This window comes from Nipponia nippon, unplaced genomic scaffold (genome assembly GCF_047370975.1).
Source record: "Nipponia nippon isolate SJK-2023a ecotype South Korea unplaced genomic scaffold, ASM4737097v1 scaffold_1, whole genome shotgun sequence".
NCBI classification, from domain to species: Eukaryota; Metazoa; Chordata; class Aves; order Pelecaniformes; family Threskiornithidae; genus Nipponia; species Nipponia nippon.
In genome coordinates, this window is record NW_028262290.1 from 28,240,699 (window position 1) to 28,384,877 (window position 144,179).

Here is a 144,179-nt window from a genome sequence, read left to right on the forward strand (position 1 = left end):
GTTTTGTGTGCCTGGGTGAAGCTGTGGGTTTCCATCCCTGCTTCCTGGACAATCACTGGATTAAAACTAGAAACAAATTTTAGGCCTGCTTTGTTTCTGTACAGTCTCCCTCTCCTAACTGATAGCCAGATGCTCTTCTGCAATCAATCATTAAACTTGCATTTCAGTGTCTCTGACCACTATGTAGCAGGAGGAAACACTCAAAATATATTTGATTATTTAAGCTTTTGGTCTTCTGCATGAGCAGAATTTTGGGCATTTTTGGGCTTTGGAAGGATTTTGCTAAATTTAAGTCATGTAACTTTGATCAGAGCGTTAACCTCTGTGGAGCTCCCATCACTAGCTCTACTGAGGTCCACTGTGAACAATATAAAAGGGGGTTGTTCCAGGATGGGCTAAGAACCCCAAGCATTTATTTATTCCTTATTTATTTTGAAATAAAGATAATTATAAAAGTTGAATGAAAGGAAAAAGAAATGGTAAATATCATTTCAACCTCACAGCAAAAGTACCAGAACAGATGTTCTTGTGGAAACTTGAATGAGTTTTGCTCCTTCATTTCTTATCTTGTATGTTGAAAGGATTTCTATGGCTGATAAATAGTGTATAACATAACTGCTAATGTTATGGTTATGGTATTAAGGATTACATAAACACGTGCAGTAGGTGGCTTTTAGGGCTTGTTTCCTCTCTTGTTTACTTACTTTAATAGGTCGCGGTCTATGTGGCTGAGTATATCTCAAATATATCAGTCCTGCAATAGACAGACCCACAAAGAGCCAGTAGTTGAAGCAGTAGTAATTAATGAGAAGGAAAACATCTTCCACAAGGAGATAAAGCAAAGTCATTAAGCCCTAGAGGTAATAAAAACAAAGCGTTTTTAATGTGAAAATAAAGACATGTCTTATAAAATAAAGAGCTACTAAAGTTATAAAACGCTCGTTTCCAACATATTTGTCTGTAGTTAGGAGATCAGGTCCTTGCAAGAAGAATGTGCTTAAAACTCTGAGAAATCTGCAAATATGCTGTGTGAAACATGCTGGTATCTCTTCCTTAAACATAGCAGTGAGACAACCACATTTGGCTGAAGAGGTGATGTGAAGTTTTGTTTCAGCAGCAGCAGGAACCCCTCCTAAGAAGGCCAGATGAGGAGCCCCAGACTCTGCTGCGCTATGGAGAAGGCTGCTAAGAAACTTTCTGTAGGCAGCGGCTTACTTTACTGTTCTCGTTGGCTTCAGTTGGAAAGCATACTTCTCATTTAGTTTCACTGTTGGAGGGTCTCACAGTCCACTCATACATTGAGACCATTAGAGTGAATTCTGTGGTATGCAGGTATGCTATACTGCCTGCATAGAAAGACCTAAAATACCAGGAGTTTAATGTCTGTTTTAGCAGATGAGCAAAAAAAAATTCCACTGTGAAAAACGTGAATGGTGGTGTGTTAAGGGAGTATAGCTCATCTCACTGGTGCAAACAGAATCCCTCTGAGAAGAGTATTCATAATGAGATTATAAATTTTAGTAAATTATTTGATGTCAGACAGGACCGGTATGATAATCTGTTCATAAACCTTGTGTAACACAGGGCAATGGAAGACACCAAATAAAATACATGTTCAAATGAACAGCAGTGAAATGCTTTTGAATAATTCCACCTTCTCTGTTTGTGCATATCCTCCCCCTTATTTTAATCTGTTAGATTTATGGATTATTTATTAAAATAATTTGTGCTGATTCTATAGCTTATGGTTCCTCAATTTTGTGTCACAAGATTTATTTGTATAGTGACAGCAGGAAAAAGTCAATATGGCTATAGGCATAAACTGGTAGGAATTCAGTTTTAGGTGCTTTGTCATTCCTGTTACAACTGGAGTCCTAGAAAATCAGCCTACGGCAGGGTCTGAGAGATGTTCCTGCCATATTCTTCTCCAGTGACACTCTGAAAACTCACCTGAAGACTTAACTCCTATCTATACTGTTACATATTTAGCCATTCTCTGTTTTCTAAGTAATGCTATTGTACCTACTCTTCACTAATCTTGTTCGGAGAGCATATGAATGTGAATCAAACCATTCTCTTTCCACTGAAAAAAAAAAAACCCAGCACCCATAAATAACACCACCACCAGCACCCTCAATGGGTTTTAGAAATTGTGGGCATTTGAGGAAGATGTCTCCAGTGCAGGAGAAGCTTGGGAGAAACACCAGAGGTGAGGTGTTATACTCCCCAGGTCCAAAACACTGGCTGCCCAGGGCAGGCACGGGGACGGGCTGTCACTTACATTGAAGAGGAGAGCAGGGACTGGTGTGTAGCACTTTATATGAATCAAGCTCAGACTGTCAGGGAGGTGTCCTTCCCTGGCTCCAACATAAAAAAGCCTGAAAAAAACAAAAAAGAAAACTCAATGAGACAGTGAGCCAAGGAACAGCTTGTTGCTTTCTGACAAAGGCAGCATTAATTCCTTTATTACTCTATTGTAAATGCTGCTCTCTTCTCAAGTGGCTTTAGTTTATCAGTTGGTGTTGATCATGAGAAGACACGTCAGATAGTAACAATCCTTCCATCATAAATGAACAACTTGGCAAAAATTAACTATGTCACTTTTATAATACAGTAGTAAAGAATGCATATTTATAACAAATGATTCCTTTTCAATTATTTAGAATAAATCTTATATTTTATACCTAGACGCTGCAATTATTGATGAGTTTAAGCCACTATAGCAAGACATGGCCACTGCTATAGGAATTATCCACTTAGCATAACTAAGGGTTTCACCGCCAAACGTCTGTAACAGAAAAAGAAAATAATAGTGAGGCCCATTACATTAAGCATATGGACAATCCTGAGAACCTCTCATGAAAACACACCAGCCCAAATATAGTGTCATAGCCCATGCTTTCTTATGACATCCGATAATGGCTTGGGAAATTAGAATTTGGAAAAACTGATCCGTATCAAAACAAAAATCACAGATACATTAAAAAAAGCTTTAAAAACAAATTTCTAAGCCTAGATCAAGTCAATGAGATAATAGAAGAGGATGTATTGGCTTTAATGTATTCTGACAAATCCTGACTGTAGTAATCCATGAGTTATAATTGTACTTTCATATAAAATATTGATAAGGTTTTAAAAAGCATCTCACTGCACATTTTTGTGTTGAAAATATTGCTGTGATCCTGCAGCATTAAACATCACACACTGTACATTAGAATGACAGCAAAATCCCCTGGTTCTTAAACCACCCAGACTTTCCATAGCTCTTTCTCTGCCTGGCCCTGGCAAAAGCACCTTCTACAATGAAGTAGTGTTAGGAGCAGGATTTACAGAGTATATAAGAGAATTTTACAAGCACAGATTTATTGGATATATTCTTTATATGCACCTTCTAATATACTGGTACTCTTACATGAAAACAAAGTGTAAAACAAACCAACAATCTTCAGCATGGAAATATTTCAATTGTTTTGCCAAGAAGTATGCTACCTGAGATTCTTCTGCAGTGTCATCCATACAGTAACTTTTGGTTTAATTATTTTATACAACTTACCACAGCAACTGCATCACTTGTGAGGAGAGCTGACATGTCCAACACTACATAGTACGCTATATTAGTCAGCAAGTAAATACTAGTCACAATAGGCATTGAAATTGCAATAGAAAGAGGTAGATTCCTGCAAAAGGAAAATGGCAAAATTATTTCATGTTCTTTGAATAATGAATATTTAAATAGAAGATTGTTCCCAAATTCAAATATTTGTGAACGGATATCTCCATCACTTTTTGTAATCCATCATTTTGTAACCATGGGGTTACAAAATAACATGCAGCCATGTGTAGAACAATTCCATAAGCAGGTGGCTGCTTGTGGGTCTGTTACAAGTTTTAGAGAAAAAACGTACATTTATACCTGTCAATTTTATATACTGTCTTTTCTATGAAGCAATTTTAGAGAGCACTTAAGCAATGACATTTAAATGCACACTTAGGTGTTTTCGTGATCGTAGCATTTTTTTCCTGACTCATAACCTGTGTATGTCCCAAAACAAGGTAGACTCAGACTGAGTAGGTGAGGCACACCACTCCCACAGGGTGGATGTCCCTACAGAGGGGAGGAGATGATATTTCCACTGCTACTGTGCGCTTCTTTATTTTTTACTTAACCTTTCATGTTTAGTAAAGTTAAACATTTTTCCCATAAACAGTAGTGCTGAAGATCACATGATAAAAAAGTCATAAACCTGAAATAGTCTTACTCTACTGGTGGAAAATAAAATAACTGTTCTATCATCTGACTGAAAAGGAACAGGGAATTTTAGAGAGCTAGATGGACCTACGCTTTTCCCTGCATTCAGCAAGGATTTGTTCTCCTCCTTTATAAATTCTGGCCTAAAGCAGAAGGTTTAAAATACATATATGCAGACAAGTGATTTATTAGTGTGATACAATTGGTGAGAGAGGACAATAATCCGGAAGAGTTTGTATACTTACTACTTCTCTGGAAAAGAAGGTTTTTGCAGAAAAAATAGTTTCACTAATTTCCAATCAAAAACAAATACAGAGCAGCTTGTCCTGCCATCACCTGTCTTACAAGGACACTTCAGCGATTCAAAGGAAAAACACTCGTTTACCTCTCGGGGTTCTGCATTTCCTCGGTGACATAGTTGAGCGTGTCCCATCCCGAGTAGGAGAAGAGGGCAGAGTAGAGAGCCAGCGCGATCATCCCTGGGTTTGTCGCTGAGCCCTCGAACGGAGATCTCAGGTTTTCTGTTTCTCCTGTACAAATGGCAGGTACCAATTGCCTGTTACATTTCAAGGATTACAATGTAGAAGGACATTACACTAAAAGTCTCAGCTAACCAAAAGGAAAGAAAACCCCACTGCATCCAGGTTTCATTACTATTTCTAAAAGTGCACGGCTTATATTTTCACTTGACAAATAGAAAAGTTTCAGTTAGACATTCAGACAGCTACACTTGTACAGGGAGACAGCAGAAGATGTTTTCCCATGTTTGTTATTTGGATGTGACTTGTGTAATTCTACCAGAATTCAAGGCATCCTCGTCTCCTGGCATTGCCGTCTAGCCTGCCAAAGGAGTGAGCTGTACTGAGGTCATGCTATGCCCTGTCAGCCATCAGAGGCCGCTGGGAAACCCAATTTCAATTCCTGAATCTGTCTCATATTTCTTCCTCATATCTTTGCTTTCATTTTCACCAGATGAATTAGTGGCCAATGCAGGGGGAACTCCTAGAGGCATGGTTCTCAGTGGGATGCTCTGCCCCAGAAAGGTGTTCCCCAAAATTAAGAGAGGAGACTTGAAAAATCTTTCCTTTCAAAATTCTCCTCTAGTTTAGCTCAATCAGTTGAGAGATTGAAACCTGGAGAATGCTGCAAAATAGACAAAATGTTAACGAAACTGCGTGAGCCTTCACTGCAATTCTGGAAGGGGAAGAAGGGCCTTACTGAGTGTGCAGAAGGAAAGTCAACTATCTAATATAAATGGAAGTGGGTTTAAGTATTAAGGAAGACAGCAACATGCTGAAACCTCTATTAGGGAAGAAAGAAAGGTCTTTGTTATAAAATGAAAGAACTTAACTCTGTGGTTAAACTAACGAGTTTATAGATACCACAAAAGTAATTCAATCTTTGAAGAGCAGTAACTACCAGGAGACTATTTGAACGGAGGAGGGTGAAGCTACGGGATGTACACACACTTTGGGGAAGAAAATGGTTGGAAGAAAAAAAATGAAAAATCCAAAAGGACCAAGAAAAGCTTTTTTTACTAAAGACAGCTCATATTCAGAATCAGATGCATTCACAGCGTTTTAAAACAAGAGGTGTATCTGAGCACATCCGAAGGAATACAGCAGGGCTAAAATGTCATAACCATTCTTTTCGTTAAAACAGCTGCTGAGTTTAAAAGAGTGCATTGACCCATTCACAGCTTCCTCCAGAAGTCTACATCATTCCTCCTCCCAGTCCTTTCTGTATTTAAGTGCTTGGTTCTGCTTAAACAAATCAGAGATGAGACCTTTGCTACCAGTAAAAGACCTCAGCATTTTGAGTTCCTCACAATAATGTTTCCTCTCTGCCTTTACCCTTCCTGAGCCCTTGGAGCGATGCAAAGGACGCAGCATGGGTTATGTGGATGCATGAGCAGAAGGAATGGCCCCTGGGCCAAACCGCATTGTGGCAGCTGCATGCCAGTAAGCGGGCTGGGTGCTTTGAAGGAGTCAATTTGAAAGCATGGGTAAATTTGTGACTGTGGGGACAGGGCAAAGCTGCTATAGGGGTGACATCATGGGCTCACACCTTTGTAAAACTGCAGCAGCTTTATGAGGGGAACTACTACTTCATGTAACTGTGGCCCTTACGCAATGCTTTTCCTCTGCATCTTCACATTCCTGCCCTTAGGACTGGGTTTGTTTGTTCAGGTTTCTTTTGACTTGAACAAACCAGTGACAACTGACATGCACAGATAATGGCTAAACACAAAAGCTCTCTTAAAGTCTGGTGTAGCTTTACAGCATGGAGTTAGATGATCTTTAAGGTCCCTTCCAGCCCCAGCCATTCTATGATTCTATAACAGCTGATGCATTAGAACTGCAGCCAAGGAAAGGAGAAGGCCAGCAAACACAGAAAAGCAAGCATGCTCATTAGGTTTTATAAGCTAGTTTCAGCAGGAAAAAAAGACATTTCCTAAACCGAAGAGGGAAAAGCACCTTTATTTTAACTGAATAAAGATACAATGGCTGTTTAGGAATTTCATGGGGAAGGAAAATGAAGAAACCCTAGTAACTAAGCAACAGAGCTAGAGTAGGAAGAGACTTCACTGTACCAGAGACCCAAATTAGTAAAATCAAATCTATTGTCATATGCAAAGATTAGAGCTAACACCGGAATAAACTAGTCTCCAGCTTTTCAGTGTATTCAGTTCAGTCCAGTTACTGCTGTACAGGGTGGCTCATCTGTCCTGTGATGTCTTACGGTACCACAGTGATTCATAGGACCACAGTGTTACAGTCTCTTCCTTGGTTTCTAGGATCAAGCACGCCCTCTCACCAATGCAGGAAAGGACGGGTTCCTCCCTCCTCATCCTCTCCCCTCGCAGGACGCCGCGGCGGCTCTCTGCCATGGGCAGGGCAGTGAGAGCAGGGGGTGAGGAGCGATGCGAAGGGAGTGTCTGGCCATTTCTGTTGTGCTGTCCTGTCATAGGACAAGTGGCAGCGCTAGCCTTTAACAAGCATGAGTCAGAGACACTGCGGCTGACTTCAAACTAGTCAGCACTAAACTGATGTTAATTCAGCTGCTATTTGCTATTCAGCCTGAGCAACGCAGAGCTTGGTGTGTGTTGGTTTGCCACACTAAGGGTAGAAGAATAATTAAACCCCCATTGCTTAACAAGCCATAAAATTCCTCTAATCTTCCTATGGCAGACAGTTTTTTCCAGAATAAATAACACTTCATATGTAAGTCTTAAGGAGTCTGATCTTCCTGCACAGATTTTGAAACTCATATATGATTCATTTTTAAGAATTTAAGTAAATGAAAAATATTCTTACCTTTACCAATTTTATAAAGGCCCACAGATATCACCAAGATAAGAGCCATAACTTTCGCATATGTGAAAACATCTTGTACACGGGTTCCCCACTTCACATTAACACAATTAATAAATGTTAAGGAACCTGTAAAGAAAAAGAATATGCATGAGAGGAGCACTGATATTTTATATCACATAAAACACATTTCAAATACATCCTTCCAGATGCCACCCCTCTTTCAAGAAATAAAACAGAATCAAATTTCACCATTTCAGGACCACCTAGATTTATTAAAATGAATGAAATACCTGATTTAAAAGTTACACAATAGTTTTTTGGAGGATACTGTTTTCATGACAGTAGGTAAGACAAAACACATCAGATTTTTAATTTTAGGACTAACTCCTGCTCCTTTTAAATAATTAAATTTTATTAAAGCCAGCAGAGTTGCTTACATACAGAATGTGAGATTTCTCTAAATCTTTTATTTGCGCTGAAGTTTTTCGTGAAGCTCTCCCTGCTGATTTGAGCTCTAGTCTACGTACAGAGTAAGGACAGCTTCTGCACCAAAAAGTTTGGATGCGGTGAATCGAGCCAGGCCGGCATGCTCTTCCTCTGTGCCCATGGCTTAGTAGCTGCACCATTCATGCTTTGACCCCAAGTCTGAAGATTACAGAAGTACTTACAGAGTTCTCTCAAGCCTCAATTTTGACAGAATCTAATAGAAATAACAAAGTAGTGTGGTTGCAGAGAGTGGGTGGGATCAATTAATTCTCCCTTTCTCCTTCTACCGTATTCTTTGCATTCAGTTTTGTTGCAGAAGTTAGACCCCGATGAGTGGATAAAGTGCTGTGACTAGCGCTGCTGCTTGGGCAGTGGCAGGTCCAGCCAGGGGCTGAGCTGTGTGCCCACCTCCTCTCGCTCTAGAACACACACACACAGCACCACAGGTGACTTATCTCTCTTGCAACTCCATAATTCAAAACAGAGGTAGACGAGGAAAGGAAAGGGTATGCATTGGTACCAGGTACAAAGCCCAGCTGCTGGAGAAGACAGCAGGCCAAATGTGGCACGGGTGGTCCAGACCGGTCTCGAGCATGGATCAGAATAGGCTATTTCTTCTCTAGCAGTCTTGTTGGTCTTTCTTTCTGTTTCTTTGACCTGCCTATAATCTACACTTCAGTTTTGAAAGGAAGAAAAAGGGTTTTCTAATGCTTAAAATGAAAACTATTTAGAAACCTTTCTATATAGTAAGGAAATTAGCATCCAACCACAGATGCTCCCAGAATTTCTTGCCTTCATTATTACAAGCAACTCTGTATATTTGACAGTGTCCTGTCAGCTGTCAAGGTAATAATAGACCTATTTCCAGAAACAGGACCTGATTTGCCCCCAATATTTCCTATTAATATACCAATGTTGTGCAATGGGGACAGAACTTTGTTTTTATTCTGGTATTAAAAAAAAACCCAAAAGGTTATATAACGATTGTTCGTGCCTAGTGTCAGGTTTGAATATAATTTTAAACCTGTCTGTAAATAATAACTTCTGTAAACCTTGCTCTAGTAAATGTGGCATATACATAGAAATAAGATTTTATGCTCTATAGTTCAAAAAATCTCCTTAGTAGAACTTAACCATATACCTCTTTCTTAAAAGTACAGCAGTATATATCAGTAGCTGTTAGAATTATAGGTCTATGTCTTGAAAATTATAAAGTAAGTGTTGACTGAAGTTTTTAATACTGAACATTTAGGAGTCATTTGTGATGCTATAAAGTGCTATTTGAAACACTGCAAAGGATATGTTTACTGCATGTGCATGTAATACATAACAGGTATCACGTGCTGTAGAGTGTAATTAGATTCAAGGCAATGGGATCTTGCCATGGAATTCCCAATAAATTCTAGTAAATATATATATTTAAATGTTATCTCCACTATGCTGGTGAAGTGCCAATTAAATCCACACTCCTGAGCCTTATCAAAATTGTAAGCTAGGAATAAATTTGCTATCTGACACTGCTAAATTGTGTATCACAGTTAATATAATACACTGTAATTTTCCCTGCAATCTGGGCTGTTACTCAAAATGCTAAGCCTAGTCAGTGGCGAGGCAACTAATTTGCTGTATGAGAAAGCAGTAGCTGCCAGCCACACCTGGGGCATCAGCTCAGAAATCAGAGGTGCTAGAGCATACAGCTGATTCACATGAAGACCTCAGCAAGAATAACTAAGAAAATGAAGACTTAAAGAAACATCAGCATTTGAAGACTGCTTCTCTTAAGTGTTAGGATTTCATGAGGTGCACCTAGAACACCAGAAAAGAAATTTTTGATCTAATAAATAACTGCTTTCCTATGCAAGTGGAGAATTTCAGCTGACAAAGTCTTTTGGAATAGGGTTAGTTGCCTTTTAGACTGCTGAGTAGTCATGATGGTCTCAAGTTCTACCATGGAGCCTTTTCCAGAAGTGAACTTCCTCTGAACCACAGTGGCAAGAGTCAGGGCTACAGAGAAAGCATCTTCTCAGAATTGTCAGTATACATTATATTATCCTAAGTTGAAGTTACTTATCCTTTTGGAAGCTTTTGATGAGTTGTGCAATTTAAACCATTCTAGAAGATCCTACTATAGCACAGCCTAAAAGGAACACATACTCCACCTTGACAAATCCACGTTTTTAAGGAAAAGAATCTGAGTGCAGTTCATCTACCGGAGGATAGATTTGAAGGATGACCACGCTTATCCCTGTGGTCACCTAAGACATACAGTCACGACAAAGTCAACTCTGTGGAATGTCTGATTACACTACACAATTTTTCTAGAAACAAAACTCATATTAGGCAGAGTATTTTTAATTCCATATGAATGTTGAGATTTTTGATTTTGTGATTTGCAAGAAATAGGGGAAAGAAGACATGGACCAAATGCAGGCTGCGAATTAGGTCAATGATCCATAGAGATATATGTATCTTTAATTAGCTGTCATAGTTTCCCCCAGCCAAATTATTGTAATTCTCCTCTCTGCTCTAATAATTCTAGCCCCAAATAAAATCAATCTGAATAAAAAGATTATTAGTTCCTAAGAACATGTTTTAGAGAGGCAGTAATTATTTTCACAAAAGGTGAAGGAATAGAAATTCAGAAAAATCCTCTGGGCACCTACAATTATAGTTCTTAACTTCTAGGAATCATAACTTTACTTACAAATACAAGCAGCTGCAATCAACCTGACTGCATCATACGGCGGCTCACAATGAGGAAAAATTGGTTGAACAATATAGTTAGCAAACGTAATTGCTATCACTGCCTGTGTTGTTGGTTCGATAATTAGCAAGGAAGACCACAGTCTGATGAAGGCCACAAAGGCACCAAATGCTTCCAGGATATAGGCATAACTGGCCCCAGATTTAACGATGGATGTTCCCAATTCAGCGTAACACAAAGCTCCGAACAGCGAAAACATCCCACCAAGCGCCCAGATGACTAGAGAGAGTCCATAGGAAGCACTGTACATTAAAACACCTCTGGGTGATACGAATATCCCAGAGCCAATCATGTTCCCTACAATTAAGGAAACTCCATTTAGTAACGTGATTTCTTTTTTCATCTGCATTTTTTCACTTGTGTCTGCCATATTGTCCATTTCAGCTTTTCCATTCTTAGTTTTGGATTTTTTATTGCAGCATATTCGCCAGGGGGCTGGCATCCTCAACTATCATGTAACCTGAAAACAAGAGGAGAGAACATCTTTTTTAATGCACATGGCATCAGAGACACATATAAGATAATTAACATGCAAGGCATAAATGGTACAAAGAGCAATTATTTTGCCTGTTTTTATCTTGGAGTCCAGGAACCACATACTAGTGGTTTTCTTAACTTTCACTGTTCCGTATCTTTTTAATGGATAAATGTGAGACCACTGTCTTTGGTTATAGATTTGGAATCTTTCATGAACTCCGAGTTCACTTTTATTATTTATCTTGAACTGTAATTCTACATTATGTTATTGAAGTTATCTTAGGAAAGAAAGAGACACTGCACCCCTGGAAACATGTTCTAATACAGCTGGAGTGTCCCACACAGGTATACCTCTCCCTGAATTTTGCTCTCATTGCAGGAAGAACTTCATTATTATTTGTTTCATCAAATCACATCCATCTGAAAATTTTCTCTTGTGTTCCTCAGCAGATAAGAGAGAAAAAGATACTCAAGAACTCCAGCCTCAGGAGGTTAACATTAATGTGAGGATAAAGAAAAGAGCTTTAGCTGTTCCTAGGGATGAGATTGCTGCTGCAGTGAATAATGCAGCTTGTTTAGTTATTAACCTCACTTGACTTCTGGGTAGAAGCCACTAGCATGGATTGAGTTTTGAACACCCTGTTCCTGGAATGCTTTTGTATAAGGGAGGCCAACAAAACACGACTATAAAAGCTTCCCACTCTGGTGCTTGCAGGGCAGGATCCAAGTATGCTGGGAGCTGGGAAAAATGACGTAACTGCATAGCTGCGTGGATAAATCAGCCTTGTGCACACATCGCACCCCCTGGGGCTGAGGTCCTCATGGAAAGGGAAGAGAAATGTAACAGGTGGGACCGCAGCGACTGTCTCAATTCTTTGTTTCTGCTGACTCATAACGCTGCTTACTTAGAACAATGACTCTTTTTTGGTGCCTGTCTCAAAAGAAATTTATTTCTCTTTCCCTTCTCCCCCTCCACACACACTCTAAAACACTTCCAAAGAAAACTTCCTCAAAATCCTATTAGGTAAAGCCAAGTTCTATGAGTAGAACAAAGCTCCTCCACGCAACACTGGCCAAAAATATTTGATGACAAATATATGTTGTTAAAATGTGGCTCAATGGCCAGTTTAAAACAAACAACCTGCCCTCCCCAAAATTCCCCAAAGGTTTGTTTTCCTTTGTAAATATGTCTGTTTTAGCAGCCCTGAATAGTTTATAATTATTTGTGTTCTTTTACAGCTTTTTTGGTGCAACTCAGTTTCCTAGTTGATCAAATAACTAATGAGGCCTGATGAGGATTAAAGATTAAAAGATCTCCAACTCTCTTTAAAGATTAAATGTTTTTCTCATCCCAATGGCACTTTCTCTAACCACAAGAGCACTGTGGGAACACTGGAGTAAAGTTAAATATTAATTTTTGCCATAGGTGTTCAAGCGTGACTGCTGAGCCTCCCATCTTTTGCTGACCTCCTCTTCACACACGAGTGACTCCTCTTATTTCTCACTCTGTGCCTGTAAGAATAAAAAACGTCACCTTGGTCTGGGGGGGGGCAGGAATTTCAGGCATCCAATACACCAGTCATGTATCTTCCTTAAAATTCCTGATAAGCGTTCCGAGTTTCCTACCACTAACACAATATTTCTGATTGTGTGAAAGAAAGGAGAGGAAACAAAATCACCTCCCCCCCCCCGAAATACAAGCTAATACTTCCAGAACCTCCTGGCTCCGTTTCTGCTCTCCATGGCTATGTGAAAAGTTGGCAGAAACACCCTCCCGTGATCGCAGCTGTCCGGATAACCCATCAGGACAGCAGCATGCAAGAAATTTTGGCAGAACTCTGTATTAATACCACTGTGGCAGCAAAGCTGGTTTAAAATCACCTTGTGCTTTTTGTGCCTGATCTGGGAATTTTTTTTTAATTTTGTTTTTATTTTTAAATATGGGTCATTCAGAGCTCAGGCTCTGAGCCAAAATGCACAAATGTTTAAGTGGGTACAGCTCAAAGGGAGTGAGAATTTAAAATGCAGCTGTTCCTGAGGTGATGTTAATGTGGAGCGATGCAAGTAGTGATCAAAACCAATGGCTATCAGTTTTCCTGAAATGAAGTCCAACTGATAAATGAGATAAAGTGATTTTCCTGTAAAGTAGGATACATAATGCAATTGGTAGGTTGTCACTAGTACAGGTAACTTGCATACGTGATATCAAACCTGAACTTTGATGTCTAGTGTGAATGACCCAGTAGCTAAAGGGAATTTGAGCATTTAAACTGGCAATGCTACTTGAGTTTAGTAGAACTTTTACAATCTGTAGCTTTCATGAGAGCACAAAGGTAAAGATTAAATTATTTTCTTGAGTAATACAATGTTTTGCACATTTTTTCTGCTCTCTTGTGCTAACAAAAGATTATTTCAGATCTCTAAAAATGTGTAACCAGAGCTGCGTAGGGAAATATTTCTTTCATAAATAAGTGACTGTGGATGAAACCATTTTGAAAGAAAAACAATTAGAAGAAGAAACAGTTCAGACTTCTGTACTTTGAGAGATGTCACACTAGCAAAACTTTTAACCAGACCCTGAACCGCCTGAGAATCAAAGGATAAGAGATTCAGTTTCCATAACCAAGATGTGTAACTTCACTGTAGTTAAGTTACCCCAATTTATGTCAGCTGAAAATCTACAAAAAAGTAGCAATTTGAGAACAAAATCTTTTAAACAGCTTCTGCCTGTCCTGTCCCCCCCTGCCCTCACCCAAGCCAAAAGCAATATTACCACTAGCTTTGACAGTGCACTCATTTCATTCAGTGGGGTTACAATGTTGAAGTTGTTACTGATTTCTTTATTCAGGACTTTGTCTTCCTTTAATAAACAAGGTTTGACTGAGGCAATCCTCATGGTAGTTCTTAGCAAGGTCTTCATGCTATTAAGAAAATTAGTGGAATATAGGAAACAGTCTCCTGTACAGATCTTCCCGTATATTAGCAAAAGGAGAAGAATTTTTTGTAAAATGTGTAAAGAATTTACTGCTGTTGGTATCCAGGCAGTGATGAAAACAATTTGAAGATATGCCCAATGTCTGTTGCCATGGTCCTTTCCCTCATTTATAGCTTCTGCTATTTTGTTCCTACTGAACCTGTCCCATAGTCCTGCCTTACTGTCATCACTGTCACTTCATCCTCATCCTACCATCTCCCTTTTCTGGGACCATCACTGCTGCTTGTGCCTCGAACTGATATGTCAAAAAGCTTAAGCTAAGAAGCCTAGCTGTTCAAACATGACTCTTCTCTGTCACTTGGGCATGTCTGTAGGTCACATTTTGAGGGTGCACATAATCCAAGTGAGAGCCAGTACTAATGAAGGTCTGGGAGGGCTTGCATGCTGGGGATAACCATCAGAGCTGTAACAAGTTGACTTCTTATAGGGAGGTGGCCATTTTCAGTTGGAAAATCCTGTATTATAATAGGTAACAAATCCTTACAGTGAACCCTCTAGCAGAAAGGAATTCAGAGTGGCTTCCTGAGAATGGAAAGATTTAATTTATGCAGTAATTAAAAAAGGGAGGTTCTTTGCACTGTGGCATTCTGCTTTAGCATGGCTGAGTATTTAAAGGCTAACTCTACTGCAATAATAAAACTTTATGGCATCAAAACTATAAGTACAGGTATTTTAGTAGCTCTTGTGTCTGAAGTTTGAAGAGCAAGACATAAGATCTTCCTGACATGAAGGAAGGTCCCTGCTTTCTTGGTCCGCATGGGCTGTGACAAGCAGAAAGAGCTATCGCTCTCTGAAAAATCAGAGATTCAGACAGGCATCAACATGCCGATGTGCCTCAGAGGCTGCAGCAGGCTAAATGAAACAGCTGTAAACATTTGCCTGTGCTTTGTGTCAGCAAGTGATCTCTACTACAGAACTTCAGAACCCTGTTTTCATGCAGGTCCTGCTCTTCCTTAGGGGCTCCCTCCACAAATGGAGGAAAATTTTCCTCTCAGAGAAAAAGCCTTGAGACCACGGACAGGTATAATGGCCCTAAATCCTTTGCAATCTCATGTTTACCTCCCAGCTGTATGCACAAAGATCAACAGAAAGGAACTTGTAGACCAACACCTGAGAAATTAAGGAAAACAATAACACCATATACAGGTAATTCTCAATAGCTCATTTTTTAGTCAAGCCACTGCCAGAAGTCATGCAGAAAAGTGAAGGAAGAAGGGACAGCTTGATAGTAGTTGAAAACCAAAGTTGAAATCAAAGACAGTTCTTCCATAAATTAGTGCAGGACTGGTTTGGCAGGGCAGGATTTTCTCAGACACTTCCCATCCTTCAGGGATCTACAGCCTCATGAGTGATTGCCTCCTTCTTGAGGAGGTAATTAACCTTTGCCAAATGATTAAGCAAGGCTTGGTCAGGGGTTATGGAAGTGTGACATCTTAAGAGCTGCTCCACAGATTTCCAGAGGGACCGAGCTGCCTCTATTTGTTAGGACATTTTGAAATTCTCAGCTTTTAATTCAAGAAATACTAGTAAATAAATCAGAGGGTCTCTCTCAGAGACTAAATATCATTCCCTTCAGCAGATTCCCTTGGAAACTGAGGGCATTTAGAAAGTTATCTCCTATCAAAGATGTTGGAAGATGCTGGACATCAAATTTACTCCTTAATATTATTTCAGATAGTTTCATGGCCTTTTCTTTAGGTGATTGTTGTCTACTGCCACATAATTTCTCAGTAATGAAAGTCTGCTATGCCATCAATGAACACAGCAAAGTCAAACCAGGCAATGAAACTGATAAAACCCCAATATTTCCTAGTTTCAGTTAGAAAATGAATGACATTATGGATGACACTTAAAAACAAAGCATACTTTAATTATGTTTGTATTAGAAATCAATATATGTGTAGAAAGCCATTTTAAAAGTCATGAGCAATCTCTTATTGTCTCCAAGTACACTCTGGGTAATTTTTTCCTGCATGTAGCAGATATTGATCAAAAATAAGAAAAAAACCTCCAACCATATACATTTATATTAATAGCTATTGGAAGATGAGCCAGCAGTTTTCAACATGACAAAGAATGTCTAGATCAAACTTCAAAACACTGTCATTGAGCATGAGCATCAACAGTTCTTAAAGGGAGTATTCCTGGAAGATTAGGCTCTTGAACATTTTCCAATGTGAGAGGAGATCAAGCAAACAACACAAGATTATGCATTATGAAGGAACAGCATAAAATAAAACACGCTTAGCAATAATAATAAAAACCCAAACAACAACAACAACAACAAATCCACTTTGATATCCTCTGAAGAAAACATATCCCACTCAACAGGAAACGAGCAGATCTCCTTTTGTTTTTTAAATTTTATGTTTATAAAAATACTCAGTGAATTAATGCTTCACATGCTCCGATCACATTACTGTGGTCAGAGGCCGGCTTTCCCGTAGGAAGGACTTGCTCCACCCCCAGTACTCCATTCCCACCCCAAAGCAAATCACCGGAGATATTTGAGAGAGAAGCTACTGTCGTCCAAATCTAAGAAAGGCATTAAAAAGAGAAGGCAGCAGCTTACCAGAGGGTAGGTGATACGCTTGCTTCCTTTAGCAGAAAGACTACTGTAACTGAATAGTGACTCTCTAGCTGCTGCTCTAAATAAGCACACATCTGTTTCACCAGGACGGGTAAGTTAACACTAGTATGAATAGCCTCTTCTCTCACTCTTGGTTTAGCCTTGCCTTTAGCTGCTATTTTTATTACAGTAGCATGAATACTAAAATCAATGAGAGCTTTCAAGAAAGAAGACCCCAGACTCTCCTGGAATGTGGTTTCTCCAAACAACCTCAACTGAGGTCATTAGCAGGCAGAGGCAGGCAGCTTAAATATCAGCTGCTCTCTATTCCTTAGAAAGGTGGGACAGAAATAAGACAAAAGGAAGGTTGGGAAAAAAAAATTCAAAAAACCTTCATCCATGTGTCACTGAAACCAAGAACAACATTCTCCCAGATGTTAACGTGAAACAAATGCAGTCTAATTCCTTCCTGTTAATTTAGAAAGTCACAATGAGACTTTTTACTAACACTGTACACAAAGACGACGTTTATTCTTGTGGCATAACCTGCCAAAACAGATAGATTTTCAGAGTGGGGAGGCTATCAAAGAATGGTAGTCAACTGAAAATCATAGGTATTATTTCATTTCAAACAACCTAATGTTTTTTTTTACTTTTTTGTAATATATTTTCTTTTAAATTTAATCTACTCATTGTTAAATATTTATCAATTAACTCAGTTATTTTTCTTAACTGGAGAATTATACATCTGTGGCTTTTCTAATAATTTATGACATGATGCATGATACACAAAACAGGCTGATCTGGTGTTAAGATCTTATTTGAATTAAAAAAGCTTTAAAAAAAATCTAAGATAAAAAATAAACAAAGAAAGAAACTACTTACCCAATGTATTCAGCTTTGTCTTCTGAAACAATATGTTGCCCTGTCTGTGAAGTACTTTCAGAAAGCCAGTATGGTATACAGCTCAATATCTACCGAAACAAGTAAACATCCAGAAAATAAAGTCTTCTGGGCAGAGCAAAAAGTTAATGAATGCAAGAGCACTAACCTGGAATTTTTGTTTTCCATGAATGACAAGGCCAATAGTAAGCCAAAAATTTGTACTTGTGTCAAAGGGCATTTCTGGAAGGAGCTGATCCAGCAGGTCGAGAGTCTTAGGTCACTGGACTGAGCTGAGGCACCAGACAACAGGACTTCATCAGAATGGGCTACTAATCCACACAGGAAAGTGAAATAATTGAATTGAAACACAGATATCCCTCCAATCAGCCTCAGTAATCCAACTGGAAAACAAGTAGGAGAGTTGCATCATGTTGCATGTTCCATACTGTAACCCACAGTGACCCGAAGGAATAACAAAACCAATCCAAATCTTTCTATCATAAGTCAGTGCTCCTCCCATTTCTTCCTTTTAAAGTAACATCTTGTAAAAACATGCTTTCTGTGATAGATGAGACAGGTCTACAGCTAACGTTTACACAGAAATGGCTGTGCTCTTTTAAAACGCCATTCAAAGCAGGTATGTGACAAGTATTTTGAATAAGCAGCCTCCAAGTTACTTTATTTTTATCTATGAAGGACAGTTATTTATCCCTGAGAGCTAAGTCTGCTGGAAAAGATTGCACAATTCCCGCTGCCTGCAAGTCTGTGGTTACGTACACTATAATATATCAAGCAACATTTTGGCAATGAAATTGTTTTGCAGGGATGTTGTCCTCTGCTGGAAGAGAAGAGAGGCTGAGCGCCACATTCTTTAATGAGGGCCTCTGTCATCTTAAAATCTTTTTCTTCTGTCAGGGCAGTGTCAAAAAAACTATAGCCTAAAAACCAGAATGCATATTTTCAAGAATACATAATTACTTTCACTCTGAAATTTGAACTTCAGTTTGTCCTGTTTCTGATTTGGGACACCAAACTGGTTTTTGATTGCGTGCTATGCTGAGGGACTCTGTCGTCAGACATTTGCCCCCTCTTAGAGCTGGAGAGCACCTCTATATTGTTCATATATCCCCCTCCTAAGCCAGCTTCAGCCCTTTGTTTTAATTCTGTAGAGACTGCATGTTGGAACAAGAAACAAAACATTTTTTTCATCAACGCTTCCCATATTACTATTGGTCTGACCCTGATGGTTACGTCCTACTCAACATTTCCCACACATAAATCAGCATTGAGCAATCACAAAGCATGCAGCGTGCATGAAAACCATTTATTTCTTGAACGTTTTTTTCTGGGAACACAAAGTCTAGTTCCTTTGCAAAGGAAGATTACACTTACTTGCATTTCAAGTAACCGGGATGGATAATGTGAAGAAGTGAATGTGACTTCCTTTATAACATATATTTCTCATTCATTTTTACAGTCTTGCAGAATTTGACTAACACTTCTGTAGTGAGAATTCTCCTGTGCCAACTTACTGCTCATAGCAATTCTGCATGTTATAGCTACACATATACACATTTGCTTATGGAACAGCCAAAGTGAAGTACACTTGCCTGAATAAGCCTGTGACATTTTCTGGTTTCTTGTCTACACTTCCATTACTGCTCAGGAAGGCTTTTCATACTCTGCACTGGAAACAAGAGTACTTCAATTATTTCCAGAGCCCTCTCCATTCATACCATTGCCCAGATGCAGCAAACGGTTCAGCTGCACCTCTGCCAAGTCCTCTGCTTCCTCCTGTTCCTTATCTCTACTCCCTGCATCTTAGTGCTCAGCCAGCACAGGCTCCTACAGTTCTCGTCTACAACAGAGGCACTTACAATTAACGCTGATTGAAAAGATACTACCAAACACCCTCTGCCATTAGCTGCCAGAGTCTGAATGACAAACAAAGGCCACCATTTGTGTTGTCTTGTTAAAATCAGATCCTTACTTACTTTCCCATGAAGTTGATGCAGGACAGAGCATAGCGCACAGACCATGTCAAGGAACCTCTACCAACCATGTTAACTCAAGATATGGAAGCAGAACATGAGGATCAGCAAGGCACTGCACATACAGCAATGAACTCCATAGCTGGTCAGTGTGGCAACAACACATGGAGGACCAAGCTCTGGTCGGGCTTGCTCATCGTTATATGCACATACCAGTTTAGGTTGGCACTAGTGCAGAGTATTTCTAAAGTTTTCTGTTTGAAGAGTAGCAGCATATCACCAAGACCAGATGGCTTCCAGGTGCTGTGAAGCAGGATGAGTATAGTAAAGAGGGTGAATAATAACCTAATGACACAAGATATTCAGTGTAGTCAAAACTAAAGATGATTACAAATACTTGAAGCAGTTACACTACTAAGTGACTATGTGCTAAAATGGCATATGAAATCTAATGGTAATGAGTGCAAAATAATCTAGTACATTATTACAAACAATAAAGATAAATATATAAATATTTATATATGTCAATATATAATAATATATATTATATATAAGTAAATACATTAGATATTTATATATTTATATGTTTATGTATTTATAATAGAATACATTATATTAAATATATATTTAAATATATAATAAAATAAATATAAATAGTCCTATATTTATATTTTTCCCCATTACATGCAAAAAGACATTTTTAAGTGTACATTTTAAAAGGCTCTCAAGTTATTACAACTCAGAGAAAAGCTCTTATTGTCAGCAAGGACAGTGCTCCGAAACATCAGCAGCATTCCTCCTTGGAGTGAAAAAGCTGAAAAATCTGTTAGGAATTGCTAATGAATAAGTGAGGAGTGCACAAAATACAGCTGTGCGTTGGAAGGTGGGGAGGGCAGAAACAAATCAATCAAAGGGTAGTCTTCCCGAGTGCTTGTAAGCCTTTCTCTCAGAGAGCAGGGTCCCACCTGCCACAGCCGCAGATGGGGCATGACTGTAGCAGACACCCCAGACTTGGACTTCCTGACAGAGAAAAGTTGTGCATGAACTGCATGACTGTGCCTGACTGTCCTGGCTGGCCCTGGACTTGCTGCCACAGTCAAAATCAGTGCTGAGTGTTCCAGTTGCACAGAAACTCTCTTCCTCTTTCATAGTACTGGAGGTAAACAACAGAAGCATCAGATTTTGACATATTGGCTCATCTGTCTAACTGTCACCTCCACACACTTGACACACCCTGTGCGGCTCTGGTGGGTTGACCTTGGCTGGACACCAGGTGCCCACCAAAGCTGCTCTATCACTCCCCTCCTCAGATGGACAGGGGAGAGAAAAGGGGGACCATGAGAGGCTCATGGGTCGAGATAAGGACAGGGAGAGATCATTCACTAATTACTGTCATGGGCAAAACAGACTCGACTTGGGGAAATCAGTTTCATTTATTACCAATCACATCCGAGTAGGGTAATGAGAAATAAAACCAAATCTTAAAACACCTTCCCCTCACCCCTCTCTTCTTCCCGGGCTTAGCTTTACTCCTGATTTCTCTACCTCCTCCTTCCCAGCGGTGCAGAGGGACAGGGAATGGGGGTTGCGGTCAGTTCATCACACGTTGACTCTGCTGCTCCTTCCTCCTCACACTCTTCCCCTGCTCCAGTGTGGGGTCCCTCCCACAGGAGACAGTCCTCCACCAACTTCTCCATCGTGAGTCCTTCCCATGGGCTGCAGTTCTTCACGAACTGTTCCAGCGTGGGTCCCTTCCATGGGGTGCAGTCCTTCATGAACAGACTGCTCCAGCATGGGTCCCCCATGGGGTCACAAGTCCTGCCAGCAAACCTGCTCCAGCATGGGCTCCTCTCTCCATGGGTTCACAGGTCCTGCCAGGAGCCTGCTCCAGTGCAGGCTTCCCACAGGGTCACAGCCTCCTTCAGTCATCCACCTGGTCTTGTGTGGGGTCCTCCACGGGCTGCAGGTGGATATTGGCTCCACTGTTAACCTCCACGGGCTGCAGGGGGACAGCCTGCCTCACCATGGTCTTCACCACGGGCTGCAGGGGAATCTCTGCTTCAGCGCCTGGAGCACGTCCTCCCCCTCCTTCTTCACTGACCTTGGTGTCTGCAGGGTTGTTTCTCTCACAGACGGTCTCAAGCTGCGCCAGGGGAAGTTTAGGTTGGATATTAGGAAAAACTTCTTCACCAAAAGGGTAGTCAGGCACTGGAACAGGCTGCCCAGGGAAGTGGTTGAGTCTCCATCCCTGGAGGTATTTAAAAGATGGGTAGACGTGGTGCTTAAGGACATGGTTTTGTGGTGGACTTGGCAGTGCTAGATTAACAGTTGGACTCAATGATCTTAAGGGTCTTTTCCAACCTTAACGATTCTATGATTCTATATTCTCGCTCCTCTCCTCTGGCTGCTGTGCCACATTTCTTTTTCACCCTTCTTAAATATGTCATCACAGAGGTGCTACAACCATTGCTGATGGGCTCAGCTTTGGCCAGCAGCAGGTCTGTCATGGAGCCAGCTGGCATTGGCTCTGTCGGGACACAGGGGAAGCTTCTGGCATCTTCTCACAGAAGCCACCCTGTAGCCCCCACTGCTACCAAAACCTTGCCATGCAAACCCAAAACAGTGGCTCAGGCATACAGCCTCCACCTCCCTTTCCCCATGCCTACCCCAAAGCTTTCTCCTTACCCCCCTCTTCTGTATCACTCAAGTCCTGACTGCAGCTGCCCCCTCCTCGATTTCAGTCTTGAGGAAATCTGTGCATGCTTAACATGTTGCAGAGGGCAGATTTATTGATTCTACTACCTGATGGAGTGAGGCTCAGGGTCCAAGGAAAGAAGAGGCAGATAGGACTTTCTTCTACCAAGTGGCCTCAGGGTCTCCTTGGAGGGCTGAGCTTTGGCTAGAACAACACTCATGGCCTTACAGATGCATGTGTATTCAGGACTGAGAGTAGAAAATTACTTTTCCTGCAGCTGGGCCACCTCTGGGTTATGGCAGATGAAGATGGGCAGCCCATAGTGATTGCAGCAGCATTACAGCACCATTCCTGAATGTGACTCTGCAGGCCAGCTTTATCATTAACATTATTATTATTATTAACTGACCCCAAACTAGTTCCCTACTGACAGGCAAGAGTCAGCAGAAAGACTTCAGAAAGCAGCAGGACACTCTTTTCCCTCAGCTGGGTGTCCTACCAGTGGGTCCTCGTCTTTTATATCCAACATTTCCTCTCCGCTATGAAGACACCGGAGGGTGGGCAACTACCACAGTTGCCTTGGCGGCACCTGGAACAACTCTGGGATCTGTCCCATCTGGTCCCCAGGCCTCCTTCACCTATGCACACGACCTCCGGGGAACAGCAGCTCATGGGGCACTGGCAGAAAAGCTGCAGCAGGCATACTCGCAGGCTGCAGAACATGTCAGAGGCAAGTGAGTGCAAAGGTGCAGCAGCAGCATCAGGAAGGATCAACAGCACAAATCACAAATTCAGAACAGAGCCTGCCAGCCTATACAGGCATCATCATGTACTGTGCACAGCACGTAGAGCTAGGAGGCATAGCATCTGTGCTGTACTGAAGTTCTGTTTGCTCTACGGCAGAAGTTACTTTCAGTGAGTTGGGAAATAGGAAGAAGGTGCAGACCCCCAGACATGAGGCATCAAGATGCCACCTGGCAGGCCAATGACCACCCTCAGCCTTTTTTTTTTTTTCTCCTTTTTTCTTTTTTTTCCACATAGCAGGACTGCCTTTACCTTCTTACATCTAATTTAAAATAATAAATTACAAAGTTTGCAACTGATGCAGACCTGACAAAAACAACATATCAGCTGGTAAAAGGATACCCCTAAAGAAGCCTCTGTTCTTCTAGTTACTAAAGCCACAATTCAGGAAAGCTCTTAATACATGATAAATTTGGGACACAGGTCTAAGAAATGTGATTTTCCTACCTTGCATGACACAAATCTTTCTTTAGGCACTAGTAATAATGAACAAATGTAGCTTAAAATGTGACATGCAGTGAAACACACAGTTCTGGCAACAAACTCCCACTGGCAAGGCTGGCAGCTTTTCCCAGAGCCTGTCCCTGCTAGACACCTTCAGGTCTGCTCTACAAAAAGCACAGCCATGCCTTGAACCATTGCCCTGGTCTCAGATATCTAGTCTGAATTTTACAGCCTTCAGAGAGAAGCAGTATAAAATTCAAATTCCCAGTTTATACCAAAAACTTACTTTAAAAAAATAAACATAACCCTTTTCTATTAAATAAATTATACATTGTATTCTTGTGATTCAGTTCACAAAAAAAGTTAAGACAGATATTGAAAAAATTAAGCTGTTGCTTGAATCTTTAAGCAAGCTGAAGCTTGAATCATTGAAATGGAGCAGGTCTCACATCTCCATTGGTTTCCAAACAGCCATCACTTAGGATTTCTCATTTATCTGCTCCTTTTTATATAGCAGTTTAGGTAGATTTCAGCTTTCTTGTATCAGAAGTTTGGACTTTCCCAAATTTTAGATAGCATTAATAGAATTTGTAATTATTTATTAGTGCTTGTGAAAATAATTTGCCTGTGCTGTTTTCTGACAAATTAAAATCAGTAATTTCTTTACTGGGTTTAAAGCCACCTAGGTAAAATCACTAAGGCTTTCTGAAATGAGCTAAAAAAACCAATACCACGTACCTTTTACTCTCAGATGGCCCCATTTGTGCCTCAACTTGTTAGCACCATCCTTCAGACAAAAAAGGATGGCAGTGATGTCGTCCAGAGAAGGTTAAAGCAGGTCATGGCAGGAGAGACCCATGCACATCACTTCCAACCTGGCAGGACAGTGCATGCTTGATCTTTGTACAGACCCCAACTACTGCTCACCATGCAAATACTAAAAATAAAATTGAATTAGAAGCTTGATCCAGCAACATAACATGAGAAGTATTTATGGCAGATGACAAAAGTAAGGGAGGCATTAACTAAGGAAATGTAAAACAGACATTAACTGAGGGTTCCCTTCTTTAAGCTGTATGTGGATCTCATGATACTACAATTTCAATAGGAATTTAAGTGAGTGTAACCAAATAATGTAATAGGCTATAGCTGCACCCTTTCTAATGTATCAGTTCTTAGCAGAACAAAGAATGTCCTCCTTGCTCCCAGGCTCCTTTTTGGACTGACGTTCTTCTTATGCAGTGGTCTGAAGAACTTTCCCTGGCAACAAAATGGGAAAAACAAAACAAAACATAATAAAAATCTTGTAAAACTGCAATGTAAACTTCCTCCCACCTACCACTCTTCTCAGGTATCTCAGGAGGAGTAACCAGTATGGCTGAAAGAAGAAAATTTATTATAAACACAGCATACAAGCCCCGAAATAGAGCACCTAGATTTTTTTTCTCCCTCTATGGGAATGACCAGACTGAGGGAGAAAAACCAATATGCCAAGTTGAGATGGGTTGCCTCAATCCTGTGAGGTGAAAGGAAAGGATATGTATAAAAAGAAAATATGTAAAACAGGGAACATTTAATGTTTTTTCTTTATCATGTATAAACAAAATACTTGTATGAATTCAGTCAGTAAGTGTCAAGTGTTTGGCTTTATGACTGCACTCCAACTGATTAATTTCTAACTCACCAAATGCAGTCTAGATGAACACAGTGTCATTTCTGAGACTGCAAAGGCACAGTAAAGACAAAGCAGTACCTATATAAAACTACTATATAGAAACAAGAATCCTGTTGTAAGAAATATTCACATGGCTTCATACAGAAAGAATAAATTTAAAGATGCAGTCTTAGAGAATTAGATACAGCGTCTGGATAAGGTTGAAGTCCTAGCTGTTTGTTGTCTTTCAACTTTTGTATTATAATTCTGGCAAATTCCTCTCCTTGGCTATCTGAGGTATCAAGAAGTTGTCGGACTTTTGATGTCCTTGTAGGTTTGGTGCTTATGAGTTCATAATCTTCTTTCATGAGTAAAAATCTTGACAGAAGAGCATCCAGTGACTGATTCAAACATGCTTCAGTCATCTGATCAATAATTTCTTCTCTTTTACTTTGGATCCATTGGTGAGCTACATTCTGTTGTACGGTTTCCAAAACAAAATCTGAGATTGGAGAGGATTAAAAAAAAATTAGTATTGTAACTGTCAATAAACAGGGTCATAGAACAAAGAACAAGCTGAGAAAGAGCTGTTTAAAACTTGTTTTTGGTCAGAAATACACTAGACAACTAAACATGCTTTTAACATTTCACTATTTTATTCCACATTTAAAATGTACCAATTTGTCAGATTTGGTGGTTAGAGTATTTATTTTATCTGAATCATGGAATAATTTAAGTTGGAAGCAGCCTTCAAGGAGGTCATCTGGTCTAATGGCCTGCTCAGAGCTGGGCCAACTTCAGGGATAACTCAAGTTGCTCAGGGCCTTGTCCAGCTGAATTTTGAGCATCTCCAAGTGACAGGATTCTACAGCCTCTGTGGGCAACCTGTTCCAGTGTTCAACCTGACCTGGTACTAAAAAGAGAGAGGTGGTAACTTCACTTTCCTGTGGGATTTTTATTGAAGTTTACTGAAAACATCCCTGTAGTTTCCTGCATATTTTCCTCAAGCTGACGATTCACACAGTGAAAAAGTACAGATTCTCATATTTCCAGAAGAGGGATGATACAGCAGATCTTTATAAAGTTGCATGTTATTGTGTGGCCCATCTCTGAATAATTCATCATGCATTAATGTTTCTTTTTGTTATCATTTTTTTGGAAGCACACTTTTAACAATTATTTGATGCTTAGGAATATCATGCAGTGGGCTCTCAGCTAACACAGAAGATCATTAAAAGTTAGATGCTGACACAGCTGCTGCTTTGTCTTTGCCCCGCCATTAGCAGGAGGAAGACTGACAAGCCTAAAAAGTGAGGAGAAGTGACAGGCAAAAAGATGAGTTAAGCTTGAGCTAACTTTTATTCCTGTTCTGCTGGATTGCAGCACTGCTACAGCAGTAGGAGAAAGGAGAAATAATATGAGCAAAGGGAATGGGATAAAGTTGACCCAAGGCAACAGGAATTAAGTTTGCTTAAAAGGAGATAAAAAAGCTAGCAGCTACAGGTACATGCACTAGGTCACATTTTACATTGGTTTTACTTACTTTATAATATAAGGCTACAAGGACAGAATTACTTGCATTCTTAATTTGTAGAATGCTTTGTTTTCATTTTACAGGTGAACAACAGTTACAGCTTCCATTTCATACACACATATATTTGATATTAGGACACTTATTGTGGGTCTTGGAATGAAATCAGTGTTTGCTGTACCTGAAGGAATTGGTGATGACCGCAGCATACATGATGCAGAATTTGAGGCATCTGAAATACTCTTGTTAGGTGAGGGACAATAACTGTATGGATGCACAAGAAGTTTGGCACCCTGAGTTACAGAGATATTTTCATCCATGCTCTGACTGCTGAGAGAGTGACTCCCAGAATTTCCATCTTAAAAAAAAAAAAGCGAGCTGTATTACTTCTATGTTCAAATAAAATACAGCCATCAGAGACTATTTTAGACTATTTAGAACAATTCCATAAACCAAGTCATAAACAACTTAAATTCACTGCAAATACAACACATTATTCCTTACACTCAGGTTCTGAGTACATTTATGTCCCTTATCTTTTACCAGGGTCTTGTTTTCTTTTAAAAGAACATTGAGAGAATAAATCAGGTGGATTCTGAGTACATTTATGTCCCTTATCTTTTACCAGGGTCTTGTTTTCTTTTAAAAGAACATTGAGAAAATAACTCAGGTGAATGTGAACTTTAAAAAAGCTCTGTTTGACAGAAAATTTTTGTAGGGACTGGAAGAACAAAATAACTCCTTCAAGTGTTTGGAGAGGTAGCTAGGAGTCAGCATGAAAGCTGACTAATTTATTTTGATGAAGTTTGGCAGCATAACAAAGGTGGAAAGATTGAAAGAAAGATTCAGGTGGAGGGAAAGAACATGAAGACCGATGGTGACATTCAGTGGGAAGCCAATGGAGGGTTTTGGTAGTCCATCAAAACAGCATATGACTTCAAGAAAGCTTCCTGTAAACATTTGCAAAGAAAGGGGGAAAAAGGGGGGTTTATCAGTGGAAAGCTTAATAGTTTCTATTTTTAGGATTTTTTATGGCAGAAAAAGATAAAGGATACGAAACCAGCAGTAGGAATGACTCAAAGAAGAGATGACAAATAGCTGATGAGAAACCAATTACAGGGCATATGACTAATTCTGTGTACAGTTTTCATTACAGAATTTCACAGTGCCACTTGATAAAGAGCTTCAGAGATGTTAAATAAGAACCAGAGATGCAGATGTAAGAATTCAGATGAACATTTAAAGATATAATAAGAACAGGTAGCCCCCTGGACAGCGAAGGATTTATAGATACCCATCCAATGGGGGTATTTGAAGGTGTATTCCTAGATCAGAGTGTTGACCTGTGGAAGAATACGGCTATAAGTACAAGGAGCAGGAATAGGAAAATGTGAAAGAAATTACATTCTCATTATTTAAAAAATGGTGGACTAGAACTCAGTAACTAGCATTTCATTTCATTAAAGAGAGAGAAAGTAAGCTGGGCAGAGCTGTGTAGCATGAAGCAGCAGATGTTATCTACTGCATGAATGAGAAAGGATTAGGACACAACCAGCGTGAGTGAAAGATCATTTTAGAAAAGGATTTTAAACAGCTCTGCTGGGATATATTGTTATAGATCTCTAGGCACATGCAGACCTTTAATAACATGAGAGACAAAACTACTGGGATTGTAGTAGTATGAGAGAATGACCTTGACCAGTGACCATAGCATAAAAAATAAAAACACGCTAATGAAATTTGTGTGTTATTCAGATGTTATTCAGAAAGAATGCATTGACCCAGGTTACTCAGAAAGAACCTAGTTGACCTAGAAGACTGGAGTAATAGAAATGGAAATTCAGTAGCAAAAATATGAAATCTAGACTTTCTGCTTCAAGCTGAGGCTAATGATTTGGAATTGAGATGAGGGGAAAAAAAACCCTAAGCAGGCTATTCTGTAACAAAGGATCTTGTGAGAAAGGAAAAATAAAATTCTAAAGTATATTAAGTAAAGAGTTTTTTTCAGACAGAAAACATTTGTCCCACCTCTTTCATAATACAAAGTACAGATGTCTGGTAGCCTTAGTTCAATGACTTAAGTTAGAACATGCACAAGGAGGACTAGTAGGATACCAGGAGAATGAAGAAGCTTATTTTACAAATGGACTTCAAAAGAGCATATCCTGTTTGTCTAGCAAAACAAAGTGTATTAAAGGACTACTCTCTATATCAGAAATAAAATGGGAAAAGAGGGAAAAGCTTAAAGCAATGCCCAAGAATATGTGTGTATAAGCTGGCTAGGGAAGAAAAATTAAAGAGCCTGAAAGTTAGAACACGGCTCCTAACTGTGAAAGAGCAAATTTATGAAAAAAAATCTTCTAATTGTATTGGTGGAAGAAACAACTCAACTAAAATCTAGAGTCGTTAACTTCTGCCTTGGTGACATGCCAAACTCATCTGTTGCCAACAGTTACCTGGGAACAGATTTTTCACCTGAAACAACTGCACCTGATTTTGACAAAGTAAGAAGAATGTCAATCTTGCTTTCCATTATAAAACTACCTGATGCAGATATTGGCAAAGTAATAACAAACATTTCTGCTGTAGTACGGTTTTGTAGACACTATTTTCACAGGCTTTACAGTATCTATACATACACGCAACAAAGTCTAAGCAGTGACTCTGTAAAGGACCACCAACTGATCAATCAGATTAATAGTACGACCACAATCTCATCAATGACCTCCACAGGCAGATATGATAATTTTTAACAGGAACCAGCAGCAAGACGGGCTGACATTTATCATTATCTTATCTGATTACACTTATAGCCCATGCTCATCTTCAGTCTAATATTCCATTTTCTAAAATTCATCACAACATTCCTATTAAGCTTGGTAAGCACAAGTTATTCTTCATCTTCAAGACCTTTATCTTATGTGTATAGATAAATGCTTGGGTTGAGGTACAGCTGAACTACACTACATTTGCTTTTTGCCATTTTCCCCAATAACTAAGATTCCTTAAGCCTCTTGTAATTTATTTTCCCTGGAATACCTGCTGTATTTATATCTTTCTAGTACATTGAGTACAAGCCCAAAATTGTGGATGTATTCAAACAGGAGCTGGAAAAGAAACTGCCTGTGCCCTCCTACCTCTACCAGAATATCTGCAGTTTTGCAGCACCTCCGCACACTTTTTAATGCCCTACTTTATAGCAGTGAAGCCAATCATCTTGCCTGCTTTCACACCAAAGCATGCTCCATTATTTGGAAATATGTGTTTGCATTCTTTCAAGTGAAGAAGCTCAAGTGCAGTTTTAGTTTCACAATGTATTGCTATTCCACCTGGGTCCCACCACATTTTTCTGGCTTCTGATGTCAGCAAAATCTCAAAATTGAGTTTTGTCTGGGAATTTTGCCAACTTTTATTCAGAAAAGGTGACAGCTACAGACAGTTTTGCAGATACTTTTGCAAGGCAATCTATTTATTAAAGCTGTCTCATTTATTAAACCAAAAATGATCAAGAGGTTAGGCTGCATTAGAAACTTTCAGTTTACTCAGCTTTAGGAGTGCCCCAAAATGTTTAGCCTTTTTATTTTTAGAAGTAGTTCACAAATGATTAACTAAACTGCCAAGAGTCTGGAGGGACAAGTAAATGCTATCTCTGCACTCACGACCCTGAACAGGAAAACTGAAGCTGTGAGCTGTGGGGATTTCTCAAGTGACAGGAAGAGAAAATCAGAACTAAAATACTCTAGTTTTTTACCCAGAGCACTAAGTTTACAAAACACACCTCTCTTCTGACATACACGGAGATCCAACTATCTACTATGCAAATGCAATGTTACAGTGGGAGTGTAAGGTTGTGATGGCAACTTAAATTTATATGAAGTCATTATTATCTCTACCTGATGAGAGGATATTACATGTGGGAATAGACTTGAGTCTTGATATATCTGGAGAGATGCTCCGAAGAGGAAGTGCATCACATTGTATGGAGCCAGAATATGTTTCCTGAAATGATTCCAGTTGTATAATGAAAATGCACATTAAATAAATACAAAGTTGCAATGATTTACAGAGTACTTTCTCATCACTGTCTTTTCCCTACTATCTAAATGCTCAATAGTCAGCAAGATTAAAATGCAGTAAAACAGAAGAAATCTATGTAAACCTAATACTTGTGTTTTTCCAAAGCTGACAGCATTTTTGTATATAAGTTTAATTATTAGTAAGAATCAAAAGAAGAAGCATTAAGAATCAAAATGTAAAAGCAAATCTCTATGACCCTATATAAGCAAGCTCCCTAGAGGTGTAAGGGAGCAGAAGACAGTCTCTTAGAAGTTGTAGACAGTGTGTGCTGCATTCCTCCTTCAGGAACTGGCTTTCCTACACCTAGACGATATACCAAACATGCCCTTCTTATTTCTGCTTACCCACCCTTTACTATCTTCACCTATATGGCTATGCATTTGTTACACCCCGGCTTAACTAACGCATTTTACGCCTTTCCTGACTGCATAGAAAAGTAAACTGCAGAACAGTTCCCCCTTACTAGTTAACTCCCCTTTAAAGCTCTCAGGATCTTTAATGATGCCGACATACAAAATGCAATATGTAAATATTTACCTCTTGGGGATTCAGAGGTATATTTAGAGATATCTGCTCCACATCTGCTTTCTTTCCACTTTTGTAAATACATCGTGATTCATATAGTGACTGGAAGAGACGTATTTACCTGTATTAAATTTCAACTATAAGACAAGATGACAGCTCTGTACCAACACATGCTTCAGCCAGATACAAGATTAGTTAAATGGGATTTCTTTTAGCAAGTAAAAGTTACCAACTTATTTGACCAACTCATGACTGTAACAAAAGCCACTTACCTTTGATCTCTTTAACAGAATTACTGCTTCCAGCATAGCTATTTCATCAAACGTTCGCAGGACTGGCTCAAGGTCTATTAAGCATTCTAAACAAAGAAAGAGTACTTTGCTGAAGGATTTAAGGTGGAAATTAAGTTTTAATTTTGCTAAAGCTACTTCCTTGCATTTAAAAAAGTAATTTGTTTATTAACTCATATCAAACTACTTACGCTGCTCAACAGAAGTTTCTTGCTTTCACCTGTTACAAACACAACAGTTTCACACCACCAAAGCAAACCCTGTCCTGATCTGGCCACCTCAGCACTCTGTATCAAAAGAGATCCAGGACTGTGCCTGACCGCAAGTCTTGCATTCCTGGAATGGATAGATTGGTGGGTTTGCTATATTTCCAGATAGACCCAACAAGCCTGGTTTGCTAAATGGGACCAAACAGCACAAGACCTCAGAGTGGGTCGCTGTCTTCCCACTCCAGCAGAGGTGTTAAAGATTTATATGAGAAAAATAAACAAACAACCCCCCACCACAGCAAAATCCACAATAGATGCTGTGCAGCAGGGCCTGAGAAGATGGTGGTAGTCAAGGCACTGACCTATCACATCCAGTGAATCCAAATGATAGTGCCCTCATGCTCACCAAAGGCAGCGAGTCAAAGAAGCTAAAATAATCTGATCACATAGGGAGACACACAACAATCCAGTAAGCAAGTGATAACCTGTGCTTTCCAATAACCTTTGCTTTCCAGTACTGAAAGGTTCACAAAACTAAGTATTTCAAATTTTGAGATGACTATATTATAAAAATGTCTCTTTGAAACTGTGCGCAAGTACAACAAAACCTCAGGAAAGGATGATGGCATATCAAAATTGTACTGCATTTCTATGGACTCCACTCATTCAGCCAGACCCATTTACTGTACTAGCAATGCATGACACTGCATCCTTATTAACATATTTTTTTATTTTGTACTATAATTTTATCACAGTTCTCCCATATTAACTTTTTTCCACTAGCATTTTCAAGACATACATTCAATACTGGGATTCTTATTTTCTTGCATCAGCTAAACCAGAGTTTTACAGGTTTGGCATTCCATTTTGCACACTGAAATACTAGCACTGTTAATTTTTGTTTATTATAATTAAATTGTAGGTACACATTCCAAGTACATGTAGAAACATGGTGATAAGTAGTCTTAATTCTTTCTTTATAAGGGGAACAGACAGGTTAACAGAGCTTTTCTATTTAGAGTTTATTTAACAAAAAGGAGGTTTGGGCGTTTTGGTTTCCCCCCACTCCGTGCTATGGTAATTGCAAAATTTCCCAATCAGTGAGCTTTACTTCCCTTAATTTTGCAACAGTTTTGCAACTTCCTCTTTCTTTTTATGATAGTAAAGTAGGGGAAAAAGCAATGCATGTTTTCTTCAAAGACCATCTTATTACAGACACGGCTCTAATAACAGAACCCAAGTTAGCTCACACTTTAGTACATATCTCAGGTAATTGTCCCTTCAGTGTGACCATAGACTTTGACTGATATTTTGTTTTGGTTAATTGACACAGGAAAACAAGAATACATAAGGAAATGTCATGATGTGTCTATTCTTTTTGATTTAAAAAATATTATAAATAGATATATTTCCTTGCTTGGAAAAAAAAAATCCACAATTTACAATCATACAAACCAGACTGATGCCAAAATAACCTGACATTTCAAAATGTTCCTAATGCAAAAATAAGAATGCGTCAAAAAAGGTCATGTAATTCATTTTGGACTGTAAACTGAACATGAAGATGCTGTATGTGTTTGGGTGTCCCCATTTTTTCCTCTGCCAAACTGATACAAAAAAATGAAGTTATGAACATTTCTTTCTAAGCTATCTGAACAGCAACTTTCAGCTCAAAGGAAGTATGCCTATAAAGGTTCTCAAAATAATAAACAAAATTCTGTTCACAGAAGCTTCAAATGAAACATTAAGATTCCGGACCTCTCTTCTTGTAATATTAAAAAAAAAAAACAACAAACAAACCCTAAAAACAAAACCCACCAGAAAAAAACCCTAGTGTTTCAGGTTTGAGTCATTGCATCCTCAACCTAACCAGTGAGAAACTTAAAATGTATAATTGTTTAAGCCAGAGCTCTTTGTACTGTTCTACATTTGAATACTTTCGGTAACTCTCTTATTCTACATTTTTGCCAAGGTGATTCAGCTTTCCCTACAGAATTAGGATCGTGTTTTCTAAAGGTGTAGGAAGGAAGTTTTTAAAGCACACGCAAATTGAACAAGCACAGTGAGGCAGCTGCAGGAACCACTGTTGGCTTCACCACACTGACATATGTGACCACAGCAACACTTGCAAGAGCAAATTTTGCAGTTGAAAACAGGTAATAACTTTCTGCTAATTTTGATGGAATTACCTTTACACAATGGCCAAATGAGAGCCAAGAGTCACCACAAAATTAAGCATGTTAAGGAGAAATTGTTATGGGGGATAAACTTGGACTCAACATACACCAAGTATGTCGGTTAAGTGCGACAAACACAGGTTTGCAAAAATCAAAACAAAACTTTTCCAGTTCACATTATGCCACTCTCATGTCTACAAGCTCACACTTCAGTCTTATTCTGTAAATTCTTTAATCCACTGTAAAAAAGGCTGAAAGTATCTGCATTTGGTCTCATGGACAAAAAGCTGAACAAAGGAAAGATGGAAAGAGAAAGTTAAGCGTGTAGGTTCAACCAGTTCCTGCTCAATCTGGGAGGTGGAACAGTCAAAGAAAGTTTCAGTGAAAAAGATTTATACTGAGATGCAAACACAAGCTGAAGTCACTATAGCTTATCTGATGTGCAATGATTTGTTGGTGTGTTTGCCAACTTGCTCATAAATCCCACAGTAGTCTTCTTCACTTCCCTTCAACAATAAAAAAAAAAAATCCAAGTGCAAGTAGTTAAACAAAACATGCTGCTTTTTTACAGGTAAATTAGAGATGGCAAATGCAAAAGACTCCAACTAACAACTTGGTTTTATGGCACACACGTAGTTGCATTCATAAAAGTTTGTTTACAGGCATGGCGGAAGCAGGCAAGCATCTTATTATATGCAACAAGACTGAGCACATGTATCTCTTGACATCTTTACCGTTTCCCTTTTGCGACTATAACCTTGCTCTGTAAGTACCATGTTCAACAGAAATCTGGCAATTTAAAAATCTTTTCTCATTATGCAAGGTAAACTCACTTAAGAACGATGGTCTTTCATCTGGGTTTTGTGCCCATCCACTTCCTATCAGTCTTATGATAAGCACTCGATGAGGAATGTCCATTGATAAACTTTCTTCACTTAAGTCTAGTCGCTGTCCTTGTGACACACTATACATTATCTGCAAGGGGTTTATAACTTCTGTCAAAATAGACATCGTGCATTCATTAGAAATATATGCAATATAAATAGCTTACTATAGGAGGAATAATTTAGTTTGCAGACACAGTGTTTATAGTTCACCAAAATAAGATTAAGTTTCTTTTTTTTACAGAAAAATGGATTTTCAATTTATCAAACAAAACTGTAATTTAAAAAAAAGCAATACAGAAAAAGAGTCTAATTTGAAAAGTAACTCAAAGTATTCTTCAACAAGCTTACAAGTTGAATTATTAAAAAGTAACCCCTAAAATGTAGTCCCCAGGTACCCAGGTCTCAGCTTTAGCCTTACGTAAGGCTGGAAAAATAAATTAAAGGAAGACATGGCCTTACCTTCAAATGGCTGTTTCCTTGACATCACTTCCCACATAATAATTGCGTAACTGTTTAAAGTATAAAAAGTATGGAAGATGTTATTTTAGGTTACCAACACTTAATAACACAATGCGCTCAGCTTTACATTTTATTAAAAACATTTCACTAAAATGATCCCGCATGCACACATGGGACTGACTATAGCTAACTACAACGATCACCTGAAGATATGAACACTAGCAGGAATTTTAACAAGTGACTTCAACTAGAACTAGTTAATAATATTAAACACAGAAAAGGTACATGGCATATCAACTCCTGTTCCAAATCTGTATTAGCTCTGCTTTACTTATACACTGTGAATTACGTACATGTAGTTTAAATCTCAGTACACAAATTAAAGTGAGCCCCAGAGTCCTAACTGCTCTGTCCTAACTGCAATACTGCGGCATCTCCCCAGTCTGGCTCGACACTCTCCGACATTCCCATGGGAAGCAGGGTGCTAGCAGGGAGAATGGTGTTCACCCACACCTCTATCTCAACGCAAAGTCAGAGTCGGGTAAAATACAGACTTGCATCTGGGAAGTAAGCTCCAGCTTTCCCCCTGGACATACATACTTTCAACATATGCAATCTTCTCTTATAGGGAGAGATGTCATTTTTACACACAAGATTCATTTTATGAAAGAGACTCTCAGGAAGACCATCCTGAACTACAGTCAGCAGACTGAACACACATCTGCTTACTCAACCTGGTGAAATTTTTTTCCATCCACATCAACATGAATGGGAAGTGGCTCAGTGAATGCAAATCCGCTCCATCTTTAGTAGACTAGTCACTCTCTTCAATCATCAGGATATATTAAAAAAGAGGTAACTTTAGACAAGTTTGTAATTTAAATTGGTTTAGATTATTTCATTTAAATGAAGCATTGGCTTAATTTATAAGAAAATAATCAATGCAGTTAAAGGAAATAAAAGAAAACAAAATAATGTAAAAACCCCAAATCGGGTTTTCCTATTTAAGAATAGGAATTTGGTGTGAGGAATAAATATAGTAGTTCTAAACCTAAAATGAGAGAGCAAGAATATTTCACTGCATAAGAACCTAATTTCCAATGTCAAACATATCCTTATAAACTTACCTCTACCCCTTTATTTTTTCAGTAAATCAATTTAAAAATGGATTGAAAAGTTTTTAAAATGTTACTTAAAAAACCCCTGAAATCCAATTTCCACTGAAGCAATAAAAATGAAACTATGCAAAGAATTATTTTTTTGCTAAGGAAGAATTAACCTTATCAGAATAAATGTTTGCTCAACTACTCAAGTAACTGTACACAAAGACAGTATTTTCCTACATCACTAAGAAGTACCGAATTTTGCATACAGGTTACATTTAACTGCCTCTAAGCATTATATCATCTAACAGCTACCAATGAGGAAGAATCAAAAAAATTAAGTAAGAATAAAGTAACTGATGCTTAAAATCAATCATATAAATTGAGCTTTCCTAACTACTTATTCTGTTCACATTTTAGCATTCATCAATGATAAAATTTATTCAAGTAACTTTTAATAAAAGCAGTCCTCCCTGTTAGAAAGCCTGCTTTTGATGCATTCCTGAGAAATTCATGCAGGCTGATTTTTCTGGCATGGCAAATTGTTCCTTTTGTAAAAGTTAATGCTGCTTGAGTGTTGTTTAAATGATTTGTTTCTTTAAGAAAGATCCTTCCTCACAAATTAGCTTCAATATCTCAACAACACAATCTCTTTCCTTCCTAATTTATCAGTTTTCTAAGCTCCTCTGCTGATCTTTTCTCTCTTATTTTCTCCAATTTGGTTTTTATTCCTCTGCACGCAGTTTTTTTTTCTTTCTAACAAACATTTGTCTTCTTCATCTCTACTCACTCATTAAGCCACTAGCCACACTTTCAAATCCCCTAAAATCAGAAGCCAGAGGGGATAATGTCACACTGCTACTTCTTTCCCCATAATATACCATTATTCCTTTTCAATGTCTTCCTAGTCCAGATTTTCTCATCAAAGGGTGAGGAAAGCAGGTATGTTACCATCTCTATTCTTTGGACAGGAATATCAAGGAACTTCGTGTGCCCCTTAAGGGTAAGGGATAATTGAGAGAAATAGTGGTCTCCCTGGAAGTCAGTAAGGCTCTCTGAGACTGATTCATCTCTCACCAAAATACAACCCTGTTAAAAATAGCTGAAGGTAAAGTTGGTAAAGTGCAAAAGACAGATGGACTTTGTCACAGTGATATGCCTCTTCATGCCTCCTCAATCTCCATTTACGCATGACAATTCCCTCCACGATCATTCAAATAATCTTTGAGCTCTCCAAGCCTTTTCAGATTAGCTAATTGTAACTCTAATATCCTAAGAGCAATTGCTGTTTTATTATATGGGTTGCCACCACTCTACTACTTCCTATTCTATTACTTCTACTCAGAACTGACTGACGCAAATCTACCTCAGCTTTCATAAAGTAAGTTATCCCTTAAGGACATCTCTCTAAATACTTCCTCCAACCCCATTACCATGTTTTTTTCCTAACACCTTTCCAAAAATATGTTTTCTTCTTTCCCCCCAGTACATTATGCAAATGATGTTAATTGACGTGCACAACTTACAAGAGTATGTGCACTGAGATAATGGTGTGAACAGTTTTTCCCCTCCCTACATTGTCTCTATGTGTACACTCATTTGTAGAAACCAGTCTCCTCTGTCTGTTTCTGTAATTCTAGATTAACTTCTGGAGCATTACACTTGTCACAGGGTTTCCTAAAGAAACAGGTGATCAAATACAGCTACCACTCAATTCTATTTTTGCTGGTTCATTTTGCTTATACACTTGCGACACTTCTGAAAATACTGAAATTGCTGGAAATATGTTAAAGTCTAAGTTCAGTAAATCAAATTTGAATTCAGATTGCAAAGCCCACTTGAGAACAACATGAGTTACCTGTAGATATCATGTTTTACACTTGCACGGGTTTTCTGACTGGGATTGTAATTTTCAGGTGGCATGTAGATAATCGTCCCTCCTTCTGGCAAAGAGGTTTCACTTCGTGATTGCGACATGGATATGACACGCCATTTTGACATGCCAAAATCTGCAATCTGGAAAGGACAAATCAGTTGTTCTGAGAAGAAAAGCTGGATTTATCTGCTGACCGTTGTTAGAAATTCCTGAAATATGCCTGAAAGAACGGGTCACTAAAAGTCCTTGACATGACGCACAAAAAGCATGCGGTTGTCCTAGCAACAGGAAACACTAGCTCCAGTTCCCAAAGCATTCCCAGGTCATGACTCATGCTATCCCTGTAGCACTGCCCTATCCTGTTGTTCTTTTAAGGAAGGACTCATATACTGTATGGCTGGAGAATCTGCTATGGGAATCTGTCCTGTATGAAGAAAATCGCTTTCTTTGGTTAAAAAAAGCAAACAAAAAAACATTGAGTACTTCTAACTCCCTGGTTGTGAAGAAAGCACAAATTTAGCATAAAACATAACAGCTCTATGTAACTTAGCTTGCAGATATCCCGAGACAGTTGGTCTCTGTCTTGGTTTCAGCTGAGATAGAGTTAATTTTCTTCTTAGTAGCTGGTATAGTGCTGTGTTTTGGGTTTAGGATGAGAATAATGTTGATAACACACTGATGTTTTAGTTGTTGCTAAGCAGTGTTCACACTGGTCAAGGACTTTTCAGCTTCCCATGCTCTGCCAGGTGCACAAGAAGCTGGGAGGGGGCACAGCCAGGACAGCTGACCCAGACTGGCCAAAGGGCTATTCCATACCATATGATGTCATGCTCAATATATAAAGCTGGGGGAAGAAGAAGGAAGTGGGGGACGTTCGGAATGATGGCGTTTGTCTTCCCAAGTAACTGCTATGTGTGACGGAGCCCTGCTTTCCTGGAGATGGCTGAACACCTGCCTGCCGATGTGAAACAGTAAATGAATTCCTTGTTTCACTTTGCTTCCGTGCGCAGCTTTGGCTTTACCTATTAAACTGTCTTTATCTCAACCCATGAGTTTTCTCCCTTTTACCCTTCTGATTCTCTCCCCCATCCCACTGCGGGGAGGTGAGCGAGAGGCTGTGTGGTGCTTAGTTGCCGGCTGGGGTTAAACCACAACAGTCTCACAGAAAAATTTTAGGGCACTCCACCTCACCCCTGAAACTATGAAATATTAATCTTGAATTAATAAATTTGATATTCTGAAATTCTGTGCTGCAAAAAGTTTCTGAATATTTTGTTTACTGTGCACTCTGGGGCCTTGTCCCTTCCTATAGAGTTTACAGTACATCTACATAAAGACTTAATTGACTTCAGTTTACATTCCGAGACATCCACAAGCCAGGAAGCAAGATGTAAGACTAGGTTATGGGTAGAGAGACAAACAGCCATTAGAATAAGCTTGCTGGCTGAGCTGCAGAGTGTTGGCATACAAGGGAGAAAGATAAGCAGCCAGCTAGCAGCTCTCCACTTGTCCAGCATTTGCGTAAGAGCAAAAACATTTTCAACAAAGATGCCTATGCGAGCACCGTGGCAACTAAGATAACAGAAATAAGCTTTCTGAAGAGCATACAGTCAAAATCCACAGTGAAAAATAATCTTTTTTTCTCTACAACTCACTCTCATCAAGCCTTCCTCACTGTAACTGGTTGCATTATCTTGCTCATTCAATAAATCTGAGACAGCCAGAAGCACCCTATGAATGGTGTTACTTTTATACATACGCAATACTTCTTCTATTTGGCATGCATGATAACCTTCCTTGCATTTCCTGCCAGCTGTCCTAATCTAGAGAATCTTGCTTCACCCCAAAAGCACACTTAAAAATCCCGAGGACGGTTTTCCAGAGACTCCTTACAGGAGGCAGGACAGGTATGCAAGAGTTAAACTCTTCCCTTCTATTGCTCCAGCAAAGCAACTGTTTAGATGTGGTCAGGCAGAGCACCAGACCACACCAATGCTGTTAGGGATTAAAAAAAAGAGTGGATAAAAAAATTACTTGGACCAGTTCCCCAGTCAGGTTTATCAGGAAGCTCGAGAGATGGCAATACCAGCACAACTGAGTGGGAGGAGGTATGACCTGCTGAGGGCGTGAGCAGAGACAAAGCTGCGTAAGGTGCCTTGCTGCCAAGAAAAATGTCTTTGCAATGGAGAAAGAAGAAATCAGAACTGGATCTTTGATCTTTGCTCAAAGGACTCACAAAAAGATTCATCTCATGGTAACAACTGAAGCGTTCGCCATTCAAGTATAAATTAAATGCAAAATATCTCTTATTTCTCATTTACTTGAATAGTATAGTCTACCAATTTTAAACACAGAGGATATTTTACCAAAAAGAAAAAAACAAAAAACACTTGCAATTATGGAAGCACCTCACTATTTTGTCAGAAGTACTCTTAGCCTCTTTTTTACATCATGGCAGTGATATTTTAAAAGGCAGAATTAAAGGTTTAGACTGATATTACTTCTCTATGTATGTTTGCTTGCTCTAAGGAGCTTCATAAAAGCCATCTTCCAACATGTTCAGATTTCGCAGTTACGTTTTACATGTTCTCATACTACACTAACAGAACATATATGTACGTATTACGTGACAAATATCAAATGGGGTATTAACATTTGAATTTGATCTACTGTCCTCCAGAAGTAACTTGTCTGAGCATCCCAGACAGGAACATTTTCCATTTTCTCCTCAGAAAGGGCCAGACGTAGCTACCCTTGGAAGGCTGCCATATGAGAACGTCACTGCTATTGAGTATCAGCTGCTGCTACAGCACAAACAGCCCAAATTCTGGCTTCAGATGGATCAAATCCACACTTGAGCAAAGCAAAGTTTTCAAAAGAAGTTGATAAGTTCTGTCTGCAAGGACAGAAGAAAACATCTGGCATACAATTATGTCCTCTCTGTATGGCCACATCCTCACTCTTCCTCCTCTACAATAATTAAAACACTTTCACTCATTCTGGATGCTGACGAACATAAGAATTAAATAACTCTACCTTGACATGAAACTCATCATCCAGCAAAATATTCTGAGTTTTCAAGTCATGGTGCAGCAATGGAGGATTCATGTTGTGCAAATAGTTTACTCCCAAAGCGATTTCATAAAGCATGCGGAATCTCAGGCACCAGGGAATGTCAGGATATACATCTTTCTGCCGAAATAAAACCACAAAACCAGAATATAATCCTCTGTTCTGATCTAACAGCACAACACAAAGACTTTCATAATAAGAAGAAGGTGACTTGGACAAGCAGTAATCTTTTAAAACATACATTAACTCCTTAAAAAATTGTATCTGAACATTAAGACTCATTAGCTGTTAAAACAAATATATAAATGTTAATCATGCAGTGTTATGCTCCTGCTCCCTAGCATTCACATAATAGTTCATGACTGGTATACATGATGTAGGACATTTACTATATTACTCATTCATATGGAAATATGATTTACAGATGAACTCCTGTATGAAACTTGCAACCCAGAGATTATAAGTACTACACAAAGGAAGGCAAGAATTATATCTTCAATTGACACTGGGGAAAAAAAAAGCTGTCGTGAAACTAAGCACAAAATACTACCTTTATAAATATTAATACACCAAGAAAAAGGCTGTAAAACTCAACTGAAATCTTAAAAGTTACATTGACACAAATGCCTTTACAAAAAAACAAACAGCTGAGCTCTCTAAGGCATGAGATATGTACTGAGTAAAGGTACACACAAGACTGCAGCGCTGTTGAGACACATCTGCAGTAGCTTTACAGTAGCAACACTGGGTGCTCAGACCAAGCTACTGGGAGCAGCTGAGAGTTCAGCACAGGAGAACTTACTCCTGAGAGTAAGATCTGGTAGAAATATCCATATCTGTTTAGATTACCAGTATTTGACTTATATAAACTAAAGTCAAAATCTTCAATTTTTTAATAAAGATTCATATTCAGGAAAAAGCCCTCATCCTTGTGTGATATTTACATTGGCAATAATTCTAACACCCAGGCTGAAGTAAACATAATTATTTCAGCTTCTAATTAGAGAATAACAAGAGATTTTTAAAGTTATTGTATATAATAATTCAACATGAAGCCAGTTATAGATCACAACGTTAAAGGAAAAAGTGAAATAGAACTAAAGTCTGCTGAGTTTGGTTGTCTTTTTGGGATACAGGAAGTCTATCTGAGCACCAAAAACTACTAGTGAGAATGACTGTCCTTTAATTTGAAATATTACTAATAATACACTTTACTGTACTACTTCCCTTAAGTATGGAAATCACAATCTATTTGAAACAACCAGGGATTGTATTTAAAGACTGTAAGTGCACTTACCCCATGTAAAAGCTGGTTTAATGACCCGTTTGTCATGTATTCTGTTACTATCCCCAGGAATTCAGGCTCGTTGCAAATTCCCAAAATTGGCAGAATGTAACTAAACCTGGCTTTGTGTAATATCTCTGCTTCTTTCAGAAGGTGGTTTCTATCACTTAAAGAAAAGAAAGCAAACAAACAAAAAAGGTTACCATACCAATACTAGGAAACTCCAAGCAAATGTTAGTTCCCTATAGTCTGTTAAAAAAATTATGTAGCTATATGCAGTGCCACCACCTTTCACCATTTGTTTCCTACTACGCTATTTTGATAACAAGATACTGTAAGACAAATGAGAATCTGGAAATGCAAATACAAGATAGCTTCCCCAGTTTTGTTATATCACACAAATCTCTCTGTTTCCATCCCACATTTCATCCATGTTTCCAGTAAATAAGGATACAGTCAGAACTCCAACTTTTCACCATCCTGTGTCACCATAATGGTAATTACCAACTACATTTGTCCTATTTTACTGCCCAGCTTCAAACTCAGAGTTTTCACTGAGGCCCAATATTAATCTCCTACAGAGTGGAGATTTTAATATTCACAGTTCTCCAACCATTTACATTTAGTGGACATTAACACGCACTAATATGCGTTAAAGGAATGCACCTTCAGTTTCTGAAGGAAAAGGAATGACCAACTATGTTTTGTTTTCACATAAATTCTTCCTTCAAATTGGGCCCCTACTTTGAATCACCCTCTGGAAAAAAACATTCCCTGGCTGCACAGGAGGCAGGAAGGGACCAGCCTCATGATGTCTGGACACCTGAATTTGGCTGTGTGAATGCTCTCTGTTACATCAAACCTCCTCAGAAATGTGAATTTGATGCATCTTTACAAATTCAGACCTTGCAGCATGTGGATTCGAGAAGCTCAACTTTTAGTTAAGAATGACTATGCTTGTGCCCTTAACAATGAGAAACTTTTTGGTATGCCTTATATCGCAAATGTTCTGGAAAAAAATGGTTTTGTTGACAGTGAGGATACTTGGACCATGTGGGATAACTCTAAGGAAAAAAGATTTAGATGTTATATCAGCGGAGACTGGTACAGGTACAAGTATGTGACTAGGATATCCAAACACAGGAATTTTACAGCACATCTAAGATTGATCCTTTGGGTGTGAGCCAGTCTGATTCAGAAGCAATACAGCTGTGCTGAGGCACGGCTGCGTAGAAGCCAGGGCTATGCCCATCACGATTTGCTCAGCACAGCGCCGTGTTAACATGGCTATACAGCTCCTGGGTGAGAGCTGGCTTGTGTCCATCAATCTCAGGGCACACACTGCAGAGCTCATGTCAGTCTGGACCCATCCACGTAGATGTAGCCCTCACAAAGAAAAGGCCCTCAGAGTATATGGGGAAAAAAGAAAGCCTGAAGAACTAAAGCCTGCTGCTTTTATGACAGGAAAACTTTGAATTTAGAGGGATGTGAAATTAAGGGCAATTGCTAGTCCTTATTTATGTGATGGAAAAAGGCTTCTATTAGAGGAAGCTCTAGGAAATGATGAAAGCAAAAAGGCAGCCTTCAAGAAAAGCATGGGACAAAAGACACACCTCCCTCCCTTCCTCCCTCTCTCCAGAAAAGACTAGATTTGAGAAAGCTAGGGGTTTTCCCAGACTGTGAGGCACATCTGCATGGGATTCAGCTGTAGCCGGGAAACAAGTTGCAACACATCGAGGTCTATTCCTGTGTCTGTAAGTCAATTCACCTTTGTCTTCTCCATACCAGAAGGGCATTGAGTAATGCCTAAATTAGCACAAGCCCACAACAGCTTCCAACCTGGCTTTGCTGTTTGCCTGGTTACATACCAAGTGCTGGGACACACAGCGCAGGCTTCTTCTTTGAAGAATTAACTGCACCGTGAACTATTCCCTTTTCTTGACAGCATTTACAGAATGGCATTTTATGTTGCCTACTATACAACTTACAAACCACTTGCTGCAGAGACTTGGGTAGAACAGATTACTTACAGCTTTTGGTCTTCTAATAGCATTTCCAAGTTTTGCATGATATAGGGTAGGTGGAAGAATTGTTTTGATTACCTCAGTTGCCCTTTTCATCATAATTTCACAGGTTAGATGTCACACTAATCTACATTCTTGCAAGGCTAAAAATAATATTTGTTGTTTTCTCCCAACTGAGCTCAGAGGACAAGCACTGTACTGCTGATTAGCAGAGATTCAAGCAGAGATTTAAATTAAAGAAAGAAACCCCAACAATAAACTTCTCAGAGAACACAATATTCCTGCTTAAAAACGTAACTGAGATTCCATTTCATTCTGGCAAGATTTCAGAGATAAAGCCTGTGTATACACACCTGGGGAATAAGAGGTGAGACAGCTTAAAACAATTTAGCTCATATTCTAGCATTTTGGGTCACAAGACTAGAAGCCTTGTTATTTTGAGTGAAGCTATTCTGCCTAAATACCTAATACTAGACCAAACCTGAGGCAGTAAAGATTGAAGATACCTACGTAAGACACAAGAGGCAGGTTTACAGTCAGGCAGGCTTCAGAAGCCTAAGAAGAGGCAGATTTGCATTGATGGGATAAAAAATTTGCACTAGAGAGAGTCAATGAGGCAGAGATGGATGAAAAATTATTACCCACTGCACCCTTACATGGAGTGCCAGCTCCTGCAATAAACATGCTGTCACTTGGGCCCCAGGAAAATGGGGAACCATAACTGTTACAAGTTGAAGAGCAAATGGAAAATGTCAGTTGTACGTGGGGGACTACAAGCCTATTATTTTAAATTCGCTTCTCTCAGATCTGGGGCAAAAAAAGAAAAAATCAATCGCACATTGTCTCAGGGAAGCTTCTTCTAGGACCTAGAAGCAATCTCTACAGTCTCTCTGTCTCTCTCTCTAAATGATGACTCTGTAGTAAATCTATAGTAGTCCCTATATTTTAATATCCCACTGCTACTTCAGCAAAACGGTTGGCAACCAACAGACCCAGAAAGAAGCTGAACTGTGCAACCTTCAAAAGAGGCAATCTGCTTAGTCTCTGCCAGGCTGAAACTGAAACCACCCATTTTCAATGCCCGAAAGAGCAGAAGCTCCGCGGCCGGTACGGGCTTTCCCATGGCTCAAGGTGAATCCGGCTTCGTGGAACGTCCTTTGCCCTTGCATTTAAAGCAGCGCTGCCCAGCAAGACCCCCACCCTGATCCCCCGCCCTGAGAGGCCCCCGCCGGCACCTTCGCTCGCCCCACGCCCGGCAGAGCCCGGGCTCCACCACCCGCGGCCGCTTTACCCACCGACGGGACGCACCCACGGAGTGTCCCGGGCGAGGAGGGAGCCTGAGACCCCTCTCCTGGTGCAGGGGAAAGGCGGGTTCAGTTCAGCCCTTCCCCACGGCGGCGGCCCGGGGCGGGGGGGGGGATGATGGGGGCGGCGCGGCTGCCGGGTGACGGGGGCACCATCGCCCCCCTCCGCGATGCCCCATCCCGGCGCTCCCCCTCCTCACCCCCGTTACCTGTCTAGCAGCGGCCCCTGCAGGCATTTGAGGGCCACCGGGACCCTCCAGTCAGCGTGGCGGGCGGCGGACACGGTACCGTAAGCGCCACGGCTGAGAAAACGCAAGTCCGGGAGTTTGTTGGAGGGGATGGAGGGAAGGGCGTAGCTGATGGCGCCCGCCCGGCCTCCCCCGTCCCCGCCGCTCATCCTCGCACTCCGCCGCCGGGGACGGGTCCCAGAGAGCCGCTCCTCTCGCCCTCCTTCCCCGCCTCTTCCCCACCAGCTCCCGGGCCCGCCTCCTCTCCGGGCAGCCCGCTCCTCCTTCAGCCCCACGGAGGAGCGACCTCCCTTCCCCGCGGAAAGCCGCCTCCCGCCGGTTCCCGGGACGGGGAAGGCGGAGCCGCCGCGATGAGGAAGGAAGCCGGGAGGGAGCTGGGGCAGCGCGGCGCCGGTCCCAGCGGTCCCCCGGGGCAGCTGTGGCGGGGCGGCAGCCTCCTCCTTCGGGGGAGCCCGGGCGTGGTGCCGGGAGGCATCCCCCGGGCCGGAGGTGGGAGAGAGGGGAGAAGCATCCCCCTCCGTCCGGGAGGCGGGCGGGGGATGTGTTTGGTCCTTCTGTTCCCGAAAGACGAGGCGGGCTGCCGGGGCCGAGCCCGGCCGGGAGCGCCGCCCGCCGCCCTCCGGAGCTGTGGTTTGGGCATTTGCGGGTGTGCGTTCATTGCTCGGGTGAGGTGAGAGGAGAGCGAGCTCCTGCGCTCGCTTCGCTCCTCCGTGTCTGTCACGGGAAGATTTTTCAGGATAGCGGCGTTTCGAAAAGGTAATTTCGAAATCTCCAGAAAGTGCAAGTTCGCCCTTGCCCCCATTCCGGGCAAGCTGCCTGATCGGCTGATGTGTTTATGATAGCTTTACGTGAGGGTTACGCAGGAAGGTTTTGCAAGGCCTGTTCACTGAGTCAAGTTCTCCTAGACTGGCAGAATGCTTTAGTTTAAAGTTGGAAGTCTGTAGCTTTCCACAAGGAGTGACATTCTGCAGGAGGAAATGGAGGTAAAGAGCAAATCCCCCGCCTTTCCATGTGTATGGATCTTGGGCTAAACATCTGTGGCTGTTCACCTCTCCTCTCTTCTCCCAGTAGTGGCCAGGGACCAGAGAATGAGGGAAAGGAGCTAAGTTTTCAGGCTGTGATCTTGTGTGATATTTCACAGCATGTGTTTTAAAGCATGGCAATTAATTTTGCAATTCTGGCTAGGTGCTGGCACTTTAGACAGCTTTGCTGTGTTTTTCCCATTTTCTTCGATCTTGGACAATCTATATCCTCCAAAGGCTGCAGCATTGCTAACGTACTGAGCAGCCATATAAAGCAGGTGCTGGCTTACTCTGTTTTCAGTTGTCATGTAGCCCGTGTTCGTCAGACACGCTAGGTGGTTTCCCAGAAGTGTAATGTTGATGCAATGTTTGCAATATGCAGGTTTTGGGTGGCCGTTTATGCATATCCCTCTCTGTATTTACCATGTCGGTAGTACTATTTGTCATACTGTTTCAACTTTGCTATATAAGAAAGATTTTGTTTCCTAAAGAAAATAATATGCAATGGACGTACACAGTGAGCATGTACTACAAACCCACTGTGTAAATGCATACTTATGGTATTTCCCATTAAGAGATTATGAATGCCACTATACTAAAAATTTTAAGACGCTGTACAAGAAGTTATTTGTGCATCTCATTGCCATGTGTTGTGTTGATTTCGTGCATATTTGTAATTTTAAGTATACTAACTTAAAAACCAAGCAAACTATTGTGATTATAAAAAGTGACAGATTGGTAACAGTGTCAAAAGTATTATGACAGTCTTTTATTTAAGTAATTGTTTTGTTATAAAAGGTAGAGAGGTTTAGTGGCTTCAAACCTTATATATTATCTAAAGAGCCTGTCCATTTCTGTTGATGTCAGCGGGTTTTGGACCACGCTAAGACAGCACTGGGCCAGTTTCTGCTAGCTGAGTGGAAGCAATATTGCCGTTTTCATCATATTAAGGGAGTACAGGATGAGTAATAGAGATAAGTAGTTAGTTTCTGCTTTCTACAGATCTTTAGGAATTTTGTCAGAGTTTGAAGGCAGGCTTGCTAGTATGGGTGGAAAGGGAAGAGGAATGCTCCATTTGATCCGAGTTCTGTGGCTGTAACGCCGTGGTAAGCCATGTGCTTTGTTGGCACATGAAAACAGAAGTTCCAAAAAGATAAATCGGTGACTTGGAGTTCCCAAGACAAAGAGGGGCTTCCGAGGGAAAAAATAGAGTAAATCATTCCTGCTTCTGGAAACCCCCCCTTTTTTTTCTTTAGTATATTAAAAGACATTCTCTCAAATGACATAAGTGGCATCACAGTTGGCTTAAGGTTTCCTTGTTGAAGTTATCTGGCATCAACTGCAGCTAAAATACAAAGTCATTGCAGTGCAAATTAAAGTTTAAAATATTCCTTTGAGATTGTGTTGAAAGTGTTAACTGTTGTAAAACTCAAATACGACATGACATCAGTTGAAGTATTGTATATGGTGTTCTGATTTTTAGATCAACTATAACTGGCTTTAAATCAATGCTGTCATGGCGTTCAGGAACGCCATGTAACACCACCTGTTGACTTTCTGTTTCCAACTGTAAATTGGGTCACAGTCTCATATCTGAGTATTACACTCAGTCATTGCTTTTAACAATTTTTGAGAAATACCTTCATAAGTGTATTTCTCAATTAGTATAAGACATAACTTGTTTCAGCAGTTGACCACATGTAAAAAAATCTAAACTTTATTGTTCTCAGTGTTACTGATTTTTACTTAAAATCCTTTTGGTATCTCTAATTGTAAGGAGGATCCCTTCTTGTCATAAGTGCAAAGTGACCTGCAGGAAAAATCAGTAGCAGATTTAAGGATAATCAGTGACTAAATGGTGAACTCTGATTAGTTTTTACGCTTTCAGTATGCTGAAGATGGAGAAAAGAAGCATTTTCTTGTAAAACTCCCTCTATTTGTCTATGCAATCATGGTCACAACTCGAACTTCGCTCACAGAGGACGTGCAGCTCCCTCATCAGCGAAGAGTACGTGATGGACTTCCCAAAGGTGTGGTTGTTATGGTACCGCAAACCGGTTAGAGAAGACTCTCTAAGACTCATTTTGGAGTTTTAGAAAGCAGGCATTCTTTACTGCAGCACTGGATGCACAGGGGATATCTCCACCTAACGTGCATGCCGAGCGCCTTGTTGATTCAACATATATACACTCAGAACATGTATATTCATATAACTTCCTGTAAATTATTTACATATTCATTGCTTTTCCAAGAACTTGTTTACATAAGCTGATAAGTGGTTCGCATGCGCAGTTGACTCTCCGGGTGGTCTTCGGGGGTCCTCTGGTGGTCTTCAGTAGTCTTCCTCACACCGTCCTTTGATTGAACCCTGTTTCTGCGCAGACTCAATTAACTTCTGTATGCTTGGCAGCTCTTGCAAATCCTCAGAACTGGTTAAAACTTGCTGAAGCTTACATAGTTTCGAGAAACAAGGTTGTCCTAGCCATGTATCTTTCTCTTATCTACTGAATAGGACAATACATGCCTTATTCTGCAGCCTAATACTTGGAACTATGGTATCAGTTACGAGAAGAGAAGGGTAATGGAGACAATGTGTAGCGAAGCTGCTTGTGCCCGTGCAAGTTTGTGCGTTCCTGTCTGGTGGCGTTAGTGGGGCACAATAGTCACCTGAGCATATCTGTATCTCAAAGCACTGGCATTTTCCACCCCAGTTTTCTGGAATCATGTTGAAGGGTTAAATCTGTAGGAAATTCCAATGCAGCGAGCAAGTAGACTTTCTGGGTAAAGGAACTTGATTATTTCTACCTGAATAATCCTGGGATAAAGAAAGAATACGAGTCAGAAAACCAGAATCCCGGTCCCAGGGCCTGAGAGAGGACTGGGGAGGAAGAGTAGGTTTGTGTTTTCTTCCTGTTCCTGGGGCTGGCTGTCAGACCATGTCAGAACAGCTTTGCTTGTTATTGCAGAGGCCTTTAGCAAGCACACACCTGTTAAACTGTACTTTGAAAATGTGCAGTTGACAATAGAGAAGATGCATATTATACTAATAAAAACAATGGGTAGAATATCTGATAATCACCTTTAATGTGTTATTTATGCAATAAACTTCTTTGGGGCCTAATTAAGTCCATGCTGTTTCTGACAGTGCTGATGCTACCTTTGAAGGAGCAGGTGATGTAATCTGCAATTTGCCATCTGTCTCACTGTGTCAGGTGCTAAACGACCTGGTACAGCAAGCTGTACCTTTCACATTGCTTGTTATCTAATGGACAGAAGAGTAAAAAAGTACCCTTCATACTCAAAGAGAAGTTTCAAAGTCCTTCATTATGATTGTAGACAGGATCCCTCTTCATGTGGGCTTCCTAAGGTAGATCAGGCTTTTGATAAAATGAAAGCTTTTGTTAAGTACCGTTTCTAAATGATGGAAATGGTATTTAGACCATGTCGCAGATAAACAGCTGCCTCTTGGTTTCTTCTTTGATTTTTTAACTTGTGAGAATTCCCACATTGACCTTTCCATAATGGTTAAGAAGTCTTTGGTCTGACTCTTCCCTTCACTTGGGAATCTTCTGGAGGTCCATGTTGATAATGAGATAAGCAAAGGTCCACAGCAAAGAGGATTTTTTTTTGTGTGTAGTATTCCTCGTGGTTTGATTAGTGTTGTAATGAATGTAATTCTCTTTCTTGAATTTAAGAAGTCTTTGGCAAAACTGGTTTTGAAAGTGTGGCAGCTCTGTTGATGAGCTTAGTCTTCAGCTTGCAAAATGCAGGAGTGCAGCTACTGTATGTTCAGTACATGATGCTATGGACTTGTGAAATGCTTTTCACGTCTTGTATCTCTGTACAAAAGATCAACTAAAATAACAACTAAAATTAAACACATTTTCCAGACTGAGGTGGTATTTGCTTTCTGACATTCTTCCCTGTGGGCAGCATAGGCTGGAAAGAGCTTTTAGTTTTCTGCTGTAAACAGGTATTCACACAGATGTTGAGAAGAGGGTATAAAATACAGAAAGGTGCTTTTTTTTCTGAGAAGTGTGCATCTGGGGAACTCATCACTCTCTGAGAGACAGGCCTTCAATATATAGATGTGCATGCACCCTTTTATATTCATATTTATGTGTATAAACGTGCATACCAAATGCATGTCTTTACTAATAGAAAGACTTGTTCTTCTGACATAATTTGTTGCAGCCTTGTCCCTCCATCCAGAAGAATTTTAGTGCCTTCATTTTTATGGACAATAAACACCAAATCCAGTTGTGTTGTTTTTAAAATTCACCAGGTTGACTGTGTTTCCCCAAGAGCACAGAAAGTTGTGCAGATCTCTCTGTTGTTGAGGCAAGATGTTCAGATTTAAGGAAGCTATGGTTTCATGATGCAATTTTAAAACCTGATTTAATCCTAGCCAAAGAGGGGTAATTTTCTCCCTAAATAAATCAGGTTCAATTTGTCATGGTTTCACATACGTTCCTTTCAGTTCAGTTTCTCCTTGTATGCCAGTTTTTAGAATATCTTTCTGGTTTGTTCTCAGTTGTGAAAGTGTAATTTATCCTGCCTATGTGCCTTACGTCTGGCCTTTTTGGTGATGTGTTTTATAAATATATCTGGGTTTAATGGAACAGCTGGAATTACACTGAAAATCAGGGACCACAATGGAATGATCCTCTCTGATCTCAATAGCTGGAGGGCTATCAAAACCAGTGGACTATATCAAACACTTAGGCTATGACTGTGTGTTGAGATTGAGGGTGTATCTCAGTCTGGATGTGGCACCTCGCTGTGACCTGTCTGGAAAAGAGCTGGAAGATCTACCTCTGCATCGTATTCTCCCTCCTCAGTTGCCTCATCTTCTTGTGCTGTGCTTCCCATACAAAGTGATGCAATGTTCAGAGAGGACAGTTACCCATAGCTCCCTCCAAACAGTGGCACCAGGGCTGTGATGGTCACCATCTGAACTGCCTCATAAGTACAGACTTACTTGGGCTCTGTCAGAGCCCTTCCTTGGGTTTTTAGACTACTTTTTTTTTCTTCTTGGTGATATTTACAGGTATTTGGCAAGTAGGATCATTTTTATGGCAGGATTTAAAATGACAGGCCCAGCAAAATGGAGTTATTATCTTGCTCACAAAATTTGGGGAGGATTTTATAGCAAGCTGCCATATTTTTAGCAAGGTAGTGAAAAAGCAAATGGTAAGTGATTAAAATCAAAAAGAGGAAGTGGTTATGTGTTGTAAAGATAATTGAATGTTTGTTCAGGTCACTAATATAATTTTCTGTGAACATACAACATTTAATATCCATTATCAAGATTTACTGGATATGACTAACCTGAGGACAGGAAAATGCTAATCGTAAATACACTAATCTGTATCACTTAGATTAAACTATTTACATCATCATATGAAGTAATAGAAAAGCATGGCAATAGTCAGAACATGGACTTACATATTTAGCCGTTATACCTCTCATACAAGCTTACTATATTTTTTTCTGTTGGACATAAACATGACAGAGCCTGTTACCTATTAAACATTCTGAAACATTTGGGGAAAAGACATCACTTTTCTCTTAACTGTTGACAGTCCTTGAATTTTATTTGTATATTGGAGTTGTATAAAGGACCCTGTTTTAGAAAATGAGTTTTTATTCGGTAATCACAATGCCTTTGCCCTTGCTTTTGTTGTGGATTTTCCAAGCTTTTGAATGAAATGAGAATGGATATTTGGTTTATAATAGCTTTTTTAAAAGGGATATTTTGTCTGAATATTTTGTACTATCTACAGACCAGGAATGAAGAAGTTTGGTAGTAACCTCTTCTATTGTGCTTGTTCTTATTAGTGAGAAACCGTTTCCAGTCCTGATATTTTCTGGAAAAAAAAAAAAAAAAAAGTCAGATTTTTAGATTCTGGCTGAGGTCCTGTTTTGCCTGCTGCCACCCTGGCAATATAATAATACACTTGCTCAGATCTAATGATAATGAAGGCTACAACGGAGGAGCATCGTGGAAACCAACACCCTTTGCAATCATCTGTGTAGTCTCCTGCCAACCTTAACCAACCCCTCCTTATTAGCGTGTGCCACACACTAGCTGGGCTGTTCCTGAACATCTGAATTCTTTTCGAAATTATTACCTATTATTTTAGATGACTGTTTACACAATTTTGCATTAAGAGATCTGCATGAAAGTACTGGTATGCAGCTACTGGAACATGTTGACACTACCCAGCTGACTGAATCAAGGGGCAGAGCTGCTAGGAGCTTTTCTAGCAGTTTGGAGGGAGCGCTTGGGAGTACAATACTTCTGAGTCACTTGGGATTTTATTTCCGTCGTGTGCTACAGCTGTGGTGGTGCCCATGTGGTGATGACACGTTGTAAGTATAATGTCAGGGTAAACTCTGGTGCTCTCTTGAAGACAAATGGTGTTTCCTTTCAGCACTAGCAGTTTAACCAAGCCATACCACGCTTGAATCATTTTGATGTTTATTTGCTATTTTCACTGAGCTTCCTCTTTTCTCCTCTTGCTTGTGGGACATGGGCAATTTTCTTATGCCAGTCCTCTTCGTGCTTTGCATGAACACAGGGAAGCTTTCTGTGAGGAAGTAATGGAGAGGCAAAAGCTCAGTAGAGAAGGAGGAAGGGAAAGAGGGGGGGATTTTGATGGATTCTGCTTGGACACAATAACACCGTGGTACTTTTCTGTACCTTTCTCAACATGTGCTGTCTTGGATTCTCTGGGGCCACGTGGAGCCCAGGTCTCTTGGTGCTGAATGCATGCTAATAAATTTCACATGTGCTGGACCATTTCTTAGCAACGAGGCCAGCTAGCGTGGGATGACTGTCATCCATCCAAAACAGAGAATCTGCATCAGCAACGCCTGTTAAGAATAGTTCCTGGCTCTACCTGCTGAAGCATGGGGATTGTTTAGGAGAGTGGTATTTCTCATGAGCCAAAAGGGATTATTGTAATAGTCTTCTGACGGAACAATCTTCTGGCAGAAGATGGAGTGCCAGGGCCTGAGAGCTTCCCTGACACCTCTGAATTTACTAGCACAGATAGTATAAGGTATTGAGTGGTCTGCTGTGTTCAGGATCAGGCTAGGTTCCTTTTTTAGGCTGGGGTATTTCCTCAAATGCTTCAGCTTCCCCCTTCCCTCTGCTTCTAGGTTTTAACCTTTATTTGGATTTTCAGTCTAAAATGATGATGTTCTTGGTGTTTCCCACAAAATTATTTTGGCTGAGAGCAAGCTGAAAACTTTACTTTCAGCAGTGCCTTAGCGCAAAATTTATTTTTCTCCCCTTTTTTCTCTTTTAAAATGTAAACTGTTATACAAGTGGGGCCGATTTGATGCAAAGCACCACCTAGAGTGTAAAAAACCTTCCAGGTCTGTAATTACAGTTCCAAGAAGTACATAATCTGTTGGAGCTCTGTCCTGTAGCTTGAGTATCTACAATTCTCTCCAAATAGCTGTCAAGCTGTCAGTCATGACGGAGTCATAAAGGATAACATTCATTACTTTACTACAAGACTGCAAGGAGAGGTCTGGGTAATCAAATGGATGCATAGAACCAGGTGGTCAAATGGGGGCTGGAAATGTTAAACATTTGCATTTGCTTTTTTTGTGTTTTGTGTTGGCCCTTCAATAAGGGTAAAAAATCGGTGTGTTTATTAGATGACACCTATGTGCCTTGAAATCAAATTCAGATGCAGCTTATCTGTGAGTGGAAGGAGGAGCTCAGACTTGTAGGAACTGATCATACTTAGTATAGTACGAGACTGAATTCTCAACAGAAGCAACAGCCTTAGTTTCCAGCTCCAGGTTTGAAACCCTTCAGGCTTGAGCAAGGTCAAATCTTGCCCAAATTCTGTGATTCTGAACCATCTCCAATAGATACTCTTTCGTTTAATTAAATGTCATTTTTCTTGTATAAAAACAATTGTTATGGCAACACTTTTTTTCTCTCTTTTTTTTTTTTTTTTTTTTTTTTTTAAAGAGAGAAATAAAGCCTCCCTGGTGTTTGTTGACTACAACGTTCATTCCCGTTCACTGATAATCCAAGCCTTAGTCATTTTGTTAGTAAGTGCAATTAATTCTTGTTCGTTTAGGAGCAGGTAATTCCTGATGAGTGTTCTGCTGAAGGTCTATGGCTTTTAGCAACAGTACTTATGTCTTGAGGAATTTATAGTAAGCCAAAGTGAATCAACCCTGTTAATGATTTCCTCAGTTTTCAGGCATAAACACATGGCCCTCTCTTCCTGTTTGTATATGTAATTAGCATGTGTCATCTGGGAATAACGTAAGGCATATTTTCAGCACAAATGTAACAGTTTGGGAGGGGGTGAATTCCAGAAAAAGATATTATAAAAAAGTAACCCAAAAATGAAAGTGGAATATTGTCGTGGTTTAACCCCAATTAGCAGCTAAGTACCACACAGCCGCTTGCTCACCCTCCCCCCGACCCCAGTGGGATGGGGGAGAGAATCGGAAAAAAAGAAGTAAAACCCGCAGGTTGAGATAAAGGCAGTTTAATAGGACAGCAGAGGAAGAGGGGAAAAATAATAATAATAATAATATTGTTGCTATTATTATTATTATTAATAATAATAAAAAAGATAAAAGAATATACAGAACACGTGATGCACAATGGATTGCTCATGACCCACTGACTGATGTCCAGCCTGTCCCCAAGCAGCGATGGCTTGCCCCATGGCCAACTCCCCCCAGGTTATATACTGAGCATGATGTCATATGATATGGAATAGCCCTTTGGCCAGTCTGGGTGAGCTGTCCTGGCTGTGCCCCCTCCCAGCTTCTTGTGCACCTGGCAGAGCATGGGAAGCTGAAAAGTCCTTGACTAGCGTAAACACTATTTAGCAACAACTAAAACATCAGTGTGTTATCAACATTATTCTCATCCTAAATCCAAAACACAGCACTATACCAGCTACTAAGAAGAAAATTAACTCTATCCCAGCCAAAACCAGGACAAATATTTTCCAGACCAATATATATGTAAAACAGATATTAAATGAGGACCCCATTTACCAGCCCACATGCATAGGGTACCAAACACCACTCCTACAGGTTCAAATTGTCTGAATGCCTATAGGTATTAGCATGACCCTCTCCCAAGTCTCTAGGCTGGAGCACGCAGATCTCTTCTGTGGGGGTCTTCCATCAGCTTATTGACACTTGGCCAATGTATGAAATACCTGTAAAAATTTAAGATGCCTGGAGTTGCCGCAGCTCACCGTCATACAGGGGAAAATAGCACAGACAGGCTGAGATGGTAGTTGGAATGGGGCAGAAAGACAATTTTTGGGTTTGGGAATGCATTTGAAGTGATCTGCAGAAGGAAGGTGTTTCCCTGGAGTGCAGTTCAGAAAACTAGACACATCAACATGATATAGTCTTTATTGGCAATGGTGAAAATGTGATGTTATCATCTCGGATAAAGCATATGAAAAGAAGACACTCCAACAACTAGCTCCTAACAGTTAATACCCTCACAGCTTTAGTGTCCTTTAGACATCCCAAAGACATCTGCTGAATCCACTGAATTCAGAAGTGTGTGAGATAAGTGAAAAATTTTTAAATGTACTCAAACAGACATCAGTGTGAACAGGCTCAGACCTTCCATGGTGTAGCACAACAGTACTAGATGCCATATTTCTGCATTCTAAAGTAAACTTTAATGTTTAACAAAAACTCATAATGAATTTTTCATTAAAATGAAGATTTAGCACACCACAGCAACATACTTGATAGTCTGTCTGGTTCTTATGGCTGTTGAATGAAAATCATGGAAGAAATTTTCTGAAGTTTTCACTGATTGTTCTGTTTTTTACCTCTGTGGATAACAAGACCCAGTGTCTGTGTTAGAATGCCCTAATATACTTATATATATATATACTTATATTAGAAAGAATTGTCCCTCCTTGTTAATAAAAGGTTTATGCACGTTATTCCTTTTCCGATGTAAAGAGATTGGACTGAAAAAGACAAAACCCCACAGAAAATTTAGACTGCTTCTTAAAACTGTTTGAATTTTCAGGTAATGGTCATCTGGTAGAACTGCATACTAGTTTTCTACTGTGTTCTTGCAAGTATGTTTGTTGTATGTTTCACATGCCACCTTGTGGTCTTCAGTGAGAAAGAGAAATTTTGTCTGATTTGGTAAACTGGAAATATGCTTCTGTGTAAATTTTTCCAATAACTTAGAATCTCTGGTATAGATCCATATCTCAACAAATTTATCAAAGCCAAATTTTCAAAAGTTTTATAAAGAATAAGTTTTAAGAGCATCAAAGACAAATTAGTTTAGAACATGACCTCCAAACTGGCAGTATTTATGTTGTTGTAATTGTGCTGCACATATAGTCAAAATAAAGATGAAATACCAGAGGACATATGCAGGATGCGAATTCTTTTCATGTCCAGCATAGAAGCATCAATAAAAATATTGTAGATGCTGGCCAAAAAGACAGCTGCGATTTAATCAGTGGTACTGACATTCCAGGAACTGTTCTCATAAGAAGTTAGTTCTGGCAAATCTATCAAGATGGTATAATTTTAGAAGATTTTCACTATCTGAAAAATAGTTATCTTTTCAAATCAGAAAATATTGTGGTTTTAAAACAATTAAGAAATTTGTTTTGCTGTTGCATGTTTCCTGAGTGACAAAATGGGAAGTTAATCCCATTTAAGTTTTCCTTCAGTGAGAACTTCTGAGACAAGTTGAGACTGGAAATTTGAATCTAACCTGCTTCCGTAAGGCTGGAAGGATTCAAAGTTCTTGTAGAAAAATACTCATTAAATTTTATTCTTTATTATTTCTTTAGGACTCAAAGGCTTAAACTTGGGTTAGAAATATTTGTACTTGAAGTAATACAAACAAAACAAAAGATAGATTCTGTTTTCTTAAATAGTGTCAAAACTGATCAAAGATCATTGAAGGTGGAAAAGAGGGAGAAAATAACAAGGACAAGGACAGGTAACATTACGTGGGTTTTGTAGGTCTGACTGATAGTTAAAAAATCTTCCAGAGTTCTGATTATTCATTTATTATGAAATTGTTAGCTGGCTAATTATTTTTAATAAGACCATCAACTCAAAGAGACTTGCAGGAAGAAGACAATAGCCTCAGGTTGGCTTATGGAAAGTGTTAAACTCACTGAAGGCTTCTGTGCTTATGAATGAGTGTCATCTTACATTGCTCTTCTGTAAGTCACTGTTTTATGTGCTGTGTCTGTCTGACCATTAAAAAAGAATTATCAGCCTCTTCAGGTGTCCAAGTGTCCCATAATTCTTTTAAAAACGTGGTCATTCTACATTTTTTGAGCACTAGTTGAGATTTTGGTTTTATTCTGTTATTGAGTAGATGCTTGCTTCTAACTTTTTTGATGCTTTTTGAGCAGCCATGTTTTGGTGTCACGCAAAGCACAAAGAATCCAGATGATTTATTGCTTTATTGATGGAAAAGGCTAAGAAACCAAGAGAGAGACTTATAAAAAATAAATAAATTGTCTGTACTTGGGATGGGACCTTTCAGAAGTACCTTGGAGTAACATTATTAGAGGGAAGAGCTGACTTTGTGGTCTCGCCCTGTGAAAAAGTGTGGTGGGTTATGCAAACACAGCTAATAAATATGCATTGAGCACGCTTGCACAGGGGGTTTGGGTGTACAAATGCTCAAAAGTGAATGGTAACAGACGATGTCATGGCCAAAGCCAATTGGTTATGTAAATTGTAAAAATGATCCTCCAGGGGTCCCCCCATTCTACAAAATCTAAAAGTCTAAAAAAAAAAATTACTTTTAAGTACAAATTCACTTCTGGAGATATGCTGGAGGGTCATATAGGCTACATTTATTATAATCCATTGTTTCTGTGCTTTTTAGCTCCCAACACCCACATCTATATCCTCTTCATCTTCCGCCGGAATAGGCGAAAGACCGAAAATATAATAATGAGGATCATCCCAGTTCTCGCTTTCCAGGTCGTCATCTGAATCTTCTTCAGCAAAATTAGAGGGGATGAATCCTCTTCTGCCGTCTGCCAGCTGTCTCACAGAGCAACCATCTTCATCCACCTGTCCAAAGACATAAACATATTGTCCAGCAGTTAGAGGAAGCTGTAGTTCAGGCTGCTCACTGGGACCATCACAAGGGTTGTAGCTGTCTTGAGCTAGGAATGTTCAAAGCTTTCCCGGTGGTTGTCCCGGAGCCTGCAGGATGATGGACTGTTTGCCTGCTACCGGTTCTTCTGTCTCACTTGCAGGGTCCTCCTCTGAAAGGAGGCAGGAGCCAGGTCTGTCCTCTGCCCAAGCTGACTCTGAGGGGCTCTGAAACCGATTCTCCAGTTCACTCACCTGGGCTCGAAAGAGTTGTGTGGTGTCTTGGTGGTCCCTTTTTACTTCTGCCTGAGCACTCTCTGCCATGGCTTTCAGTTTGCGCTCTGCATCTTTCAGTCGGGTTTGAAGAGAGCTGATGGCTTGCATGACAGAATTTCGCTCCTCTGCTGCTTGCATTAGTTGCCCCTTCAGGTCAGCATTTTCCGCTTGAACCTTCTCTGCCCAGCACATCTGCCCACGTAGACGAGAATTTTCTTTGGCCAGTCTGATGTTTTCATCCGTCATCTTTGTAAGCTGCCCCTGTAGCTCCACACACCTTTGACTGAGGGTGCTCACACAACGTTGTGTGTCTGCAGCCAGCTGGGCCTGGAGCTCCTCAGCTGCCTTCTGTGAGACTTCATTCTGCTGGCCCTGTGCCAGCAAAGCTGTGGCAGGCTCTCTCCTTTCTCCAGCCCTCTGCTGAGGAAACAATGTCATGCCCAGTTCCTCAGCAGAGCTTTGGATGGGCAGCAGCACTGGAGTATTATTCATCAGGTGCTCGATGATGTCCTGCAGATGCCTGCATCTTTTTTTCAGCTGCTCGGTGAGGGCAGCTAGCTTGGCATTTTTCTGCTGGAGCCTCTCTGCCTCCTTGCACGCTTCTGGAGAGCTGCTCTTTCTCAGGAGGCAGTTCTCCATCTCGAGGGCACCGCGTTGCCTTTCCAGGTCTTCCAGGGCACGCTGCAGGTGGGCGTTCTGCTCCAGCAGCCGGCTGCAGAAGCTACTAGGAGGCACCAAGTCTTCCCCCACAGGATCTGGCACGTGGAGCAGAGTATCTGCCACAGCCTGGCATGTCTGCTGCCCAGTGCTGTGGCTTTTGGCGGGTCTGTCCCGTAGCGCCAACCGCAAAGACTGAAGCTCAATCTGGCGGCTGGCTGCTGCCAGGGCCTGGGGCGCATTTCCCTCAGGGGAGCAGGAGCTCTGCATCTCCTGATTGCCCCGGTGCCCAGGAGGGCCTTTAGGCTGGGCCCAGCCATGCAGCTCATGGGGCTCACCCCCCAGCTCAGCCCGCAGCACCTCCAGCTCCCGCCGGCTCTCCTCCTTCTGCGCAGGGCAGCGGGGGGCTTGTGCTGGGCCCTGGCGGGCCAAGGGGCAGCTGCGCGCCACAGGCCCCCAGCCCACACCATCCTGCCTCATGGCTGAAGGCATGGGGAGCGGGCCGTCGGCCACCAAATGCTGCTGCCGACAGTCACCGTGGGTCCATGACCATGGGTCCATGACCCGCTTTCCCTGGGTCTTCCAGGGGTGGCAGCCCCCTGACCCTGTGTCAGCTGCTGCCTCCCTTCACTGTACAGGAGTGGAGCCAGCATCTGCCATGGGCCAGGGATGGGCGAGTGTGGCCTTATAGGTGTGACCTGGCCCTGAGCACACAATGGAGGGGTGGGGCAGTATGGCCTTATACAGTATGTCCTGGCCGCCCTGCACACAATGGAAGGAGGGGCAGTATGGCCTTATATGGTGGGTTGACCTTGGCTGGCTGCCAGGTGCCCACCCAGCCACTCCATCCCTCCCCTCCTCAGCCGGACAGGGGGGAAGAAAAGAAGATGACAAAGAACTCGTGGTTTGGGATAAAGGCGGTTTAATAAAGAAAAAGCAAAGGCCGTGTGCGGAAGCAAAGGAAAACAAGAGGTTTAATCTCTACTTCCCATCGGCAGGAGATGTCCAGCCACTGCCTGGGAAGCAGGGTCTCAGTACATGTAGCGGTTGCTCAGAAGACAAGTGCCTTAATGATGAGTGCCCCCTCCCCTCCTCGTTTCTCTTAGCTTTTATTGCTGAGCATGATGTCATATGGTATGGAATCTCTCTTTGGTCAGCTTGAGTCAGCTGTTCTGGCTATGTCCCCTCCCAACCTCTTGCCCACCCCCAGTCAACTGGCCTTTGGGGGTGGGGGGGTTTGGAGAGACGGCCTTGATGCTGTGGGAGTGCTGCTCTGCAGTAGCTAGAACACTGGTGTGTCATCACCACCTTTCTAGCTACAGATACAAAGCACAGCAGTATGAGGGCTGCTATGGGGAAACATAACTCCATCCCAGCCACACCCCATACAGTCTCCGCCCCTTATTCCATTCCGTTTGCATCACGCTCCGGTCCCATGTATTTTAATACATTGATACATTTTCTAACCATCCTTTTGTATCTAATTCTCACTACTGAAATAATAGAAAACTGAAAAAGATGGGGAATTTTAGTAGAAGTTCTGTTGCGCTGTGGCCATGGGAGGTGAAGAAAGAAACAATAGATTAGGAACATAATGTGGATTCAATAAGCACCAAAAATAACCACGTGAGCATTCATTGTATCCCCTACTACTTTGCCTTCCTGCTGTCCAGTGAAGCCCTCTCAGCCATGCAAAAAGCCAAGCATATGGCTCCAGCCAGCTGAGTGCTTATGTGCATGATTAATTATGCAACTAGTCTTGGTGACTTCATCTGCTGCACCGAGGTTGGCTTCTGAGGCATCAGAGCACTTGCCGGTGTACTGGTTCTCTGATTATCCGAGCAAAGGGACCGTTTGGAGGGTGTGCTCTGGCACCCATCCAGTCTGCACACACAAATTGTTTTGCACAGGTATAAAGCGTTCAAGGAGCAAGGACACGTGAACATGAGTGGATCTCCCATCAGAGTAGAGGCTGAGTGGGCCAGAGCAAGCACCAGGACCAAGTGGTGGGGAAGCACTTCTGGAGACAGAAATTAGCCATGGGATTTGGTGCTGGTCACACACCTGATGTTATGCTCATGCATGAATGCTTGTATGGTTCAGGCCATGGTCTTTAGGCTTTTGATGCCAAGCTTTTAAGGGTGCAGCCCGTCCTGTGGCAGATGCTCTGCCTTCATATTCTGCTTGCGCTTTTGTCAGTGCATTATGGGCTCTGCTACGTTGTACACAGGATTATGTTTAAAATGCTTGACTGTGAATTTAAACTGCACGTTGACAATTCGTAATGAATTCACCTGTATAGTTGCTGTACAAGCAGTGCTAGTTGATTTAGCACTGTGTACTATTTGAAGTCTACGCATTGGCATTACCATTATAGCAGGGGTTTCATGGCAATACACAGCAGCAATTAACAACGATGACCACTCGATGTCACTGTTGTCATTCAAATTCATACTTGAAAAAGCCTTGTTAGCTGTGTTTTACTATTAGTGAGAATGTGAATGTGACATTTCAGATGAGCAGCTTGACACTTCTTTTCAAAGAGCTGTATAAATAATCAGTTTTATTAAAACTCTCTTGGGAATAGATTTTTCTTCTGCGTGTTCCTCAAGTACTTGCAGAATATAAATATAATCAAATGTTGTGATCTGCATTTCTTATTTTACATAGAATCCCTTTAATATGTAGACTAGCTAATTTAAGGTGCCATCTGCATTACAAATCTATGGGTAGATGTTTTTACATATTTTTAGTGATTATCAGTCATACACAAGCACATTTCAAGAGATCTTTCAGTATTTTACTTTTCATAGAGCTGTTTATTTGATGCAGTTTTAAGTTTTCATGTACATCCTACAGTGATAGAGGAGAACACATCACTTTTTGGTAGAGCAGGTGGACAAAGTTATCATTAGCATAGGTAATTACTTGCCAAAAGTTGTTATTAATAATTGTATTTGTGTTTAGAAAATGTGAAAAGTATTTTAAAATAATTGCTCAGATATTATTTCTTTTCTGGTGTGTAATCTGATTTGTATTTGTTTATGAAAGGAAAATCAAAGTAAATGCTGATGGATGCAGCATTTGCGTTACTTGGGTCATATTCTATATTTCTTAACATCAGGCCAGCACAGAGGGCTTAAGGGGGCAAGAGAGAGATTAAAGAGAAATCTCCCTCAGTGTACTCACGTAGGTGAAACCCTGCAAACCTGAGGAGCAAGTGCCTGTAAGACAGAGCCATTTAGGTATGATTTTCTAAAGCCCCAAAGAAGCATGAGCTTCAAAGGGTGAAGAAATTGCAGACATATATACAATTTTTTTGAGTCAGGTATTTCTTTTATGACCTCTCCAGAAAATGCATGAAGTCTTGAAGACTAGTTACTTTTCATCACGGTTTGTTCTCTCTCAGCATAGCTTGAACTCCTGGGAACCTTATTTAGCTGTGGAAAAAATGGCTCTGTCCTTCTCTTCGCCTTAGTGCCAAAGCTTGTATGGGAAAGTTTGTGCTGCCTTTACCAAAGAAGACATACCCTGAAAAGTGGGATTTTTTTCCTGCATTTTCCGTCTTACTTGATCACTGGCATATCAACTTGGAAGCCACGGAGGCTTGCAAAACAAGAACAGCCACCAAGGGAAAGATGCTAAGTACTGTGATGGTTTGATGAAACATATCTCTTGAAGGACAAGTCTTTCTCATGAGGAACGTGGTAAAAATCTGTGCTCTGCCTCTCCAGATGCCTGGAAAAGATGAATGGTGTGAATTTTGGGGTTGTCCTATGCAGGGACAGGAATTGGACTTGATAATCCTTGTGGGTCCCTTCCAACTCAGGACATTCTATGATTCTATGATTCTATGATTCTATAATGCTTTAAGTTCAGAAGTCAAATGAGGACTCTCTGAAATTCAGGCAGAGCTGAGTCTTGCAGCAGAGTACAAGTGTTAGTGGCTCAGTTCTGTGGCTCTGCTTCCATTATTATAGTACTACCTCCTCCTATAGGCCTTGCGTCGCCACTTTAATTGTCTTACAGCAATCTTCACATAAGCCGGTATACAGCTGGTAGGACCTTTTCTTCTCCAAGGCATTTACCCAGGATGAACAAAGCAGGCTGAGGATCTTGTCCAAAGGATATCACATGGGTGGACACTGATTACACAGTCCTGAAAAGCTGAATCACTCTGGCTGGGGAGTCACAGCCCAGCCCTGTTGTCTCCTACAGACAGGTCTTGCTTGTATTTGGAAAGCTGAGCTTCTCTTCCCTAATCATATCCCGCATACAGAAGTTTCATTAATCACTGCCCTTTTATGAAATGAAAATGAAAGTCACTATGAACCAGGTTGACCTGGTAGTTCTTGTTAATATGCATTTGTCACAGGATACTTTGTGACAACTCTATCGTTAATGTACTTAGCCACCAGAAAAGTGCTAAGTAAGCTTATGCTGCAACCATGTCTTAGTGTTCCATACTGTTCCACATCTGTCAGGCAGAAGAACATAACTAAGCTACTGACACAATGCTCACGCAAGCAACTTTTTACAAGTGAAGCACTCATGATGATTTATTATGGAGTTATACTCCTTGCTTTGAAACTCTATCTTTGCGTATAAAAATCACATTTAAATTATGTCGTGCTGCTTCAGGTGAATATCAGAGTACCCCTTTGGAAGCCAATTTTTAAATGAGATCTCAAATTTTTTCTTTATCTTTCATGTCAATAAAGCAGCAGAATTTCCTGACTATTACAAGTGCTATTGTGAGTTAAATGCTGAATCTACCATTTTGGAAACCATAAGTCTGACCTGATTTTAAAGACATTGTTAATAGAAATAGATCAAAATTTACTGTTGTTGGTAAAAAACTACAATATGGGGGCACTGCCCATACTACATCATTTTATGAGCTAGTAGATTTTCGAAGGGGCCAAAAAGGGTTTGATCATGTGAATCAGTTAGACTCCCCTTCACTGGAAAGAAAATGTCTGTATTCATATCAGAGACTTTCTTCCAGTGATTTTATAGCATCAAAAATGTTAATGCACTGGCAGTAGGCCCTCAAAAGCACTGCTCTATGAAATGGTTCTTTTGGGAATCACGTATATGCTAATCATATAATGAATTCAGGAGTATTTTTAGGAGCTGCTAGCACATAAGCAGTTATTGCCATGACAGCATGTTCTTAAATATTCTAAAATTTTGCAGATTATAAAAATATTAATGATTTCTTATTATCTCTTCAGCAGCCAAACTGTCTCAGGAGGGTCAATTGAATTTATAGAGGCTAAGCTTGTAAACAGCGTATACCTAGAAATCCGGAGCCATAGATTTTTCAGTTGAGACTCTGTGGTCTGCAAGCAAACAGCTTAATTTTTCTGTTTGCATGCAAAAAGATTTTAAAACAAGATGGATATATATATGTAAAAAATAATATTTTGGTAAATCATCTCATGTAACACAAAATACCTGTAGGCAAAAAACATTCATATAAAGTCAAGGAACTGAAAGACTGGGAAAGACTTTTTCCTTTTTTGGCAACGATATGAAGGAAGGTATTACTGAAAGGGATATAATGGCACTTCTCTTCTTTCCAGTTTCAGTCTCACTGCTACCTGCAGTGGTGGAGGAAAAAGGCTGATGTGTTGGGGCACAGCCCTGTGCTGATGCAGTTAATTTAAGTGCAGCAGGGAGTCCAGTGCACCCCAGACTCCCCTTCCGCAGCACAGCCACACTGCAAGCCTGCAAACTCATGCGTATGCATTAGCAAAGCAGCTGAGCAAACAGTCAATATCCCTGTGACAAACCTGTCAGAAGAGGAAGAATAGGGCATGTTTCTAGCCTGGTGGGATTTGGCTGCTGCAGCAAGTGACAGGGCTGGAGCTGCTTACCTTGCACCGGGCAAGATTCAACCCATCAGCTGCCCACACTGCAGCGATGCTCCCAGTTAGGCGGTGTTTCACTGCAGTGATCTCACGCTGGAGTGAGTTCATGCCAGTCAGCAAAGCTGTATAACCCAGAGTCATACTTTTGATGGAGCGCTATCGAGAATTGGAGTGCAGGTACATGCAGAAGGGAGAAGGGCAGTAAGGAGATTTTGTGACAGCCATGAGCATAACGTATAAAGTAGACTTTGTAGATAATGGGATTTACAAATACAGATTCATAGATAGATTCACTCCTTTGCTAACAATAGATATATTCTTCATAGATAGAATAGATAGGTAGATAGACTCTTCATAGACTTCATAGATATTGGTACATTTTAATGACACTGAGGCTAAATATATCCTGCTAGAAAAATTATGTGTGATTGATAGGTATATCTAGCTTTATAGATAACCCCTTTTATTAAAATAAAACTTAGTAATTATAGCTTGAAGTTATTAGTTATAAAGTTTTCATAAAGGAAAAAATAATGCAGACAGAAATATACAGACACACACCTGCATATATATGATTTCTCACAATACAACACAATAACTACATGTAAGCTAAAAATTCTTGCAGATAACTTTTTAATCAACATTTAATTATGTATACTTCCATAAAAATATTAGAAAGAAGCTTTTTCTAGGTTCCCCTTGTCACTGAATGACACTAAGGAGGACCACAGATACAGGCGTCTCCTAGCCTGCAAGTGAACCTGCTAATACTGAGCATGCCTCACCAGGAGTGCCCGTGGCAGGATCCCATGCTAACTGGGATTATTGTACGATTTATACTATCCTTTTGAGAAAACTTAGTCTATTAAAACAGAAACTACTTCATGCTACCAGTTCTGATTTTTTTTTTTACTTTTGTTGCTTCTCAGAAAACATTGCCTTCCACATCAATTTTAAAGACTAACATCCTCTGTACCTACAATAAGTTGGGACTATACGTACTCTCTCAATGTAAGAGAGAGAAATACTTTGATCTCTTTACCACAAATGTCTTTTCCTTGGGCTTTATAGTTTAAGTTTTGCACAATAACTGCTGTCTCCATGTTTTAATAACAGTCCTGTGGATCTTCTCCTTAACTCTTCAAGTATTAAAATTTATTACAAAGTTTTAGTACTGCACGGTAAATTCTTCTGATATATCTTTGGTTGACTGAGCTGCATATGCTACATTTCAGCCACATTTTTTAATTGTTACTCTGAACCACAGATACCTAGGAGAGCTGATAACATACGCTTTCATAATTTAGTGTCCCTTTCAAAGTATTTGAACTTTAGTTTAAATCCAGCAGTTTGTTCTTAATTATTTTGTAAATGTGTTTTTCTCATTTATAGATATAATATCAAACTTCAGTTCAAACGGCTTGTATCCAGACCCTTTTTTCCAGCTGAAGGTGGTTTTTGGTCAGATGTATCACAGAATCACTAAAACTGCAAGAGCAATTGACAAAAAGGTAATGAATATACCCCGCTCACTTCCTCAGTCTGTCCTGGAGAAACGGTGGCTTTCCTTACAGCACTGTATTTAAATGAAGCATAAACCCTAAGGCACAGTCTGAAAGAGGGAAAGGATCACTTATTAATATGGTACTCTTTTTCTTATTGAGGTATTCAGATGTCCCAAAACAAAATGTGATCATATTGTTCTACGTGCATACAAATGTAGGAAAACAGGATATGGGTTCTGAAAAGTACAACTCCTGTAGCAATTAGTTTACAAATCTATACAGCCTCTGTGTGCTTTTCCCACATGTATTTTACATAGTTGATTCTAGGGGAAAATGCAACCTAAACTATAACTCATCCTAATTAAAAAAAAGAAAAAAAAAGAAATCTGTCTTAGCTATAACCTCAGTTTAGGTATACATATATGAATTCAGTAATAAAACTAAAAAATGCAAGAGTTAATGTAAGCTATTATCAAAGAAGTGAGAAATAAAAGCAAAGGAAGTTAAACTAATAGAGGTTGGGCACACTGGGGCCTTTTGCTTTGCTATTACATATTTTTCCACAATACATCACAGCGGAGAAAATGCAGTATGTAATCAGAGCAGAGGTGTAAGGAATGAAGGCCATGCTACACTTTCTCTGAAAATAATATAATTTCTGCCTGACTGGTAGGCATGCTGTGAAGCTTAATTAAAGTTTATGAAGCACATCAAGATCTTTGGATAAAAGACATAGTACTATGAACTTGGAAATTTATGATTTCCAGCACTAAAGTGTGGAAGACTAAAATACAAATGCTTTTTTCTTGACATGCCATCCGTGGTTTGGTTAGCATTAATTCTGTATGTAGATTTATTCACAAGGAAATACAAAGAGGTTTGTGATTTTTTGGTTTTATTATCATTTATGTAAGAGAGAATATTTGTAGCAATATGGAAGGTATTGTTGGTCTGAAATGCCACAGTAACCTTCTCTTTGAGTTTAAAATATGTATTTACTCCATAATTTATTTCATATTCTGTTTTCTTATCCCCTTCAAAGTGTGTCATTGAAATAGATAGTAAGTATCATTATTCAGCAAAAGTTCATATTAGGCTGCAGCAGGTTCTCAGATGTAATTTTTCAGCTCATTTTAAATATTCTCATTTTCTTTTCTGGATATATTTTGAAAGGCTTATGCAGCAGGGAAGTTGCAAGAATTATATACAACTGTGACTGAAGGCATGCTTTTTCATGTTTTTATAAAAAAATCATACAACACGGAGTTTAAACAGGTAGTCCCATGTATATCATTCTGGCCGTGCAAACTCAGCACATAACAAATAGTTTGTTGTGCTCAAGAATCAAGTAGCTGAGCACCAGTTTTATATGACTCATCCCCTGTGCAAACTTGTAAATGCTTAGCCTTGGAAATAATTTTATTCAGTTAAGCCCATGTCTCATTATTGTTTCTGGGGACAAAAACCCTCATGATTTTAATTTTTAAGTATTGACAAATTGTATCTCACAATACCTGGCTGCTTAAGGCAACCTGGACAGGGTTAAGACCACTGCTATTTGGTTTATGTGCATCTTCTAAGTAATTATAGATAATTCTTTTCTATATAGAAAGTAGATCAGTGGTAAAGATAACTTTTCTGAATACACTAGTTTGACAGAGATAAAATTTATAAAATTCAGTAAAATCAGCTTGAGTTTTCAGTAATCTCTTGACCTATTATATCTGATGGCATCATGATAATATAGTCCCTAACCGTGACAATATGACCTTCAAACAAACTTCTCTTAGTGGCTTGTTGACTCAGGAAGCAATTATACTACTGAAATTTATTGTATTCCAAAAAATTCTATAAATATTAGGAAGATCAACTATCATTGTAGTCTTCTTACTTGTAGTTGCATTTCTTATTTAATTATCATAATTTTAATTTTTCTTTTGCCTTGATGAAAGTTTTACTGTTTTATTCACTTTTATCTTTATGGTGTAGTAAGTCAGCCTTCATGAATTACAAGACTAGAACTGATTGCTCTGGTTCTTGATTATTATATTATTTTGTTTTAGTTGTGTATTTTTCTTTCTAAACTAAATTAATCTTTACTCTTAGATGCATTTTAAATATCATCTAATAAACCCTTTATATAGTATGCATGTTCCTGTATCTATTTCTTGTGAGCATTAGTTAAAATGCCTACTTATTTTAGCCACTTATTTTTGCTTGGGTTTTTTTAAATTTGCTTCCTGATTATTTATTTTCAATTTTGTGTTTTTCTTATGGAATTTTTAAATTATTAAATAAATCAAATTAAATCAAATAATAAAATCAACATTAATCACCAATGTTTCCAGTTTTAATATAAGGATATCCACACATGTGGATAGTGTTTGACTATATGGCTATCAACTTAAATTTATGTCAAATAAAGTGAATACTTCAGTTTATCTGTACTTGGAAGAGGTGTAAGTGTCTAACTATGTTGTGTTTCGTAGCCTATAGATATGATATTAACTGGTGCCAAGGGCTGTCAAATGTTTGGACTTGTGTTTTAAGAGGGTTGCATGATAATAGCTGGTGATATAGGGAAGAGCTAATCTTTCCATTTCTTTGTTACTTTGAAAAAGTTTGATTTCATGTCTTCTAATGTACAGAGAACCACATTTTCAACTGATGTCACTTTTAAACAGAACATACCTTTTATGTCAGAAGTAGCCACTATTTTTGTACTATTTTTCTCCCTGTTGTTTGCACTCTGAAAGCAACTTTTATCTATTTAATTACAGCTATACTTGGTGTAACTCAATATCTTCAAGTTTTTCTGTCTTTACTCTTCAAGCTGTAGTGTCTTGTTAAATAAAATTAAAGTATATTCCAAGTTTGTTCTCTATTCTGTTTTAAATAGGCTCATAAATTTCATTGAAGCAAAAATTTGGAATGCCATCATATCTGCTTTTCTGGGTAAGACCTGTTTGCCAGTAATATGGAATCAGTCATGATATTTCTCCACTAAAAGTGTGACTCCAGGTTCAAACCCTTTTTTTTTTTTTTTTTAAATTTGAAAGATGCTGTTAATATAAAACATTTTATATTTTATATTAAGCCCTCTGCCCTCTAATCCGAAATTTTTTAAAAAGTCCCAGAAAAGCTATTAAGGTAAATATCCTCCTAAATATCGCATTTCAACTGACAAATCATATTGATAAGACACTAAAACTCCTTGTGAAATAGAGTAGAAGGGCAAAAAGATACATTTCTTTGTAGGCTATGCTTCAGGGCTGATTCTTACCTATATTCAAGTATTTTGGATGATTACTTCACTTAGATTATGGTCTTCACTTGAAGGACCTTTGAAAATACAAAGCAACAATGTAAAATATTTTTAATGCAAGTGAGAAAAAGTCAGAATTTCCAATTCCTAGTCTTGTTTCATCAGACACGTATACAAATTTTTAGTTTTATGCCTGTATATAAAGCTACTCAGATATATGACTGCAGCATTAAAATGGAAAGTTTCTGTTCTCAGAATGCTTCATGAGTGTCCTCTAAAATAAACTGGGCTCTACAATACTGCCAACTTTTATTTAAAGGATGGAAGTTTCATGCTCAGTTTAACCCCATTATTAGTTGTACTGAAGTCAGGCATGACCATGAGAGATGGGAAAGTTCATTTCTACCTTTGCCTTAAGATCCGCAATATTCTTATGTTCATGTATTAGTTTCACACTAGTAACCTTTTCCATAAACGTGTTGGTGTAGCTACTTCTAAGCCTTCCCAGTTTTGCTATATCTTCCCTTGGTTCCGTGTAAAGTCAGTGCACACAGAGTGTCCAGTCAAGTGTGACTGAGAGCAGATGCCTGATGAAGGTGCCTTAGGTTAGGCTGAGTAAATAATGCTCCTTATTATAAATCTGTTTCCTCCCTAGACCTTGCCCTGTTAGCAGATGTCACCCTCGGAAGTTCTCTCACAGTGACAGAAACTCAAGGTGAGTTTCCTAAGTAATATAAATCAGAAGCCCATCTATCTACATTCATATATCTCAACTGAGACTGTGGCCTTTCATCTTTATTTTCGTGCTCTCTTCTTTCTTTTTCCTTTAGAATCAATAAATGAACTTAGAGAAATTTCTGCCTAGCTTAGCAAGTGTAGTTTCTGCAAGTCATTAAGAGTACTCAAGGTATAAATCAAAGTCTGAATGACCACATTTAAAACAATGGCCAAAGATCTTAAAAACCTTCCACAGTCCTAAAAACAGTATCTGCATGTACTTACATGACAGGAAACAAATAGATTAGAGTTGAATAGAGTATACTGAAGTTACATAAAAAACAATGGACAGAGTCAGAGTCCATCAGTGACAACCCTGATGCTTCTGATCAAGCCTCAAAGTGAATCTTTTGATCTCTTATTTTGTACTGTGCCTTAATTTAGCATCTTCCCTAGAGCTTTGTTTGTTTCAGTATTTTTGTCTTACCCTTTCAAAATTCCTTAGGATCAATGACACCATTAGTTCTGTATTTGTTTTCATTCTCTTATTTTATTGTGTTTTCTTCCCAGTATTTGTCTTCTTATATTATTTGTCATTTCCAGCATTTGCCTTGTTTTACTATCTGTCGCTTGTTAGGCAGCTCATATTTCCAGTACTTGTCATTTCCCTTTGCATTTAATTTCAATATTTGTGACATGCCTTTTCTTCTTCCCATGACTCATAACTCATTTGCTCCCAGTGCTTCTCCAAATGGCTACAGCAGAGATTCATGGATAATGTGGAAGGCTGTAAAGTCCAGAGAGATGGCCCACTATTCTTATTAGCATACATCTTCTTGATTTTAACTGAAAGGCAGAGGGGAACAGAATAATTTAATGTATTAGACAATGCAGCTTTCTGACTTTGACTTAGCATTAAATTATTGTCATTGGACAATATTTCTTGATACATTTCTCAGTCATTTCAGAAAGACCTAGTAAGTACTTTATATCTGAATATATGCAGTACTGATTTTCAAAATACTCATATGCCATTATTCTACATTATTAAGAAAAGGACACATTTTTAAATACTTTCTCCATTGTACGTCTTGCCAAATAGAGTACAATTAAAGTATATGAGATTTTCGGTTTGCTTGAGAAAGAAAATGAGCGGGATCCTTATGTATAAACAACTTTTGTGTGTATTACTATACATTGTGTTGCTTCAAAGGCATGTTTTGTGATGCTTCGTAAGTGTAATATATCTCATATGCTGCTTCTTATGAATTTACAGCTAAATTCAATATGAACAAAACATGGAAGAAGAGAATTTACAATGAAAAATACCTGTCTGACTATCTTATAAAAATCCTTAGCTCCTATATAGTATTTTATTAGGCGCCCACTATCTATTTGAAAGGTAGAGGCAGAACAAGGACTATGTTAGTGAAGAGCAGGAAGATGTAGACATCCCCAATGCTGTCAAGGATCCAGTCTTCTGGAGGGGAGGGGCGGTAATTAACTGTGCACCACACAAAGAAAACAGGAGATGAGGTTTGGATGCTCAAGGGTGATCTGTGTAGGATTTCAGTTTCTTAGCTTACCACTGTGCTAGTTTCACTGTATTTGTGTTTCATTTCAATGCCTCAGGGAGGGAGATGCCCGACAGCTCTAGGCATTAGCCAACTGCTACCTCTGCCAGCACTGCTGCTTCCGTAGAACCCTCTGCATTCTTGATTTCTTCCCTCCAGTGCAGTCTTTTCCTTTCTTTTCAATCACTCCAGAATAGAAAATAAGCAACAATCTGCTCCCCATGTATCAGGTAATCTAGTTTCTTTGCCTTTTAAAACACTGTTGAACTTGTGTTCTCTCCACTTGAACCATTTATTCTTACATCAAGAAACATGAGCAAGCCTTCAGTCCTTGGGAGGATACATGACTGAACTCTGTAACTCTGCTTTTTTTCTGCTCTCCTACTTAGAAATAAAACATCAAGTTGATAGGCCCCATACCTAGTGTCATTTTCACATGTTTATTCTTACTTCATATTCAGAAAATTTTCTGAGTACCAGTAGATGTCACTGCAGTCAAAAGAAAGTTCCTAGGGGATTTTCACTATGAATAAAATTGCTTTCCTAACAAAATACAAATGATAAACTATTGTTATTTCTAGTACTACTCCCACATTTTTATATTTGGCAGATCAAATCTTTGAGAGGATGAAATATGCCTCAGGAAGGAATTCAGGATTTAGGTTCAGGTTATTAACTTATTCTGAAAGTCAAATGGTTAGGAATTTCTCAGCAAAACGTGTTTTCATTGGAAAAAAGAAACCGGTTCATTGAAATAGTTTGTTGAAGTGTGATGCTCTAATGAAAAATTTGTTATTAAAAAAACCCACCCCAATTTCTCCAATGTACAGTAGAATCTATTCAACATTAGGAAAGGAGATCCAAGGCCAAAATATTTCAAACTCCTTTGATTAGGGGATACATTTTAAATACAGAGGACTGGATGATTTGCGTAATTCTCCTTTGATTTATAGACAGTACTTGAACCCATCTCATGGAACAGGAGAAAAGGAGAAACATCAGTAGTTGAGGTGAAAGAGCATCTTTCCCTTCACCTTTGACTGTGGCACCTTTGGAAGGAAGAACATGTTATGGAAAAGGATAATGTCATGGTTAAGGCTGAGGGCTATATATTTAAGTTCTCTTTGCAGTTCTGCCAATGACTTTATTTGATACGGAGGACTTATTACCTCTGTACTGCATTTTTCTCATCCTCAAAATGAGGATAACACCTACCTCAAGGAATCAATGAAGATGAATTTATCAACTTTTTTAAAGGAATATGAGATCTCAAAGGATCATGTGAGTGAAAAACACAGTACTGATTCTCCCACTCCTGTGTTACAGAAAGTTGCGTTAAGCAAGAACTCAGGGAAAAAAAATCTTTCCCATTTCCCCTTCTGAATTTTTGTGCAGATTTGATATTTTGGGGTGTGTGTGGTTATTATACTTTGAAATGACATTAGGACATTTCAAAGTTGTTAGTAAAAAAAGACAGACCTATCTATCCTATAATGTGTAATATCTCGAGAGTTGGCACACTAGAAACGTAGATCTCTGCTAAAGGCTTTATTTTGTCCAAACATGCCAAAGGATTTGAACTGCTGTCTTTTTTTCTGTCTACATTTCACTCAATGTGTTTACCTTTCCGTAGGCTATTACTGAAACAGATATTTGAACCCTGGAATGGTAGATTTTAATCAAATGCCTGAAGCATGTTATTGAGTAAATCTCTGTGTTTCTCTCAGTCATTCCGATTGGAGATACTCCACTTCACATGGATAACTACATTATCTGTTTGGAGAGAGCATAAAGGGAGATGACTGAATAGTCCAGAGAGCAGAAAACCTGCTGGGTATGTGGGAGTGTGAGGTTCGGCTCCATGGGCTGAAATAAGCAAAGCAAGAACATCATGGCTGGAATCTTACTCCCACGTGCCTGCCTGAAACTCTTTTAAGGTCAGTGAACATCTGTCTTCCATCTGAGTTTGACCAGATAAGCTTTGTCCTTTAAAAGTAGCATGAGTGCTTCTCAGTAATACTTTTCTGTTTCGACACATCGTTTCCAACAAACAATTATTTCATCACAAAATAGTCTGCCAGTTTTACTTCAAACAAACCTATTCTGCAATGAAAAAGCTCAATGATAGAATGTATAGGGAGTGCCTTGCTGAACAAAAAGAACATTTATTTAACTAGTTCTCTCTGTTGCCCAACATCATCAAGGTTAGAAGTTCCTGGTATGTGGACTGGGGGTCATCATGGAATCATGTTAAACATTAAAACCAATGAACGTATCATTTTTGTCCGACTGTATTTTCATGAGCCGCAAGCACTTTCCTCCAGGGACCCGCTTTTCAGTTAGAGGATACAAACCATACCCATTGCAGCAGAGACACTGCTGAGAGGAAAGGGATATGTTCCATGAACAGAGATGTAGCTTTTGCTGGCAGTACTTTATTGTGTTACATGCCTCACAATGTAATGGTGTAAAAATATGGGCACAGAGGAAAGAAAAGCATTAGACAGACCAACATGAAGCATAGAGTAACTGTGGGTTTTACACAGGTGAATATTTGACTTTTTATTAAATGTAAGTAGTATTTGTACTGGCTGTGAAATTAGACTGCTGCCAGACTTGGGCTAACAGAGGAAAAAGGGCAATACAAAATACACCTATTCATGGCAAAAGTGAAAAAAGATGCTACTGCAGAGAGCAGTAGATGTAATACCTGATACTGTGCTTAAGGTCAGACTTTGCTGCAGCAGCTGCCAAGGTGTTGGTGTTGGAAGGTGTTGGAAAAGCGCTGGAACTACAGAAACTGTAGCTGGCTCTGTACCATCTCTTGTCTTCTCAGCAGAAGAAATCTTTGCTCCTGCCAATACAAAATAGGTCCTGCAGTGGTTCTGAGAAAAAACAGCACTACTGAATAACAATTAAATTCACTTAAAAATCCAACTCAAAGCAAATGAATGAGCAGCTTACCTGGAGGTTGTTCTACAATTGCTTGAAGTCACCAGAAAGAATTTCAGAGTGTTCAGTGGGTGCTAAATCAGTCCCTTAGCAGAAAGGAAGAGATGACTATGTTTTATAGGCTTCAATAAAACCACAGCCAAAGAAATGTAAGAGCTATTGGGTTATAATACCTTAACAATGGTATCTTACTTTGCAATTGAAGGAGGCTGGGAATGTAGTCTCACAGATGTGAATGCTCTAAAGATACAGCTGGGTAGACACTGTAGACATAAGGTAGACACATCTATGGACCTTATTGTTCTAGTTTGGATCAGGAGCAAGTTTGTGAATTCCCCCGCTGTCCTCAGAGTTCACACTGTGGAATGTTGTTGGAGCATGCAGACTGGATTTCTTTTTTTATGAAACTAAACTGATAGAAATGCTGCAGGAAGATACCTGCGCTCCAACTGCTAATGGGTGTTGAACGAGCAGAATCAGATTAGATTTAGTTTTCAGAAAAACTTTTAAACCAGACGTGGACATCACATCCTTGTCACCAACTCTTCTACCTTCCAGATTCTCTCCTTTTGAAACACACTACCTGCTGAGGTAAACATAGCTTAAATGACTTAAATTCAGTAATTTGTCTCCGATCCAAGAGGTGCTTGCAAAAGAGACCTGAACACCTATGCATGCATCAATGTCTGTGAGAAGTCAGCCTTAATTACACCCTACTTTTCCCTTTTGTATTTGTGTATCATCTAGTCTTTATTTGTGGCATGTGGAAGCAAACATTCCTTATCATCTCTTATTTTTCTCTATGCTTATTTATGTTGCGATAAATGTAAACCCTTTGTAATTCTGTAGAATGAGCAAAGGCAGATGCTGCTGCAACCTAGATGATGATTTTTTCTGTCATGTCGTTTCCATGCATTGCATGAGTACATCCTGCCACTTCCATCATTGTCTGGTGAGTACTGCTTTTGCCGTTGTGAGATTCATTCATTAAGAACAATTTTAATGACTAACACCTACTAACTTCAGTGATTCATCATCAGTTGTCTTCCAGAAGTCTGCCTTCCAGAAGTCAGCCTTTTATTCCCGAGGCTGATTCATGCAACGATTAGCTGGCAAAGCAGTAAGGCCAGGGACATAGGTCTGAGGCAAGTGGTATCCTGGAAGTCAAAATTGAAGTAGAGGACACCTGTGGCACTTGAGAAAATAAGACTTGTGAGATGATGATACCTGTGTAAGTAGCCTGCTGCTCAGTGTTCTGCCAAATAGAATAAGAAATTCCTGTTCTTTTTTTTTTTTAAATCATGTTTGATTTTAATTTTTTATTAATGGACACAAGGAATTTGCCACATGATGGCTAATATGGCTATAAAGATGTTTAATTACAAGCAGTTAATTCAAGGGTAAAAATTCTTTATGTTTCAAAGATTTTTTTCAGCTTTGCCCTTTTGTTTTACACTGTGTTTTCAGATCTTGAGTTATAGTTCGTTTTTTCTGCCCCTGTTTCCAAACTCAAGCTATAAAACTCCAACTTCACCAAAATGTAGGGGAGTCAGTGCAAGTCTTTCTACTGACTTTAGCTGGTATAGGAAGCACAATATGAGCCATACTGTGGCCCTTCTTTTACCAATGTTTTTAGTAGTTATCCTTCTGAGTCGTCCCACTGTAGCAGGATAGTAACAATCAGGTAAGTACTACTTTGGGGTTTACAGGCTGAACCTCCTTGGGCAATGAAAGAGGAGAAAGAAAATTCAAGTTGTGGAAGAAACAGAATGAACTAACCGGTAGAGCAGGTCAGGAACAAAGATCCTGCCTATGCTCTGACGCCCACTTTCCCAGATGTGAGAAAGGAGGAATACCTCCAGAAATTCAAGTTTATTTCTGTCTCCAGTCTGTGTTTAGAGAGCTCCCTTGTTTGCTTCTGTATTCCTGAAGGGATGGGAACTCTTCTATTAGACCTCTTTTCACAAGAACATGATGCAAAGCAGCACCTGATAGCAGTGCTTTGGTGGACTGAATACACAAAAAGGCCAATTACATTGATTCTGGAATTAGACATGATTTTGTGGACCTTTTACATTCTCAGGAGATACAAAGCTGTGTTTTCTGGAAAGGATATATAATAAGGAAAGCTCTAGTTAGAGTTGGAAACAATGATAAAGACAAGCTCTTTAATCAGGTCTTTAAAAACTGATGTAACTACCATGAAGAAAATAGCAGAAGGAGGTGTTACCAGTTTCCTTGAAGAGGCACCAAAGCTTATAAATATGCAATGAATCCATAAAAAAATGAGATCTTAGCTTCTTAGAAATGTTACTAAGTCTTTTGCTAGGACAAAGCTAAAAGGACTTCTGAAATAAAGTATATCGTCCTTCCACCCATATCACTGTCTGATCTGAATGTGACTTTAGAGGAGATCACTTGCCTGGGATTGAATCCAGTGGCTCTTACACTTCTAAAAGAGTGCTTGGATATCAGATGCCTGTGTGCTAAGCCGGGATTGCTTCAACAAGCCTGAGTTACATTCTGTACCTGCTGTTCTGCTCTTAGGAGTTGCGAGCAGGAACAGACAGTGACTCAACAGCCTTTTCAAGATACTGTTCACCGCAATACTGCATGACATAAGAAAACAGCAATAAAGTAATCCATACTCTATACTCTGTAATCTTCCTACACACAATTCAGCACTCTCCAGCTGTTAGCCAAACACAGCTGTCTTCTTCAGACTTCCTCTGCCTTGCCTCTCTGTATCAGGGGAAGTTGCAATAGTTTTATGGCTGAACTTTAGTCCTGAGCTCACTCATCAACATACCTGCTGACATGCTAAATTTGTATCCAGATTCAACATGTCAACGACCACAAAGCCCAGACATATGAATTCAGTCAGGGTCTCCATCTCAGCTCGGCACCAGAAAGTAAGCAACTGAGGTCTGTTGGACCTCAGTGAGCACTTCTAGCCTATTCAGGGCAAGGTCAAATAGAGCTTTCAACTACCCCTGAAGGTGGCTTAAAACACAGCAGAGCAGAGAGAAACATTTGTACCTGTATACACTTGTTTCATCTCCAGCAGCCTCTATTCCCAGTCACAGGGCAATAAACTAAAATACAAGAAGTGACAGCTAGTTTAATTCCACTTCCTTTAATATATTTCCTACATTCTGTGATTGTAGCTAGCCTGTTGATTTTGGCCTGGTTCACATGGAGTCAGCTGCCAGGTCTCAGGTGGGAGCTGTGACTAATGACTGAGCTACAGGAAAAAATAGCTACAGCTCTCTGCACCGGGATCTTGATCTGCTTCCGCACATCCAGGTGAGGAGGATGGTGGATCAGCGTCATGGCTTACGTGCTGGCTCACTTTCCTTGGTAAACCCACGCCCATCCTAAACTGGGCCACTTCCCATAAGGGTGCTCTGACTCAGCATCACACTCCTGTGACAATTTGGATTCACATTCAGTCTCCTCCTGAAGCAGCTGCTGTCTCAGGAAGTAGCTTTGTCTTTCTTCCCCCCAAATCTCCTTTCCTGAGGGGACTTTTGAACCTGAGGACCAAGATCGTGAGATCCCAGTTTTCATTTCCCTTGGAAAAGGTGATCAGGTATACATTTTCCCATTAATTCCCCAGATATTAAGTATGTTGAAGGTTTTTTTACAGAAACATTGTATCTCTAAATGTTTTATTTCTTGCTTTTTATTTCTACCTGGCCATTTATACTTATCTCCTCATAATCACATAGGAGCCTCTGGTAAAACAACTGAATACTCAGATGGCACATACAATGCTCACAATTTAATACAGTATAGGTTATGTTCTCCGTGCACGCTGCTATTTTATACTTACAGTTGTGTGGACACTTTCCAATATGCAACTGTGGCAACACACCTTCCTGAGAATTTTTCAAGCTTATCCAATATGTATGTGACTTTTTTTATTTAAAAAAGTAATAAATAATTTTAAAAAATCCTTCACATTGAGATGTTTCCTGAAAAGAGCCAGTCCATAGCAAAGACACTGAACATCTAAAATAAAATAACAATTATTTATTCTGACACATGGAAAAAGATGTCCAGGAGCTAGCTAATCAGTGTAAAAATACATACTGCTAGAATTCACAGAAAATTCAGGACAGCATAATGCAAGTTCTCCCAGCATTCAGTATTGATTATTATGCTGATATGGACATAAAAATAGGAGCATATGGCTGGAAGAGACAGTCTAGGTCATGATCTGTAGGCAGTACGGTTCATCCAAGTTAGAACACCCAGAACTCTGGGCAACTGAGGAAAAAATCTGTAGTTCAAAAGGCTGCAGAGACTCCACATGTACCTAATACTCTAGACTGCAAAGTATCTCCCATCATCCTGTACTGAACTTTTAGTCTTATACAGGCTAAGTGTCACAGCTGTGCCATGGGAAGCATGAGTGAGAAACTGAGAACATCTCCAGTGTCTGTACTAGCATAGTATATGTTAAACAAAACTCACTCGAAGACTGACTACTTTCCTCTCTATACAGAAAGGCAAGAGAAAAAAGACCTTTTAATTCAAACTTGGAAGAAAAACCCTCTCTTGATCAATATCTTCTTTAACCCTTAGCACCAGCCTGAAGCAATATAATGCACTATGACCCTCAAATCTATCTTGTAAACTTCCTCCCTGCAGCTATGGCAAACCTTTTCAGCTTCAAAGCTGAAAGCAAAACCTGCCTTCCCTAGAAACTAGAGCATTCATGTGGGCAAATCCTCCCTGGCCTCCACATGTGACAAGTAAAAAGCCTTGAGAACACATTATAAATGCAATTCAAGCTCATAAAGATCCAGGTACTTAGGATATGTCTCTGCCTATGTAACACATGACATATCTGAAGTTTGATTGCCCATACTCACAGCCTGATTGAGAAGCTTAAACATGGTCACCTAATGCCATTTGAGATGATGTAACAGCTGAAAAATCTGCACAGGTCTGGCAAATACTACCCAGATCTTGTAGAAGAATTTCTCTGGACTGGCAGCTGGAGGGCAGGAGCAGTGTCTGAAGACATGGCAGTAATTGCCCCTGTCTAGGGGACTGAAGTGAGCCACCAACTTCCTAGCCCCAGACATTTTCTTACTCTGTTATACAGCTCTTTTCATACCTGTACTGAAGTTCATCTTAAATTTAGCTTCATTTTCTCCCATGGTGTATGTGGATACTCTTAAAATTTTGCTCCTCAGATATTAAGAATTTCCAGAACAGGTTTATTCATGACCAGTTTTCAGTAATTTGATTTAATGTTAGTGCTTCTATTTAGCTTGCGCCATTCTTTCTCTCCTTGATATTAATCCAAAGACATATTTCTAGAGTCGTCATATCCTCTTCCATCTCTTGTTTTGCTTAGCTAAACAACCCAAGCTCTGCAAGGTCTCATTGTAAGACTTAATCAATGCTATAGCTTGTTTCTGCTTCTCTTCCAGTTCAATTTTATCTTTCTTGAGCATAGATGACCAGCCCAGTACATGATATTCCAAACGAGACTTTTACCAATGCCTTGTTGCAATGGCAGTTCTGTAATTCCCCATCTCATATTAGTGTCATGTTGTGAGCCTTTTAGCATAAACGACCACTCAATTCTGGAAACATTTTATAAATTTTAGTTACTTAAAAATGATGAATCTGAGGGATAAAACATTTAACTTGCAATTTCCGTAGAGATAGGAAGGTCGATGCGGGATTTTTATGTAGGCAGGAAGTTTTTCATGGACTGTTTCTTTTGTCTTTTGTTCACTTTTCCGTTTCCTCACATGCTGCCGAAGTGATTTTCCATCAGCACTCTCCCACTTCACCGTAAACAGCCTTTTAGTTCTTCAGGTTCTCTGTATATCCGTAATCAAGGATGCTTTTTACCACTTTCTTCTGTTAGTAAGAAAGGAAGATTTATCTTCATCATGTATGTTTTTTCCCTTAGTTACAGGCAACATAATTTGCTGGTACATGTCCCATGTAGGTCAGTTGCCTAAAGGCACGAATGTCAAGGTCCAAGACCATTATCAAACTACCAGTGGACTCTAGAGAGAAAGAGCTGTCACTGTATGCCATAAACCTATGTGAGTTTAAATGATGCATTCATACATGATATGGGATTTATATTACAATGTGACAGACACAGAAATCCCTCTTTGCAAAATATAATCAAGATACCTCACTTGTGAAAACACAATGCTTCACTAGGGAGTTTCAGGAAATAAAGTTTATCTTTATAAAACAGAGATGGCCATACTTAAAGAATATCAGAACTGAAATTTTAAAGTCAGTTGAGATGACTGGCTAGGACAGGAATATATACAAACTCTTTCCTATCAATAAATGCTTATGAAATCACAACCCATGATCTGAACTTCAAATGGCTCACTTCTTACACTATCTACATGGACATCTAGGTCCTGGAATGTGAAATGGTTTTGCATTTCAAGTTAAATAAGCTACCTGCAGAGTGGATATAACAGGAATAAGTTCAAGCTAATATAAATTGGTGTTACCTATCTTTCGAAGCACACAAACATGAAGCAGGGGAAAATAGGAAGGAAATGTAGGCAAACTCCTTATTATCAAAGTCACTGTGCTCCACCCCAGCACAACATCTGTTGTATCACTGTTGTGCACAGAATATTGGTGAAAGCTTTTACTCTTTTCTCCTGCTTTGTTTCTATAGATATCCAGATTCCTTATTACCCCATTCAATGCCTACAAACTCTATTAATTTTACCTTTTCTTTATTGGCAATGGTCTTGTTCTGGACTCAGTTATCTGCTTTTCTTGACCAGCTCTGCAAGGTCTTCCATTATCATCTGCCCCATATTAACCTGTGTGAGACTTTACTTGGGTGAGAGCAGCTGAAGGGGCTTGGCTTCTGCATTATCTTACCCCTCACTGCCACAGCATAGGAATATACATGAGGACTCCTTTTTTTCTGCACAGGTAAAGATGAAACTCCAAAAGAAGAAATATTTATGCTACTTGCATTACAGTGATGAACCTCAGCTTCTCTTTTAAACAGAAAGTGTGAATGTTTCTGCGGGAGTGAAGAATCTGCTATTCAGCCCAAGAAATTAAATAATAAAGCCAGTACTAACAAAACCATTTTGTGATGATGACATAGCACATGAGTAACCCATGAATAATTTATTTTTGTGGACCTGGTAATTGAGATATTGACAAAATATCTCCAGTATTTCTGTCACTTAACAGTGTCCTTAGACTGCTTTCAGTTATAGACTTCATCACCTAACATGGAAATACAAGGGGCTGAAGCATATCTTCCCCATTCCCTAATCTTTGCTCCTGACATCCTTGTGAAGGTTGCTTCTTGAAAACCTTCTCTTCTGCATTTGGCTATTATAAGACTTGTCTGTGGATGCATAACATTCACCTCCACCCCTGACCCCTGTGAATTTGGGTCCTGGCAGCCGGCTACCTGTCAGCTATTGAATGGAAGGATCCTGCCGTCATCCGTTTCAAGCTCTCTCAGCAGGAAAATGAGATGGGGGTTTCATATTTCAAAGAACAATAGAGCTCAGGGATGGTTTTTTAAATTGAAATTCTGGCTGCATGAGTCATTAAATATAGTTCTGCTTCTCTTCTAAACTGTGAGATCAAACAGCACAGGCAATAGGAGGAATATTTGCTCGCTTACGGTACACGTGCAATTTTTGCAGATTGGTTGGCTTCACTCTACAACTTACTATATAAAGGACATAAAAATATCATTGACATGTCTGGTTTTGTGCTGAAAAAAATCCCATGCTAGAATGTTGGGTTTTTTTCCCCCAACTGTTTCTGAACTTTTTCTTCATTGATATTCAGGCTCTAAAACTTGTTTTGCTGGAGTCTGTTGATAGCTGATTGGAGAAACTACACAGTTTGAAAATTATCTCAGTTTTGACTAAGTGAACAATATTTGATTTGAAAGATCTGGTATGGAAATCATTCATTTTCACCATAATCCAGCCTGGTAATTCTGAAAGACCCAAAAAAAGTTATGGATAATTTAGTAGCCTCCAAGACCATAATCCAGATATCTTGACTCCAAGCTCACTACAGAAGCAAAATTTTCACTAAATTCACCAGACTAAACTTGGGAGCATTGTCTTTCACCTTAGGATTGAAATCATATTACAAAAAACCCTGCCCTACTCATGATCTATAAAAGGGAAACAGTTTTTATCTAGTTTAGCGCATCTCAGCTTCACAAAACCCAACCCCCAAAATATAGAATCAGTCAGCTTAATGAAGCAGGGTACATCTAAACTGAAATTCAAGTTGGTTTTTTTTAGGATGCTTAACCAGAAGTACATGTGCATGCGTAATCTTCATTTAGAGTGTCTGGACAATGCTGATTTGTTGCAGTAAGTAATGTGGAATATTTGGATATTGTTTCATTACTTAAGCAAAAAGCTGTTTGTTAATGGAGGTTAATGTATTGCATTTAAAGAGTTCATTTCACAATTATGCTATCTACATGTATATGGTAGCCAAAGTAAGAGAGAGCGAATTGTTTACTAATATAAAATACCAAAAGAATTTCTGTTACTTCCTGGGAGTTTTAAAGTAATAAATTGGGAATGTCTCTGAATAACCATGATTTATAAATGTTTACACCATTATTTCTTCACTTTAACACATTATTTATTATGTTTTCAATAAAAAGAAACCTCCAAACAAATGGGATGTTGAATGTTTCCTCCATATATGGCAGGAATAATCTGAACATTAATGAGGAAATATTTAAAAATGCAAGATATGAATCACTTGCATAAAATATATCAAAAGAATCTGCAAATTTTTGATACACAGGACTGTCAAGTCTGAAGGACAACTTTGGGATACACCAAAACGGAGGACTCATATTAAATAGGTATGGGACCAAGTAAGAATCACGCAGAATCATGTCATCACAGTACAGACCCTGAGAGACTGCTTACTGCACTGCACAGAGCAAACCTCTGGATCATAAGAATGCATCAGCACAGTGATTTGGGGAATTTCACCCAAGCCATTGGAAGGGGCCATTGTAAGGACCCTTGAAACTGAGACTCATGGCACCATTTAGTCTGGGACTGACCATCCTTTTTGAGAGGTTTGATTCCCCATGTGAATGCTACCCTATGCAAAGACCCCATGATTTTTTTTTCTAAGCAACACTGTGAGTGTGCACCAGCATTAATGGAGGAAAAGAGAGGATTTAATATCTTAATTTAAGTACTACTAGCAAAGTTATTCTGTTCTTTAGGTGCAACTGGTATTTTGGTATTGTTAGTCCTTTGTGCCTTTTGCAAAGAAATAGAATCATAGAATCACAGAATCACAAAATCACAGAGTTGGGTTGGAAGGGACCTGCCATGAGCAAGGACATCTTCAACTAGATCAGGTTGCTCAAAGCCCCATCCAACCCGACTTGAACACTTCCAGGCACTGGGCGTCTACAACTTCTCTGGGCAACTTGTTTCAGTGTCTCACCACCCTTATCATAAAGAATTTATTCCTTATCCAATTTAAATCTACCCTCTTTCACTTTAAAACGATTGCCCCTTGTACTGTCACTATAGGCCCTGATAAAAGGTCTTTCTCTGTCTTTCTTATAAGCCCCCTTTAGATATTGAAAGGCCACATTAAGGTCTCCCTGGAGCCTTCTTTTCTCCAGGCTAAACCTGGAGGCTAAAATGCCCTCTAGAAACTTCAGAAAAGTCCTCCTACTATATTTCAGCAAAGAAATTACAGAAAAACTTGGCTTGCTGCAATGCACAGAACCGTGGGATTTACTTCCTAGAAATCAGAGATACACATGACCAAGGACAGCAGATCCGTCACACTTGAAGCTCAGATGCCTCCTCATAGCATGACTCATTCAAGGTTAGGCTAGCGTTAGAGGAGCAATTCAAGTGAGGAGTTAAGCCTCTGCAATGGAAATGTACATGTAGAAAAAAAAAACTTCTAATGAAAATTGCAATATCATAGCCGGAGAAGTCCAATGATTTCAATAACTACCCATAAGAAAATCAATAATTCTACAGTGTCAGAGTTTTCTGTTAAAAATTTAGAGCTTAATAAAACCGAAGCCTGATTTCTGATGTTGATCCCTCACATTCTTTTGAGCTCAAGGTTCACTTTACCCTGAATCATTTCTGTGGCTAGGTGGGCAGAGCTGAGTTTTGCCACCTCTAAGTTTTTAAAAATGGGCTTTTAAAAACGGGCTGTTAAAAACACTGAATGACTTGCTAAGGAGTAGTTAGTAGGTCCTATTGTTCTTTATAGGCCTTTGTAATTAATGCACAATAAAAGCTCTCTTTCTGAGATTGTGTGTATGAGTAGCAGCTGGATAGAAGATGAGAGCTGTTACTGGAGCAACTCCATCTATACAGTGTGAGAAAGTAGACTTGGCAAAGGGCTCTGGCTGTACCAAGTGGGTCCCACTGGCAGATGAAACTTTAGCAAGCTGTCTGAGTTATCTTATTATGCATCTGTTCTCCTTGCAGTTTATCAAGGCACTCAGGCCATTGGTTGGTCTGACAGAGCTGTAGGATTCAAGCTAAATTACACCCCATGCCAGCAGTGTATATGCTGAAATAACAGGAGTTCTTCTCCTATTATAAGATTATTATGAGATTTAAATTTATGTGTTATTAGAATTTGCTTTTCAGATAATGTTGCTGTTTTAATGGCTTCACTGAGTAGTTTTCATTTACTTTTCTAGTCTTAAACATAATTATACAGCATAAACAATAAGAATGGCATTGATAATGAAAGCTTTGCAGTACTTACTGTCCAAAAATTTTTACATTTTGAGAAGGTACTGCTTCTAATGAAATTTTTACAGTGTTTTTTCTTTTTTTTGTTTCTTTTTAATGTCCTTGCTGCATTTTAAAGCTTAATAGGTTTATTTTCTGAGTCAATAATCCACTTTTGCACTTCTTGTGAGGTCATGTACTAAGTAGACCTACTTGTATTAAAGATGGTGACATTTTAACAAAGATTGGCTGCAAGATTTGTTTGGTACTTTTGCCAAGCAGCGGTATGCACAGCTAGAAAACTTCTTAAAAATACCTTGTAAATTTTTTTTGGTGCCATGGGCACCTCTCCAGCTGCTCTTTCCACTGTTCTCTTGCAGAGTGAAGAAACTGTATTGGTTTGTAGCCTAGTCTCACTTATTTGGAGAAGTCAAGATATCCTTGCAGGTATAGAATGATTGCAGAGATGAAGTTTGCATGCCTGGCCACTGCCACTCCTCCTATGAGCGTAATTCTTCATCATAGCAGTTATATCCCTCCACACAAGTTATAGGGCACTGGAGCCCCCTCAGTCCATCTAAACACATGCCTTCACATTGGTCCCTCAGACCTTGAAGCCCCTGGTGCTGATCCCTCCTAAGTGAGTGGTTCCAGTCATTCTAATGCCCCTCACCATATGGTCCAATGTACAATCCATTTTCAAAGCATCAACTCATGCGTGTTGCATGGTGTTTGAAACAACCAAGGGTCAATTCACTCCTGGCTGTTGTGTATATTGTTTTGGCTGTGGCCAGGATCATTGCTGGCCTCACTGTTTCCTGGGAGTGAGAGGGATTCACCAATACGCATGTCAGGGTGAGCTGCCAAAAGAATGTTAACTGGTGTTGAAGTGGTGCCAGGGAGCATGGAAATGAGCCAGGGGGTCAGCTGGCAAGTACTGGATCCTCCATGTACAAAGTATAAAGACTTCCATGTGCAAGCCTGAAAAGAGACCGGGGAGAGGTGAAGGAGACATCCATCAAACCAAGAACAGGTGACAGTGTTCAGGAAAATGGCATCAAAAAAAGGGAGCAGCACTCACTAGACTTAAGTTTTTTGTCAGAAAGGTCAGGAAGCAGCTGCTAGCTGAAAAGGAATGAATCACCTCCAGCACAACCCTGATGCATGGCAGGGTGTGCATGCAAAGTAGTCATAGTGTGATGGGTATCCAAGGGTGGTTAATATGACCTCTTTCCCTAACATGACCTAAGTTAATGTGACCTATTATTTCCTAGGGATTGTCAGGAAAATGGGTCAGCAGTTTGCAGGCATGATGAATTGTCCTCTTTGGCTGCAGATAGGATGTATATGGATAGAAAGAGCTCTATTTGATGACATGGATTAATCATTAAAATTTGTGGGTTTTGACAGAACATTGAAACCATAAATATAATGAATTTGATACTTTAAAGATCAAATGTATAGAAAAGGAGAGTTCCAAATTTTGTTAAACACAAGGGGAGATATTATATGTGAATTTCTTAGAGAAGATTCATAAGTGAGTACACAACAGAATTCAGTTATCGGTCTGTGGATCCTTCTCTGAACAGTGACAGGCTGACATTCATGAGATCTGTCCAAAACTGGCAAAGAGGCCAGGCTAGATGGGGTGAATATTATTAGGCAAGTCACCTAAGACTAAGGCAAGTGGGCAACGCAAAGAAGCTGATGGTGGAAGATGAGCTGTCTGGTTGGTGGGCTGGTGCATGCATTTTGTTAGAAGGCACTATGTCTCTTGATTGCTTCTGTGGCCAGAAGTTGTTTTCCAACTGCTGAGGAAATATGGTGGCTGGCATCTGGGGTGTGAATGAGCATGTTGTTAAGATTTGTGAAGTCAGTTGCATTGAAAAGATCAAGGAGTAGCAACTGGAGGCTTGAAATCTTATTGTGTAAAAAGGACAAAAAACTGTGTGGAATTTATATTCAGAACTCTGGGGGAAATCTTAGGATAGGGCTCCAGATCTCACTGGATGAATAGAAACCACAAAGCAAATCACAGGAGTAAGTAGACACCCTACCAGGAACCGGAAAAAGTCCTGCTCAGCAATGCAATTATGTTTAGGAGATCAAGAAGTATGGGGATAATGTGAGACATGCCAAAAGTCAGTCCGAGCCAGACTTTGTAAAGGAAATTAAACAAATAGCAAAATGTTATTCAGCTGTATAAATAAAAAGAACACAAGAAAGCATATATGAGTACACTACATAATAATGACAGAGCAGAGATTAAAGATAATCTAGCCATGCCCCCAAAAGTAAATGAACATAAAGTACAAACTGGTCCCCTTGGAGCCTAATAAGAGAAATTTCTTCTGTAGGCTGGAGTTCATTAGCTGGCATCAGTAGAAGAGTCAAAAAACTGATGTTTTTTTGCACAATAGTCAATACAGGTCTTGCATAGACTCCAATGAGGTGTGTATCAATCATTAGTAACTCTAATTTGTTACCAGCACACATGTAGAGCTGAGTAATATTGATATGAAAAGCCATCATCAGCTCTACAGAGAAATGACTCAATTGCAATTGTGTGAAAAGAAAAGAAACAGTGTGATTGAGGGGTATTGACTACATGTGTATTGTAGCTTTGATAAAATCATGCAAACTACAGCTATTTAGGCAGTGGATGAATAAATAACCACTAACAATGCACATAATATGTACATTCTGGACTTGGATCTCTACTTTCACCTCTGGTTGTCATTATCTGACAATGTTGTTGCATGGCAGATAGAGATGCGAGGCTAGACAAAGTGTTCTTATTTACTGAGTTTGTAGTATTTCACAGGGGGTGACAGCAGTGACTTTTCCAATATCCAGAGTTAAATAGGTCTAAAGAATTATCTATTTCACTTAGGCAGTGCTGGCTAATTCCCTCCTACAGTTTTTCAATTGCATAGATACTGAACTGACACAACCAAGTTTGCTCTCTTGTAGCACACTTTGTATAGCAGCAGTTTTCAATGCTGAATCAAGTCCCTTTCGTGTAGATAGTTTGAACTGAGCATTGCTAAAACTGATACAGTGGTTCCTCTTTCCTGGACATACAGAAACAGCCATATTGTTATAGGGAAGAAAGGTAAAGAATACTTTTAAAATGTTTTTTGTATATCTTTATGAAGATGATTTGCTATCTTCAATACAAAAGCTCCTACACATTGAATCAATAAATAGGTCCCAATGTACTGGGCTGTTTTCTCACACACAGGAGCCTGTGTTTCAAAACCTTATCTAAAAACTGTTGAAGTGGATTAGAAAATTTCTTCCATTTACAACAGCTGATTTTTTGGTCTTACAAGAGCTTGGGACAGATCAGGCATATAACGTATGTGTGAGAGAAATTACAATTTCCAGTTCTTAGATGGAGTTACTGGGTTATAAAGAGATTAAATAATCAGCTGAGGCTTCACTAGTAGGTTTGTTCCACTGAGAAGAGTTTGTGTCCAGTCCAAGATCCCATGCCCACAAGCACATCCCCTCACTCAAATGAAATGGTGTTTTTAATTCAAACTAGTTGACCCTTTGGTAGTATAGGCTAATCACAAATGAAGCACTAACACAAGCACTGAAATGCCACTTTAATGCCTGTAGTCTTCCTTTGGCATCCAATGGTTCCAACAGGGGATTATAGGAGGGACAAAGAAAGACTCTCGTAATTGTTTGGAAAATAATTCTTAGAGTAATTCAGCTTAATATTGTGCAAAGGTACTCCCTCAGTTGCCTCAGTGCAATGGAAATGAAGATGGTATCAATGACATCACAGCAGCTTGAATATTATTTCAAAGCCTGGGTAGCTTTCATTTGAGGAAGTCTAACTTGAAACAGGTAAACTGAATAACTCTGGTAAATCTTCAATACATATTTATGCACCCGAGAATCTGAGAATTGCACTCAGGTATTCAGAGACTCAACTGCAAAATCTTACCCACAAGAAATATCTTTCTTTCCAGTAATGGAAAATTCTAGTCTTGGATAGGAAAAGGCTTACATGATAAGATGTCTAGCTGAGTGTTCACAGTAAAGTTGACACATTTAACATTAACTAATGAATTAAATTATATATCAAGATTTAACATCTTAATTGCATTATGCATAAAATGTTGAGTCCTAAGAGATATTGATGTCCTAAGAAAAACAGAACAGAAAATAATACTAGAATGTAAGTTCATTCCAAAGATGTCATTTTTGGGTGGTATTTTTAAGGCAGTTTATGTTCATGTGAATTTATTTAGGTTGTTTTTTTTTTTTGTAGTCAGACACTTTGTTGCTCTGAATCTTGAAAGTTTCTGATAATAAAGGCAGCATCGAGAGCTTTGGTAAAATTATGATTGTTCAGTGACGGCCATTATGGTCTAGGCTGTTTGTCCTAAAATGTGATCTAATATTGCTTACAGCTGTGAAAAATTTTATTCAGAAAAATAGCTATTGTTAACTTAAAGCCTCTTTATACTGCTTCTTCATGCAGCTTGTTCCTACTTAGCTTAATGTTCTCTTTCTTTTTTCACTCCTGACCTCTTGAATCTATTGCTGTTTGTAAAACCTTTTCTGTAATCATTACTTAGCAACCATTATTTAGTAACCATTTTTATTTTTTTATATAACTGTGTATATCACTGGAAGAAATGTTTAATGGAATAAAATTCATTCGTATCTTAGGGCAGTGTAAACAGAGAGAACTTTCATAAGAATGTATTTCACTTTGAAAATAAAGGCTTAATAGCCTATCTGAAACCACACACACACACAACCCCCCCCCACACAATAAAATTCTCTTCTACTTATTATAGTTCTCCTTTGTTCTTTGATCTGTTAACTCTCTTGTGTTGTTTTTATTTAAAAGTCAAGACTAGTGCAGAGACGAATATTTGTAAGTCAACAATAAGGGTAGGGTTGGTTAAAAAGTGTTGCTGCTATTTCACTTGTAGAGGAATGGGACTGATGAAACCTGCAGCAGTGTATGGTAATGTCGTGTGTTTTTAGTGCAGAGCTGGTGACAAAGGTAGGTTAGTCTCTGCTCTCTTTCACAGAAAACCCCATTAGAGTCTGTGTTTTCACCCCTGGCCACATGAAACCACAACCTTCATTCTTTCTGTTGAATGTTGACCTGTTCACATTGTGGCAGATGAACCAACCCTCATAGCTTGTATAAGTTTCTTTCAATTCTTTTCATACTTCAGCAAACACGACACCTGTGCTTCTGCGTTGTACTTTCTAGTCCAACATACGCTGAGTGTAACAGAACCACAACAGGGACTTAAACTGTGAAAAGTTTGCAGGCAGTGGTAATGTCAAATTTTCCATTCCTCAGCAAGGAATGGGAGGAGGCTGAACACAAAATAATGGTTTATGGCATAAAGCACTTGTTAGCAGCTGCTGCTCTGCCTTGAGTCTGCAGCCTGGCAATGCTGATGAATTACCATTTTGCGTTGCTTGGTGCCCATCAACTTGCTGCAAGTAGCTGTACTTCAGGCACTGTGCGTGTTTACGCTGAGAAAGAAATATTTCAGCACCTGCATGTTAGAAATATAGACACATTAATCTTCATTTTCCGATGTGATTGCCTTTTGTGTTAAGAAATCAAACACCTATAGCTATGTTTCAAAGAGAGGAGTTAGAAGTACCTTTCAAAAGTACAACCAACTCACATACTTATCTTGCTTTCATTATTTGCTGTCACTGTAGAGACAAGCATTGCTTCAATCAAGTGATCCACCTGCAAGAGTATAATACTTTGTATAGTTAAATTTCTCCTTTAAGTGATTGTCTGTAGGTACGTCTCCAGGGTGAGGACATACATGGTCAGTGGTGGGGAGGTCCACGTTCTACCCCAGCCACGGTACAGTGGTATCCCTCACCCCCTTCTGTCCACCCCCTGCGCATTCTTGCATTGTCTTAGCTCCTCTCGGTCACTAACTTGAATTTTACTTGTAACTTAAGGCACTGCTCAAACCTTTCTGTAGTGTAGTTTAGTTCTTTTTGTAGTTATTTTTTCTATTTTTATTCTTTAGCATTTAAATTTACTTCCTTTTCTAGGACTCTCTCTTTTTACTCATATGGCTTCTACAGCTATGCCATCTGGCTTAATGTCATTTTTCACCTGAGGCATCAAGCTTGGTTCAAGAAAAATGCTTGGAGAAACTTCAAAACTTCATCTTTGGCAAGGATCTGTGCTAGAAATTGGAATTCAAGTGCTTAGATTTTTACTTTGGCTCCATAGCCTTCAAAGACAAACTCATTCAACTTGTGATCAGGAGTCCAATCTCAAATGTACAATGCAGTGCACAGGTCCTCAAAACATGAGGGGTCCTGGCAGGCCCTAGGTCACCCCTGCCCACCTACTGACATTCCAGCCTACACTGGCAGCATGTGTGGACCGATCTTGGAGTTCAAGGGAAATGGAGGAGAGTCAGAAATTCCATAGCCAGAACTGGTGTGGATTACAAAGCTGAATACCAGGTTGGCCTCTAGTTGCTCTTGCAGTTCAGCAAGTTTCAGCCTTTCTACTACCTGCTCTTCTATCTCCTGGGTGATCCACCACTGAGATGTACAGATCCAGATATTTCTGCAAGGGATTTTTCCATTCCCAAGCTCTTTTGAAGGACGTCCTGGACCACACCTTTGCTTGTTGTTCCCAATTGCAACCTGGTATTGTAGGGCAACCCTTCAGTAATTTTGCTTTTCAAAATTGCTCCTTTCAGGAATCTCACAGTTTTTGATGCTGTAATGTCAGGAACGAAGAAGAGTGAATGAGTAAACAGGTGCTTACTTGAAGATAAAGGGAAAGTCTCTCTTACAGACTCTGAAGTTTTCCCACAGGTAACTCATCTTCCCTAAGATGTGATTGACAACCTGTCCCTAAAAAAATTCCCATAATGTAGGTTCCGTAAGTCCCTTGTTAAACCAGTCCAATTTCATCGTAGCATAAGAGAGTTCATAATGTCACCATTACTCTAATATGCCCTGAATATACTTGGCAATTTAAAGCCTGAAAGCCATAATCAGGAAGCTGTATTTAAGGTAGAAATATTTTCATTTCTTTACATCATTAAGTGCTTTTTTCCCCAGGTTTATTAATTCTTTTCCAAAGAGTATTTTCTAGCGAGACACAGTCTCCTTTTGTCTGAATTCCCAGCACCAGCTCTGCTGGATCCTAAATTTTCTTTGCATCCTTGACTTCCCTGAACTTTCTGATGAGCCCACACATCAAGCCCTGGAAAGGATCGTGGTTCTACAGCTAACGTCTTGGTGAAACTTGTGGAAATAAGCACTCCCTGAATTGTGATACACAATTCAGTTTGTCTATATTTGTACACCTTTTGGCTGAGTCTTCTCCAGACAATCAGATGACTATTTTTATTTGCACAGATGACAATTTTTATTTGTTTCCTAATTTTCTTTGGCAATATCTATGTCCCCAGTGCAAATGAAAACACGTGAGAGAGTACCGTTGTAACCTTACTTGTCAAAAGATTTCTTAAATGAAAATGTTGGTGACATCCTGCAGACAAAGCTAAGCCAATAAAGATGTATTGAAGCACTGTGAGAAAGAAAACTGTGTAAACACATAAAGAAGAATATAGTATTACACTACTAATATCCAGGTACCACAAAAATATTTAATGTTGTAGCAAAGTATTTCAAATATGTCATGGCACACCTACGAAAAGATTGCTTGGAAATGAACAAGCAAAAAGAAAGACAATTAAACTTGCATGCTCATTCAAAAGGTTATAAAATTAGGTCTTTTCAATCTTCAACTATGAAAAAAATATTTTATTAGTATATTTCTCTACAGAGAATATGAAATTAATCTTCAGAGAGACACAAAAGCTATATGGATGCACATGATCTCTTTGGACAAAATAATTACTTGAAAGTGAAGATTATGGGTATGGGTTACATTCCTGATTCTGGAATAACTATGCATGTTATTCTACCATTCATTTTCCCATTGAATTCCCTGGGTTTCAATGCAATGACTTACAGAAAAAAAAGTTTCCATTGAACCTGAGGAACTATATCAGATTTTGGGTTGGAATTGGTCTCAGCCTGTTAGACTTTAAAATAGGAATAACTTTCTTCTTTATTTTTGTCAAGACAGAACACAATTTTTTTAGTGATAAACTCTTGCAGAAATATTGGTTTTATGCAACACTGTACCGAAAGGTGCAAATTGTTTGGATAGTACTTGTCAAAATAAACTATACGTTATGTAAAGATTCATACATGGCTTTTAAGTGTGGTTTAGGTTTTTTTGCTTGACAGATTACCCCAGCTCTGAAAAATATCTAGATCTTCTGGTATTGTGTAATGCAGATGGTCAATGAACTAGACTTGTTTGTCTCACTTTACCAGAAGACATTATAATTAATTTCTGTATGAACATTTTCTTCATGTAACTTGAGGACGGCATGAACAACAACACACAACTGGAAGAAAACAAGGAGGACTTATGAACTACCTAATGTAAATTATATATAGGAAAAAAAAGTAAAGAGATGATTGTGAGAAAGAGAGAGGAGGTGGGGGATGATGACAACAAGCCTGGAAGTCTTTGCACAAAAAGAAGCCCCGTATCCAACCTAGCTGGCAAAAAAATGAGCAGCAGTAGAGGTGAGTCATCCAGCCTTCTCTACAGGCTTGGCTTCTGCACATATGTAGGCATGAGTGCACGTTTGTGACACATGCAAAATGATCTACCTCACACCGTGGGTCCAGCTATGACAGCAGTCACTGAATATGCTCCAAGACTGAGCATCAGTGAAGAAAAGTTGTTATATCTGTTCTACATGTCAGGCTTATAGTGACATCCTGAAATGTGTTAAACTTAATGTAAAAGCCATAAATGGTAAGTCCATCAAAACCAGAATGAGTTACAAATTTTTCAGTCAAATAGAAGTGTTCCATTTTTTATTTCTGTGAAGTCTGTGAAAAGAGTCTGCTGGTTTGGGGAAGGGCTTCAGTGAAACAAATGTAGTTATTAAAATATGCGTTGCTTTTGGATCAAATCTTCACGAACAGACACATTTTACTTTATTAATAATCTTGTATTAGAAAAATAAATCAAGCTTTTAATAAGGGTCTTAAGACAGATCCTTTTTTTCACTGTATTTCAGCTAAAATGTTACGCCTTGTGTCTTTTTATAGGTTTTATAGCTCCTAGTTAAAAATACATATGCCACTCCCTCTAACCATAAGTGAGAAAAAGGAACAGTCTAAAAAGTGCTTTACAGCTACAAATCCTCAAATAACTGACATTTAACACTACCAAAAAGAAAGAAGAGGGCCAATTTCAGCTCACAGGACTGCAAACTAAACTGAGAAACTCTGTCAGAGACTACTGTGCACAGAAGAGCCAAGGGGAGGACTTAGAGAGAACACTCACCTGTGCGGAGTGCTGCACTTCAATCACCTTGCAGATAAGATCAAATGCAGTCTGAGTTGAATTCCTGGTACAGCCTCCTCCCCTGGGGGAGAGAGATCCAGTTCTTACACTTGCACTTTCAGGTGAATGAACTTGAGGAATTAATAGGTCATTACAGTCTCTAGGTAGTGGGAGTCTAACACTGGTGGAAAGCTTATACTTCAGCTTGGCAAGCTTGCGTGCTGAGCGATCGAGAGTAAAGAACCAGTCTAAAACTTTTAGGCATGTGGTCCTGACCATTTCAGAGTGTTGCTTAGAGGCATGAAAGCTTTGTTTTTATTCCATGCCATTGCTAAATTCTCATCCACCTCACTGGAAAAGTGTGTACAAATTATGCAAACATAAACCAAAATATATTTGGCTGAAAATAATTATTTGCAGCAAATTAATGGCCATTAGAGTAATTTGGTCCAAGAAACACTTTTAGGGTTCAATAACTTTTTACATATGCTGTCCTTACTGTCCTGAAATATTAAATAACTAATCTTCATTATAATGCTACCCCTAAAATGAGAACTTAACATTTGGTTTGTCTTGGAAAATTATTAATCTGTAATAAAATGATACATATGCTAAGGCTAGCCTTTTATTTCTGATGATGTGTACAAATCATTTCAGCTTCATCTTATGCTGCTTGATTACAAGAAGTGGTCTACTACTACACTAATGGATATCATTTATTTAATCTGTTGGAAGAAAAGAGATTAACCATCCTTCAAATTTTCTTATCTGGAATAAGCCCTGGTTTCATTGCTACAATCCCATAATTACGTCTTGTTAAGAAACTGAAGAAATACACTCAAAAGGAACAACAACCATCCACCAACTCCACCCTGCAAATAAAAAAAAAAATGCATAATTGGTAGACCATAAGGACTTTAGTCTTAAGACATTCATTGTTTAATTCTTACCTGTTTCCAGGGAGGTTGTTTATCTAAAGAAAGTGTCTGGCCACCCCTGGAAGCAGCTGGTTTCCATTCTTCATTACACATATTCTTACAGTGACTAATTAAAGTCTGGAAGAGATGTTGTCCTCCTTTTACAGGTGAAAAACTGGGGCTCAGGGAGAGCAAGTGATTAACTGAAGTAACAGATTCTGCTGCAAAACAAGGGCTTGAAGTCTACTCCACAGGGTCTAAAGTCTACATACTGAATTAACCATAAAATAACTAATTTGTCTCTAACTACGATAAATAAATTATCATGTTATTGCCAGCTGGTACCATAATCTAAAAAAAGCTAACAGTTCTGGGATAAGATGCGTTGCTGAATGATTATGATTAATTCTACATTTGTACTGCTTTATCACTAACATTTAGGCATACATTTATTATGTAGTATTTTTTAACACATCACAAAATCCTTGGTCTGAAAGGGTTTTAGAAGGTTACACAGTTTATCTCCCTGATCCAAAGCAGAGTTAACTGCACTTGTGTTATCTCTAAACATTCACATCAGACTTCCAGTGGTGAAAATTTCACAGTATTTCCAGTAACCTATGCTGGTTCTACATTACAAAGATTTTCCTGATATCTAACCTGAACCTTCCTCGCTGTCTTTTAAGATTCTCCTGTTTACTGTGAACATAAAGAATATTTTATTTTGTCTCTTACTGCAAATTTTTGTAGCCATTTGTATACTAGTAACTGTCATGCACTCCCTCCAGACTCCTTTCCTTTAGGCTAAGCAACCCAAATTCATTCAATCTTTAACACCTAAACACCTAACCATTCCTGCTGATCTGCTGTGGGCTTCCTGCTTTTGTCCCACATCCTTCCTGAATATACTCCAGGCAAGATCTCAATGCAGATAGGTAAAGAGGAAGAACCTCACATGCTCATCAAAAGAAACTGCTCACTACAGAAAGCTATCTGTCTATCTATCTAGATAGCTATCTTTTTTCCTGCCTAATATTTTTGCTGTTTTGAAAGCCAAATGCTGGTGCATGACAGAAAAATTTGGGGGAGATGGGGGTTTGTGAGGAGAAAAACTCTCCTGTGTATCATTCACTTACAAGGCTGGGTGGGTCCTGCTCACATTTTTTATTGGCATTTAAGCCAGTGTTTGCACAAATACATCTTTGTTTCCAAGGCCTCAAGCAATTTGAAATTAGCCTCTGTGACTGCTAGCTCTGGAAACTAATGAAGAAAATGCTTTGGTTTGTTTTGTTTTTTTTTTTTTAAATCTAATAATGAAATGGAACCTAGAGTGCTGGGAATATTTTATACATGAAACTATGCCCTGCTGTGTTATTTATCTTCATGGCTACTATACATTGCTCTTAAGTTATCCCTCTCAATGTTGCAAAGATAAGTGCCTCAGCACAATAGTTCATTTTGTATTCTCACTCTAGGTATACCTTGTATAAAATAGAGATGCATTACCCAAACATTGCTGATGCAAGACAATTTGGGAACAGTTGACCATTTTGTTAGAAAATTGCAGTCAGCAGTGGCAAAGGATGTTTGGGACCAAAATCCACAGGGCCAGAACTGAAGGCCAGAAACACCTCTAACCTAGAGGAGCTCAAACACTTGGCTCCTGCAACTTAATAGTGGTCAAACAAACCAAGGTGGGACCCTGAGCTTTACTGGTTCCTTGAGATTTTCTTTGCTTCTGGTGTACTGTCTTGCTCTAAGGGCTGGATGTTTTCCATAGTCTGATTAGAATTGTCTTTTTTAATGGAGAACAGTGTCAAAGAAAACACAAAATATGTAGCAGCAGCTCTTTGACACTACAAGCTTAAAGTGTTGGGAATGGAGAGAATGAGTGATAGGTCAGATAGCTGCAGAGACCAGCGGTCTCCTGGAAGACACAGTGTAGCTAACTCCTTCATTGCCGTGTGGACCAAGTCAAGAAGAATATGGACACAAGATATGGATAATGATCAGAAGAAAGCGCAGCAATTAACTTTCATAGAATCATAGAATCATAGAATTGTTAAGGTTGGAAAAAACCCTTAATATCATCAAGTCTAACCGTTAACCTAGCACTGCTAAGTCCACTACTAAACCATGTCATTGAACACCATGTCTACCCTTTTTTTACATACCTCCAGGGATGGTGACTCAACCACTTCCCTGGGCAGCCTGTTCCAATGCCTGACTACCCTTTCAGTGAAAAAGTTTTTCCTAATGTCCAACCTAAACTTCCCCTGGCGCAGCTTGAGGCCATTTCCTCTTGTCCTATCGCTTGTTACTAGGGAGAAGAGACTGACCCCCACCTCGCTACAACCTTCTTTCAGGTGGTTATAGAGAGCAATCAGGTCTCCCCTCAGCCTCCTCTTCTCCAGACTAAGCAACCCCAGCTCCATCAGCTGCTCTTCATAAGACTTGTGCTCCAGACCCTTCACCAACTTCATTGCCCTTCTTTGGACATGCTCCAGCACCTCGATGTCCTTCTTGTAGTGAGGGGCCCAAAACTGAACACAGTACTCGAGGTGCGGCCTCACCAGTGCTGAATACAGGGGCACGATCACCTCCCTGGTCCTGCTGGCCACACTATTCCTGATACAAGCCAGGATGCCATTGGCCGTCTTGCCACCTGGGCACACTGCTGGCTCATGTTCAGCTGGCTGTCAACCAACACCCCCAGGTCCTTTTCTGCCAGGCAGCTCTCCAGCCACTCCTCCCCCAGCCTGTAGTGTTGCATGGGGTTGTCGTGACCCAAGTGCAGGACCCGGCACTTAGCCTTGTTGAATCTCATACAATTGGCCTCGGCCCATCGATCCAGCCTGTCCAGGTCCCTCTGTAGGGCTTTCCTACCCTCCAGCAGATCGACGCATCCACCCAACTTGGTGTCATCTGCAAACTTACTGAGGGTGCACTCGATCCCCTCATCCAGATCATCAGTGAAGATATTGAACAGGACCGGCCCCAACACTGAGCCCTGGGGAACAACACTCGTGACTGGCCGCCAACTGGATTTGACTCCATGCACCACCACTCTCTGGGCTTGGCCATCCAGCCAGTTTTTAACCCAGTGCAGAGTGCACTTATCCAAGCGGTGAGCAGCCAGCTTCTCCAGGAGAATGCTGTGGGAGACAGTGTCAAAGGTCTTACTAAAGTCCAAGTAGACAACATCCACAGCCTTCCCCTCATCCACTAAGCGGGTCACCTTGTCATAGAAGGAGACCAGGTTACTGAAGCAGGACCTCCCTTGGGGAGGTCTTTGGGAGGTCCAGCTTTCTTTGGGACAGTAGAGCTAAAAGTTTGTCAAGGTATAAACATATATATATATGCATATCACGTTACTAATAAAGGTGAACAATGCTTTTAAATTCACATAATAGCTCCTACACATCTCCATTTTTGTTTCAGAACATGGATATTGTCATGAGGGACCAGTAACTGTTCCAGGATTTCTTTCATATTGTAGAATCTCTGATGAACCTGTATGCATATGGGACATTAAGTGCTTGTAATCAAGACATTGCCATCTAACGGGTTCATTTTCAGGCAGCTAATCCTACAGCTTCTAAATTAAGACAAAAAGGAAGTGCTTCAGCTTCAAAAATTTCAGCATATTCTAATTCTTTGAGAAAAAAAAATGCTAAGATAGAAAACAGACCTCAGTTTGGAGGGTGAAAATATGTGAATTTAGACAATCTTTCTAATTATGTAGCATAGTTGTTGACTTTTTTTGTAAAGGAAATGTACACCAGTACTTCCATGGTATATTCAGTACAGCGCTGAGGATTTTATTTTCTACTAGCTAAAATAGTAAGTTAGAATGTCTATTAACACAGTTTTGATGCAAAAAAATTTCTCTAGAAAAAAAGTGTTTCAGATCTAATATTCTTAGTGATGATCAGATGACTCTGGTGTGTGTATCCAGTGTACTCCTTTTATATGTCCAAAAGACATTTTCATCCAAGATACTACAACCAGAAGTGGCATATCATGCAAAAATTCTTACCAACAGTACTTCTTTTAACACCAACGGTCATCTTTATCATTGTTGCTATTCTGCATCATGTTTGTCTTCTGGATTAGTATGTTCACTTCAACATAATTTTCAGCGAATAAGGTGTACACGTGTATTTAACATATGATACTTAGCCATTCAGCAAGCTTTTATTTTTTTTCAGATTACAGAGCTGTAACAACTGCTAACAACTAAGCAGAAAAAGCAGGAAAAGAACGATCATGTCAATTAGAATTAAAAAAAAAAAGTTTAAAATCAAGAAGAATGAAAATTGCAAAATTTTTTTGTAAAAAGCTGCATACCTTATTTGAACACTGTGTGTGGGAGCAGCACAGAGAAGTGCTTTTCTGTAACACAGAGAGCATTTCTGTAACAAAATGTCATCACTACAAGATATTTTTTTTTTTTTTATATACATTGTCTTTTTTTTGTTTGTGATAGTGTTTTTTTCCTGGGGATCTCAAAATACCTTACAGAAACTAGCTGAGTGCTTACATAGTACAATGATCATGTTTTCAAATATGATTAAATGCATTTATTTGCATCCAAGATAACTAATAGGTGAATCTTACACTGAAGGGAAATGAAAGTAGAACCCTGAACCATGTTGTACCTACAGTCTAATTCCAGTCTGTCAGATGAAAATATTGTCAGGATATTAATGTTTGACACTCTGTCTCCCTCTCTAGTTAGTAGACAAAAATCACGATGGCTTTTAAGGAAGAATCATTTCAAATAAAGTAAGCATTTCAGTAAATTACAAGGTGATAGGTTAATACAATCTCTTCCACCACAGAAATCTGTTTGCCTTTCCTGATATCTTATTTGGAACTTTTGCCAGCATGTTCAAGATTAAGCAGAGAGGATTTTTTTGCTGGGTCAAAGCCTTAGAGATTATTGTGCCAGGAAAGGTCTCACTATTTTGCTATATCTCTTTCATTTCCTATTTCTTGCTATTTTTGATAGCACCTTCTAAATTAGTAAATATCTCGCTTTAGGGAGCAAGCTGTATGACCTGAAAAGTATTAGGCTTTTCCAAACTGAAAATGCTGAAGTGCAGAAGGAGAAACATTTTATTTCAAATGCACTATCTCAGCTCTTATCAAAGTGTAAAAACAGCATGGAAGGTTGATATTTACAATTTACTGCTCATTTTACCGCTGATCACTTTGATGCCATACTAAAGGTCTCCAGCAACAGGACTAGACTACCTAAGGAGTCAGACAACGCTAACAGTGTGATTGCAGAACACATCAGTCCATAGGATCAAAATCTTAGCTCATATGAAGTGGGAGAGAAAAAGTAATATATTTTCATTCCCTCCAACTTCTTTACAGTACTAGGAACACTTTTAACTTTCTGGTTTGAGCATCTTCTTGATCTCTTGAGCTTAGCAGCTACTAAGAGTCCAAGTAAAGTAGCTAGACATGCTTAGGGTATGAGGACACCCCAGGCACATATGTCCACAGCAGGCAATGCTTGATTAAATCTGTGGATAATTGGAAGGTTTTTTAGGGATCTGTACAACATATGTCTTTTCTGAGAATGTTTCTGCAAGCAGATTTTTTCCCATTTCCATTTTCTGCATGCAGCCAACAGGAACACGGTCCTCTTTCAAAGCAAAAAAATGCTTTCCAATGGGAACAGAGTTAGTAAAGAAGTTACTTCCTTTTTAAATGTAGTTCATGGCATTTCTGGGTTTTCTTAATGAATTCTACTGTGGGAAACGGCCAGAAGAATTGAGCAGCAAAGAGAACACAAGAAATCTTCCTGATCACAGATCCTTAGCAAGCTGGAACTACTCCTGAGAAGGATTTTACAATTTCTGGCATATTTCAAATACTGTGGATCTGACATGCTTGACATCATAACATCATGGTGCTGCTATAACTCCATAAAAAATGGGGAAGACCTATTGGGTTTGTCCAATTAATCTGCTTAATAACATTCACAATTTTACTGCCATGTTTATCTCTGATATTCCAACTTCTGAGTAGCTGCAATGAACTGTCATATTAAAATCAACTAAATGTTTTCCTCCAGCACCAATAAAAAAACACAATAAAAGCAACAACAATAAAAACTATTTCTCAAAAATAAAACACCTTCTCTCCTTTTAGAAGATGTTTTTTCAATTTCCTCAAGTACAGATTTTTTAACCAAAACCTTACTGACCTGAAGATCAATATAGGTAATAATCTGCCTCAGAACAGTGAATACTTTAAGGTTCTGTATCTTGCTAACCACGGGGATTTAAAGTATCTTATTCCAATAAATCAGGTTCATAACTGGATTATGTATGGAAAATCTATTTCTGGTCTCCTGTCTTAGAGATGGTAATACAGAGATATTGGCAGGATAGCTGACTTTCCATGGTGGAGAAACGGTTGAGGGCAATGACGGGGTCAGCAAATATGAAAATATATCACCTCAGATAATTTGGTTTTCTTATTACTATTATTTAAGTTATTGTTATTATTTAAGTTATGTTCTGAGATAACAGTAACCTAGATCAATAAAATTAAAATAAGTGTAAAAATTAAATTTACTTCAAAATCTTTTCTGTTTTTTTTTTTTTTTTTTTTTTTTTTTTTTTGTGTTCTATTCAGTTTAGCCACAGAAAATAAATAGGTCTTTTTCTTTTTTTTTTTTTTTTTTATAGTGAACATGGTGGAGGTGTAACATACAGAATTTATTGGAAATCTTGTGGGATCACCTAAAACTTGTACAGTCACCACCTGTAGGTATTATTAAATACCAGACTCAAAGCTGTAAAATATTTCATAGCACATTAGCATGTTCTCTGTTTCCTACATGTGTATCATACATATAATAAAAAAGCCTTAGCATTTTGTGCAGAAAGGAAGCTCCACAGTAGCCTGGGAGCATAGGGTGCTGTAGCAGTCCCTTCTGTGGGTACCCATGTATGTGGGTAGAGATATAATTACTGGATAAAAGCAGGCCAAAGACTGGAAAGGTAATGAGCTGAGGAGTATGTGGTAGTCTCCCAAGAACTGATGAGCTCCAGAGGCCAGCAGTCCTGCTGGATTCACAAGAACGGAGAAACTCGGAACACCAAGGGCCAGACAAAAGTGTAGAAGGCCACCAGCACATATGAGCACCAGCAAGGAGTTGCACAATTTGGACCTTCTATGGAGACGTGGAGGCTGCTGTTTGCAAAGAAAGACTACAGGGTTATATGTATGCCTGGTGGGACAAGGGACTCTTGGGACCTTTCTGAAGACCAGTCCAGAAGCCACCAGCACATTGGGATAAGCTTCTGCAGCTGGTGTTCATGTCCCGACTACAACTGGGTAACTGAGGGACACCAAGAATGCATGAGAGTGAACTGCATGAGGAGTAAGTGAATGCACTGTGTAGACAAATATTTGCTATTAATAATAACAGCTTGATTCTATTAACGGTTACAGCTTAATTAACAAAAAGTGTTTTAATAGACAGTGGTTATTACCTGTGTTTCTCCCTGACTCAATCCCCTATCAGGGAAAAGGAAATCTAGAGCTAGTGTATACAGTGGAAGGCAATACTGAAGAAAGGTTGGATCTAATTAGGATGAGAGCACTAAAATTCATAGTTTTTCCTCAAGAGTTACATAGAATTCCTTCTCATGAAAGCTAAAACTGATTTTGCTGTCATTTCTGTGTGACCAAGATTTCACTTTATGCATCCTTCTGCTATATACAACTCTTTATTTAAAAAAAAAGTATAATTTAGATATTCAGAATTCATGGTGCTCATGAATCTTCTTAGTTTTGATCTGCTTAAATAAAAAAAAAAAAAAGAATAACACGGCTCCTTTTTAAAAAAATGGGATTTACTTGGTGGGGGAGAAGATGGAAAGAATGGAAAGGGGAGTAGAGATTGTTTACTGGTTACCTGAAGTAATCAAGTATGAGAGTAAATCAACTGTTTTGTGTAATCTGGAGATGACCCAGAAATATTATATTCTGGATGGACAGGAATTAATTAAACCATTATATCAAAATCAAGAATAATTATCTGAGATTATCAATGTTTTAAAAAATCATCACATGACAAAGAATGCAATTTTACCCTGGCAGCCTGTGTCTGAGTTTTGGAGTTAAAAATCAACAATTTGTTTAAGCCAACAGAATGTTATACTAGTGCCTCCATTTAAATATAGTTATGGACAATATGAAAAACTGTTTTTATTGATGAAATATAGTAAAGGAATAAAATATATGCAAAAATCTAAACTTTAATTCAAACTTTTTATCCGAGATTTTGAAAAGTCATTAGAATTTTTGTCCTTTTGTCTTCTTGTCCTGGCAGGATAAGAATGTCCATTCATCCTGCAGATCAACCTGGTTTAGGAAACATTTTAATAATAACAATCTGATCCAATACCCCTCCAAATCAGTGGAAAGATAACCCTATTTTACTATTTGCTGTTGAGGGTACCCTCAGTAATGGGAACAAGATGGCAAAAGCTGTGTGAAATCATAGTCATACGGCATTATAACTCACATTTTAAAAGGACTGGTGTTTGGCAGATTGGTCCCACACTTGTTTTTCTGGGGCCGGAGCATAACCTGTATTCCTGCAACTGGTAGAGCCTTGGAGGCTGAGTGAAATTTCAGTGTCTTGAGAAGGTACATGAAGTCATGTGTGGGTGCAGGTAAGAACATGCATACAACAGCAGTTTTGGGATGTGTCTGAGATGCCAACTTGTTTAGGAGCTTGTTCTGTCTGACTGTCTAGGGTTATTGTCTAGATTATTATTAACTACCTAAACAACATAATTCTGGAGTTTCTTATCCCAGAATCACCAAAAATTGGGTGAAATTTGTGCCTATCATTATTGCTTAAAGTTAGGAAATAGTATTTATTAAGATATCTACTGATGGTGGTCAATTTGTGTGGTCAATGGAGTTCATTGCACACCTACAGGAACATGTCCTAATATCTCCCTTAAAAATATTTACCATTTTTCACATTTTCATCCCTTTTCATATGCACACGCTGTACAATCCCTTGATTTATGCCTGCATGATTTGGAGGAAATTTAGCCTTCTGCATATAAAAATAAAGTATTTATATATATAAAAACTTGGTTATACTGAGTTGTGAAATATATGTGAAATAATGCATCCATTTCTGATGCAATGCTTAATTATATTTCAACAAACACACACACACACACACACTGATTTAGAAATATCATTATGAAACGCAATAATCAGAAGGAATTATACAGAGGTCATCACCTTAATATGGATGATCTTCTGATTGCTTTATTTTCAGATCTGATACACTACCCTGTCAAAAATATTTATGAAGTATGCATCACCTAATGAGAAAACCTCATATGTTGCAAAATGATCATAAAATATGAAAAAATGCCAGAATGTTCACTGCATTTTTTTTTTTTTACAGATAGGAAACAAATAGTAGATGAGTTAATAGCAAAATTGGACCATCACACATAAGCATACACAAAGAATAGTTATTCTGAACTGTGAATTCAGCTGTGTAGATCTGCAATATTCATTTCACAAGAAATCTGGAGGTTTTAAAATTTCCTTTTGTTCTGGCTTAGAAGAAAACCAAAATATTTCTGGATTTTCTGTGAAATGGCTCTCAAAATTTTGTAGCTCAAGCAGAAGTTGCATTGCAATTTCAAACATTTTATTTAGAATAGTAAAATAAGGCAAATTTTTAAACAGCTATCATTTCAAACAAAGAAAAATATGTGTTCTTCATATACAAATTTTTATAGAATTATTGAAACTCTTCATACCTCTTCCTCAGCGTGTTTTGGTTAAGATAGTTACATTTTGGCGTAAAGCTTTATTTTAATGCCATGAGGCTTTTGAAATGTTTCCAGCTCTCATGAGCACACCTCCAGGGTACCTCTGACTGCAGATTCCAGTCTTTAATGGGAAGGTCTCCACAGCTCATTTTCCCACTGGAACTATACGTCTCCACCCTTCATTATTTATCATTTCTGCCTTCTGATTTTCTGATCTTCATTTGCTTTCTGATATCATGGTTACATAGAGGCCAGGAAAACACAGGAAGCCTATTTGGACTTGTTGGGAGCGGGACAGAGGGAACACAACAGCAAGAATTCTGATTTTGGGTTGATAGGTTCCAGGAAAGAACAGTCTGAAACTGACAGATCACTTTAGTTTAGTGGATCCCAAATTTCTGTGGTCAATGTGTTATCCCAAAAGCAGGGTCGTTTGCTTGGTGTGCAGATGCCAATCAACACACAGAGCTGAGGTATTTTATTCCCTTCATATTTGCGCAAAGATGAGTGCTAGGTGGCAGTTCCACAAATCTAGCAGCACCTCCATACAAAAGTACAGCATATTTATCCTGCTACATGATTAGTATAAACCCGCCTAATTTTACACTTATTGGTTAGTGATTAACATTTCATACGCTATTGGTTTACTGTATTTAAATTAGCCTCACTTGTATGCAAATTAGCATGCATGCTCCTTTCAGGTGGGGGGGGCAAGTCTTTTCAGTCCTGAATTAAGTCGGTGGTTGCAATCTCCCCTCACCACATTTACCTTTCACCCAGTTACTGTAGTTTTACCAGACTTCATGTTTTTCTGGCCACCATCCAGTCTTTGGCGCCAAGATGTTCCCTTTTATCAGTCTGGTAGCTCTTCTTCAAGGGTATAGTCATTAGTTTTCCACAGTTCATTAATTAAACAAGTACTTTTTTATCTTTTAGCTCCTTCCCAGATTCCTTTCTCAGAGCACAGGTGGTTCGTTGTTTTGCTCACTGAAAAATTTTCACTTTCTGCAGGATATCAAATGGATGACTGTGAACCATCAAAACTTCTCACCACTCACTCAGTATGCACCCTCACCTTTGATTCAGAGGTGAAAGCACTGTGGTAGGGACATTGTTCCAGGGACCAGCTATGCCTGGTCTTATGCACTTGAGCCTCCTGAGGCACTAGAAGTTTGCAGGCCACGATTTGCTTCCACGACTTCCACACGTGGGTACGGGCATCTTAGAGACATCCATATTTGAGGACTGGTGACAGAAAATGCCAACCAACCTCTGAGGCTGAACTTGCCTTCTTTTGCTCAGATGTTGTCATGCACTGGTAGAAAAGGGCATGCTTTCCTTAACCAGGGAACATTATATTTGATAAATAAACCTTGTTAAATGGGTAACTGGGCAAACTCAAAGCTTTGCATCCTGAAAGTAAAAATACATCAGCAAGTATTCTGCTAGGGATGGTGTGTTTTAAATCTCTGTTTTGGGTTTGTCTTCTCACCCTGAAGCCCTCCAGAAGCTGTACTTCATCACTCCCCAGGCTGGAAGGTGAAGTCCTGCCCCAGCTTTCCCCACTTGCAGTGGGACAGGCTGAGGGGTTGACTGCAGAAAATGACGTTGTAGGTGGTGTGCGTGGAAAAGCGACTGTGGCAGGAATGGAGTGCTTGGGATTTCTCTTCTTTTCTTCTACCCGTTGTGTCTGTTTGTGTCTGTAGCTGTTATTTTTTTACCCTTGTCCAGCTCTTTCTGTGGCTTTTGAAAAAAAAAAAAAAAGAGCTGGACTGCATTAGCAACTAGCCAAAGACACGGTGGGAAGGTGTCCTAATTTACTTGCAAAGGGACAGGTGAAGAGATTCATGGTTTGAATCTAACGAGGAAGACAAGATGGGAGGGAGAAAACTGCTCTTCTGTGTAGCACCTTCATGAACCTCATGGGACTACAGACCACGTAGATGGTGCAGTAATGATTATTTTGCATTACTTTGCTTCCTTTTTGCTTTCTACTGATTTGAAAGCATAAAAATTATCACGTTTTGTCTTATCTACTTATCCAGTTTCTGGTAGCAGGGAAAGCTCAGAGTAGAGTGTAGGAGCATGATAAATACTATCATTTGAGTAATCTTTTTGCTTGCATATCTTCCTGTATTTCAGTAATCAGTAGTTAAGGCCCTCTTATTGAGAGTTTCAAGCAGACTCTTACACTTAATTTGTAAGTAAAATCCTGCCATATTTAGAGAAGAAATAAAGCATTTATTACATGCAGTGAAAACCACTTTTGATGAATAAATACAGTCCCACCACTTGAGGCTGCTTTGTGACATCTATCTCCAAGAGCTTGTAAAGATTTGTTACGAGTGGAGCAGGACAGACTCTCCCTTCCTCCCTGCCTGCTGAAAGGAGGACATGTTTTCTCTTTCTCTCTCTTACGGCCTTCTACATAACTGCAGAGTATTTTCTCTCTTTTTCTTCTCTTTTAAAGCTAATAACCAAAGATCTGCAATAATAATTTTCCTGTCATCTTTCACCTCCAATCATTTTTGCCTCAGCTTTCTTGTTCCTGTGGTTTTATACATTGGGACCCACTGGGTGTCTGGCATGTTTACCTTATGTGTTTGTTGTATTTTCTGATGGAGGCACTGAGAAGGCCAAGAGTGGAATTCTCTTCTACTTACAAACCAAGGATGAAAGCAACCTGCCCTCATGATTTTCCTGCTGAATGGGAGTCAGAAGGTTGAAATACTGCTTACTAAGCACAGGAATTATTATTTTGCCAACAAGCTTGTCTAAATTAACTGGAGAAAAAGAGTATAAAATGAAGCTTAAAATGTTTGTTTTGTCTTTGGAGATGAGGTGAAAGCTGCATAATTTTTCATTATTACCATTTGCTCCCTCGGAGGTAAGGTTAGGTCAGCATTTGCAGTTTAAACTCCTGTTTCCAGAGGTTAACAACTCAGCTGTAAGGCTTCAGTCTCAGTTTAATATTTGGCAGAGTTGCTGCCTTGAAATAATACCTCTCGTACATATATATAATACCTTCTCCCAAAGGGTCTTGGAGCACTTTAACACACTGAACTGTGTAATGGCTTGTTTCATCCATCGTCAAAATGCAGCCACTTTTGAGGTGGAATATAGTCTCAGAATGCAGAGATCTATATAGCAGTTTAGGTAAGGAAGGAATGATCATGACAAACTGAAACTACAAGAGGAATTAATATAGTCATATACCTGCAAATATTAGAACATTTTCGTTTTCCTGGTATTTTAAGTAACATTTTCCCTTTCTCTAGACATGCTTTTGTAATCACAGCTACAGTACAGTAATGACAAGATTTGAGATCATATTAAAAGGACAAGTTATCTAACTATTGCTTAAGCACAACGAAACAGTTTTTAAAGTACAATAAAATTTAAATATCAGATTAAGCTAATCAACATTAAACATGGCTATAATTAGCTCAGTATGTCCTACTAAATAATCAACATTTTGTCACTGACATGTGAAAAAAGAGGATTATTTGTCAGTTTGCTACTTCAGCAGGATGAAATAATAACATTATTGTCAAGAACTTGTCAAGACAGGCTGCGGTGGTCAAAATATTCAAATCCATGTGCCTGAAGGTAGGTTCTGGTTTGCTGTTTAGTCTCTGAAATAAAAATAAGATGATTTTCAAACATGTTGACCATAACGGGAATGAGTAAAGGAACTTGAGCTATCCAATAATGGACTGGAATGAACATGGGTACCTATATGAAAAAATCCTTCAGAGAGTGCTGTGGAATTAACACATCAGAAAATCAGGACACTGGATGATTATATATGAATTTAGGTGACTCATATAGTCAGCCAAGTTTGAAAGTGTGCTCTTTGCTTTATTCTTCAGGAACCAAGCATTAAATGATTATCTTGAATAAAGAAGTGTGCATTGATAAACTAAGCACTTAAACACCTATCATCTGCCTCCTTGCAATAGTGTCTAAGGCTGTATCTGTATGTCGTGATTTAACACCAGTCAGCAACTAAGCATCACATAGCCATTCTTAACCACTTAACAACAGAGGCACTTGCTAGCAGTCAAGTGGGCTGTTTAATTATTAACATGCTCCTTGGCACAGTTTTCACCCTTTCCAGAGGAATAGCATTCATCAGGAACAGTGCCCAAGAGACAGTTTAAACATCGACATCCCATTCTGGGAAGGGAAGGGAAGGGGAGAATTTGGGTTTGTGGATGTACCTTGTCCAAGGACTGGAGTTTGGCCCTGGCTTGCTCTGTAGCCATGGTATGGATGTAGCCCTGGGGATCTTGGGTGCTGAGCTTCCAGACTTCAGTGAAGTCTAAACAAGATCAAAGGACCAAGTCACTGCATTTAGGGCAGTTCTGAGGAAAAAGTAGGAAATGTTTAGTCTAAGGAGGGAAGCCCTAGAGACTCTCAGAGCTCTTCAGTGCCTTAGTGGGTGGACAAGATTGCTGTATTAGGTGCTTAAACTCAGCCTAAATCTTGCTTTAAGCATGTAATCAAAAGAGATTTAATAGGGGACACAGCATGTCTAAACATGTGTTAAGAGTGGTGGCAAATGCGCTCTGAATTGAAGCAGTACCTCAGCACTAACCACGTGTTAATCTGCTTGCTACTACTAATCAATTTATAAGGTTGTGCCAGCAGACTCCAAGTGTGAGCAGAATAATTTTGAATCTGGCCATGACATGCTATTTACAGGTACCCAGAGGCTGTGTTTCTGATCTTGTTTTTAGTGGAATAAATCCCAAACAATGTCAAATTAATTTCTTCAAATCAAAATTAAGCCAATAACAACATTAAAATACCTGGGATGTTTCTCTGCCGGTTAGGCTAGTTTATGGAGACCTTAGATCCAAAATAAAGCTTATGCCTTGATGGTATTCTTTGAGAAAACATTAAGGTAACAAACACAGGTCTGTCCACCTAGAAATGACTTTGTGATAGTCAATTCAAAGGAGCTTTGCACACTTTGTAGCCCTGAAGCTGCTGATTCTGAGTGACAGGTAAATCAGATCTGGCGCTTCTCTTACAGCTTAATCTCTCTTAGCTGGCGAAAAATGTAAAAGGGCCATAGATCAAAGAGAGCTCTAACTGGTGAAGAGAAAAGACAGGGAAAAAGATGACCTAAATTTTCAAAGTGACTGATGATTCTGAATATTTCCATTTTGGGGCTCCTGATTTGAGACAGCTTAATGGATCTTGATTATCAGAGAGCAGTTGCTCAGCATATTATGTTTGAATCCACATAAAGAGTCTTATAAACACATCTAAATCCAGACTCAAGCAGACAGGATCCAAACAGAGAGAATTACAGTGGAAAGTGAAATATTGCAATGGTCCCAGGTTTTTAGAAAGCGGTCAGTAGTAGCTGAGGTTTTCAGAGCTCTTGCAACAAAAATTGGGAATGGCAGGAATGGCAGGAAGATATGCCAGGGGAGATTTAGGTTGGACATTAGGAAAAGGTTCTTCACCCAGAGGGTGGTGGAGCACTGGAATAGGCTCCCCCGGGAGGTAGTCACGGTGCCAAGCCTGACAATATTTAAGAATCATTTGGACAATGCCCTCAGACATATGGTGTGAATATTTGGGTTGTCCTATGCAGGGTCAGGAGTTGGACTTGATGATCGTTGTGGGTCCCTTCCAACTCAGGACATTCTATGATTAAAAATATTTTCCCTTCTATTTTTCTTTTTTTCTTCAACAGACATCCAGTTCAAAGCCCTCTAGTCCTCTTTGCTTGATGTTCCTTGGTCTTTGGGAGCATTCAGTGTGGTTTGGTTACCTACACTCTCCAAGCATGGTGTGAGCGTTATCTCCTCCAGTGACAACACTGAGCTCTTTCTTCCTGGTTGCTTTTTGTTTTATATAGAAATGCTCTCAAGCGTTCCAGTATGTACATATAAATCACGCCTCACCTGTTCCATCCAGTGCCATATGGATGGGATAGAGGCTTCCTTCTCCTCCCATGGAGCTCCTGTCCATGTCCTCCTGAAGCCATTCAGTTAGTTCTTTCGTTCCAATAGCATACCCTGTTTTCCCTTGCTGCTGCCTTCTCTCCTGGGATTTCTGCCAGACCAGAGCATGCCTCCACCGCTTTCTCTTCCCTCCAGCAGCTAAGATGGTGTCCCAGCAGCCTTGCGGTCAAGGGATGAACTGCCAGAAGGGGCTCTGGCTCCAGCTCAGTATATGGAGGCTTGTTCCTGCCCTGCCTGCTCAGGCTCAGACCAGTATGTCCCTGTGTTTCCATAAAGAAGAACAGCTCCTCTTGGCTTCCATGTTGCGGCTGTCACCCTGACCCATGACCCCGCAGTCCCTCCTCCCAGCCTGGCATCAGCCAACACCCAATACGCTGTCCATCAGCAGAATTCAGGGAACATCACCTGTCTGCTTGTGACTAAGATCATTGCTGACTACTGCACACTTTCCAAGCTTTAGATTCTGCAGATACTGCACACGATAAGGTAAGTAAGGGTTTTGAAAACAAAGCCATTTTATCCTGCCCTTTTGCCTAATAAAAAAAGCTCTCTCTAAGCTAGCATACTGGACTACACTCCCAGGGACAGCAGAGGAGCTATGCAGCATTTGCATGTGTTTCATTAATGGAGACAAACCGAGTTTTTTTCATAATTGAACTTCTGCAAGGAAAAAGATAAAAAGAAAGTAAACCCCCAAATTATATATATTTGGGACATGGTGTATGGTAGGAAAATGTAGAACATTCATGTTTCAAACTTTCCTATTTTCTTTCCCACAAAAAAACCCCCAACTGATTTTCTGGAAAAATCCAAACAAGTGCAAGACTTGCCCTGGGGATTTTGGAAATTCTCTCTTCAAAGAGCTCTCAAAAGTCTAGTGCAATGGCTTGGGAGTGCATGTGGTGGGTTTACTTTAAAGCTACAAACTCTGGAAGCATTCGGATTTTTGTCAGCCCTGCAGTGATCTTGCAGGAAAACTTGGAGGGCTCCAGCCCTTACTTGCTTATGCATCAGTGAAATGCTTGATGACTGAGATCTTGCTATAAGAGATAATTTTTTATAGACTTTAATTTTTCATTAAGAAACTCCTTCAGCAAAAAGTATGCAAACAGTTCTGATGCTAAATCAACAAATAATTTTCTAGAATTGTGACTATTATCAAGGCACAGTGCATGGAGACTATAGTGCTCTCCCCCCTACATACCTTGCATTGAAACCTAACTCAAGACTTTTTGTTTCTTTGGGGCTTTTTTTGCCAGGTTACCCTAAGTAGAGTGCTTTATTGCTTAAGTCCAGATGGAACCACCTTTTCATGGATTACAGAGCATATGAACACTAGGATTAATTTTTTCCTAGATCAGGGACATCCACTGATTCTGTCCTTAATATGCCCTTTTATTATGAACAATTACATATGTCTCTGGAAACTGTATGATTCCATATGGGATACAATGACTGGGCTTAATGAGGTGCTTTATGGACACAATTCAACATTAACTTTGAATTTCCTGGCTTTTGTTGATTTTTGTCACAACCTTAACATTTTTCAAACATAGAAACATTACATTAAAAAATAAATCTGTATTTTAACCGAGATTTATTATACCCCAGTGAGATAAACCTTGTTTTCACTTTTCAGTAATAACGTGATTTATTTCCATGTAGCTGAACAGTAAAAAAAAAAAAAAAAAAGAGATAGATCTGAATGAAAAATAATACTTCCTAACAAAAAAATGTAGACCTTTACAGGAACTTAAAAAAAAATCTCAATCAGCCCCAAGAATGAATATATCAAGTCTCTCATTCTGACAGGTTTGTGATATACTTTGCTTATTCTTAAGCACAATTTAATATGAAAGCATTGATCTGAGTTGTTATTTTTAAAGTTTTCTGGAAGATCGAAGATCTGACATCCCCTCATGTATTCAGCTGCTGGGCAGACTCAGAATCACCGGCACTAAGTGATCAACTACCATGAACTCCTTAGAGGGGATTACTGTTGTATCACTTACTATTTTGCCATCTCTGGTCTTTGTGCAAAGCTACCCAGATGGCAAAAATTTGCTGGGGCATGTGTACTCTGAGCACCACTGGTGGCACATGGCTTGTAAGGCTCTCTAACAGATAGATATATATATATATTGTAATGTTTCAACATTCACCTTCCACTGGGTCCCAGGTGCTCTATTTGAATATAACTAGAGACAGATCAGAGCTGGGGTGTTTCATTCACTTGAAAGGGAGAGGGATGATCTCCAACTACTGATAAGAAGAGAGAGTAGAAAGGCAACATCCCAGACAAGGGTATTACTTGGTATGTGTTTGTTTCCCTAGACATCTACATGAAGCAGGTGTAAATAAATAAACACTCACATCTATTCAGTCCTAGGGGTGGCAGAGTCCCAGTTTGCAGCTGGTAGCCCTTCTGAGCCTTTTGGATAGCAAATGTTCTCCTCTTGCTTATTCTTCTGTTTTCTACATTTCATCCTCAGGGGTAAACCTGTCAGAGCAATCACCTTTATCCACCTGGAAAGAGACTGTGATTTATCCCTTTATTGAATAACTGCTTTAAGACCTGTCCCACCCCTCAACCCACTGGTGAGGCTCTGTATCTCCCATGAAAACTAGCTATTCAGCTTTCCCATTTGGAAATAGTTGCTCTGTGTTCATTGATTGTCATACTGTACTTCTGCGTGTTTTCTTGCCCTGCTCGCCGACTCCCTTGTTCTTCTCTGAGTACAGAGACACAGAGGAATGAGACCAAAACCTTGATTTCCCCTGGCTTTCCTCAGTCCAAAGTCCAGTGTCCAGTGTTGTATATCAATATCAGGGAACATTTCCCCCCCCTTTAATCTCTTACTCCTTTTTGGGGGAGTCTGTTCTCTTAGTGGCTTGTTTGGACTGTTCTAGTCCAGCAATTCCCATTTTGGGACTGAAAATGTCATGCTTTCAGGACCTTTTGGGATCATGACCTCAAATTTGTTAACAGTTTTTCAAGTATATTGCCAATGAGATCGCCTTTTCAGACTGTCATACCTGCTGCCTTTGTACTGGTACCCATTCCTAACATGATAAGACTCTATGGGCTTAGATAATCTTCCACAGTAAGGCTCTGATCTTTCCAAATTCCCTCACCAATTTTCTCATCATTTAAACGGTGCTATAAGTGGGCTCAGTGGCTCAGTACCCTGTGAGCCACAACAGATAGGAAGATGACAATGAAGTGGATTGAAGTGCAATGAAGACAACAAATATTGGCCCAAACATTTCCCTGTATGTTAGTAACTGGCTCTGTGATTTTTCATGTACAAGATAAAAGATCATGTATCCGCACATGATATAGGATACCTCAGATGCAAGATACGTACTCACCCAGACCCAGTAAATTGCAAGAGATTCTATTTAAACATCTCTGCAGGATAAAAGTCTAAGTCAGCCCCCTTAAGTGTCTAAGGTTATTATCAAAGGAAGTGCTGACATATCAGACTTCTAATGTAGTGGGTGATTAGACTACCTAAGGAAGCATCCTACTCTGACTTGTCCTTGGAAACCTACCTCTCCATTGACTTTGAAGACAGCCTGAAAAGATGAGCCTTAGTAAATTAAAGTTAGCTTCTGTGAGAATCCCTGGGGTATATTCAGCCATTTCCAGCAGGATAAAGTTCTAGCAAACTATAAAAAGATTTACATTATTTAAATATAGATTGCAATTATCTATTGGAAGAATTATCTATAAAGAAATCACAGTAGAGTTTTAATGAACTGAAAAATCCATTCATATGTTTTCAAAGAAATTTTCCTGGGATAATTAGATACTTTCTTAGATCAGTCTGAGAGTAAGACAACTCAAATTACTGGCGAACCAACGAATAGGAGATGACTAATTCCCATATAACAGTGTCACCTAGGCACTACTGTGATTAATGCATTGCAAAGCATAAAATAGAAAGCACCTGAATTAAACCATGTGTCTGAGAATACCTGAAGGCAAAGAGGGGTGAACAAGGAAGGGAAATGAATATGAATAGCCACCAAGACTTCTCAATCAAGAGAGTGATTGAGTCTGGCCACTTCATGGAACTTTTCAGACTGCACACTCTGAATGAATGAAGTAAATCAGGTAGGATAAAAACAAATAAAGGTCAAAGAAAAACAACACAAACAAGAAGATCCGGTCTTTATTTTTTATTCTCTTTTGAAGGTAAACTCCAACTGCCAACTTTCTCTGTGGAGCACAGTGGCAGATGAATATACTTCTTTTATTTGCACTATAAAGAGGTCTTCTTCACTTGAAAAACAGAAACAGAACGCGCACTAGTAGCAACTTGCACAGCCACCAGTAAAGCACAATTAATTTTCTCAGACTGTGTTACAAAGTCAGATGCCAGCAACAGAAACCCTGCTGAAAGGGGCATCTTCTGGTTCTCCTCTCTTCTTCCCCACCTCACACCTAGACATGTAGTCCTGCTGCTTATTTTGTATGGGCCCTGACACTTACTAAATCCCTTTGTGAGCCACTTCAGCATGCTAAAGCTGCAGAAAGAAGAATTAGAAAGCTGGTTGATTTTGTGCCCTGCTAATGAATTAGAGTGATTTACAAAGGACCTGACAGAAGCCAGAGCTGGTCAAAGAGAGGGGGCAGAGCTGCAAAGCTGGGGAGAAGAGAGAAGGGGATGGAATAGATTTCTATTGGGGAAGGAGGAATAGGCAAGGAAGAATGGAGCTGTGAAACAGAAAACCTAGAAAATCTCCCACCTCAGCACCGGACCATGTCACCTTTTGAGAAAGTAAAATCTTGTATCCAAAGCAACCTTCCCATTCTCAGCAAAAAAGTTGACTGGGGCAGAAAGTTGCTGGTTATGCTTGCCAGGAAGAACCAGGAACAGAGAAAAGATCACTCCCAATTTGCTCAAACTGAGCTGTGTGGGCAACTACCTGGCAACATTAATGGATGTGTGTCTGTATTCTGGATGATTTTTCCCCTGATTATTTTCTGAACACACTCTGAAGTCTGATGAATAAACAGAGCGAAACTGAAGTAACATCACCTACAGTGTCCTTGAATGGTGAGTCTGTGGTTCCCTGGTTTTCCTCTTGCATAGTTTTTCCATAAGTAAAACTCATCATTGCCTGGCAAATGAACCATAAACCTTATCTGTGTTCTTGAACTCCCTTACTCTCCATCGCAGGTTACCTGCGTGTGGACTACCTATTGGGAATGGTCCCCTGCTTATGCTATTTTCTCCATTATGCTCAGGAATAATTTGGGAGTGTGCAAGTTGGCATAGGTCAAAAGCATGCCAAAGTCTGTTCTAAAAACAATCTAATGCCTGGCACTATATAATTTACTTTACAGATGTAGCTCTAGTCTGTCTTACATGTTGCAATTCTATAATTCTCTGCTTGAAGTTTCACCTCAGGTACTTATACAATAATTATTCTCCAGTGGTAACTGCTATCATTCTTCAATAAAACAGTAGAAAACTAATGGAAAGATTTCAGCCTATTCTTTGAAGGTTCCATGAAAATATGATAGAAACACAGAAAAATTTACCTTGGGACAGCTCAGTGGATGTCATCCGGGCCAATCTTCTGCTTAAAGCAGGGATAGCATCAAAGTTACCAGGACCTCCAGTTCCTTTTCTGCAAAGCTGCTTTCTAGTATTTTGGCATCCAGGATCACAGAATCACAGAATCACAGGATGGCTGAGCTTGGAAGGGACCTCTGGAGGTCATCTGGTCCAAAACTCATGGTCAAGCAGGGCCACCTAAAGTCAGTTGCCCAGAACCGTATTCAGATGTTTTTTGAATATCTTCAAGGATGAAGACTCCACAACCTCCTTGGGCAACCTGTGCCAGTTCTTAGTCATCCTCACAGTGAAAATGTGTTTCCTGATGTTCAGAGGGAACCTCCTGTGTTTCAGTTTGTGTCTGTTCTCTCAGAAAAATTCCAAGGTCTACACACAGTGTCCTTGAAAGAAATAATACAGACTATTGGAACAGCTAGTGGGTCAAAACACGAATAACAGGTTGGTCTAGATGGCGTCTGGAAGTTCTTTCCAACCCCAATTATTCTATGATTCTATGATTTAAGCTAATATATGTAATTTTGCTAATGTGATAAAGAAGTTCTGGGGTCATGTCATTCTTAAGCAGTCATAAAGCAGAAACTGTGACTCATAGCTGCATGAATTACAATTGAAAGCATCATAAGAATGAAATGATTGTTTTCACTGACTTCTCAAAAGGTATTGGCTATATTAATTTAAATACTTGGCTTGTCCAAAAACCTAAATCTAAATTAAGGTTAAGATAGCTTGCAGAATAAAAGTTAAAGTTGCTTAATTATTATTAAAATAGTTTTACATCAGTGTGTGTTTAGCAGAGCAGTTACACAGACATAAAGGGTCAAAGTGTCTAGAATCACTATTCAAAAAATTGAGAAAGTTTCCCAGACAGAAAGCAAAACAATGATTATAAATCCTTCTCTTTACAGGCAGCTCTCTTCCTTCCTATTTCTCCTTCTAATCACACCAGTTCAGTCAGGAAGATACATTTCTCCTTGACCTTTTATTTCAATCTGTGTTGAACAGTTTATCCCAATTAAGCCACTACTGTATCTGGTCTCAGAAAATGACATCATATAATATTGAAACCATGTCACCAATACATTGCTTAATTTAACAGCCTTCCTGATATACCAGCTTTTCAGTAATCCTTTTTTGTGGGTCTATGATTGAACAAAAAAGTTGTATTTACATTCAAGTCCCTCTGGAATGCTCATCCAGATAAGTAACTTTCTCCTGGACTCCCTGATTGAATACTTAACAGTGGTCCACAATAACTGGGCTGACAGAAGTGGAGGTTTCACTTAACAAGCCTTTCTTTACACAGGTCAAAAGCATTATTTACCTTCAGATCAGTATCCAAACCATGGAAAGAGAGAGAGATAAAACAGATGAGCAGATCTAATTGACTTAGAAAAAGACTGGGTTTGGATTGCTTGGTTTCCTTGTGAAGGCACACAGTTGTTTAGCCATGCACATGTAAGTACAGCTAACAGTTAAAAGCAGAGCACATCTAATCTGCTGGCTCATATTCAGCTGGCTGTCAACCAACACCCCCAGGTCCTTTTCTGCCAGGCAGCTCTCCAGCCACTCCTCCCCAAGCCTGTAGCGTTGCATGGGGTTGTTGTGAGTGAAGTGCAGGACCCAGCACTGAGCCTTGTTGAATCTCATACAGTTGGCCCCAGCCCATCGGTCCAGCCTGTCCAGGTCCCTCTGTAGGGCCTTCCTACCCTCCAGCAAATTGACACTTCCACCCTACTTGATGTCACCTGCAAACTTACTGAGGGTGCACTCAATCCCCTCATCCAGATCATCGATAAAGATATTAAACAGAACTGGCCCCAGTACTGAGCCCTGGGGAACACCACTCGTGACTGGCCACCAACTGGATTTAATTCCATTCACCACAACTCTTTGGGCCCAGCCATCCAGCCAGTTTTCTACCCAGCAAAGAATACACTTATCCAAGCTATGAGCAGTCAGTTTCTCCAGAAGAATGCTGTGGGAGACTGTGTCAAAGGCCTTACTAAAGTCCAGGTAGATGACATCCACAGCTTTTCCCTCATCCACTAAGTGGGTCACCTTGTCATAGGAGGAGATTAGGTTGGTCAAGCAGGACCTGCCTTTCATCAACCCATGCTGACTGGCCCTGATCCCCTGGTTGTCCTATACATGCCATGTGATGTCACTCAGGATGATCTGCTCCGTAACCTTCCCTGGCACTGAGGTCAGGCTGACAGGCCTATAGTTCCCTGGATCCAGCCCTTCTTGTACTTGGGCGTCACATTTGCTAACCTCCAGTCAACTGAGACCTCCCCGGTTAGCCAGGACTGATGGTAGATGGTGGAAAGTGGCTTGGTGAGCACTTCCGCCAGCTCCATCAGTACCCTTGGGTGGATCCCATCTGGCCACATAGACTTGTGTGTGTCTACATGGTGTAGCAGGTTGTTAACCATTTCCCCTTGGATTATGGGAGCTTCATTCTGCTCCCCATCCCTGTCTGCCAGCTCAGGGGGCTGGGTACCCCGAGAACAACTGGTCTGACTATTAAAGACTGAGGCAAAGAAGGCATTAAGTACCTCAGCCTTTTCCTCATCCTCTGTCACTATGTTTCCCCCCGCATCCAGTAAAGGGTGGAGATTCTCCTTTGCCCTCCTTTTGTTGCTAATGTATTTGTCAAAACATTTTTTGTTGTCTTTTATAGCAGCAGCCAGTTTAAGTTCCAGCTGGGCTTTAGCCCTTCTAATTTTCTCCCTGCATAACCTCACAACATCCCTGTAGTCCTCCTGAGTTTCCTGCCCCTTCTTCCAAAGGTCATAAATTCTTCTTTTATTCCTGAGCTCCAGCCGAAGCTCTCTGTTCAGCCAGGCCAGCCTTCCCCCCCACCAGCTTGTCTTTCGGCACATGGGGATCGCCTGCTCCTGCGCCTGTAAGATTTCCTTCTTGAAGAATGTCCAGCCTTCCTGGACTCCTTTACCCTTTAGGACTGCCTCCCAAGGGACTCTGTCAACCAGACTCCTAAACAGGTCAAAGTCTGCCCTTCGAAAGTCCAAGGTAGCAGTTTTGCTGACCCTTCTCCTTACCTCTCCAAGAATCCAAAACTCTATCATTTCATGATTCTTATGCCCAAGACAGCCTCCAACTGTCACATCACCCACCAGGCCTTCTCTGTTCACAAACAACAAGTCCAGTGGGGCGCCTTCCCTGGTTGGCTCCCTCACCAGCTGTGTCAGGAAGTTATCTTCCACACACTCCATGAGTCAGCATGGTGGCCAAAACAAGGCCAATAGCATCCTGGCTTGTATCAGAAATAGTGTGGCCAGCAGAACTAGGGGAGTGATTGTCCCCTTGTACTCAGCACTGGTGAGGCCGCACCTGGAATACTGTGTTCAGTTTTGGGCCCCTCACTCCAAGAAGGACACTGAGATGCTGGAGCGTGTCCAAAGAAGGGCAATGAAACTGGTAAAGGGTCTAGAGAACAGGTCATACAAGGAGAGGCTGAGGGAGCTGGGGGCAGAGAAGAGGAGGCTGAGGGGAGACCTTATTGCTCTCTACAACTACCTGAAAGGAGGTTGTAGAGAGGTGGGTGTTGGTCCCTTTTCCCAAGTAACAAGTGATAGGACAGCAGGAAATGGCCTCAAGTTGCACCAGGGCAGGTTTAGATTGGATATTAGGAAAATCTTCTTCACTGAAAGGGTAGTCAGGCACTGGAACAGGCTTCCCAGGGAAGTGGTTGAGTGCTCATCCCTAGAGGTATTTAAAAGATGAGTAGATGTAATGCTTGGGGACATGGTTTAGTGGTGGACTTGGCAGTCCTAGGTTAACAGTTGGACTTGATGATCTTAAAGGTCTTTTCCAACCTAAACGATTGTATGATTCTATGATTCTATAATATTGGATGTTCTGGGAAGGTCATGAGTGTTATTGTCTGACATACAAATTTATAGCTGGGGAAGCCAGTCCAGTTGAGATTGTTACCTTCGAAAAACGAGCATAGCTAATTCATACCCATGTCAGTGTATATGTGCACATCGAAAGGGATAGGGGAAAAGAGCAGCTCCTCACTGTGCTCATAGGAAAATTCTGAGCTCACCAGATTTTAATTCCTATTATTTTGGGGTCATTTTGTTTCAATTTCTGAGCATCTACAGACATTTTTTACACTGTGAAAAGCGTTAGAGGAATCTGACCAACAAAACTAATACAAATGAATTATGTTGTTGATCAGTACATATCTGAAGGCAGTTTGAGCCTCCTATATATATTCTACCTTATTACTTCTCTTCAGAGAGAGAGAGAGACCAGAAGTCTATATCTTACATATGTTTTCTTCTGTCCATAACGGATTTTATATTTTTGTACACAGCAGTTGTTGTGCATAAATAGCCTGAATCAAATGAGCAGACAGACCATTTGCAGCAAGTGAAACTTGTTTCTCTATGTGTTTTCTAATAAAGCTTCTAATCTTCAGTCAATAAAAGGAGAGGGAAAATGGAAAATTGTAGTTCCTGACAAAAATATAAATGACCTTCTTTAGGAGTCACAGTAAATTCTTCCTTCAACATTGAGGCACATTTTGATAATTCTTCTGTGATGTTACCATTATGTAAAGAGGTAATTCAAGACTGCCTCAAAAGTCTGGGACTGTAAATACTCCAAGATACTTGCAGATATAATCTGTCAGAATTCATCCTTAAAGTTAATGCCCATCTCATTCTCACTGATGTTGAGTGGGATAAGATTTAACCCCCAGTTTCTCTCTTTTCCAGAAGAATATATGGAAGTTTTTAAGAGATTCTCATTCTCTTTCTCATTTTGTGAATAAGAGGGAAAAAGAAAGAACAAAAAAATGCCTTTTTTGAAATATATGATTCAGGGCATAATACTCATTTTAACATTTGTAACAACTGAACGAGGATAAGGAGAAAAGTGCATGCAAATTTTGACCTTATCAAGTATAGGAATTTAACAACAACCAACTTCTTGTTAATATGAAAGGAGCAGTAGTAATGGTGATGAAAAGTGATATATTGATGATTCATCTCTATACAAAACACAGATAAAGGATGAGAGGGTTATTGAATGAAAGGGAGAAGTGCTGGTGAAGACAATGAAAAGAAAAAGTAACGTGACATAGAAGCTTTAAAAAAATAGTATCACAAAAAAATGACCTAAAATGATAATCAGAGCTGACTAATTTTGAGTTAGGCTTGGAACAAAACCTGTTTCTAGAGCTCAGAAAGCCCAGTATAATATAGGGACATAAAATACTGGGATACCACCACATGATGCAATTTGACTGAATATTTTGAGTGAAGTCTCTCTCCTCACTGGATGAAACAGGTGATATGGAGAATAAGAGCAATGTGTACTATAGATAACAAACACATTGTTGTGAGGAGCTGAGGAAGATGAGGTTCTTAGCATAGACACACAAAATGAGATATCCCAAGTCAATCGTGAGAATGCATTAGTTCCTCAGTAAATCTAGATTGAAGAATCAAACTACTTAGATCACACCTACCTTCATCTCCTTAACACTTCCAGCTAAGGAGGAGGAAAGTCTTCCTTAGATCAGGCTCATTGCACAGTAAGTTTGATATAGCTGTAAACTGCATTTTTCAGCAAAAACATGTAAGTTGAAAGAGTTTACATATTTAAGTTTAAAGAAAATATTTCAATGCCAATCAACATTCTGAAAACATGCAATCATGAAGGCAATTTTTGTTGATGGAGACTTTGCAATTACTATTATCTAATAGTCCATCCTTTACAATACCTCACGTTCTTTTTTGGCCAAGTTTTATGTTCATATTTAAAAAGCAACCATATAAATGGTGCTGAAAAGGTAAGGGATGAGAAACGCTAGTGGAAGGTGTGAAAATGAATTTGAGAAGAAAAAATTAAATGGAACTATTAATGGTCACAAAGAAAGCTATCTTGACTGGAAGCTCCTGTGTGATCATGTAAAAGTAAGGTTTGCCTACGAAATTAGATAATTTTGCCTCTCTGCGTGGGCCCATGAGATAAGCAAAGGTGAGGGTGAGGGTGAAGGCAAGGATGAGGAGGAGAGGAGAGGAAAAGAGAGGAGAGAGGCATGGCTCTTGTACTTCCAGAGACAAGAAGCTTTGCAGGGTTTTGACTTCAAAGAAATCTTAAAAAATAACAGCACCAACACTTGATTGTGCCCTTCTTTCTTTTTTTTTCTTTTTTTTTCTTTTTTTTTTTTTTTTTCCACAGCCCATGAAGAAAAATGAGTTTATTAAATCACTTCATGTTTTTCTGCTCAGGATATTTTTTATTTCGAGAGTATACACAAAAACCCTTTGTTTTGCAAGATTTGAGGTTTGTAATTCATTTCATCTCTGAGTATGATTTCCACAGGGAAACACCACATCCCTGAAGACTACTTTTACAGTTTTGGTGTAACACAGCTGTGCTAAGAATTGTGGTTGGAAAAGGAGAGAAAAGAATTTTCTCTCTTGGAGCTTCTGAGGTTCCCAGTAGTCAAGACTTCAAAATCTAGTTTAAGTTCATATTGGAACAAAGTTGCCAAATACTGAACTTCTTTTCATTTTCTGGGAGGGATTTCTGTTAGGATTGGTTGATTTAGTGGGCATAAAATTCTAAGATATTTTGATTTGATTTTCTTTCGATATAAAGTGACACAAACAAGATGTCAATGTATTTTTTTAAAAAAAGTACCTTTCTGAAAATCTTAAAATAGAAACTTTCAGCACACTTCTCAAATTAATTTCTTCCTAATGCTAAATTTGAGAAACTCACTGCCTGTTCCTGAAATTTTGATTTTGATGGAAAAGTTTCCATTTGACTATATCCAACAAGCTCTACAGGCCACCATGAAAGGGAGGTTGCTGCTCACCTCTTGCAATTCATAAATGAAATATAAATGGTTTAAATATATGACTCAGGCACACAAAAGCTAATCTACTGCCAATTTTGAAAAGGTATTATTCCCCTTGCAGTAATGTAAGTGCTTCTGATCAAAACTGCCAGATGTCTCCCAGAGAGTGAAGCAATTTGTTCGTATTATCAGTTATTACAATACAGATGAGCATAACGATAAGGCAAACTCATTTAGTAGCAGGGATTAATAATAAAATCATTTAATTAAGACTAGGATCTGAATCAAAACCCTGACTCCAAATGCCCCCTAACTTGTGAAAGGAACTTCACAGTCCAAATCATAAAACTCATGCTCATCACTAATTTTACTGCACTGAAACAAAATTATCAGTGATACTTCACTTATTTTTAAGCAGTTTATTGGCTTGATTTACTCTGGTGATTGCATAAGAGATACCATTAGTAGGCAAAAAGTTACCAGGAATGTGTTTTTGTTTCCATTTTATTTTATCGAAATGGCATCATTTATGGAGATAGGAACTATTCCAGATAAAATAATGATCCACAGGGTACTTAGCACAAAAGAATGAAGAAAACAACCTTAGGTTTTGGTTTAGAAAGTAACTACTAGCTCTTTGACTCAAAGGAGTTGGTGGAAAAAGTTTGGTAATAATTTGTCAAATGTTTGAACCAATTATATGAGATCAACATCACTAATGTAATGAATGGGTCTGGTGAAGCACATTCCTAAATCAGAGACTAGAGCCATGGAGTGCATTTTTGTGAACATAATGTAGATCCTTGTAATGCCACGGATGTTTAAAATCTTAATTTCTTTTCTCTTTTCCCCAAATCAGTTTGTTTAAGGTTAGAAATTAGTACAACTGTAATGTAATGCATTGCAATTATAGCATCTTCCATTTGGCATTTTGAAAGCTTTTCAGTATGATAGCCATATTTAACCTTTTTTTTACAACGAGGGAAACTGAGGCCTAAACAGCACAAGGCCTGGGATGCTGAGTTATATGCAGGTAGCTTGCATTTCAATGGGCAAGTAAGAAAGTGACTACTGCATGATCCCTCGGGCCAGGCAGCAGCTGCAGTCCTTAACCATACTCCATCTTCTTGTTATATCTACAGAGAAAGAAGGAGAGGGGAGGGGCAACAGGAAAAAACACAGTTATGGAGCAAAAAGGTGGGTGAAGAGAAAGAGAGATTATCAGGAATTATGAGTGTTTGGAAACAAAAGAATAGAGGATTCATCCATTTATGATTCAAAATGTATGGGTACCATCTTGTCTCATTCAGTGTAGGTGACAAGCATTTTCAGATTCTACAGGGGCGTTAGGCAAAATTCCCTGGAATTGTCCTTGTCACCGAGGACTTGCTGTGTTTCTTTATCTGTAAAACTCTTCTATGTATTAGATATAATCTATTTTATATATATATATATATATATATATATATATATAAAAGCTCTTGTTTTGGAGCTCTAATATAATTATTAGATTTATATGATAAGTATAGATATAATATATATATATAGAGAGAGCATATATATCTATACATGAATCTAAGGGATTCAGTCTGCCTAATTTATGGATGGGATTTGACCTGCCTAAACATGCCCAAGTTTAGTCATAAACACCTAAGCCCCACTAAGTCCCAGGGAGCCACTCAGCATGTCTGTTTTCCAGGACAACCCCAGTTAATTATTAAGCTGGAGTGAAGCTTCCCCTTGGAGCTCTCTATGGAGCCTCCATGTCCCTGCCATTGCTGACATGGTGGCTCAGCTTCAGCTGGAGGACTGAAGCATGCTTTCTTCCCTTGTGAAAATTACAGTGCTTGTATGGGATGCTTGAGATGCGGTTCAGGCAGAGTACAGCCCAGGGCTCCTGTCTTCTTGTAGGATGGTCTTTTTTAAGACTTTTTAAGGCTCCTGTCTTTTCTTGTAGGAAAGTTGGAAGTATCTTTAATTCTCCTACAGATGGATTTAGTTGTAGGCCTTGCCATGGAAAATGGGCTTAATACTGGTGGCTCTTTGCTTTTACTTAGATAGTTGTAGATAAAAGAGAGACAGCTGTTTGCCCACTGTACTTTGGGTGTAAGAGCCTGGGAAACTTTTAGACTAAATAGGAAGGTACTTTAGGTAGCGTAAGCAGACCTAAAAGCAGGCTATTGACTGGCCTGTGTACAGCTTATGAGGGTTGTAGTTGTCTACACCCAGCTTCAACCAAGATCATGAGGTTTCATGATAAACTGGGAATCAAAATACATCCTCCCTCCTCTTCCTCTTTTCTAACCATGAGCCCAGTCTTGCTTACTGAGGGTTTCTTTTTCCATTCCTTTTTCCTCCTGTTCTCTGTATATATATGAAAAATCCCTACCCTTTAACAAATCATTTACCAAGGCAAAATATATTTTTATCCTTCAGTTCTGATCTGCTCAAGCTGACAGGTGCTATTATGATGATTGACTGTGCATTGACATAAGTTGTTCTGTTTTCTTTTTTGGAAAGAAAATGCTAAAGACTGGAGCATTTTTTCCTTTTTTGTTTTACTGTTGAAAGGACAGCTTATTTAAAGAAGCATAACAACTCTCTTTCTCTGAGTGTTTAATGAGAGGCAGCCAGTTGAATCACTTCCATCAGCCTGAAGCTTTGATGCCTGAACTTTGCATGTAAGTGCTTCATTGCATTTTTGCTTCAATTTGATGGCAGTGTCACTGCAGATGGAGACACTGAAGAGGAGCAGGAATGCAAAGGTACAAGGGGTAGATACAATTAAGTGACTTCTGCAGTCTGAGTGGTCAAAGGCTCATACAAATGTTCTGAAGTAGAAAAGATTTTTGACAGAGATATTAAACACGAAAACTCCCTCCCCCGTCTTCATTAAGAGCCCTGTTACAACACTTTTTTTGATTTGAGACTCTTCTATTCTGCTGCCAGCTATTACACATGAAAGCTCATTAGGATTATCATTAAACACTTTGGAAGTTTTTGCCTTCCTCTGCTGCAGTAGGTACTGGCCTTGCTGGAGAGAGGATATGAGACTGGATGAATCAACAGTTTGACTATGGTTTTAGGGGGTGCCTACATTGCAGTCACCTTCATATTGATCTCTTGAGGGCACAGGAGATGCTCACTCCCATATTTGTAAAACATACTGTGGCTAAGAAGCCTATGTTTTCTATTTATTTCAAAGTTTTGTTGACATTTTACTTACAAAATAATCTCCCTTCTGAGCTCTACTTTTGTAGGTTTAATTCCATAATAAATTATTATTATCTGTGGACAGGTTCAGCTTTGAGGATTTCTACGTACTACTCTGGGTCAAGTTCTTGATGAAGCTGGAATTCACTTCTATGAAGAAAACCAGGAAGAGGCTATCACAGTTTGTATCACTTCAATTTAGGCCTTACATGGTACACAGTGTTGTACCAGCTCTTTGCCTTGGGCTGAATTGCACTTTAAGCCCTCAAGTCAAAAATGCAAACTGAAAGCTACCTTGAGAGACAAGTTTGGGGAATGTTCTGCTTGACTGGGGATAAATTAAAAGTTAAATAATATCTTTTGGTTTGGTTAAAAATGAGCTTGTTAAGCAGCACTGGCTGCTTTATTACAAGAAATGACAGACTATTTGCTTTAAGTGATGCTTAAAATAGACATGAAACTACTTGATCTAATTGGAACCATTTGATAGTAAGCATATTCATTTTTAACACAGGAAGGAGGTTCCATCAGTATGGCTGGAAAACTTTATCATGAAAGCTTTGTGATGGTTGGATGGGGATTTCTGCCATTTATTACTACGATTGTGGCAAAGATAGTAGTAAACCTTTATATTTTATTTATTCTAGCAGAATAGAGACATAATGTCACAACATTTATGGTTATCACCATAGTATAAGAACCTTGTTTTAGATGCTTATAATTTTAATAATTTAGACTGAAATTTGCTAGGTTAGTGATCTGCCCCTAGCTGAAATGTCTGGAAAGTTTCAGCTCACCAGTTTGTAAGAATGGAGGTAGAAAAACTGTTCCCAGGTTGGAACTGTTCCCAGTTGTGCTCCAACAAAATCAGTGCTTGGAGCAAGGACTTGGAATTCAGTAGTGGGTTTCTCTAATGTAGAGGATGGGACTCTTACCTCTTCCATCAGTGTTAGTTCAAGTTTGATCAAATCACAGCTGCTGAAGATATCTTTGGAATGAATCATTTGGGTTAGATGACTATCAAAAATAAACTAAAACTTTATCTTATAGGAAATTTTAAAACAGAAATGGAAAATTATGGCACAGTAAAAATACTGCTTTTTTAACATCATGGAATCTGGTGTAATCTTCTCATCTTCTCTACAAATTTCTCCCTTCCTTCTGTCTTTTTATTTTTATATTTGCCTTTACCTGGGGTGAGTTATGCTGCCCTACTAACATCAGTGGGATTTAACTATGTGCTTAAAAAGGTTGGGTCCAGATTTGATATCTGTACCATTCTTCAGTGATCAGTACACACTTGTTTGAAATAATGTTGTTATTGTTCATAAGAGACATATTTCTTTACAAGTGGTACTAGTGTGTTTAACTCTAAAGACTTTCAGAATACTTCTGCCTGTGTGTGCACATTGTCTTGAATAATGTTTTTATTTTAATGAATTATAAATTTTTTTAGCACATGATAATTTATTAATAGAATTTGCATCCAGGTGCATTATGTTAAAGAAATATTGCATTTAAGTGTACTTATTTCAGTCATATACCAAAATTCTGGTAACTGTAATGTAACAGTACACAAATGCTACATGATCTCCAGCTAGTATATTTTACCACTGGCAGTTACTACTATGAATACTGCACCAAATACACAGAGCTCTGTCCTTCTCTAGTAAGTTGCATTAACTCTAACATGTAGGAAAATTATACAATATGTTTATATTTTATAAGTGTATCTGATTTTAAGCTGCACTTAGGTACTGACTCCAAGCATTTTTTAGTAGGAGGTAGTGTGTGCTATAAAGCTTTAATAGGATGTAAAATGCTTCATTAAGCATTATCTAACATGTCTAAAACAAAATGCAGGCTAAAGATGTGTTACTTTGGAAGTTATTATAATTTCCCCGAGCATCATATGTATAATTACAATCCCAAATGATTAATTTCCACACTTAAATGTAAGCAGAAAATGAAGTTCTCAGTTTGACTTCAGAATATAAATATACTGCAGTAGTTGGGAATAATTAAGGTTCTGATGTCTTCATGTACTTTCTTGCAGATGTTTGGAGTCTTGTTAACTTTAGTACGGTCCATGTGGGAGAACAGGTCTACTCAGGCAGACTGCAGTGTGCTGCTGTGAGTCAGACTCTGCCAAATGTGCTGGTGTTCAGAGCTTGGGGGTAAGGAACAGAGTTTAAAAAAAGACTTTGAGATTTGATGGTTTTCAGGCACAAGACCAGCCAACTACCCCTGACAAAACTCATGTTTTATAGAGATTATTTTCCAACCTTTTTGCCATTTTTCTTTCTCATTGCTGGAGGAAAGTGAGTGAATGACAATGCTGCCTCATAAATGATAAAAAGAGTAGACATAATGAGTTATTCAGATCCTCAAAAATAAACCTGAAAGCTGTTTTTTTTCTTTCTTGATGCTTTGGCTCTGTGTTAAGAGGTGCTTGAAACAGGGACTAACCACTTTCCCTGCACAGGTACGATCTTAAATGTTTCTAGCCAGATTTTTTTACAATCATTACAAAACTCAGCAGTATCCATTTAAAATGTTTCTCAGATCTTTCCTGTCTTGATAATTATACGGCAGGGACCAGTGCTTGCTACTACCAGTCTGTTGCATATGAGTGTGAGTCTGCTAAGAATGAAAGGAGGAATGCGTGGGATTATCAGAAACCCGGAGGAAAACAGCTGTGAGACCAACCTTCTAACACTGATCCATGAATGTCAAGGAATATACAAAATGTTAAAAGTATGCTTTAATCCTTAGAGCAGTGGGCTTTCAAACCTCAACATTAGTTCCAATCATCTCAGTGTAAGAAAACTACTGATACTCTTATTTCTTTACTTGTTCCAGGAAGAGAAAGTCTGAGCCTTTTGCTGTGTAAGGAGAGATGCAAGACATAGTACACATACCCACACTTCACACCACACAAATATAGCAATCCAGGCAGTCGTACTGTGACCCATGTTGCTTATCTGTGTATCTTTTCTCCTTTCCGTTTTTCCCCAAGATATTTTTTCCTTATAGGGAAACTGTATACTCCTTTTTCTGTAGTATTTGGTAGTATCTGTGTAGAATTTATACAGTACTTAGTACTCAACCTGATGATCAGCTTGAGCCCTTTGGAAGCTGCTTAGGAAGACAAAAATTAGAACAGATTTTGACCAAAAAGTGCTGAGATGGGAGTTAAATGGACATGCAAAATTTACTGATCCAAAGTAGAGGTGGGGATGAAACTGGACGGAAATTGACTTAATAGATCAATACAAATTGCATACACTTTTTTTGTTAAAAGTCTGTATAATGTCCAGTTGTAAAAATAGTGCAAATGGTCAATTTCCAAGAAGCCAATTGTAAAAAATTGGAGAACAGCTAACAACTGTGCCCTACAAGAAAGTTAACAGGATTAAATTAACACATGATGAAGAATTTTGAGATATATGGTCTTGGTTCCTAGAGTTATGACTAAGACCACTAATTAATAAAGGTTCAACCTGACTTTTATTCTTTGCATGTGTGAATATTCTTGTGTACGTAAACTTCCTGATAACCAAGTTGTCACTTTTCACAAAGTTGATAAAATTTTTAGAATTTTTCCCCAAGGAGTCCTGTTTCTATTTCTGAGGGAGAAATGTACTCCTTGCACAGGGGAAATCATCAGAATATCTGTCCACTCCTCTATTAGGTAACTCCAGGAGGTCTCCTCTAGATCCCTCGTGGCTTTAGGAATGGTTGTCTTAGACAGAATCTAGTCCTGTGTCTAGACAGGAATGCAAAGTGATTTTGGCTGAGTTGATCAGCACAAGTGTGTTGGCTCTGAACATTGTACAAAAATGGGAAAAAAGTAGTTTCCTCGCATAAAGGTGATGACAGTCAGGAAGGTGGAAATAATTTCTGTCCATTTTATTATTTTGTGGCAATTCTGAGAGAAAAGAAGTAATCTGGGATAATGTGAAACAAAAGAGTTTTGTACGTGTTAAATTAATATACCACATATATACGATTTAAAAACAAACGTAGTTCCAGTGGAATTTGCAGTGCATTTGTTAGTTTAAATAAAAGTAGAGCTATGAAGAAAGAAGGAGGTTCAGCAATAACCCCTTGGAGCCAGTGACAAAGGTGAAGAAGGAAGGTTTTGCTGGGAGGCTAAGGAGCACGACCAAGGTGTGGCAGGTACAGCTTCACATTTCTTCATTGAGTTGGAATAAGAGCTTAAACTCATTTTCTTGTCTCCAGAGAACACAGGGCACTAGCTACAGGGCAATAGGAAATGTAGGACTGCCTCAGCATCTCTGGTTGAAATCATTCCATGCACTGAAACGTTGTCCTGGCACTCCTCAAGCAATCACCTACCATCCTTCTAATAGCCAACACTCAAAAAACAGCAAATGCTGTATCATTGATACAATTGTATCATCTTCAGAATGAAAAGATAAGAGCACTCTACCCCAGGCTATCTGGTTGTTCATGAGAAAGTAGTTTCCTTGGAGAACTGAGTCCACCTCTATTAGACAAAATATGGTCTTGAACACAGGTTCCCCATATCTGACATAAGTGCTCACCTATAATGTGCAGTGTGGGATCACTCTTAGGCTTTGTGCATGGCACCCAAGCTCACTTGTGAACATCATCTCCCAGAAGCAGGGAAATGTGGGAGAATACATTTAGACATTTATCATTTCCCTCTTCACACCCAATCTCTTCTCTTCGACTCTAGTCCCTTCTCCTGTTTTAATTTCAGCAGGGGTAACACAATAGATGAGCAGAAGCTCATAGGTCATTTAAGCTGTTGAAAACTTGCATTACTGGCTGCAAAATCCTACTATACTTGTTCTGTGAATGGGAGTAGATACTGCATTATACTTCCTTGACACAACTGCAGTGTTTGTTCTGTCTTCATTCCTGAAGTATCATTAGTATTTTGAATATATCCTTCTTCAATATATCTCAGATGTCTTTCTGAATTTCCTTCCGCAGAGCTGAATTCTTTCAGGCTACTTTTACTTTATTAATACTCATTCAGAGTCTGATTTTACTAAAATACAATTGCTACTTACCTTTTTACAGTCTAATTGGCATTTCAGCCTGGGTATTGCACTAATTATTGTACTGTTCTCCCCAGCTTTGACTGTATTCATCATATCTGCTTTATTTCTAGTCACTATATCCACATTGCACTTTTCCTGTACAAGAAGCAATCCTGTATTACTTTCATAATCATGCTTCCTTCCTACTTTTTCCCACTAATATTTTCCTAGGAAATGTCAAGGCAATTGAACTCCTAACATGATCATTACACCAAGTTTGATAGAGACTTCCTTCATCTGTAAAAACATTTCCTGATATGCTTTCTCATTTTCTTCTGAAGGTCTCTGGCAAGATCCAAGGACTAAATTTTTCCATATCTCATTCTTCAGTTTACTTCAAATAGTCCCTGTTGCATCAGCCAAAATCCTAGTGTCATTTATTTCTGTTTATTCAGTATTCTCCCTATACGCAAATTGCTCCCTCCCTTATTACCTTTGTTTTACCTCACCCATCTGCAAAATTTATATGTTGGTAATTTTATCTCCCAGTTGATAGCTTGATTTAACCAAGTCTTTGTCATTCCAATGTAATCATAATTTTCCCTCAACATATGTTTCTAATACAACAATCTTGTTACATATGTTTCTAGCATTTGTAAAACACATTTATCCTGTTCTTTGTCCTTTCCGTTCACTTTTTAAAAAATGTATAGTAAGAAAAGGTTTCCACACTGACTTCATTTACAAACTCAGCACCTCTTTCTCTAACCATTACAGTCCTTATCTATTTTGTCTGTATGAATTCCGGCTGTTGAGCCATAAAAGGAAATTAAGACTCTTTCAATTACTCTTTTCATCCCAATCTGAAACTGTTTCTACAAAGTCCATCTCTTTTGATCCTAGTAGGTTGCTAACCCTTCTCTTTAGGTAAGAGACCTTAAACTATTTCTTCTCTTCATGGAATATTTCAAACCCGTATATCTGTTGTTAGTCTACAAAATCAATCTGTTGCCTTCTTGATTCAAAGGTTGTCCTGGAAAGATATTTAAATAGTAGACCCATATAATTTCTTCTTTCCTTATCAAGCAGTCACGCATGCTCTCTGGGTGCTAATACCTTCAGCCTAGACTAAAATTACCTGGCTGGAAATTATAATATTTAATTATTTGTCTGGGTTGCATATATCACAGGTACCTTTTTTTTTTTTGTCAATCAACTTCATTGCTCTCCCTTTCTAACAGAGCTAGGATGACAGAGAAGCGTTTGGATGCTTGTCAATCAAAGATCAATCTGATTTTGAAAATGGAAAAAAAAAAATCACTTATCTCTCTGTTAATGGCAGAGAGTGGCTGTCTAGCTATCCTGCAGCTGCCCATGGAAAGTAAAAGTCTGGGCTCAGAGGACTGGAATAATTACAGGCTGTCCCTGTTCTGGTTTGAACCAATCTAATCTTCACTCCAGCTGCTTCTGCCTAAACGCAGGGCAGCACCTTAACTATCCAAATGGCTGATTAGATTACAGATTTACCACTCTTCCTAGTATGAGAAAGGCACAGTGCACCTCCCATTCAAAAATATACAAGTTTTCTACTTGAATAAGGCCTGAAGAAAAAGTGATTCCACTGTAACTCAGCAGATTTATAGCTTCACTCTTCCCCTCCGTTTTCACTTTCATTGTCTATGTTCTGTTGTCAGCTGTTCTCCTCCAGTTGCCTTATTTTACAACAACTACTACTTCACACTTCTTTTGATGTATTTACCTATAAGCTATGTCTACATCTGCACACCAACCTTTTCCTGTCTAGCTAACCTGAGACATATTTCATTGCAGTTCTGGTAGTTGCATTAGCAGTTGTGATTCTGCTAGCTGAACTCTGATGATGATTGACCTAGTGTAGAGGGGATGAAAAATTGGAATGTCTTTTCACTCTTCCTCTCAGTAAAACACCTGCTTCTAAGCCTTCCACTGAGGGGGTGGGGGAAAGAAAAAAAAAATAAAACATATTCTATTACAGTAAAACTGCAGAGTGCAGGGAGATTGATTTAGGCAGTATGTGTTTATCCAGATTGGAATATGCTTTGAAGTCTGAGGATCGGGGCCGTATATTTCAAAGAGCTGTAAGGATTTATGGGATAGATTGTAAATCTGAGAGTGCCATGTGAACCAGGCAGTGTGGACACAGACCCAGGAATCTGGATGTGAGTGTTGGGCACACAAGCGAACACATGAAACATAAATAACATTGGTCCTTGTCTGTAGGAGATGGGCCTCTGATGACTAGAGATAGCCAGATTTCACTGTATCATGTCGTGGAAAGTATGGGAAGGACTGCATTGCTAGTCAGTTCAGGAGTCTCTGATAAGTAGAGTGGACCTTGCTAACTCTTGTATAATCTATTTGCTACTTGAAGAACTCCCTTCTGAGGTGAGATTTACCTTCCTCAGAACTAAGTGGAACCTAATTATTCGTGGGCTGAAATAAGAACAAGTCAAGATAGAGAAGAAGCAGTGTCCAGATCAGCAGATCAATGAAGAAAAAGTCCATCATGATGTAGAGAGATGGAGAAATGTATCACAGCACGAGGGAGAAGGTAAGTCAGAATGCAAGTGAATAAATGTAGGAGAATGAATAAAACAAAAATATACAAAACTGTGTTGTAGAAATGGATTAAGGATATAGACATATAAGATCAGTAATAGAGTGAAAATATGATTACGCCAAGAAAACAGTGTTTAAAAACATGCATTTACCTAATTTATTACTTTAGCTTGCAAAATAACATGGCATCAGTGCCAGAAATTACAACTGTTAGCTTGTGCAGCACAAAAAGCATAATCATGTCAATTGCTTATTTGCATGATTTTTCATGTATCCGAGAGCTGAAATGGAAATTATCCATTATGTATCAGTACAATTTTTGAACACTTGAGAATAGATATTGTGGCTTACGCTTCAGAAGACAACCTCTAGGATAATAGTCTGATGGATTTTACTTTACATCATCAAAGCAGAGGACCAGGGGTAAGCTGATATTTTTGAGAGTGTGTTTATTTTTAATATATCAGATGACTAATGATTGTATGCGTGAAATGTTATATGCACCCTTTTAAACTTGATACAAGCTGATTATAAGGAGCCACATGATCTCATCTCAATCAAAAGCTTAGTGATCTTGAATGTGACATGATCACATGTTTGGTCAAAATCTCCTGTCACATCATTGAGGTAAATGGTAACAGAGGGAGCTTAGCACCTTCTATAAGAGTTGTGGGTTGTTAACAGGATCAAGCAAAGAATGTGCAGGAGGTGAATCAGGAACGAGGTGTTGCCATGAACCAGGAAATATCAATGGCTGTCTTTCTCGTTCTGTACACAGCTTTTCAGAATAAACTTGTACTAATCAAGATGGCAATATGAAGCAAAAATTGACTTAAAGTCTGTATGGCTACATATTACTGTCAGTTAGAGCTGCACAAGTTTGCCTATGGGGAGAAGTTAGCCAGTAATGCCCTGACTTAATGATAACTCTCACAGTCACTCTGGAATATTCAAATGTTCTGCAAACACTGGTATAGGCATTTAGAACAAATACAGCTTTTCTTCAAAGTTTAGTTAATATTCCATATAGGCTGCTTGCCATGATGACTAATGTACTGCAACCTTGCTGTTCTGCATTAAACATCATGAAAATGTACATCTGCACTGGATTTTTTTCTTTCCTTTGTTTCTAAAATGCTGAGTTCTGCTAAAAAAATTGGATGGAAATCAAATATGAGAAGCTTAGCCAACTTTAGTGAAATGATACCAGAGTTATATTATCCCTTAATGAAACAAGTATAGAGGGCTGATTGATTTATAGAGCAATTTTTTGCACCATTACCTAACTTGATTGTGTACAAATAGTTTTCTGTATTCACAACCATCATGTCTCTGCACTTATTTTAGTATGGACATTTCAAAAGCTGATGTCTTTTTATACAGTACTGAAAGATCTGAAGGTTTTCAGCTGAACAGTGTTGGTGTCATGTGAAGCTGTTTATTGAACTTTTATACATTTTAACACTTTTCTCTAAGGATGACAGACAAATAGATTTCTTTTTCATGCTATGATTAATATCTCTTTGGAACAGAGGGAAACTTCAATGTCTAGTCTAAGTATGTTGTTGCACAGTTGTGATATGATATCCCCCCTTACCCACAAAAGCATTGTGTCTTCTTTTAAATAGACTGAGTGTTGTTCTGCCCAAACATTTAGCTAATCTCCATCCATAAACACTGTAAACTGCAACTTCAAGAAGTTATTGTTTTAAATGGCATTTCACCTGGCTCCTCCTGATTCCTTCACCTTTGGTTTTAGACCTAGGTCTTGTGAAGAAATATTGATTTTCACAGGGATTCACAGAAATGCAGTGTGTTTTTCTTCAGGGAACACTGTGGAATTATGACTGTGGGACCATCAGTTAAGTGTCAGACATTCAGAGTCTCATGCACTACCTGCAAAACATGTATGTTTGGCTCCTGACTCGCATCCCTGAATCTAGATTCATACCAGGGACGCTTGCTGATCTACTTTCTCTCCAGCCACCTCTCGCATATTGGGTGAGGGTACACAAGCAAAGACATGGACTTGTTCTTCAAATAGAAGAAATCTGTGCTCAGGAGGGTCTGAGCAATGGAAAACTTTATGACTAGAGCTCCTCTTTGTTCCATTGCTCAGGTGACCAGCAAGCATTTTATTGACATGTGACTTAAACATTAGTACAGAAAAAAAAAACCCTCAGGGGTTGGAACCTGGAAATTTAGGGATTAGTTACCTTCATGTCCATAAACAAAACCTTTGGATGCTCAAAGGTTTTAATTCTGTTTTGGATTCATAGTGGATCCTGTTTTCTTGAGAGTATAATAACATAATGCAAAGAAGTTTTTGAGGGGAAAAACTCCTATGCGCTGCTATGCATGACTGAATATAAAATTTCTGCTCTCAAGAAATTATTTTCAAGCCATTTAATTATGACACATTTCGTGGAGGCTTTGTAATGCAGGCAGATGTTTGAAATAATGGATTTTCATGTATTTTTCCATTTTCTATATTCCAAGAAATCTAATTTGGAAAAGGAACCCCCTACACTGGCTTATTTCCTCTCTGTGGGGGCCTAAGTGTAATTGGTACTGTACTCCAGTACAATGAAAATCAGGCTGTTTTTAGCCTCAGATCTTGTATATCTAAGTGAGAGGAGGAAATATTTAAATGAGAAGGATGGAGACTATGTTCACATAAATATTTAAATATAATAGGCCAAATTAATTTCTGGTATAATTACATGGATATTACATTGGTTACATCTATAATTCAGAAATTAATCTGTTAAGCACTAGTCTCAGCTGAGCTAAAGCAGAAATTATCCAGTGTTAGAAAATGCCAAAGTAAACATGATCTGATTTGCATATTAGAGAACAGTGAAGTAGATGCTTCTGCTCTGAAACCTTAGACCAGTTTAGACATGGAGAAAAGCGGGTGATAAGCATGGCAGAGCTGGAACACTAGGTGCAAATGAGAGAGTAAATCAGGACATCTGCCTATCCAAGCATGTCACCTTCACAGTGTATTTCCAGTTCACAAGTTCCTTTTGACGTAAGTGACTCCATGGGGGGACCTGGTCTTCCTGCTTCCGGATGCTCGGGAAGTGTCCTCTCAGTCTTTGCAATTTATGAAGCCAACTCAGAGCCTCACAAAGTACAGCATTTGTGCACTTTGCTCTTGACAACTAAACACACAAAGCAACAACTCTGAGACAACCACCAGCAACAGGGTCACGGAAAGCAGTCTGAAGCTTTGTCTCCTCTCCACAGAGAGAAGCTGGAACACTTGCATATTTTGTTCCACAAGGACAGAGATACTTGACCGTGTGTGCCACAGAACCTGGTGGCCAGAGGCTCTTTCAACAGCAGCTTAATGACCTATTTGGCACGTTTCAAAGAAAAAAAAAAATCTGCTGACACTTTTCCACCTAGTAAAAGCCAAGAAAAACATGGCAAGATCTGCAGAGGTGGAAGTGTCTCAGAGACCACACCTGGCAACAGGGACAACCAGGAAGATTTCCTTAAAGCACTGTTTTGAAGAGTTTCCAGGGAAAAGAGTTTGCTATGAATCAGTGACCAAAGAGCTGCCAGCTGAAAACAATCCAGCCATTTCCAAGTGTATATTCCCATTGCCTTGAAGGCAGGCCTCTAAATTCCCCCAAAAAGGGTCCTCAACGCAGCTGTTTTGCCAAACAAATCTGCTTCTGTTGGACCAGACTCCTTTCTATTGTAGACCTAGTCAAAGGCACCAGGTCATGCTTCAGACTGGCACTGGAGTCTCTGAGCAGTATTTGCCAGACCTTCACAGTATCAGCATCAAGGCTGATGTATTCAGGGAAGTCTTTGGGGTTGAAGTGTTAATATTGTGGTGTTATGAACCTGGTGACTTATCAGAAAGTATTTTCCACACTTGAGTGAAACAAAGGAAGGTGGTGCCCTGAGGCAGAATGTTATCTGGGGACAAGGAGCCAGACCAGGAGCTGGAAAACAGTGAAAGACTGGAAACTAGCATGGAAACCTTGGAAAGATAGTATGGTTTTCAAGTGCTCACATATCACCGGAGCATTCTCTTCATAAAACAGAGATCCCTAGCAAGGTAGGAACATGTTGCAGCTTTAAGGACAACAACAGTAGAAACATCAGGGACTGTAAATTGAGCCAGGCAGTTTTAGGAAATCTATGTAGTAAAAATTACCATAATCAATCTTGGAAGAAATAAAGGTCTCACAATAGGATCTCTGCATTGGTAGTATCAGCTTCTAAATAAGGATATGACTCCTGGGATTTAATGAGCGGATGCACTGTATATTGTCTTAGAAACCAAGCAGAAGCAGAACTGACTGATCTTGAAATAATAAGTGTTAATAAATGTGAGGAAAAAATTGTCAGTAGGAATTCTGAGGAGATATGATTAAAATATCTTATTTTTCAAAATGTAACAGCTCAAAGTTGTCATAACTGAGGCTGAGAAGACAATGTCAAAATATCCAAGTGAAAAACAAGGTTGCTTATGCTTTTCAGTGAGTGTTGAAACCAGTATAAAATTTTGAAAGGACAATAATTGTCTCAGAGCCAGACTTCAGATATCAGTAAATAGGTTCATAGCGCCTAGTGAGTTTACTGAAAGACCAGTAAATGGCATCAAAATTATAAGAATTTAGATGTTTTAATTTTCTCTCATATACATATGGCTTTTAATTCCTCTTGGGTCTTCTACGATATTTTTATATTGCTGTCTGCAGCAGCAGGGCAGGTCAGACAACAGATAACACATAAAGGTTTTGTTATGTCAGGCATGAAAATACATTTTTGGCCTTCAGGTTTTTGCAAACTTTATTGTTCCAAAATTCCTCTCTTTCTGCTGAGGAACCAGCAATCACCTTTCAAGCCATTTGAGTTGTAATGGGGCCTCATGTGGCATGACACTTCCATGGCAGGTTAAGATGATGCATTGATGTTCATGTCCACATCCTGTTACTTGTTTCTCAGAGTGCTTTCTAAGAGCAAAATCTTTGTTTTACCTCCTCTGTCATAGCGTTTTCTTTTGAATCTGTCAAACATAATAATAGTGTAGACAGTAAATTTTACCTACTTTTCTTTCAAATGTATATGTTGCTTCAAAGGCATTCTTTAATATACACAATAACCTCTATTTTGACCAAATAAAAAGCTGTTAAAAAACCCAGACCAAATCCTTACCTTATAAAATTTTCTTGCAACAACTATTCTTTTCTTTGTCATTGAATAATAATTAATGTAAATGCTATCATTAAGTCCAAAGTCAAAACTGGGTCCCCAACACCACAGTTCAAGCTGTTGCATAGGTCACCTTGACATGTGACGGTTTGAGAAAGTACAATGTGAACTGAAATTGTTGATGCTTTTATGGCCATCTCTTATCTACTATGCTGGAGATTATCTACTTCATAGGCTGCTTTTACCAGCTTCTCACCTTTCAGTTGTCCTTAGTTTTTCTTCAAGAGCCTCTGCTGTTCCATCTCAAATGTTGTATCTACATTTTACCAATAATCATCACTTATCACCTTCTGTTCTCCTCTTTCAGATTGCCAAACTCTTCAGTTCTAGAGTTTCAGTTCTTCAAGACAAATTCCTGTCCTTAGTTATAATGAGTAGTGTTCTAGAGATATGTATGAGATCGGTTTTATTTTGTTTTTACCAGGCCTCTTTTTCAGTTTATCTTTCCTAATCAATTTATAAGACAGGAGCTGTATGGAGCTAATAAATATTCCTTAAATAATGTAGGCCTTTTATTTTCAAGCCAGTCACATTTTGACCTATTTTGGAGACTCTCAAGTCTCTGACATTACTTACTGAACATTTCAAAGTGTGCATGGCTCTGAAGCCACTCCCTGTGAATGTGACAGCCTGAGCAGCGGACAGAGGGCATGCAAGGTCCCAGGTCAGTACTGTCAATTCCTAAGGATAGACCTACACAACACTCATGACTTTTAAACTTGTATCTTACTGGATTTTCTGTTTGTGCAGATATTGCTTCAAATGTTCCTTGTCAGCAGAAATATATGACTTTGTTGACCCCTTATTCTGTTGAACAGCCCTCCACTTTCTTGTTTCCTCTAACCATTGTTATACTAAGTGTTCTTTGTGTACTTAATGACTGAATTGTATTTTTTTGTGTTTTCTGATCCATATATGGAAGATTAAAATAATTTCCTTTGTTTGGTCACCATTACAATGATCATATAATATCCAGGGATGTCCATTCTGTTACCTGATAGTAAAAGACTGGTTTGGATTTTGTTAGCACAATGACGATTGTTGAAGAAAACACTGAAAGTGACTAATCGCTAATTGGACATGCTTGGCTCCATTTATTTATCCTAATAATTTTCCCAGTGCATTGAAAATTCAAGTGTCAAATGTATACAAACACTGTTTTTTCCTACCAGCACTTCTATCAACTCAGAAGGGATCAGAATACTGTTCCTTGCTACATGGCATATAACTATTCCCAAATAATCTGCTCTCTCTAGCTGTTATTTCATTGCTTTGTTGTTCTATTTATTCCACTATTATTGCATCGCATTTTTCATCTGTCTAATAATCCTGTGGGACAGACCCTGCTTACATTCCTATTACGTACAGCCTGCAAATTAAAGATGCAAAAAGCAATTTCCACGGACATGGAATGCTCGGTATTGTGCTAGCTGGGAATTTACAAGTGTCTGAGGCTTTGTTTGTTCACTTCAATTCACTTAATTAAACTAAAAAGAAGGAAAGAGTAAAGAAAAACAAACTACAGGATGCAGCAGGGGGTAAAGATATGAAGCAAAGCAAAACAAAACAAAGCAAAACCCTGCTCAGAAGCGGCAATGTAGTTCCTGGAAACACTGACTATACTAGATACTTCTCTCTGCTCTGTCAGAAACAGAAACTTTAGTCCCATGTAGCTGGAGAGACCTCCTACTGATGTTAATAATAACTATTAATGGTAATAGTTGCACAGAAGACTTCTTAAGATTAAATACAAAATTTGAACCCACATATTAGCCCTTCAGGTATATGATGAGTCATCTCTCTACATAAACACTTGACTTGCTGGCATGTATGTTTGCTTACAACTATACATGCTAAGGATACGAACACGTTTGCACATGCTTGTCTTAAAAGGTTTTCAGATTTGATGATTTAGATTATGTCACAAAATGAATCAGCAGCAGTAAAGGCGAGATATTTAACAGTGATGTTAGGGTCAAAACTCCCAATGACTTCAGTAGATGTGATAGGGTTGCTTTTCCCAAGCTCCAGACAAGGGAGACCACTGCCTGGAACCTGTGGGTTAAGGGACATTTTATTCTACTAATTCCAATGGGAATAGAAAATCCATATTATATGTCTTGTTACTGAGTCTACAAGTGCAGCAGAGTTCTTGTCAGGGAGCATATATGGAAAATCTCAGGTCTTCTTTTCCGTGGACTTTGCTCAGGAATTTGCAGGAGGACTTTGCTTGGACCAGATCCTTTGCACACTTGTAAGGGCTTTATGGTTTAAAATGTCTCTGAGTTTCAGGTTCTGCTTCTCCATACACAGTGGGAGATTTTAATTTTGATGCAGTTATAAATTCTAGATTGATTTAGTGTTCCAAATTATAGTTCATAACCTC

The 144,179-nt window shown here is 39.3% G+C and overlaps 2 protein-coding genes and 2 long non-coding RNA genes across 10 annotated transcripts in view; 2 read left to right on the top strand and 2 right to left on the bottom strand.

Moving 5' to 3' along the window:
* Positions 1-18,192, bottom strand: part of LOC104016404 (Y+L amino acid transporter 2) — a 22,966-nt gene extending 4,774 nt beyond the window's left edge. The window contains exons 1-9 of one of the 3 annotated variants that reach the window (XM_087750222.1): positions 17,909-18,192; positions 17,743-17,831; positions 10,757-11,276; positions 7,567-7,692; positions 4,635-4,779; positions 3,554-3,677; positions 2,685-2,788; positions 2,282-2,378; positions 705-854 (exon numbers count right to left, since the gene is read on the bottom strand). In XM_087750222.1, the coding sequence (XP_087606348.1) occupies positions 705-854; positions 2,282-2,378; positions 2,685-2,788; positions 3,554-3,677; positions 4,635-4,779; positions 7,567-7,692; positions 10,757-11,258 (1,248 nt within the window). In that variant the 5' untranslated portion in view covers positions 11,259-11,276; positions 17,743-17,831; positions 17,909-18,192. Of the gene's footprint in view, positions 1-704; positions 855-2,281; positions 2,379-2,684; positions 2,789-3,553; positions 3,678-4,634; positions 4,780-7,566; positions 7,693-10,756; positions 11,277-17,742; positions 17,884-17,908 lie in introns of those variants that run through there. The other 2 variants (XM_087750227.1, XM_009469279.2) reach the window with 2 other exon arrangements.
* A 7,038-nt stretch (positions 18,193-25,230) lies between these two features.
* On the bottom strand, positions 25,231-46,697 carry RIPK2 (receptor interacting serine/threonine kinase 2). Of its 2 annotated transcripts, none has more exons than XM_087750193.1 (11): positions 46,359-46,697; positions 42,834-42,987; positions 41,501-41,656; positions 38,447-38,604; positions 35,486-35,535; positions 34,973-35,134; positions 31,736-31,821; positions 31,476-31,565; positions 30,755-30,860; positions 27,043-27,219; positions 25,231-25,832 (listed from the first exon to the last, which is right to left on the bottom strand). In XM_087750193.1, exons 1-11 carry the CDS (start codon positions 46,544-46,546, stop codon positions 25,507-25,509), a joined length of 1,653 nt encoding a protein of 550 aa, XP_087606319.1. In that variant the 5' UTR covers positions 46,547-46,697; the 3' UTR covers positions 25,231-25,506. The 2 variants fall into 2 exon arrangements, with proteins under 2 accessions (XP_087606319.1, XP_087606328.1); XM_087750202.1 differs by lacking the exon at positions 46,359-46,697 and adding an exon at positions 46,141-46,234.
* LOC148057277 (uncharacterized) lies at positions 31,830-38,623 on the top strand. The gene is made up of 3 exons (XR_015703056.1): positions 31,830-34,904; positions 36,114-36,340; positions 38,505-38,623. It is a non-coding gene; the product is annotated as an uncharacterized LOC148057277 (long non-coding RNA).
* A 139-nt stretch (positions 46,698-46,836) lies between the features above and the next one.
* Positions 46,837-105,663, top strand: LOC148057278 (uncharacterized). 4 transcript variants are annotated; one of them, XR_015703051.1, is made up of 7 exons: positions 46,837-47,153; positions 67,738-67,856; positions 70,750-70,805; positions 71,771-71,830; positions 75,134-75,343; positions 77,208-77,310; positions 77,399-77,579. It is a non-coding gene; the product is annotated as an uncharacterized LOC148057278 (long non-coding RNA). The 4 variants fall into 4 exon arrangements; XR_015703054.1 differs by lacking the exons at positions 77,208-77,310; positions 77,399-77,579 and adding an exon at positions 104,161-105,663; XR_015703053.1 differs by lacking the exons at positions 77,208-77,310; positions 77,399-77,579 and adding an exon at positions 83,307-91,799.
* Positions 105,664-144,179: the final 38,516 nt, after the last annotated feature.

What these genes read in the sequence shown, in the direction of transcription:
- RIPK2 (XM_087750193.1), bottom strand. Translation starts at nt 46,546, where the DNA reads ATGAGCGGCGGGGACGGGGGAGGCCGGGCGGGCGCCATCAGCTACGCC. An exon ending in ATGATGAGTTTCATGTCAAG is followed by an intron (nt 38,605 to 41,500) that starts GTAGAGTTATTT and finishes TGTCCTTTCCAG; the next exon opens with ATTGCAGATTTTGGCATGTC. An exon ending in TACCTCTGAATCCCCAAGAG is followed by an intron (nt 30,861 to 31,475) that starts GTAAATATTTAC and finishes GAATCATTTCAG; the next exon opens with GAAACATATTCTGGCTCCAT.